At 36.9% G+C, this 144,179-nt stretch overlaps 6 protein-coding genes and 1 long non-coding RNA gene across 7 annotated transcripts; 2 read left to right on the forward strand and 5 right to left on the reverse strand.

Annotated features, from left to right (window-relative positions):
- Positions 1 to 34,961: 34,961 nt before the first annotated feature.
- LOC147488111 (uncharacterized) lies at positions 34,962 to 37,325 on the reverse strand. The gene is made up of 4 exons (XM_086574267.1): positions 37,256 to 37,325; positions 36,703 to 37,150; positions 36,291 to 36,568; positions 34,962 to 36,058 (listed from the first exon to the last, which is right to left on the reverse strand). The coding sequence occupies exons 1-4, from the start codon at positions 37,323 to 37,325 to the stop codon at positions 34,962 to 34,964; spliced, it is 1,893 nt and encodes a 630-aa protein (XP_086430393.1).
- A 7,302-nt stretch (positions 37,326 to 44,627) lies between these two features.
- LOC147488112 (uncharacterized) lies at positions 44,628 to 49,432 on the forward strand. Its single transcript, XM_086570723.1, is given in 8 exon segments — positions 44,628 to 45,043; positions 45,132 to 45,515; positions 45,611 to 45,877; positions 46,572 to 46,644; positions 46,647 to 47,085; positions 47,185 to 47,309; positions 48,538 to 48,680; positions 48,754 to 49,432. Coding segments are annotated over 8 exon segments (2,244 nt in total). The 5' UTR covers positions 44,628 to 44,755; the 3' UTR covers positions 49,279 to 49,432.
- A 1,335-nt stretch (positions 49,433 to 50,767) lies between these two features.
- Positions 50,768 to 51,775, reverse strand: LOC147488113 (ethylene-responsive transcription factor ERF071-like). The gene has a single exon (XM_086572107.1). It carries the CDS (start codon positions 51,641 to 51,643, stop codon positions 50,885 to 50,887), a length of 759 nt encoding a protein of 252 aa, XP_086428233.1. The 5' UTR covers positions 51,644 to 51,775; the 3' UTR covers positions 50,768 to 50,884.
- A 9,132-nt stretch (positions 51,776 to 60,907) lies between these two features.
- On the forward strand, positions 60,908 to 63,547 carry LOC147488114 (uncharacterized). The gene is made up of 4 exons (XR_015203283.1): positions 60,908 to 60,990; positions 61,109 to 61,155; positions 61,260 to 61,342; positions 63,430 to 63,547. It is a non-coding gene; the product is annotated as an uncharacterized LOC147488114 (long non-coding RNA).
- Positions 63,548 to 76,230: 12,683 nt separating this feature from the next.
- Positions 76,231 to 79,451, reverse strand: LOC147488115 (uncharacterized). The gene is made up of 7 exons (XM_086574268.1): positions 79,283 to 79,451; positions 79,017 to 79,192; positions 78,847 to 78,939; positions 78,645 to 78,695; positions 76,781 to 76,885; positions 76,381 to 76,698; positions 76,231 to 76,284 (listed from the first exon to the last, which is right to left on the reverse strand). Exons 1-7 carry the CDS (start codon positions 79,449 to 79,451, stop codon positions 76,231 to 76,233), a joined length of 966 nt encoding a protein of 321 aa, XP_086430394.1.
- On the reverse strand, positions 78,782 to 81,554 carry LOC147488116 (uncharacterized). Its single transcript, XM_086572423.1, has 6 exons — positions 81,146 to 81,554; positions 80,586 to 81,053; positions 79,861 to 80,497; positions 79,283 to 79,736; positions 79,017 to 79,192; positions 78,782 to 78,939 (listed from the first exon to the last, which is right to left on the reverse strand). Exons 2-3 carry the CDS (start codon positions 80,613 to 80,615, stop codon positions 79,874 to 79,876), a joined length of 654 nt encoding a protein of 217 aa, XP_086428549.1. The 5' UTR covers positions 80,616 to 81,053; positions 81,146 to 81,554; the 3' UTR covers positions 78,782 to 78,939; positions 79,017 to 79,192; positions 79,283 to 79,736; positions 79,861 to 79,873.
- Positions 81,555 to 81,729: 175 nt separating this feature from the next.
- LOC147488117 (uncharacterized) lies at positions 81,730 to 83,646 on the reverse strand. The gene is made up of 3 exons (XM_086574269.1): positions 82,763 to 83,646; positions 81,874 to 82,075; positions 81,730 to 81,786 (listed from the first exon to the last, which is right to left on the reverse strand). The coding sequence occupies exons 1-3, from the start codon at positions 83,644 to 83,646 to the stop codon at positions 81,730 to 81,732; spliced, it is 1,143 nt and encodes a 380-aa protein (XP_086430395.1).
- Between the last annotated feature and the right edge of the window lie 60,533 nt (positions 83,647 to 144,179).

The following is a 144,179-nucleotide window of genomic DNA, read 5'->3' on the forward strand; positions in this document are numbered from 1 at the left end:
TGCATCCAGTTTTCTATTCCTTGTTAATTACTCTTTAATGCTAGTTCGATCAATGTTGTTGCATCCTGTTTTCGATTTTCCGTTAATTACTCTTCAAGGTCAATTTCACGCAGTTGCATCCAGTTTTTGACTTCCTCGTTAATTATTCTTTGAGGTTAGTTTCATGCAGTTGCATCTAGTTTCTGATTTCCCGTTAATTATTTTTTGATGTCAGTTCAATACAGTTGCATCAAGTTTTAGATTTCCTGTTAATTATTCATTGAGAGGTAGTTCGATGCATTTTCTTTGAGGTTAGTTTGAATTTATCATGTATATTAGCAACTGTGTGTGCACAACAATGAGATATGAATATTATATTGATCACTCATCCAAATTTGTAAAAACCCAACTCTCCATAAAAAGTAATAATCCACCCTTAATAAAATCCTTCTACTTCTTTTTGTTGTTTAATAATAAAAGTTTGATTGAAATTTTGTGATAATGCCCAAAGAGCATGATATTTCCAATTGATGCTACTTGAATAGCATGATATTTCCAATTATACGAAAAGAGATGTGATAAACGCCATTTTAAATACAAAACTATATTTGTCGAGGCATTCCCTCTACACATAATATAACTATGTTTCGACAGTTCAATGCATTTGCATTTAGTTTTTGACTTTATGTTAATTACTCGTTGGTGTTAATTAGTTCAATGCATTTGAATCCGCTTGCCCATTTTCCGTCAATTATTGTTTGAGTTTAGTTCAATGCATTTGCATCAAGTTTCTGATTCTCCATTAATTATTCTTTAATCCTAGTTCAATCAATATTGTTGCATCCTGTTTCTGATTTATCGTTAATTATTCTTCAAGGTTAGTTTCATGTAGTTGCATCCAGTTTCTGACTTCCCAGTTAATTATTCTTTGAGGTTAGTTTCATGCAGTTGCATCTAGTTTCTAATTTCTCGTTAATTATTCTTTGAGGTCAGTTCAATGCAATTGCATCGAGTTTTGGATTTTCTATTAATTATTCATTGAGGGGGTAGTTTGATGCATTTTCTTTGAGGTTACTTTGAATTTATCATGTATATTAGCAACAGTGTGTGCACAGCAATGAGAGTTGAATATTATATTGATCACTCATCCAAATTTGTAAAAACCCAACTCTCCATAAAAAGTAATAATCTACTCTTAATAAAATCCTTCGACTTCTTTTTGTTGTTTAATAATAAAAGTTTGATTGAAATTTTGTGATTATGCCCAATGAGGTAAATATCATATTGATGCTACTTGAATAGCATGATATTTCCAATTATACGAAAAAGAGATATGATAAACACCATTTTAAATACAAAACTATATTTGTCGAGGCATTCCCTCTACACATAATATAACTATGTTTTTGTAACAGCCATTTTCATAAGATGGGCCATTGTATGTATTGGGCCTAGAGAATAGGCCCAAGACCATGCTAGGCCCCATGAGGTAGGGAACTTAGAAAAAGAGAAAAAAGAGAAAAGAGAAAAGAAAGGAAGGAGGCACCAGATAGAGAAAAAGAGAGAGGTTGAGGTGAGGAGGAGGGAGGAGGGAGGAGACAACCAGAGTAGGTGGAGACTACGGCCAAAGGAGACGAGGGCCATAGTAGAGGAGGAATATGAGTAAAGATCCAGAGAAGAGGAGTATGGAGATGTCGGCCAAAGAGGAGGGGAGATATAGAGAAGAGGAGTATGGAGACGTCGGCCAGAGAAGAAGAGGAAGAGGAGGGGAGATCTAGAGAAGAGGAGAAGGGAGACGACGGCCGGAAGAGGGAGACGGCAGCCCGAAAGGAGGAGGAATAGGATGGGAGATCAAGAGAAGAGGAGAAGGGAGACGACAGCCAGAGTGGGGAAGAGGAGTAGGGAGATGATGTCCCGAGATGAGGAAGAAGAGAATAGGAGATATCTATAGCAGAGAAGGGAGAAGACAACGGCCAGAGGAGACGACGGCCAAAGGAGACGATGGCCAGAGGATACGGCGGCCAGAGAGGAGGAGGAGTAGGGAGATGATGTTCCGAGATGAGGAAGAAGAGAAGAGGAGATATCTATAGCAGAGAAGGGAGAAGACGACGGTCAGAGGAGATGACGGCCAAAGGAGACGACGGCTAGATGATACGGCGACCAGAGAGGAGGAGGAGTAGGGAGATGATGTCCCGAGATGAGGAAGAAGAGAAGATGAGATATCTATAGAAGAGAAGGGAGAAGATGACGGCCAGAGGATACGGCGGCCAGAGAGGAGGAGGAGTAGGGAGATGATGTCCCGAGATGAGGAAGAAGAGAAGAGGAGATATCTATAGCAGAGAAGGGAGAAGACGATGACCAAAGGATACGACGGCCAGAGAGGAGGAGGATTAGGAGGAGAGATCTCGAGAAGAAGAGTACGAAGACGACATCCAGAGAGGAGGAGAAACCTAGAGAAGAGGAGCTGGAATGAGGAGAATAGGGAGACAACCAGAGGAGATGATGTCTAGAGAGGTGGAGAATCCAAGAGTGAGATAGAAAAGAGTGGAGAAAGGAGAGAACTACGGTGCAGCTTGATCCCTCGATAAGGGGGTACGTAGGCAACCCAAGCGGGTTCAGCTGATAAAGTCAGATTAGGTGTATTGCTCGCCTTCAGCATCTAACCAAGGAGTCGAGAATTATAAAAATATAAAAAAATTGTGAAATAGGTTGCAACAGTTTTGACAGTTCAATGCATTTGCATTTAGTTTTTGACTTTATGTTAATTACTCGTTGATGTTAATTAGTTCAATGCATTTGCATCCGGTTGCCCATTTTCCGTTAATTATTGTTTGAGTTTAGTTCAATGCATTTGCATCAAGTTTCTGATTCTCCATTAATTATTTTTTAATCCGTGTTTGATCAATGTTGTTGCATCCTGATTCTGATTTCTCGTTAATTATTCTTCAAGGTCAGTTTCACGCAGTTGCATCCAGTTTCTGACTTCCCAGTTAATTATTCTTTGAGGTTAGTTTCATACAGTTGCATCTAGTTTCTGATTTCTCGTTAATTATTCTTTGAGGTTAGTTCAATGCAATTGCATCGAGTTTTGGATTTCCTGTTAATTATTCATTGAGGGGGTAGTTTGATGCATTTTCTTTGAGGTTACTTTGAATTTATCATGTATATTAGCAACAGTGTGTGCACAGTAATGAGAGTTGAATATTATATTGATCACTCATCCAAATTTGTAAAAACCCAACTCTCCATAAAAAGTAATAATCCACTCTTAATAAAATCCTTCGACTTCTTTTTGTTGTTTAATAATAAAAATTTGATTGAAATTTTGTGATTATGCCCAATGAGGTAAATATCATATTAATGCTACTTGAATAGCATGGTATTTCCAATTATACGAAAAGAGATATGATAAACGCCATTTTAAAAGCAAAACTATATTTGTCAAGACATTCCCACTACACATAATATAACTATGTTTCAACGTTAGTTCAATGTATTTGCATCTAGGTTTTCACTGTATGTTTCGTTGATGTTAATTAGTTCAATGCATTTGCATCCAGTTGTCCATTTCCCGTTAATTATTGTTTGAGTTTAGTTCAATACATTTGCATCCAGTTTTCGATTCCCCGTTAGTTATTCTTTAATGTTAGTTCGATCAATGTTGTTGCATCCTGTTTCCGATTTTCCGTTAATTATTCTTCAAGGTCAGTTTCACGCAGTTGCATCCAGTTTCTGACTTCCCAATTAAGTATTATTTGAGGTTAGTTTCATGCAGTTGCAGCTAGTTTCTTATTTTCCGTTAATTATTCTTTCGAGGCCAGTTTAATACAGTTGCATCAAGTTTTGGATTTCTTGTTAATTATTCATTGAGGGGTAGTTCGATGCATTTTCTTTGAGGTTAGTTTGAATTTATCATGTATATTAGTAACTGTGTGTGCACAGCAATGAGATATGAATATTATATTGATCACTCATCCAAATTTGTAAAAACCCAACTCTCCATAAAAAGTAATAATCCTCCCTTAATAAAATCCTTCGACTTCTTTTTGTTGTTTAATAATAAAAGTTTGATTGAAATTTTGTGATTATGCCCAATGAGGTAAATATCATATTGATGCTACTTGAATAGCATGGTATTTCCAATTATAAGAAAAGAGATATTATAAACGCCATTTTAAAAGCAAAACTATATTTGTCAAGACATTCCCACTACACATAATATAACTATGTTTCAACGTTAGTTCAATGCATTTGTTTATTTTTTTCACTTTATGTTAATTACTCGTTGATGTTAATTAGTTTAATGCATTTGCATTCGGTTGCCCATTTCCCATTAATTATTGTTTGAGTTTAGTTCAACGCATTTGCATCTAGTTTTTGATTCCCCATTAAGTATTCTTTAATGTTAGTTCGATCAATGTCGTTGCATCCTGTTTTCGATTTCCCGTTAATTATTCTTCAAGGTTAGTTTCACGCAGTTGCATCCTGTTTCTGACTTCCCCATTAATTATTCTTTAAGGTTAGTTTTATGTAATTGCATCTAGTTTCTGATTTCCTGTTAATTATTCTTTGAGGTTAGTTCAATGCAGTTGCATCGAGTTTATGATTTTTGGTTAATTATTCATTGAGGGGTAGTTCAATGCATTTTCTTTGAGGCTAGTTCGATGTATTTACATCTAGTTTCCAATTTTCCGTGTTAATTATGTAGTTGCATCCAATTCCCGATTTCATGTTAATTACTCTATGAGGTTGGTTATATTCATTTCCATCCAGTTGTTGATTTTCCGTTAATTATTGTTTTAGGTTAGTTCGATTAGATTTGAATCTTTAATTATTCATTCGATGCATTTGTATTCAGTTTCTGATTTCTCGTTAATTATTCTTTGAGGTTAGATCGAAGCATTTGCATCCCGTTTCGGATTTCCCGTTAATTATTCTTCTAGTTTCCAATTTCCCGTTAATTATTCATTGAGATTAGTTCAATGCATTTGCATTCAGTTTCCGATTTCCCGTTAATTATTCATTGAGGTTAGTTCAATGCATTTGTATTCAGTTTCCGATTTCCCGTTAATTATTCTTTGAGGTTAGTTCGATGCATTTGCATCCAGTTTCCATTTCCCGTCAGTTATGCTTTAAGGTTAGTTCAATGCATTTGCATCCAATTTCTATTTCCCGTTAATTATTCTTTGAGGTTGGTTTAACACAGTTGCATTCAGTTTTTGATTTCCCGTTAATTATTCTTTGAAGTTAGTTCCATGTAGTTGCATCCAGTTTTTGATTTCCTATTAATTATTTTTTGAAGTTAGTTCAATATAGTTGCATCCAGTTTCCGATTTCCTTCTTTCGAAATCAATTCTTCTTCCATAAAACCTATGCACATCAATTTCTAGTGGAAGCAGTATTGAAAAATAATTGATGAATTTGCCTTCTCTAGCAAAAAGCTACATGTTTTCAATTTTTTAAGGGAGTATGATAGTCTATTCCACTTTTTTTTTAAAGGTCTATTCCACACTTCCTAATTCCTATTCCAAGCTACATGTTTATAATTCTACATTTAAAAATAGCTCTCCCATGTAAGCATTGGGAAAGATTTGATGTATGTAGATTAAAAACAGCTAAGTGTGTAATGATTGATCTTGCAAAAATAAGCTTAAGCACATTTCGATCTTTAAAATTTTGAATCAGAATTGAAATGAAAATTATCAGCTCATAATTAAATAAGCAAATAGGTGGAAGAATCTATCATTGAAATCAGCAAGCATTGTATGTGATAATCAAGGCGGAATAAAAGAAAGGAAATCTGATAGCTCAATTTGTACATACACCAATTACATCATACTAAATACATGAAGCTAAAAATGCTGGCGGTACTTACCTACCAAACTAAAGCCATAGAATGTATTGCCGCATGCCCGCATGTTGCACATGGGGAGGACAATTCTCATGGTAGAAATGGGAGAATTAAATCAGGGTATTCAAGGCGAACGCGAAAGAAGTCGGATAAATCCTGCCATTGATCTGCTAACTTGTCGGCACACCCATCTGCCTCTATGTACTACCACTGTAATGTTAACTCTCTTGATTAACTACAGATCTCTTTAATATCCATAAATAGTGGTTGAAATGACGAATGTACCCGCGAAATTTCTCTATTTACAACTTGAACCAATAGTAAACAGACCACTTCAATTATTAACTTGGGTGGATTTAGCTCTTTCACAATTCTGAGTGCGTGGAGTAATGATTGAAAGTCAGCCAAGTTATTTGTTCCAAGAAAAATTTGAATGGCCATGGGAAAAATGAACTTACCAGTGTCATCCCTACGCACACCTCCCACTCCAGCAGGACCTGCATTCAACCTAGCAGAGCCATCAGTGTTTATATTAACTTCGGCCACCCTCCAAGTGGAAAATTGTTCTGCAGAGCATGAAGATGTTGGATCATATCTAGCAAAAGTTTTAGTGTATTAGATATTTCCCTCAATGGATCAAGACGTATATATCTCGCAATCAATATATGTTCCAGATAAGCGCATCGAAGGGCTCAAGAATATCATCTATACCACACTGTGATGTAATCATGTCAATCATTGCTTGGATGGACCACCATCTTGAAGTCTTCTTTTTCCATTATATAAGTGTGCTATGGTAAAGAAGTTATCCCCAAACCAAACTGCCTATGAAAATTCACGTACAAAGAAGAGATGGTTTGATGTTTCAGAGTGTTGTAACATAGGTAGCAAGCATTATCGACAATAAAGTGATGAGAAGCAAGGCGGTCTGTTGTAGACACAACTCCAACCATGCATTGCCATAGGAAAACTCTCCACTCATATCACAATCACAGTCACTGAATAGCAAAGTCTTCATATACAATAAGGTTATATTGATGACATTCTACTTCAACAAAGACTCTTTTGGTAATGGATTCATCCTGTGATCTGTTTCAAAGGGTTTTGTTATTTATTGTAAAGGCACTTTGTACGCATAAAAATGTGTACCTAGGTATATGCAATTGATTTTAGAGTCGCCACTAACTTTATTAAGGAAAAGTTGAGTAAAACCTATGTGAAGGACTAGCCCTCGAAACTAGATGATTATTGGGTTAAGGAGTTAAGGTACGATGTGGGAAGGTGTACGTTAGGCACCCACGCTCGCCTGGTAAAACCAGCCTTACTTCTATTGAGGTGTAATATTTTGAGATAGGTGAATGAAGACAACTTAAAATTTTATTACCATGTTGGATGATCTTCGCTAAATTATTTAAAGCTAATAATTATATGCTATAATAAGACTAAAAAAGAATCATAATATGCAATGCTAAATGAAGAAAAAAAAAGATATCACCTTGTTTGGAATGTTGCCTCATACTTGATTGTAGATTGATTGATTGATTGTTGATGAATGATGATGATGATGAACTTGATCTTGAATTGACAACTTTGATGATTGAAACAGGTGATTTGGGAGAAAAAACAACTTTCGATGAAACAGAGCTTCTACTCAGGACTGAACTAGGAGAAAAGATAGCTAAAATAAAGAACTAGAAAGAAAAATGAAGAACACTGAAGAAAAAGAAGACTACTAGGCTATTAGCTATGAATAAGTAGCTGAATATGTTTTTATGGGTGAATGAGACCCTTATTTATAGTGTTTGGGCATGGATTCCAAAATGGTAATTAGTTTGATCCAATGGCTGAGTATTGAGCAAGAAAAATCCAATGGCTTGATCATATCTTTATAGATGCACCTCCTAAAGCTGGCCCTTGATTCAAGAGGTGGAAAGAGAGGTGCGATCTTGGCCCTTGATTTCTAGTTTTTGTATATGGATTAGGGAAAAAAAATAAACCCTAGACTTCCTCAATATTCCCACAATCTTGAGTTTCCAAACATGGCTCCAAAATGGCATATTCTCTAGAATATTCTTGATTTTTGGGATCAAATCAAATCAAACAAATAAGGAGGCTTATCTAGGGTTTTGGTGGTTAGAGAATAGTCTAGAAACCCTAATGAAAAGGTTCAACACGAGCTGGATCCACAGCCCACAAGCACGGGTCCAAAATCCACAAAGAAAGCTCGTTTTGACCATTTTCTTAATACTGTAAATTCCCTTTGACTGGGTCAAAATTAGACAAACTCTTCTTCACAAAAGTTGTTAATTAATCCATTAGGAAGGCCCTTGAACTCTTAAAAATATCATTGGGTCTAAATCTTATTCCAAAAATATATTGCACTAAACAGTGCGCACAATGGGTTTGAACGGGATAGGGTAAGATTAAGGTTTTTGAAATCCAAAAGGAACCTAGGCAGTCTTGTACTCATTTCAAAGATTTTTCAAGGAGAATTCAAATATGAAATAATCTCATCCAAAGAGAGTGGAAAATTTGAAATTTGGGCTCCAAAGGGTTATACGGGCATTTTGGTCATTTTCAGCTCAAAACTCAGAATGCAACGAAACTTCAGCTATAGCTAGAACATGATGAGGAGAGTCTAAAGACACTACAAGAAGATGAAAAGAAAGAATTTTGATGTATAAATGAAGACTCTAGAATACAAATTACCTTATATGATCAAATTTAATTCAAGACAAAATCGTAAATGAATTATGCCTGGGGTGCAAAAATGGGGTGTCTACACACTTCGATTCAATGGATTACCATTAAGGCATTACATGAATGTTTATTATAAATTATTTTCAAGACCCCTCAACCCCTCTAATCACTCTTTCGACAAATCTTTTTTTAGTGCGCTATGTGGCTCAACTATAAAGTGTTTAATTAGGGATCATACATTCATACCAACTTCTGCCAATCAAAACCTCATTATCAAAACACTTTCTTTCTTTTAATCCCAAGTGCCAATTGACTTTAAAATAACAACACCATTTATTTGTAGCCACAAAGGTATATATAAGAATTGATGAAACCAACCTGAGAATTGCGAAAGCGATGACGAAATGGTTTCTTCTGGTTTACCACATGCATCAAAAGACTTGGCTATAGATAATTGAAAGCAAAACAAAGTTTCAAAATAATGTATTTAAAACAGACTTAGCGACACATTCTAACAATCACTTAGACCCAATTGAATTCAACACAAACCTATCAATGTGCATGACACAGTGAACGCACCTTTGTGTCATGATAGCTGAAGAAGTATATGGTTCTACACAAAAATCCCTAAAGTAACGCAGCACATACTGTCAACAATCTATATGTCAAGTTTAGATGGTGCAATAATCTACTATCTATATACTAAAGTAGAGACCTCTAAAAGAGAATTCTCTCTCTCCTGGGTAACACTCTAATATGAGAGAGAGCTTTTTCCCTCTTCCTACCATGCCACGTGGAACTTCTTTGGAGAGTTTGAGTCTAAAATAACTTGCTTGTCCCACCGAACTTACTTGCTTAGCATACAATATCTTCATAACTTTTTTATTAGTCAGTACAGGAGAAGTAGTAGAAGAAGAAGGAATCTTCACCTTGTAGAAGACTTTGGCGGACATACAAATAGTCATATGAAAGTTGGAGAAGAGGAATACAAAAAGCAGAAGGATTTTTCAATTCTTTTAGCTGTGGATTTTTGTAGGGGTTTAGTGTTTTGTTCGATGTGAATTTTTTTTTACTTCCTATTTAGTCGTCTGATTTCTCGTAATCCCCCTGTCAACGTGGATAGGCTGAGAGAGTTTAAAAAGGGACTGCTATTATATATATATATATATATATATATATATATATATACAAAGATGAGCATGAAATAAATCAAGCTATATAAACTAAAGACCACAACAGAATTTCAATTAAAAAAGCGAATGCTAACATATCTTGGTTCCAACTTAAACTTCTAAAGTACTTATAAAGAGGTCTAATACAGTATACTCAAGTTATATGAGATGTGGACACTACCTCAGTTGCCTCAGCAATAATGGTGCAAATCTGCTCTCGAATTTATGCACGTTGATCTACAACTTGAACTCCTTAATCTATGATAACACAAAGTGACCAAAAAGTTGACATTAAGATCTGTTTTGTACATAAAGTTTTTTTTTACATGAAAATCCATACTTTCTCTAGACTTCAATTGTGTTCTAATTTACGCTAAATGAGAAGATATGATTTTGAAGTACCTCCAAAAATTTACAGGATCTCATTTGGTTTTGACAATGATAAACACGATCATTACATGATCTCATTTCCGGTCATCCTTCGGTGCAATGTTTGCTTACGAAATTGGGCCACAGTGTGTGTTTGTGTTGTTGTTCATATTGTTTTATTTTATTTTTTTCAGAAATGCACCCAATGTGTTTAATCTAGCTAAACCTCTTTACCAACAAATCACAAATAAGATCATACTATTATTAGAAATAAAGTGATAAGATACCTCACTTGGAAAAATTCACTAAGGCAGCAGTAGTATAATCGTATACAAAAACTCCCTCAACTATCCTAGAGAAACTTATTATGGATTATTAATTATATTATATTACTTACTGATTATGACAAAAACAAATCCTAGGCTTCCTAGGGACGATTGATCGGCAATGTTTCTCTTTACATAGATCATGTATCTTACACATTACAAACTCTTATTAGAAAAATAGTGAGATGGTAACTCACATGAAAAAATAAAGGTTTCGGAATTCCCTGTGTCAGCATTAATTAATCATATACCGAAATTTTAACCCTGCCAACTATCCAAGAAAAGATCACCTTCAGTGAAAGTAGTCTCGAGTAAAAGAAGCTTTAGTCATCAAAAGGGTCAGGATTCTTCATCTGATGCACAACCCAGGAAAGAGCCCTTGTCATCCTATACGCCAAAAGGTACGTGCTATAAGATTAATGACTACAAATTACATTGTAAGCTTAACTCTTTATAAGGTTAAACATTTAATAGAACCAATATTAAATATCATTTGGAACAACCCAATAACTCACATACACTTGATAATTTGGAATAAAACTGCAGGAAGAATAATTGCTTGAGCATCCTTTGCAAGTCACATGCAATCTGCTCCTCAACCTTGCTCAAGTCCATTAGTTGCTCCTACAAATATTAGGCAAAAGAGTGATAGAAGAAGAGGTAAAAGAAAAGTAGCGGATATGAGGCATAGTTGTGTGTTAGAAGAGATCAAGACATTTTAGTTGCTTGAGTAATTGGTACAATGAGCTAATGGACAAGTTTTTCCTATGAGAAAAAAATACTTCGTAAACATTTACATCTTATAGAGAGCTAAATAAAATTGATCTGAATGCCTGAGAGATTCTGAATTCTAATGCAATTTTGCTAAAATTGGCTTAACACCAATCCACCTCAGTTTACAACTATTCTTTTTTTATAAAGATTTCTATAAATAGAGGAAAATAATCAGTAAGATAAGTTGTATGTGATACATTAATTTTTTTGGAATCATTATGATAAAAACAAAACACTAATATATATATATATATATATATATATATATATATATATATATGGATAACAATATGTATATTCAACGTATGTGGAATTTTCATCAAGTTCACTATTACCAGAAAACATAGATCAAAAGCCTTACCCACATTAAATTTATATCCTATACAGGCCTAATATTGATGGGTAATTTGATAATAGAATCCAAAGACATCAAAAAATCGTATGTTAATTTTTCGAGTAACGGCATTCTATACATTAATGAAGAAGAAAGAGCTTTAGATGCTTAAGTGAACAGCATGCAATGATAGATTAAGTGTAGTCAAAGCACACTAAGAACATAATTTACATACATTACCAGAAAAGCAGTAAAAAAGAGACCAGTTTTAATGTGTTTCATACCATTTGCGCATTTGTTTGAATACCATAAATGATACTAGTTGTCTGTCTCTTGTTCATAAAATCTTATACATCCAGCATGGTCTTTTGCAAATGGTTCACTTGGCCTGCATAATGAAATTGGAAAGCCAAGCGTTTATAGATCAATAGTTATGTTTACCTAACATGACTTCTTATTTCATAAAAAAATGATAATCTAATTAGAAAGGAAAACGCATGCAGTGCTAATTGTAGACATTTACCGCTTAGTACAAATGAGAGATTAATCAATATGATCACGATCAAATTGATAGCTATAATTATCTGAAATTGTTAAAATTGATAGCTATAATTATCTAAAATTGTTAAAATTAAAATGTGGGACATCACAACTGACAATTGTTAGTGAATCAGTAGAAATTTAGATACAGTTATAATCATGGCATATAGAGTAAGGATGTTTTGTTTGGAATTCCAGCAACTCCTGGTATTACACGTTGAGTTGAGGGAGTACCTTATGTTAGAATCTATGAACAATACGAACTTTAACTTGAAGAATATGAAGCCTTAATTAGATAAAAAAAAAAAAAAAAAGAAATACAAAAAACTTAATTACCATATTAATAACAGGAAGAAGGAGATTGATTTTAGATCTCATAACTCCATCAGGAAGAGATAAGTCGAATGAGATTACAAAGATTTAGACATTCGGGGGAAGCAATGGGGAGAAGTCTTTCGGTTTCTGGAATTTAATTGAGAGAAGAGGTCAGAGTTTCCTTATCTATCAAAAGAAATAAGGACGAAGTGGGTTTTTTGGGTTAACTTTGTGGGTCTTCGAAAACTTCTATTTTTCTCTCCAATTTTGTCGAAACAACCCTGGGTACTTAAGATTTGATGACGTGGACACCTTTAGAGAACTTGAAAAGGATATGCTATTATATATATATATGGGGAGGGATAGAGGCACATTCTTATGCGCACATTATAGCCACATTGTAAATTAATCTAAGCAAAATCATGGACTTAAAAGTTGAATTAAAGGCTAATTTTTTGTAGATATGATCTCCCCATCATGGAGAACATGCTCACAAAAATTCAGCTCATTCAAAGAAATCTAACATTAGAACATGCTCACAAAACTTTTAGACCGTTAGATGAAAAGTTCAAAAATAAACACAAATGAACACTAATTTTTACATGGTTAGACATATCCAAATATTATGATTTTTTGTGAGAATGATCTTCATGGTAGGGAGATCATCTCCACAAAAAACTAGGCCATAATTCATTTGTATGTCGAAAATGTGGCTATAATGTGCGCATAATGAATGTGCCTCTATCCCTCTCCTATATATATATATATAAAGTGCAGTTGGATGTTATCAAATATAAATTGCCAAATTTTTTTATAAAAGTCCTCTTGGATTGTTTGGAGTCTAAATTGACTCTGATGTAACAACGGGATTTCCCATGGAATTTAGTATCTAAAAATGTTGGGTAATTAAATTTTGTAGTTGGAGAGTAGAGTGTAGGCCAAGTTTTTTTTTTTTTTTTTTTTTTTTTGGCAAAGATAATTTTATTAATAACCAGAAAATAAGATAGTACAATCATTCGCTAATAGGGCCTTGGAGATAGGCGATACATCTTCCTTCCAATAGTTATGACCAAACAAAAAGCCTCAAGAAGCAAGATGATGAGAAGCAGTATTACAAAAGTGAAGGATATAAACAAAAACAACCGGAGAGAAAGACTCTGCTAGTTGGAGGATGTCATGAACCAGGATGTTGTTCATCCAAGACAAGTCATCAAAGTTTCCAGATGGTGCATTTATTAGTGATAAACAATCAGAGGCTGCCACAACATTCGCGATCTTGACACCTTGGACAAATAAAGATTCTTGTAAACCATGGAACAAAGCTAAGGCTTCGGCTTCCTCAACTTCAAACACCTTAACCTTGTCACATCCAACAAAAGGGGTACTATCATGAGATGCCCATGCAATGAAACCCAAACCTGCGTCATGTCCATTTGAGCAGAATGACACATCAGACAAAATCAACAATTGTTCAAGAGATAGTGAAGCTTGGAAGACAATTCTGTAATTAAGGCTCCCAATGGAGTAGGAGTTCTATCTAGTGTGGTATTAGAGCTTCTGGCTTGTGCAAGTATGACAAGTACAATTTCATCTTTCCCTTTGAATATAAAGCAAGTCCTACTCAACCAAATAAAGTAAGCGATAAGGGCAAAAAAAATGTAACGAGAGAGATAAAAACAGACTTTAATGGCGACAAGTTCTTCAATTTTCTCACTATCCTAGAGATAGAAATGTCATGCTACCAAAATTCAAGTCTCCAAATAAAAGAAGATGCGAACCAAACTCCACTTATAAAGGGACAAGTGAGTAAGGCATGAGCTACAATTTCAGGGTGTCTCTTGCACCATGGGCAGATATTGTTCGCAATAATGTTCTGAATAGAGAGGAACTCTTTTACTGGAATTCAATTGTGCATTGCTTTCCAAAGGAATAACTTCATATGATGTGGTGCACCGATCTTCCAAATGTGCTTCTAAGGGGGTTGCATAAATGAATTATTAGTCGGAGTAAGACTGGAGGAGAGGCCATTATAAGTTGCTTTAACCGAGAACTTCTCATTTCTCTCAGAGAGCCATATAAATTTGTCATGACAACCTGAACTACTGTGAGGCAATTTAATTGCTAGTATAGCTTGTACTTCATGAGGTAAGAAAGTGTGTCGAAGAAGAGTTTTGTCCCATGATAAGTTTTCGTTGATGAGATCATAAACATATAGAAGATCGGGCCTATTAGGATTAGGTCCCATAGGTCTTTTGTGATGAAGTGATGGGATCCAATTTTTATCCCAGATAAGAGTATATTGTGCCCCGACCTAATTTGCTAACATATGAATCTCTGAACCTCATCTCGAACAGTAACCAAATTTCACCAAAATTTGGATGCAGCTCTCAAGAACGGTTCATTGGGAAAATATTTGTGTTTTACCATAGTGCATGCACCATTGATTGTTCGAGTGTTCAGCGAGCTACCAACATAGTTTGGAGAGTAAAGCAATATTGTGGAGTTCCATATTTCGAGTTCCCAAGCTTCCAATGCTCTTCTTAGAGCATATTGTGTTCCAATTGATCAAATGAAGATTACAATTTTTTTCGGGATCAGACTACCATAAGAACTTTCTATTGAGTTTGTCCCAATTGCACAGGTCATTTGACAGCAGAAAAGTTGGCATGGAATAAGTTAGAATGGCAGATGAGACATTCTTGATGAGTATGAGTTTGCCCGCTTGTGAAAGACACTTGCTATGCCAGTCTTGAATTTTAGATGATACTCTATCAATTACGTGATCGAATGATAATTTGGAAGGCTTAATAGGATTAGTAGGAATGCCAAGATACTTACTTTCTTTAGCAGAAACATGGATATATAAAACATCACTGATGAGTTTCTTTGTACTTCTAGATAGGTTATGGCTAAAGATGAGAGAAGATTTTTGGTGATTGATAGATTGCCCTGAAAAAGTGCAATATAAGTCCAGTAAGTCCTTCACATGGCCTACCTCAGAGAGATTAGCTCTAAAGAACACAAATGAGTCATCTGCAAAAAGTTAAATATTTTTTTTTTTCTCTTCAAGAAGCAAGAGGCTCATGGATAGTAGCACAGTGCATATAATAAATAAAGTTGGAGAGAAAGGGTCTCCCTACCGAATACCCCTCGAAGGCTTAAAGAAACCATGAGGGCTACCGTTTACTTTAACTGAGAAGGAAGCTGAGGAAATACAAAAAAGCAACTTACAAGGAGAGAATCTCTCCTTGAATTAGAGCTCACGGTCGCTTTATAACCGTCCAAAAGGACAAAAAAAATCTGATGAGACAAACCCAAAAAATAGAGTGGGCCAACCCATAAAATGAAGGGAAAAACTTATGTCCCCCCACACAAGTTCTCTCTTTTAGTTTCGTCATTCACATCTTTGGCTTTAGCAACTGATATTTTATCAACAATCCGAAATCCATAATTTTTTGTTTATATGGTATACTTACATGCAAACAAATGGTCTAGATCCAATTTGTTTGGCTCTATGAAGAAGGAAATTAAAGTGGTGGGGATGATGGTATTTAATTTGTACCTTGATCAATATCAATATTTTTGTAGTGATTCTTTTTGCATGTGTGATGGGAGTAATAGTTGTATATATGGTGTTGCATTTTAAGTCGACTTCGTCTTTCGTTATATGCGATCGAGATTTTGCGACCAACGACAACGATTTACATAGACCATGGCGAAAGACGTAGAATAGGGGAGAAAGATGGAGATAGTAGTTGCCAAAGTAGTGGAGAAAAGATGGAGGTAGAACTATAGGAGTTCCAGAAACTCATAAAGGAAGAAGAGACGGAGAGAAGAATTAGTCTTGTATTTTCTCTTTTAATTTTACTTATAACTATAGATGCCTTGTTAGACTATTTTACTTTTATGAGCCACATGGGAACCTCAAGCTAATACACATCTCTATTTCAATGGTTGTCACAAGTTGCGCTCTAATTCAAGGAGAGAATGATCTCCCCTTATCAGGCCGAACTCATACAAAAATAGATCCAATCACACCAAGTTTGGTAGAAACCCAAGCTCCATAAAGATCTGGTGATAAAGTTCCATTCAATCTAATCAAATGCTTTGTTCATATCCAATTTGGCAGCACAACAACTCGAGATTCTTTTTTTCTTCTTGAAGAAATGTAAGATCTCATTGACCATGATAAAGTTATTAGATATTTGTCTTCTTTTCACAAGTGCCTTATGGTGAGGGGAGAGGGCATTGTCAAGTAAAGGTTTTAAGCGATTCACTAAAACCTTGGAAGTGACTCTATAAACGGTGTTGCATAGGTTGATTGATTGGGCGATAGTCTTTAACTGATGTTGGGTTAGGGATTTTAGGGACCAATGTGATATGAGTGTGGTTCAACTGACGGAGAAAGTGCCCTGCTTGAAAGAACTAACTGCGACACCATTCGATAAAGGTCATCTTTCACAAAACTCCAACACTTCTTAAAGAAAAGGGAGGTGAAACCGTCGAGACCAAGTGCTTTTATGAGGACCCATATCAAATAGTGCACCATGTATTTCCTCCATTGAAATTGGCCTAGTTAAGAGCTCATTGTCAGCCTAAGTGACGAGCGGTTTAATCTCAAGGAAAGTCGGTGCAGTGGAACGACTTGAGCAGTTGATAATAAAAAATCTTTAAAGAAACTCACAATATGGTTGCCAATGTCTGAATGCTTATATAACCAATCCCCAGTCTCATTTTTTATGCAATAAATTCCATTTTGGCGCTTCCTGTCAAGAGCTGACAAGTGAAAAAACTTAGTCTATTAATTGGTCCACCACATTACAAGAAACAAGCTCGTGATTTATCACACCACTTCATTTCCTCATAAAGCATAAGGGTTTGGGGGAAGTTAAATTATTTCTTGATCAGCAGGGATAATGTTGGATGTGACCTGCATAGGGTGGTAACCTCATCATGTAATTCTCTTCAGTGGAAGAACCATTTTTTTTAGTAAAGAGTGGAAGAACTTTTGCACAATTGCACCAGTGTTATAGTGTGGTATAACTATACTAGAAAGTAGACCTATACATACCCACTGACTTTTTTAAAAACTTGCTCAACAATCATAACTATACATATAGAAATTTTATAACAAATCGTGATTCATGTTTTCGTCGCTAATCCATTTTAATTTCCTAACAAATTGTTTTAATTAAGTTTTTAAAACCCGTTTTTTAATTTGGGGAGTGATCCCGTTTTAATTAAGAAGTGTGATTCATGTTTTTAATAGAATAATGATTCTTATTTTAATTAGAAGTAATAGATTTTTCTTTTTCAATATGAAATGAATTTCCATTATAATAGGAGAAGGATTCTCGTTTTAATTAGAAGTGTTAGAATTTCTCTTTTCAATAGGAGAGTAATTCCCGTTTTAATAAGAATTGATGACGTGAAATTTTAAGAGAACTAGAAAAATGCCCATTGTGGGAGCTTTAATATTAATATATTGATTGATATTGAATTATGAATTTGTATCCTATTTAAACTCTGGATTGTTTTATTTCATTTGGAATCCCTCAGATTTTGGAGTCCTAAATTATTTGTATACATATCTTGAGACATTAAAGTAGATCTAAACCATAAATTAACTTTGGAAGTTTCAATAAGGACTACTACTTAACACTTAAATTCTTCGAGATCAGTCTTCTCTATTATGTTAGATTGATAAACAATTATGTAATTGCAAGAAAAGAGTCCAAATGACCAATTTCGGGAAAAAGTAACTCTAGAGGACACTGTTTTTTTTAAGTAACTCACATGGACAAATTCCAACATTAAGTAACCCACGAACCCATAATTTCAATTTTAGTAACCTTCAAGGACAAAATAAGTTGGTCTGGCCTTTTAACTTTTTTTTTTAAATACCAGTTTTATCCTTTCGTGTTATTATAGATATAAAGCATATAAAATTTTATTTTTTTAAATACCAGTTTCACCCTTCTGTGTTATGTTTATAAAGAAGAGAAATTTGGTGATTGTTCGTACCCAAATAGGTGACTATACCTCATACACTATGTTGTTGTATGAACAATGGTTGTTCATACTCTAATAAGTATTCTTACTAATTATACATTATATATGTTGAGGTATGAACAATGATTGTACATACCTCATGTTAAGGTGTGAACAGTGATTGTGCATAGCTCATGTTGAAGTATGAATAATGATTGTTTATACGAACAGTGATTGTTTATAGCTTATATTAAGGTATGAACAATGATTGTTCATATATACCCCAAATAGATAGCTCATGTTTGAGGTATAAACAGTGTTGATGTATGATTATTCATACCCTAGATAGCTGTTCTTACTGATCATACATTATGTTGAGGTATAAACAATCATACTGATCATACGATGATCATACATCATTGTTCATACTATATACACCGGGTCGTTTCGGTTGGGCCGGACTGTTTATTATTTTGCGTCCGGAGTATACTTGACATTTTATCTACCCAAGCCATTTTTTATTTCGCGTCAAAAATATATTTGATATTTAATCTACCTGGTCTTTATAAGTAATTAAAAAAAAATGGGATTAATAGTTACTTTTTCAGCCGTTTTGTCCTTAAGAGTCACTCTGGATGTAATTTATAGCAAATAAGAGCATCTTTAGCAGTGCAACCAAAAAAACACCAAAATTTTGAACAAAAAAAACACCAAACCAAAAAAACACCAAGCAACTTCAGGAGTAACATAAAAAAAAACACCAAGCAACTACGCGGTTTCGCCAAAACCACGCCATATAGCCCACGCGGTTTTGCCAAAACCGCAACACTGAAGCCCAACTGACAGGCCTAAGCCCACGCGGTTTTGCCAAAACCACGCGGTGTTCAGAACACCACGTGCTACTTCTATATAAGCAGCTCCAAGCCGCGCGGTTCAGTCATTTTCACCTCTTCTCACAATCATAAAACCCTCTCCTTAGTTAAAAAAAAACAAAAACCTACCTAAACTCTTAAAATTTTATATGGATCCCTTTGAACCTTTCGACGATGATGATTGGCAGTACACACATGACATTGGCGATGGGGGAGAAGACAGTGGGCGAGAAGAACCCGAGGATGTCGCACCGACTGATAGACATCCGTGACGTCTTTGGAGTATCGGATAAACGACTTGATTGGCAATTTACACGGAGAAGCCTTGATATGGAAGTTGTGTCTTCTACACGTGATACAAAACACGTGTCGAGTCACGATGGCTAATACTCGTGTAATTAATTAGTTTTGATTAAATATTTTGAATATTAATTAGTTGAGTTGGACCAATTAATTATTTATCTTATACGCATTATTTTTTTTTTATAATATCAGCATGTTGTTGACTACTAGCATGTTGTTGACTACCGAGTTAGATCGGCTTTACTTGGTGTTAGAGAGTGGTGGAAGGTTATTAGGAGTTTGGATGAGTTTGTACATATTAGATATAGTATTTTGTATACACTTTTGGGTATTTTGATTGATACGGATTATGAGAAGGCTGATTGGGCAGTGGTCATAACTTTAGTAGAAAGATGGTGGAGTAGAACTCATACATTTCATTTTCCTTGTACGGAGTTAGGGTTCACACCACTAGACTTCACTATGATTTCTGGGTTGAGTATCGGTATAGGCCAACCGATACCTTTTCATACACATTATGAGAATATGGATAGTATGCTTATGAGTTTTCCTCGTTTGGGTGCGGATGCTTATAATTCTTCTGGGATTAAGCTATCTCATATTAAGACTGCATATATGGAACCCTCTTGCATCCCGACATACACGAGCGGAGTTAGCTTTGACTCGCTCTACGGGTAGTGAGGGTCTTGTCGGTATGTTAGGGCTTTTTGATGTTTTTATTGGGCATGTTTTGTTTCCCAATGGTCATTCTAATGCGGCGGGATATTATGCTTATGTATCCGATTTGCATACTATGAGGGATTATGACTGGGTAGCTCGAGATATGCCACATTGATATCGGCGTTAGATAAAGCTTCAAAGACATTGGAGAAGTAAAAGTCCTCGTTGCGGGATTCACGGGACTTTTAGAGATTTGGTTTTATGAGTACTTTTCGATGTCTTTGTCCTAACATAGACATGATTGCGATACTAAGCCCTAGATTTGCTAGTTGGTCGGGGCCCTCACTTGACTCGTATGCAGGGGCGATTAGGAATAATATCTGTATGGCTCGTGTTCAGATTGATATTAGATTATTGTCATCTATTGAGTGGAGACCTTGGCGTTTGTCTACTGCCTTTGAGGATCTAGCTATACAGCATGTTTGTGTGTTGTCACGTCACAGAGTTGTTTTTGCCACACGTGACTATCAGGTTTGGTACTGTGGCGACAGATGTTGGAGGCAGATGACTGGACGTTATGGAGTTCCATGTGCTCCCATGCCAGATGTTAGTGATGCAAAGTCGTGGGGTAGAATTCAAGTTCATGAAGTTCATGCCAGTGGTGGTCCTTGGCCAGATGCGTCTTCTTTTGTTGTTGAAAGCGCATCGCCGATCATTATAGATGGTGGAACCGTGTCTCCATGGGTCCGTTGTTGCCTCCTATTGGTCGGGCTAGCAACTTCGAAGTTTGTGGGCTGGAAGGGATGAGGCGTGAGCTCACGTATTCCTCATCCGCCATACACCTGTTTACAACCCACAACCTCGAATGCATATCGCCCGACTCGTGGTAATGCCGCGGTAATCCTCGGATGTTTGCGGTGTGTGGACTCGATGGGGAGCCTACTTACATTTCCATTCCCGAGGTACCTCGTGCTTTCGTTGCCATGAGTTAGAGCCCCGTGATTGATCGAGATACCCACGGTGAGTTTAGTTATTTTATTTTTCTAATTCATTATATATATAATATGTACTCACAATGTATTTTCTTGGATTTTCAGTGAGATTCGGAAAGATATGAGAACCAGATTTGTATGTTTGATGGGATGAGGACTGCCTGTATCATTATAGCCAAGAAAGAGGGAGGCATATTCTCGGACATATCGACAATCCCAGCGCGTATGGCGAGACTTCGAAAGCGTATGAGGATATCGCGACAAGTGTACACGCGATAACATCATCGGATATGAGGAACTTCAGTCGGTAGTTAACCTCCGTGCGCATGAGAGAAGATCATCAGTCTCAGATTAGGAACTTAGAGGAGCAGCTTCGGAACGTCCAAATAGATAGAGGAGAGGGATCGAGTGGTAAGGGGAGTAAGAAGATAGCTAAATAAATTTGATGTAATATGATAGATTTTGGATTATTTTGGATATTATATGATTATATCATAATCATAGATTTTGGACTGCATAATCATAATCATAGGTTTTTAATTTCTTTAATTTTTTCGATTTTGAATTACAATTCTTAATTTCTTTAATTGCACAATTGTTAATTTCTTAACTTCTATGCACAACTCATAATTTTTCAAGTTCTATGTACCACAGTTCTAATTTTCAGAAAAAACGCACGCGGTTTTGCCAAAACCGCGTCATAGAAGCCCATTTAGCAGCCCAAGCCCACGCGGTTTTGCCAAAACCGCGCGGTGTTTCTCAAACCGCGTAAGTGATTTGATACAGCATCAAACCTAGAACCAAATATTGGTCGATTTGGTGTTTGGTTTGGTGTTTTTTTGGTGTTTTCATCAACATATAGTACTGCTGAAGTTGAAAAAAGAATTTGGTGTTTGATGCTAGGTTGATATCACTGCTAAAGATGCTCTAACATAATAATTTAGCAATTTTTGTTTAACAAATTTAACAGTTTCGTCTACCGATATCTAGTTTGAACTTTGAAATATTTCAAAACAAACAAATCATTCGTTCTATGTCAAAATTTGGGTTTTCTTTGCAAATTTAAGAAACCACTAATACGACAAGAAAATAAAACAAAAATGGAAGACTACATATGAGTTGTGTTTCTGATTTGGAATATTGATAAATCCATGTTGAGATAATTTGTATTCTTAAAAAACACGTAGAATATGAAGAAGAGAACTAAATGAGAGTCGATTTACTTTCACCCTTGTGGTTTTTATTTGTTTCGTTCTACTTTATTACTTTATGACACGGGGTTCTACTTTATTACTTTATGACACGGGTTGTGAAATTTTTAACCTCCGGGACTCTTCTCAATTTGGTTTGCTCCTATATCTTATCTCATGAAGAATCGATTTGTATCATTCCGAATTTTCATCAGGTTATGATCATACCTAATAGGATTGTGATCATGTTTGAATTAAATTAAATGAAGCTTATAAAATTGTACCAGTTCGATGGCGGATCCAGGATTCAACAATAGGGGGGGCTACTAACACTAATTCTCACTATTTATTTATTTATTTATTTATATATATATATATATATTTTTTTTTGGAGTGAATAGTTACCACTGTACTTTTGGGTTTTGAGCAAAGTTAGGGGGGGCTACAGCCCGGGTCAGCCAACTCATAGATCCGCCTTCGAATGTTGTTAGCTAAATATATACACGTGAAACGAAATGCGAACAGCATGAACAATGTGTATCATTCAGTCATGAAAATCCAGTTCTTCTGTAAACCTAATTTGTACGACAAAAAAGTAAAGTTCCATGCAAAATAGTAAGATAAGGTCCAAGCCCAACATATACTAAATTACTAAAAAACCAAAGCCCAACAAAAGAAATTTCTTTCACACCTTGTTTTGCGCGAAAATCGGACGAAAAGTAGCAGCGTCCTTGTTAGACTTTGCTTTCTCTTGCCCGGACTCATAGTTTTCGAGTCCCCATTTTCTTCCTGCCTATTAAAAAATACATCTCTCATCTCTCATCTCAAAAATCTCCCAATCAAAATGGACATCTTCACAATCCCAGACACCTTTTCATTTCCCACAACACAAGTTATAGCCTTTTCCAATCTCACAACCACCACCGCAAAATTTTCAATATCCGCGTTATTTTCACCCACTGACTCAATGGCCCCACCGGTCGCCCGACCGACAACACGGACCGTTCCTAGAACATTTCTTAAAAACAAGAGGCGTACTAGAAGAAGATCATTAACAGGTGGCAACGATGATGATTTAGAAGATGGGTTTTATGGAGATGGGGGTAGTAGTGGGGGTGATGGGTTATTTGGTGGTGGTGGTGGGGGAGGAGGGAGGAGGGGTAAGGGATGGAATTATGATGGATGTGGTGGGTCAGAATGGGAATTTTCTGATCCGGCTTTTGATTTTGTTTATGAAATGATTTGTTGGATTGTTATGTCTAATTGTTTGCATTTTGCATTGAAGAAAATTTGTCGAATTTTATTTGCTGCTGATGGGGAGTTTGTTGATTCAGCTAGGGAAAAGGGACCATTGAGATTGGTTTCAATTTACTAAATTTGTCGAAATGACTATGGATAGAGAAGTAGTAGTGGGAATTATTATAGATTCTAAATAATGGGTTTCAATGTATATAATTCATGTGTATATATATATCGCAGTTGAACATTGTTTTCTTTTGATTTGTTAATGAAGAATGTTGTTTGTTATATTGTTTGCTTTGTTATTATTCAATGTCTTTGCTGTCCTTATTCATGAATATGTTGCGTGTTGTGTGTTGATAGAAAATATAGTGGCATGTGATGAAAAATATAGAAAATGTAGTTTTACTACTACATTTGCGTGGAATGCGTTAATGACCATTTCTAGAGTAGTAGTACTCCTTGACACAACTCATTTTCATGGCTAAATTGTTATGTTAGTCTGAGAAACTACATATATGTATAGTCACCTGTATAGTCACCACTAGACGACTGACCATTACTCCTGCATTGTTGTTTTAAAAGTGTTTTTAAGCATGTGTTTTTTTTTCCTACCACATGTTAATCACCTTATAGAATAGTACACAATTTATTTCATCAGTTCTTTTGATGCCTATCATAGTTGTTTATGCTCTCTAAAAAGAAGTGGCTGATGAAACAGGACAAGAACTGCAATTGCAGATGCTTGGGTATATCATTTCTCAAAAGATTTGTTTGGAGCAAATAGGTATGGAGGATTGAAACTTGAAAGCAATTGAGTTATGTAGATAAGGTGTTGTTCTAGAGTTGTAGTTGATGTAGCTATCTGCCTATCGGCGTGACCAATCCTTTAGACCCGTTCATTACTTCGTTCCATGTTTCTTGACAAATCAAAATTTTAATAGTTTACATCAGGTTACTTTGTCTAGTTGGGCCATTACCCCCCTCCCCCTTATTATCCCTATGAAACTTGAGAGTCCTTGTTTTCTGTTAAAAAAGAGAGATACCCGATTGATTAAAGCTTAAACTATAGTCTGCATTTGTTTTCTTCATCCAGCTACAGTTGATTTCTTTTTTGGTGAATCAGTGATTCATTTTTTCTGAGTTGCTTCACCAAAATGTTAGTTTCTGTTTCTTGTATTTCATATATGGTAATATTAGGCTTCCTATTACCAGTTCACTTTCTAGCAGACTAAATTGATTATTATCTCTGAGTACTTTAGGTATATGGATTTTTTCATTTACGTCGGTTATCTGCGATTTTTGTGGAAGAAAATTGGAGTTTGATTTTGTCTCTCCCCCCATGGCGTGTCTTTTGTTTTTGTTTAGGAACATGGTTGAATAGGTATACAAGCCATTCAGGAATTCTTTATGCCATATGGAACTTACCAACTGTTGAACCGTCTTTTCTTAGAGAATTGAGGTGATCCCTGCGTATCCGCATAGTTTTCCTAGTTTTAGAGCTCAGTCTTCCTTCAGGTGTTAAATATTAAAAGTATTCTCTGTGGGTAAAGGTGTTAATTATTCAGTATATGCAAGTATACTTGCGTCTAAAATGGTTTTAGGCGTCCTGACTGGAATAGTCTTTGGTTGTGATTTGTTTTTTTATTTGAACTAGGTGATGGTCATATTAGGTCTTTCTTTCTGTGGTGTACAAAATTTTTAAGTTTTCTATTAGAATAGAATTGTTTCTTGGGAAGAACACGTAGGACTTGAGACGTTTGCTCTTTCAAAATTACTGAATATAAATAAGTTTAAAGTTAACTTTACAGAGCTTAGTCGTGGCCTGAAATTACTTGAATAATTGCCGTATTCTGCCGTAGTGGATCTTGCATTCAGCATTTCAGCATAATCGCACTTTGCAGTGACTAGCCCTATTTGAAATCAGCAGTACTGTCCTTTTCAGATATTAAACACGGCCTAGAGTTTCACATCAGTCTAAACGAAATACCATGTTAGGCTTCTCTGTATATGCACTTCTATCAGTTAACTGTAGGATTCCTAAACTGGGGCAGTTAATTCCCAGTCATTGGTATGTAGCAAATCTAGACATCTGGTAAATTGGTAATTGTTGGTACGGAAAGATTTTTGGATTTTGCAGGGAGGTACTGGTATAGACCACTGGCACCAAGTTTTATTAAAACGAGTTTAATTGGTAAGACCTATTAAACTTTTCGAAGTTTTATTAAAAAAAACGAGTTTTAAAACCTATTAAATCGGTACGACCTCTTCTCTACACTATATGATAGCCGAATCTTTAGGAGAAAAATTTATCAACCGAACTGTGTATTTGTAATCTCTCTATTTTATGATTTTAGAACCACCTCCCTTAATTATTCTAATCAGCTCCCTCCTTTTTAAACAATTTACCAAAAACTCTCTCACTTTATTGAAATTAGAATTAGCTTCATATTATTTAAAATAATTTAGAAAACCTCATTCACCTCACTCAAATTATATTCAACCCCTCCTAATGTTTTTATATTATTTTTTAGATTATAACTAAAATTCAAAAAATCATACTATCAGAGAGATGTTAGAGCGACAGGTTTAAAGATTTGAAAAAACACCGATGCGTAGCACGGTTTTCATACTCGTGTATAAGTTTAAAATTGGACTTTTTCAAAATACCGTGTTTTAAACGTTTTAAACTTAAAAAACATATTTATTGCGAGATTTTGAAAATCTCACATTTAAAATTTTATTATTATTATTTTTTTCTAAAAGAAAAAGGGTTTTTTTTTAGAGTTTACCTTTTTGAAGAGTGGACTGGTTTATTGCGACAGTTCTATTTTGTTTTGGACTATTAATACTTGGAAATTTTAAAATTATTCGTTTATTTGTAGTACTTAATTATGTCATTATGGTTGGTAATTAGTAGTATCTTATTTAGGGTCGTGTTTTGGTACTGAATCTAAAACTTCTAGTATTTGGATGAGTAATTTATAACTTGATACCTTCATTTATTTGAATTTTCTTTCATTTTTCTATGCTTATTTTTTTCCCCACTCTTATAAAAAAAATCAAATTATTTATCTATTGTATTTTTTATCATCGGTTTTTATCGTTTCTTTTATGTATTATACATTTTAAATCCTATTGTTTTACTAGATTTTGGGTTTAACCTCCTTGGTTGATACATACCTGGCATAAAAACCCCCTCATTACGTACTAACCCATAAAAACTCCCTATTTTTCTAAAATATCTAAATTGACTAAAATACCCCCCACACATAAAACCCTAGATCTCAAATTTATTTTCTCTCTTTCTTCTCACCGCATCCTCTCTTCTTGTAAACCCTAGATATCCTGCAAAACTAAATTAACATAAAAGATAAGATGACAAAACAACTGAAAAATAAGAGAGAAACACCCAACAAAACAAAAAAAAATTCAAAAGTTTCCATGTCACAAACAAAAAGGAAAGCAACTACCGATAAAAAGTCGAAATCGAAGGTAAAAATCATTTTTTTTTTATTTTATTTATAAATAAACGAAATCTAAGGTGAAAATGCTTAATTTATTATATAAATATGCATTTTCATATATAAAAGTACAATTACATATATATGTGTATGAATTAGTAAATTACATATATAGCTTCATATGTAAATTCGTATTTAAGCATATTCTAAATGTGAATTTGTATTTTCACAAGTGAATTTGTATTTACATAGTCGAGATTTCTATTTGGTTATCTTTTGGTCATCTTTTGAAATTTGTATTTACATATTTGAATTTGTATTTACATATTCGAAATTTGTATTGCAACAAGATGTAAAATCTACTGGTTCTAACAAGGTACTCCGTTCTTCTGCACTGCTAATGCTAAAGCTTGTACAAGATTTGAAGGAAAGAATTAGGGATATTCATATCACCAAGATGAAAGAAACTCATTTTGGTCATCTTTTTATGGTTTTTGTCAATGGAAAGGTCGATAGTAGAATGTTAGAGAAACCAAGCTACATCATTATAAAGTTGTTAACGAGTTGGTGCAAGGAGAGGCATAAGTTTAAGATAGGAAATAAGTTTGTGTCTTTATGTCCATCTGATGTGGCTGTAACCTTTGGGCTTCCCATGATGGGGAAAGTTGTTGTTTTCCAGTCAAGAACGAGAATAGACGAAGCTATTTCTGGATTACCATTCCTGTTGAGACGTTTCTCCGAAGTTAACAAGATAACAACAACAGTTGTAAAAGAAATCTTGAACCAGATTGTAGATTCAACAAACCCTACGGATATTGAAGATGTGGTGAGACTACTCGTCATTTTTATGGTGATGATAGTATTTGTAAGTATTGGTGCGAGTGGAATAGCTTGGTCCTTCCCAAAGCATGTTGAGACTTTGGAAGCTATGTGGAGTGTGTCATGAGCTGCCTCAGTTCACTCAGAACTGATTGAAAAAATTCAGAAGTGGAATAGCAGTAGTCCGTTCAAAATTTCAAGATGCATTATTCAGCTTTTGGTAAGATATTTACATTGTCTACAAAATCATATTTTCATATGTAAGTTTAGTTTGTTTTCTGACATATGCGTAGTCATATTTTCATAGCCTATATCACCTCACATGATAAAAGAGAATATACATTTGCATATGCATATGTCGATGTCATATGTCATATGTTGGTAATATACTAACATTATATTGTCTGCATTTTAGTATTTTCATATGTAATTTTGTTTTCACATATGCATAGTCATATTTACATATCCAATGCAGTTGTCATATGTCATATGTTGGAAAAAGAATTCTATGAAAATGTTGCTAATACAAATTCACATGTTATGTGCAGTACTTTTTGTGTGAGCATGTGAAACTTTGTGAGACAGTCCGCGAGACTTGCTTCCCACGGATTGCAAAGTGGTCGATGGAACGACTAGCGGATGAAGTACCAAAAACTTTCAAGCTAGAAAATGTTCTCAATTGCCACATCAGAGTAAAATTGGAACTGGCCGAGGAAGATAAAGAGGCATTATACCCTGAACACCACCAAAGTGAAGCTGAAAGCTTGAGGAGGGAAAACGCTGAGTTGAAGAGGGAGAATGAAGAGTTGAGGAAACTTAATAAAGATTTAATGGGTGAACTTGGTAGACTGACGAGAATAGTTTGTGTAGAGAGTCTAGAAGATATGTTTGAAAATCATGAACATAGTGAGTTCTATGGGGAGGAAAACAGGAGAAATGTAGATTTTGTTGAAGGAGGAGGAGATGTTGGTTTGGTTGAAGGGGGAGGAGATGTAGATATGGTTGAAAGAGGAGGAGATGTAGATATGGTTGAAGGAGTAGAGAACAAAGATGTGGATTTGGTTGAAGAGGAGGGCAAAAGAGAGTCCGAGTTGTCCAAGAAAGAGTTGGCTGAAAAGGAAGACATTGGAGAGGCTGAGTTGTCTGAGAGAGAGTTGGCTGAGAAAGAGACATGTGAAGAGGAGGAGAAAGGTGAGGCAGATGAAAAAGAAAAATCCGAGTTGGATGGAGAAAAGAAAAGTAGCGAGACAAAGTCAGATGAAGAGGAGGAGGAAAAAGGTGAGGGAAAACCTAACTCGATGTTTAAGAAAGTGAAGGAAAGGGAGCGGATGAAGAAAACATCAATAATATATGAGTTCGGAAATATTAAGAAGCCAACAAGGTGTCACACCCCGAATTTCGACAGAATTCGGAAAAACAATATTTGTTCCCGACTCTTCGATTTTCGAGGTGTGATGCACTCTTAACTTCCAAAAACCCATAATCAGTTTAAATATGCGGATAATTAAAAACCAATAAAATTTTCAAATAAACTAAAGTCCTCTCCATTACCAAAAACTCACAAATATTATTAAGTTACAAATCTCCTTTCAACAACTCTTTAATTATAATTACAACTGAAAATACAAAACAATATTTGTCTCAACTAAAATCTATTACACCTTAAGGGAAAACAAAACATATCCTGAAGGTGACGCTAATGCAAACCACAAGCAGCAACCAACCTTCTTCAACACTAAACCTGTCAAGACTTATCAACTATGTTCATTTAATGAACACACCCGATAAGCAAACATGCAAATCGGGTCAGCATTATAAACAATGCTGGTGTGAGTAGCCTTAAAATACAACATATACTTATACATATATTTACACACTAAATAAGGCAGTTAGTTCCTCCACCGAGGCGCCTTAACATCCAAGGAATAATACAACATCCTTAAGTACAATAATTAAGGCAGGTAGTTCCTCTACTGAGGCGCCTTAGCTTCCCAACAATAATACAAAGGCATTTAGTTCCTCCACCGAGGCGCCTTAGGTTCTAACTAAACTAATAACCAGCCAAACATATTCTATATTTACCGCATTTCATGCTCAATTACAGAGTGGGTCGTCTCTACACAAGTAATTATTTTGACCCACCCTTCTGCCAAACCTTTGTGTATGCAACATAAATTATAATAAAACAACCATATCATATACCTAATTCCAATCATCTCATTGAACCAAATTTCACAACCACCATCAATCATTTATTATAGATTTAACGTACACTTTGATATATCATCACAATTATTGTTTAGAGTTTCTTTAAGTGTCTCTAGAACCACGTCGTCTCTATGTCTTACCTAATTTCCCTGGCTACCATAATCGCTACCCAACGCCGAACATGTACATCCACATGCCTCCCCTCACATAGTGGACCACTCCGTGCGCAATTATCCTGAGCGGGATGCCGCACACCAGGTAACCCTCACACGAAAGCCATTATGTGAGTACTGCCACTATTCGGCATAAAATATCGCGCGTTTCGTTCTAATTTTGCGAACGGAATAATCAAGCCACTATTCGGCTACGCCAGAAGGGCCATTCAGATTCACTGAAACGCCAGAAAGGCCAATCACATTACTTACGCCAGAAGGGCCATTCAGATTCAGTGAAACGCCCGAAAGGCCAATCATATCACATACGCCCATCATAAGGCTCAAATCACATGAGTTGTGGTAGCTAGGTTCTAGGATTTTCATTACGAAATTTATTCAGGTGTCATACATTTATATCTCAGAATAATTCTTGTTCTATCTTATGTGAGTATACTTAATTGTACTAAAGCTCAACGTTTCTCGTTATAATACAATCCACATTATTACGTGCCAATAGTATTCATTGCACGATATCCAAGCATCTCTATATCAAATCTCAAAACTTATTATTTCACGTGCCAATCATATATTGCACTACACCATATGGAATATCTCAAGCCTTCATAAATACTACCATTCATTTAAGTAGCAACTCATAATAGTAATCGATCGTGTAATGTATTCGTTCAATATATTTATGTGAACCCAATTCACCATCAGAGGCACGCATTATTTCCATTTGTGCACAATATAAATAGTATATAAATAATCAAAATATATGTTCATTCTACCAATGTCAAAATGAAACGACTTTAAAAAGAAAGAACAACTCAAGTCCAAATATCACGCATAATTATTCGAGTCCAAATCACAAGTCAAGTCAAACTGGTCAACCGTCAAAAGTCCACAATCAAAGCCCAAAACCAAAACCCAAAAGTCTAAATATTTAAATACCAATTTGGATCTATATTAAGTTATATGGACCGGCCCCCAAAACAAATTTGAAACTGGCCCAAAACTTTAATTGGTTCGGCCCAAAGAAAACTAATGTGGTCTGACCCAAGAACAAAATAGAACTGGCCCAACCAAACAACTAAAACCGGGCCCAAAGAAACAAATGAAATATTGGCCCAAACAAAATAATAGAATCCGGCCCAACGACTAACTAATGTTAGGCCCAAGCCCAACTGACCAAACACGTCGTCTTCCTCCCTCACCAGCAGCTCCTTCCACCACGTTCCAGCCACCATCAACCACCCACCAGCACTCCAAAACAACCCAAACCAGTTCGGTTTTTCACCCCCTGAAAAACCCCACATGCCGATACCACCCAATTGAATTTTCATTACTCTTCCAAAATCACGTTTTTGCGCCATTAATGGACCTTCAAGCTTCAACAACACCTTACCACCCATCGAAACAGTTGAGTTTTGATCCCCAACAAAACCCAACACTATACTATACTAAAAAAACTTGATTCCTTACCTCATTCACCACTTACAGAAAAACTCGACCTCCATTGACGCTATTCCAAGCTCCCAACAGCCCCCACTCTCCAAACAACAACCAAGTATCCATACCTAACTCCTCCGACATCAACCAACAACCCCTCAAACCGACCAATTCAAAAAAATCAAAACTACAAGAGTTCAAACAATGTTATGACAGGCGACGCCATTAACGTCTCCCTTAAAGCTTCGACAACACCCTTTTTCCACCACCAAATCATCCCCAAATCATCAATCAATAATTCAATCAACACAACAAAAGTAGAATATACAACCAGTTTCAAATAATATACAAACAGTTCCAAACTGTATACAGGACAACTGTTTGTTTCGGCTCGCCGCCATTAACGGCCTCCAAGCTTCGACAGTTCAAATTTTGATTTTCAGAGTTTTCAACATAGTTTAACAATTCAACAGAGTTTAACAATACAACAGGACGCCAAATAAAAACAGGATAATGAGCAGTAACAATAGGCAGAAACCTTACACAGAGAAATATGTCCTCAGATACCCCCGATACCGCGAAAAACTATAGATTCGGTGAAATAGCAAAAATAACTACTCACCTTAATTAAAAGCTCCACGAATTCATCATAGTCCGAATCGTCGCGCTCCAACACTCTAGCAAGCGAGCCTTTATCTCCGCCTCCATTTTTATTTTATTTTTATCTAAAAACCCTATTCTCTGGAAAAAAATATGTATATATACTTGGGTTTGAAACCTAAGCCCAACACAGACTCGGGCCCAGAAATCAGGTCCACGTATCCCAAATCCAATCCAACAAATTTTAAATAATTAAATTAATTAATAAATAAATAAATACTTATTTTAAATACGGGCGTTACACAAGGAATACTAAAGTTGCTGAATTGGATGATGAACCGGTGATTGATGCAGATGATTTCGAGACTCCACCACCACGCGTAGGAAAGCCTATGTCAAGACCACATTCTACCAAGATGTGGAGTCTACTTGATAAAGAGAAGTTGCCGTTGGTGGAAAGTTTTTTCAGAAAAGCAAACCAAAAGTAAAATTTACTTTTCATAAATATTTGTAAGTTTTTCTTATCGTCTATATAATTGCACAAATTGTTTTGATCGTGTATGCATACTGCAATACAATTGCGTGGATGGACATTCAAATGCACTTGAAAATACATGGAGAACATGTGAACCACCTGATGTTGAACTTCTTCGTCAGTGATAAGGTAAATCTTTTGATTACTCTAATCTTTTGAAATGAAAAAACTTACAATTTAGTAATTTTTCGTACTGTTTATGGTAGATCATTGATTGGTACATGCACTTCCAACTCTCCAAGGAAATGGAAAAGCTAATTGGATCTTCTCCACTAAAGTGTCTCCATTTCTCATCATTTGCATGGGTAAGCATCTTCCATGTAATTTAATTACTGAAGTTGAATATGTAAATTCAACTGAATATGCATACATGGCATGAGATGTTGTTGTTCTTATTTGTTGTAGCTGGCTTTAAGAGATAACCAGAAACAAGGCATGAAAGTCTATGTCACAGATGTCCTAAAATAGTTGGACAACAATGTCGCTCATCTATTTTTCATCATAAATAGTCCCAAATTAAGAAAATATAAAAATGGTTATCACTTGACTGTGCTTCATGTTGAGACTTTGAATTGGAAATGGACGCACTATGACTCTTTAAGGCCAAGGAACTACAAGAATAAGAAATATATTTCGTTAGAAGATGCTGAAATGTTGGTAAGTGAAATTTTATTTTAAGTTACTATGTAAATATAGATTTGCATATATATATATATATATATATATATATATATATATATATATATATATATATATATATATATATATATATATATATATGCAAATATAGTTTTGGTAATTTTTTGTTCAATTTAATGCAGCAAGAGAGGGTGGTTGAAGCTATTAGATGTAGGCGTCAGGAGCTAAGGTTGCCAGATGTGGATTTGATGAAAGATATCAAAGTTGGAGCATGCCCACAACAAGGAGCATCATAAGAACTTAACTTCCCAAACTTAAATGTCTTTTTAATCTCTTATCTCTTATCTCTTATCTTAAACTTCTTTTTTTGCGTTTTCAGTTCAGATTGTGGTTTCTTCGTCATTTTGTTTGTGAAGGCTATAATATGTGGAAAAGCTATCCAAGATATAACGCTAGAAGTCGCGAAACAATTGAGGGTTAACCTGACATATGAGATTGTATCAAGTCAACAAGAAAAATGGGATCCAAAAGAAGAATGCAAGAAATGAAGAACTGATTTTCTGTATTTCTAGTTGATTACATTGTGTTTATTTGTGTTAAAACATTGGAACCATTCTAACTCGGGAGTGTTCGATTATGATGTCTTTTATCAAGTATTAATGTGTTGGAGTTGTTTAGTATTGTTCTGCATATTCAGTCTTTGCTAGATTATACTTTTTTGTATGGTTACTTTGCCAAAATATTTTATTATAATGGATGAAATGTTTATAACTTTTCTGGAAATATTATGTGTGCAGAGTCAGAGTCCCTTTCTCTGTCAGGCTAAGCACCAATATAATTATCTATATTTGTGAATCACTCTTTGTCCTAATAACATACTTCATTATGGTAGTTATTAAGAAGCTATTTATTGTCATCACAAACCCATAATCTCCAAACAACCAACTGATCACCATTTCATCCTCTATCCCTAAATTGGATAGCAAAGCTAGCTCAAACATCTACTAAACTGCAAAGCAAAGCTTTAGTGTGACTATGTAAATATAGATTTACATATATAATGACTATGTAAATATAGATTTACATATATTCTGTCAGGTGTCAGGCCAATTTCATTCCCAAAAGGTATTATGTAAATTTAAGTTTGCATAGCTTTAGTGACTATGCAAATATAGTTTTACATATATATGACTATGTAAAAATACATTTACATATATTTGGTCAGGTGTCCGGAACTTTTCAATCCCAAAAGTTATTATGTATATTTAAGTTTGCATAGGTCAAGTTAGTATATAAATATATATTTACATATATAACGACTATGTAAAAATACGTTTACATAAATTTTGTCAGGTGTCAGGCTAATTTCATCCCCAAAAGTTACTATGTAAAACTATCTTTTCATTCTCCAACTAAAAAACGTAACATATAAAATCCAACATCAAACTATAAAATCCAACAAGTTCATCGACATCTTGTTTTTCATATACGAGCAACATCAAATAATAGATGAAAAAATGCAAATTCATTGAACTGGTGCAGAGCATGTTGTAGGAGTGGAGTCCACTCTTGGGTTACGGTGGCCATAGCAAGGGCTCTTGTTATTCTTCCTACCTCTTGTGCACCCGTGATGTGCTTCTGTTTCTTGTCTGGTCTCCCCATCTTCTTTTTCAGATCTTGAGGTAGTAAATCAGGCACACTTGGTATCTTAGCAGGCATTTTACTGTTCTCCACAGGTACTATAGCTCTTGAATAACTATCACGGAATGCCTGAGAATAGAAGAATTTATCACAGTAGGTATACACATTCAATCCATCAGCCAAAATGGAGCGCAGTGCGTGTGCACAAGGGAATCCTTCGATTCTCCACCAATTACAAGAGCAGTGACTTCTATTCAAGTCAACCAAGTGGGTATGAGTAGCACGCACCTCAAAAATACCCTCCCTTAACTTGAGAACAACCCAACTTCTCCCCACCTCGATCCTCTCAGCCAATAAAGTTTCCATAGATGGACATAAGATAGTAGTCCAGCTCCTAGCTAAATCTCGCCGATCAGACATCATTTTCATAATTTTCCCATGGATCTTGTCCACCATTGTAGTGATAGGCAAGTGGCGTTCTAGTAGGATCCAAGAGCTGAAGCTTTCCGCACTATTGGAACACATATCGCCATATCTATTTCCTTGAAAATAAGCATTACACCAATGCTCATAACCTATGGTGGACAAAAATGTTTTCACTTGATTGCCGCAAACATCTCGAAAATCAGCCATCACTTTCTCAAACTCATAGTGCATCCCAACATAGGCAAGGTCGGAAAAAAGATCCACGGTATGCAAGCGGAAACAATGGTTGTTGGGCATAACTGAATTAAAATTATTTTTAAGGTGCCACAAACAATAACCATGATGGGAATCAGGAAAAACGCAAGGGACACCCACGAGTAGACCATGGTTTCTGTCAGATATAAAAGTTAGCCTACGATCTTTGGAGACCACCAACCTAAGTTGCTCCAATAACCAATCCCAATTATCATCAGTTTCAGAAAGTACAACCGCCATAGCTACTGGAAAAATACCTGGAACACAAATAAACATCAATTACTGATTTGGTTTTGTGTACCATACTCATTATGAAAACTTAACTTTTATATATAAAAATAAATTTTCATAGGCTAAATTATTATGTAAATATTAAAATGCATAGGCTAAACTACTATGTGAACGTAAATTTTCATAGTTTATGCTTGTTCAGTTTTACAAACTACTATGAACTACTATGTAAAAAGTCACAAACTCAAAAAGACATACCCCCATTTGCATTTTTGGCAGTAGCTGACAAGACACACCCCTTGTATTTTGTTTTCACGAAAGTTCCATCCAAACAAAGCATAGGATGACAAAAGTTAAAGCCATGAATACAACCACCAAATGCAACAAATAATCTCTTGAACTTTCCTGTTGTTGATTCCTTTTCCAAAACAACATGACTCCCTAGATTGGTTTCTTTCAGCTTTCCAACATACCAATGTAACTGATGATAAGATAAAGCATGGTCCCCATGTATCTCCTTCAATGCAAGATCTATGCTGGTATGCACAAAGTAATAATTCAAGTTCGCACCATATACCCTTAGAAAATGGTAAGTGATTTCACCTGGCTTAATCAAAGGCTTGTCTCTCACTATATCTAAAACAATACTCTTTACAAGTTTACTATTCACTGGTGGATTGCTTCCATTGTCTTTATTTCAAAGAACTTCAGCATCTTATACTTTTTGGATGCGTGAACTCTCCATAGACACCCGATTTCAGCCTTCAAATAACACTCAACCGTGACTCTATCAAGATCATTCTTCTTAATAAGAACTCTGTAATTATTAACAAGACAATGGCGTAAAAGCTCAACACGAAAATTGGCAGTACCACCAGGAAATCTCTGTCCCACACCAGTCAAAATAGGCAAAGAATCGACATTAACATATTTTTCATCATATGTAGCAGAAGACATAGAAGAACTAGAAATACAAGAAAAAGCCTGAAGAGAGACTTTGGAACTATAACTAGCGTCACACAAAGCAAAAAATCCTCTTGATGATGTTTTTATAAAAAATGTATCAAAACTTTTAACCAAATTGAAGCAAACAAGGGATTGAAGCTCCGAGTCAGTATCTATCACAATACGCTTTGAATCCCTTACAAAAGATAGCTATATAGACAACGGAGTAAGGTCTGGCCACTTTTTAGAAATCGTACGCTTCAAATTAGAAATCATACCGTTAGTCCCGACACGGACACTCATAATTTGCGTCTCGTACATAATAGCAAAAAGAGCAGTTCTATCCATGTCTGCATTTGCAAAAAACAACAAAATCAATTTGATGAATATATGTAAATGTATTTTTACATAGCCAATATCACCAACGAAACAATATTTCCAGTAATTTAACTTTTAAATTTTCATGGTCAAAATAAAAATCGCAAAGAAGATGGAAAATGGGTGAATCTCCTTAGCGCCTAACCTTCTTCCGTCAATTGAGAAACAAAAGAGGTCAAATCGTGTTATCTAAGCAGATGAATCGGTGTTTTTCTCAATTGAGAAACAAAGGAGGTCAAATCGTGTTATCCAATTAGATGAATCGGTGTTCTTCTTAGTTGAAATTATGATGAATATGTAAAAAGGGTAAAACGGGTAATGTAGATGTTGGTGTTTTATGCCTACGACCTGATGTTAAGGTTGAAAGGGAATGGTTGTACTCTTCTTGGGATAAGAGTTGCCTACGTATCAAGTTTCTTGGGGTAAACTTGAATCAAGCCTTACGTAGTTCATCTCTCTCTATTTATAGATGTTTGAGCTGACCTTCCATATTTGCTCCAGGCCGTTATGAAGTATAGATCCACATTGTGTGCTATCTTGGAGATTCGTCATTACTCTGATGTTACAAAGTAAATGTTTCCTTGATTGTTGTGTTGACTGAGCTCCAGGATTGCGCTAGCTGATTTGCTTCCATACATGGCTGTAACTGATGTTGGGGACGTTCTGGGGTTGGGTCACTGGTACGCTTTGATGAATTGGTATGAGCTGATAGACTACGACCTGGTGTGTGGACATGTGTACTGTAGTGTAGAACGGAGGGTACTTACAGGTAATAAAATAAAATAGGAAATAGAAATCGGACTGGATTTGCCCTGTTATTGGAAAACAGGGAGGTTATGTGGTATGGGCCGATAAATAGGGAGGTTATGTGGTATGGGCCGATAAGAAGGGGTTTATACTCAACCGGATTAAAACAAAAGGGCTGAGCCCCATTTCTTTATTTTTTTTCCGTATTTTTTTCGGTTTAGTTTAAAACGTGAACTAAGTTGTTGTTGTTTTTTTTTTAAAGTACAAGGATTTAAACCCGATTCACTTAATTGGCATACTATACAACGTACTATACATGTTTTAGCACTTTGGATACTATACAATTTTCTAGGCACTAAACTACATTGTACTATAAAAAAAATTCAGGTTGCGACCTGGGCAAATATTATGGCCAAAATGTGCTGACATGGCCAAATTTGGAGGTTTTATAATCTTACGTGGAGACATGTCATTTTATTTATTATAAAAAACACGTGTTGATGTGGCCAAATTTGCCACACAAGCTGAATAGCCAACAAGTTGAATGTCATTTCCCGCATTTTCCCTCTCCAACTTTTCTCTCTCTTTTGTTTGAGCGCCCAAAAATTGAGGATTTCACCTAATTGACCAAAATTCGTTGTCTTTAAGATTAAATTACCTAATTCACACAAACCCTAACCTATATAAAACACTAATCCATAGGAATCTGGTCCAGATTAAAGTAAGTTAATGTTTTTTATATTGTTTTTTGTCATATTGTTGTCGGCTATTATACATGAATATTATACTATGGTAGTGCTTTGCTTTTCAATTTAAATATATATTGTTACACAGTTGATTGTTATTATATTATTCATATATTGTTGCTAAATTACTGCAGTGTAAACAGTTGTAATTAATCTCCATCATGGGGGTTCATTTGTTACTAGTCCAGACCTTCATTACCTTGGTGGTAGGGTAGAGTTCTTGGACAATATTGATCCATATAGGTTTTGGTATTTTGATTTAAAATCAATGGTGGAGGAGTTGGGGGTATTATAATGTGAGTAAAATGCACTATGGTCAATCCAGCAGTCAGGGTTATATGTTAATTTTTGATTATACTAGTATTATGAAAATGTTGTAAGAAGCTAGGGTTGGGAATAGAATTGAGGTATACATTGAACATGATGTTGAGGTGGATTCAAGTGAACAAAGTGTTGTGCATGATATTGAAGTAGTTGAGTTAGAGAATGGAGAAGACATTGAGATACAAACTTAGTTACAGAGTGATAAGGTTTGTATTTCAGATGATAATGAGTCAAATGAGGAAGATTTTAGGTTTGAGGATTTGCATGAATTGTCTGATAATGATGAGGAGCTTATTAAAGTTAGGAAAATGATAGAAGAAAGGAAAAAACGAAAAAGACTTGAAAGAATGAAATCAATTTGGGATGATGGTGATCATGAACCTGAATTGAATGGTACTAGAGCTGAGTAAGCAATGAATGCTGAAGGTGATGATGATGTTGAAGCAATGAATTCCAGTATTGGTGTTGTAGCAGTGGATGGGCTTTATGTTGATGAAGCCAACAATGTGTTTATTAGTGATGATGAAGTTGACCATGGGGATGTTGATAGTGACTATATAGATTCAAGTGATTATGAAAGTCCAGATACTGATGAGGATGATGGTATTAGAAAAACTAAGAAGTTTAGGTACCCTAGTTTTGATCCCAAGACTGATGTATTTCATGTGCAACCAAGACTAGGGATGGTGTTTGCATCCCCTAATCAGCCCAAGGATTGTTTGAAGGATTTTGCATTTGCTCATGGGTACCAACTTTGGTTGAAGTTAAACAACCAAAAAAGAATCCTTGCATTATGTGCTGAGGATTGCCCATTTAAACTATATGCTAGTTGGATGACAAGCAAGAGAAGATTCTAGATAAAGTCTTATATAGAAGAACATAAGTGTTCAAGTATATTTGATGTCCAGATTGCTAACTATAAATGGATTGCTAGGATATATGGAGAGAAGATACTGAAGTATCCTAAAATGAAATTGAAAGATTTGAAAGAGCATATTATGCAAAAGTTTAAGCTTGATGTGACATTGTGTCAGTGTAGCAGAGCTAAGCGCAAAGTTCTAGATGTAGTTGAAAATAGGTTGGCTGGTGTATATGCAAAGTTGTGGGACTACCAATTTGAACTAAGAAGGAGTAATCCTAGGAGTACCATTGAGATAGAATTATTTCATCCTACACCTAATGAACCTGCAGTGTTCAAGCGCATGTATATAGGGTTTGCTGCACTTATAAATGCATGGAAGAGTGGTTGCAGACCAGTTATTGGAGTTGATGGATGTTTCTTGAAGGGGTACTGCAAGGGGGAGCTACTGGCAGCCATTGGTAGAGATGCAAACAATCAAATGTTCCCAATAGCATGGGCAGTTGTAGAAGTGGAAAACTCAGATAGTTGGATGTGGTTTTTGGATTTGCTGATGCAAGACTTGGGTTATAGTGAGGGTCAGGGTCTTGGGTTGACTATTATTAGTGACCAGTAAAAGTGTCTTGTACAAGTGATAAAAGACTATTTGCTTTTTGCTGAGCACAGAAATTGTGCCAGGCATGTATATGCCAATTTCAAGAAGACATTCCCTGGTTTACAGTATAAGTTTCTGTTTTGGAAGGCTAGCAAATGTGGGACTCCTTAAGAGTTTGAACAAAACATGGATGAAATGAAAAGGTATTCTGAGGATGCATATCACTACTACATGGTGAAGCAAAACCCAAGACAGTGGTCAATAACTTTTTTTAGCATGTTTCCTTGTTCGGATTCTGTTGACAACAACATATGTGAGACATTTAACTCAACAATAGTGGAAGCAAGGGAAAAGAACATCGTAGAAATGCTTGAGGATATCAGATTGCAAGTAATTGCTAGAGTGCAAAAGAAGATTGCAAAGAATGGCTAATCGAAGACTCCGCCTTTGTCCTATTATCATGCAAAAGTTAGAAAAAAAAAATAAAGAAGATCATAGGTTTTGGGCTGCACATTATAATGGAAGCAACTTATTTGAGGCCAGGAAGAACAAATATGAAGCTTTTACTGTGGATGCAACTGCTATGAGATGCAGCTATAGAATGTGGGAAATGATTGGCATCCAATGTCCACATGCCATTTCAGTTATGTATTATCTCAACATTGATCAATTGCAGTATGTATCTAGTTGGTATAGTGTGGCAGAGTACAAGAAGATATATAATCATGTGTTACAGCCTTTGAATGGTCAAAACATGTGGCATAGGACAAAGAGGCCTGCTATTTTGCCTCCCATAACAAGGAGGATGCCTGGCAGACCCAAGAAGAATAAAAGGAAGGAAGGAGTAGCAGTGGGAACTAGAAGAGTGACAGAAGACAAGGCTTCTCACCAACTATGCAGGAAGGGTAGGAAAATGCATTGTTCTAGATGCAATAGTGAGGAACACAACATAAGGTCATGCAAGTCTACATACCCACCACTTAGAAAGAAACAAGTGAGTACGCATTTGAGTACGCATTTGTCTTTTACTTTTATAACTTATTTTTACAAGTGGTTTTGATTGTATTTAAATATGTTAATATAACATTAGGTGAGGAAGAAGAAAGGAGAAGTGAATAATGTCCCAGCTGAGGATGTAACTAATGAAGGACCAACTAATGTAACAGCTGAGAATGCAAGTAATGAAGGTAGGTGTACAAAAGGCAGAGGTACAAGGGGTAGAGGTCAAAGAGGGAGAGGAAGAAGGGAACCAGTCCCTATAGGCTTTGGAGTATACACTAGTCCTGAAGGAGAAACTTACATCAATGTGTGTCTTCTAATATATTTAATGTATTTTTCATTCATTATGTTTTGTGCATTATCTTATTCAAAGTGCATTATGTGTAGACTGCTTCAAGATTGACACCATTGAATTCAAATGAACCAACTCCAAGTAATGAAGGGCCAAGTACTTTAAGAGATGAGAGTGCGACTAATCAGTAACCAAGTACAAGGGGTAGAAGTACAAGGGGTAAAGGTACAAGGGCTAGGGGGTGAAAGAGGAAGAGGAAGAGGAAGCAGTGAGCCAATTACTGTTCCACTTGGTGTAAACACTAATACTATTGAAGGAGAAGCTGACATCAATGTGAGTGTTTTAGTTTAGTTTTTTCAATAAATTAGTTTGAGTGCATTGGCTTATTCATTGTGCATGACCGCGGTAGATCGCTTCAAGATTAGTCGCTCCACTTGCACCAAGAGTAACTGTGTCAATGGATGATGGAGTACACATATTACCTCCAACTGGAAGAAAATATTTTCATGTAAGTTATTACTTTAAGTTTTTTATTCATTTAAGTGTCTGCAATTTAAAATTTAGTTTAGTTTATGTCTTTATTCTTTAGTTTAGTTTGGTAAGTTTTATTCATTATGCTTTATTTCTTATATAGCCACCACAAGAAAGGAGAGTTGTACAAATGAAGACTTCAAGTGCAAGTGATCAAGTTGGAAGTAGTCAAGGGTCAAATAATACACCACTTGGAACTCAGGAATCAAGTACTACAAATAGTACAGCAGAAGGCATCCCATGAATTATTTGGTAAAATTGATCTAGCTCATTTTGGTGTTTTAAGAGTGTATTAATGGTTTCAGACTTGTTGCTTTAATGAACAAGTGTCACGTTTTGTATGTTTCTCTCAAACATGGTCATGCAAAAAACAAGTGTCATATTTTGAATGTAAGGAAACAATATTTTTTTTTTTTTGTCAAGGAGAATGCTTTAATGAACATATTGAAAATTGATTTGACTAATGTCTTGTAAATAGTGTTATAGTTTTAATTTTGAACTTTATAGTTGGTGATAATTAATGGTGTTTGGTATGCAATCTATAAAACCATCCTAGTAGGGGTAGGGTTGTATGCAATAGGTTTAGATTCGAAAAATAATGACCAAGGGTCGATGATCCATGTTGAGGGTAAGGGAGAACCCAAAACTTTTGAAAGAGCAATCGGTTGCGGTTTGGGAGCTCATCAAAATAAAGCAGGGGAAGAGAGTGTTCATGGAGGTTGTTTATGAGAATGATGTCATTAATCCGCCTTTGTGATGATTTGTGGAAGGATGTGCATCATTGAGTTGTTGGAAGAGGGAGAGGCAAGTCGACCTAGAGAACCAAGTCCAGAAGTTCCACCTGGATTCGAACATAAGCTCAGGAAATCTCCAAGGTTACCAGCAACAACAGTAAATGAAGCAGTAGTGAGGGAATCAACACCAACAACATCCAAGCAGCAAGTTCAAGAGGTTATCCTGGGGTTTCTTTACTGCCTGCAAATTTTTATCCCGGTTTTGTATGAAGTTCAAGAAGTCTAAGTCTAAGAAGTGATGTCTTGGTGTATGTTTGAAGTGTGTTTGTTAGGTTTATCTAGCCAGTGTCTTGTTCTTGTTTCTATGTTTTGATGTTTTTTTAGCTTGGTTATCTTGTTCTATGTTAAATTATCAAGTCCTGATGTAGTGTAGTGATGTTTAATGTTTGTTTTTGCTATGTTAAATTATCAAATGTATTTTGATTGAACTCATTACATACATACAGTGACAGAAACCAGTGTTACATAAACACAGAAACCAGAGAACTCTACAATTTCATTCCATTTTCATTCAACTTATTACATTACAGAAACACAATGCACATCACTTATTAACCAAACAAATACTTGTAAAGCAGGAATACAACGACCAAAATCAAACAAGTATTTTGGCATTCCAAAGCTGTCACCTTTTTCTTCAACTCTGTTCTCTTCTTCTTCTTAGAGTGAACAATTACATTCAATTTTCCTTGCAACTCCACCTTTTTCATGTTAGCTTCCTCCAAACTTTCTTTCAATCCGTCAACCTCTTTGTACAAATCAATGAAGTTTTGCTTTGTTGATTTTGGAACTTTGTCCTCCCAATCAAAGTAGCCACAGTCGTGAGTTTTGTAATTTGTACAACCAAAAAATCTTCTTCTCAAATTTCCAATAGTCTTTGACATTACCAAAGGAGATGGCTCTCTACAAAAGCATGAATGATTCGAATTGATAGAGGTGGACGACATTTTGAACTATTCAAATTGAGAGTTAGGGTTTTCAAATAGAGGAGAAGGGAGGAAGAAGGTTAAACTCGCAATTTCAGTATTTCAAGTTTTCAAAATTGCGAAACTAGATCACGTGTATTTCACCCTTGCAATGAGATACCAGGTCACCGATATTTCAAAAAATGCCACATGTCTAGATGGCCGGACACGTGGACTTGAAGCGTGCACATGCGCATCATTAATTCATTATTATGTCCAACTGCTTCGGGCTTTCGTTTTCACAATCTCAATATTCTTCTAACTTAACCTTAAAACAGACAGATGCCAACATAACATCTTATCTTGAGTCTAATATTCAAAGCAAATGATAGCAGTCACTAAAAATTAGCATTATGTCTGTTTCGAAGAATCTCTTACTGTACACGTTGTACTTAGAAGCAAAAGACCATGCCCATGTGTCCACCAATCACTTATTATACTTGCTCTTTCCCCAAATCTTATCTCATTCATAAAGATAAAGATAGATATAGGCTCCATTTCATTTCATTGGACTTTTCAATCTTAGATACTGAACCAATTATACAATAATGTCTATGGTATGTAATGGTATTGGAGTTTCGGACATATCAGATGAACTAGACAAAATTCAAGTGAGTGTTGATCTTGTTACTGCAGCAAGACGCCACCTCGTTTTTCTGAAAGCAGTGGCAGAGTCTCAATGGCTTTACACCACTTTTTCTCTTCGGCAAGCCATTAAAAGGTATGATGAGCTATGGATGCCGTTGATTTCTCAAGTAACTGTTGGAGGTTCATCACCAATACTTCTTCCTCCTTTAGATGTACAGTGGGTTTGGCATTGTCACACTCTTAGTCCAGTAAGTATCTCAAAACTCATAATTTTTTTTATGTTTTTTTGTGTGTGTGTGTGGAAGTGATTGAAAAGAATGACACACCATTTTACAGGTAAGGTATCGGCAATATTGTGAGGTGAAATTTTCGAAAATGATTGAGAAACCAGTGATATCTGATGATGGGAATGAAGAGTTTGCTTTGAATAGATGCTATGATCTGTGGAGTTGTAGATACCCTTTTGAGCCATTTGAGATGGAATCCATTTGTGATGATGAGGGAGTGGAGATTGTTACGAATGAGGAACTGTTAAAAGAGGTTTTAAAGTGTAGTTCCTTGTATTCAAAATTTAATGAGCCTTATATGTTAGAACTAGTTTATTTAATTGCAGCAAAAGAAAGATACAAGAGGTTTATGTACTTGTTAGAGAAATTTAAAGATGGGCATTCTCGATTTACGCCTACTTTGGATATTCAACTAATGTGGTTGACACACATGGTGAGTGTTTTCTGTCTTTGTGTCTTTGTTGGTGTTTAAGAATCTATAGTACCATTTTGTTTATTTGGTTCTTGGAGTGATGGTTTTGTATGCAGAGTTATCCACTCATATATGCCAAGGATGTGAAAAAGATTGAAGGGGAACTAGGGAACCGGATTGGCATTTGGGATACATTTAAAGATGAAGATGTTGAAGGAAGTAAGAAGTTATGGGAAGAAGTGTTTGATGAACCTTATGAGAAAGCAGGGGCAATGCTTGATTGTGAGATAGCTGGGTCGTTGAAGCCACCGGTCTATTTGGTGGTTTCAGATACTGATGTTAACTCTAAATACAAGTGTATGGAACCCAGATTCTTATTAGAGGTAAGCAGCCCATTCATATCCTTGTTAATGTATCCGTATAATTTGTCACTAACGTTTTAACGGATGCCTTACAAATATATAGGTCCTCACCTTACACACCGATAACAAAGCATTTGATAATCTATTGTGACTTCATTTGTGTGTTTGAAAATTATCTTCCAATCCAAGTATTAGGAATTTGGGAGGTTCCTATTTTTAAAACATGTGGAATGCATTAAGCAGGAGAGTTCGATGTTGTCCACCTTGGTGTAGACGATATGGTCTCATGTACAGTTGGCATACTTTTGTGTAGTTGGGGATAAAGATGTGGCTGCATATATGTTTGCTTAATTTGCAAGATAGCGTAAGAAATGTCCTCTGAATGACAGATATTCTGTATTCTTAAAGACCCATGCAGGCAGTGCTTAAACATAGCATGTGAGGTTATTTTAGAAGGTCTATCTCAAGAAGCTAAGTTATCTAGAATCCTGCAGGGAATTGGTCCTAATCCCTTCTTCAATTTTTGCTAGACATATGATTTTGTTTGTAAATAGTTGTTTTTGACCAACACTGAAGTTCTCTTCTACATTGCTAATACGTAGGGAGTCGTGTTGCAAAACGAAACGAGAACTGTCTGAATGGTATTAAGTTGTCATGATCTGGTTAAGACAGTCCGTGCAGGCACTAATTCTACTGCACTGATTTGCTTTATCAGGTCTGCATATTTGTAAAAGAAAAGGTGGAAGTAAGGCATTCACAAGATAAGGAGAACGAGTACTTAAGACTCCGGCAGCCCGATGTCACAAAGAGATGAAGATGGACAAAGATCTCACATTCCTGGTGTCCAATACATGGAGAAAGGCATGTCATCTTTACTCTGAGTTTGGTACCAGAGGAGTTATCCTTGAGCTCAGACGTTGCGGCAAGAGTTGTTTAAAGAGTAATGTACGAAGCACGATAGTGTTTCTATGGAATGATTTAATTCGTGCACCGTGTCTTACGGTAGGAAAAGAGCTAGGGAAGAAAGTGAGATTGGTGGCTTCCATAGTGCCACCAGTACAAGCTCCGTACCTACTGAAATGCGTGCCTGATAGAGTAACAGATGATTCAGGTGCAATGATATCAGATGTAATATTAGAAATGAATCGGTATCGGCCGCAAGAGGGACGATGGTTGTCTCGAACGGTGTTAGATCGTGCAGGGAGGGAATGCTTCGTTTTGCGAATACGGTATATCTATGTGTGTAAAAATATTTTTCTTTTGAAAGGATCCAATAGAATTGTTTATATTTATCCTACTGATTATGTCGGTCGGATATGTTTGTGCAGAGTGGGAAGAGGTATTTGGAGGAGAGGAGGTGAAATTCCAATTGCTGTGAAATGGGAAGACAGAATAATAGAAGTCCGTGAAGGCTCTTGGGCATATGTTGCAGGTTCTATTGGTAAAATACCAGGTATGCTTTCAGTCTAGTTAGTCTCTTCTCTCTGTTTCTCTGGCAATTTAGCTGCTCCCTTTAGCTTGGTGTACCATGGTCCAATCTGGGATAGTACTCACTTGATTGTTTTTCTTGTTGGTTGTTCTAAATAAAACTGAAGACCCTAAGTATTGATTTTTTCAGGTTATCACATTGTAATAAGAATTACCTCATGAATAACGGAATAAGTAACATGTAATTCTTATCGGTTATCCGTTGGTTATTCTTAGTAGAACAGGAGTTCCTGATAGAAAAACATGTTAATTGGGTCTCCTAAATGATATAATCATGGCATATTAGCTTTGGGTGCCATCCACTCATTCATAACAGCATGGCATAATAGCTCTGACATGATTTCTGTATGTAGGCAAAACATGAGCCCTATCAGCAAATTGTGGGCTACTTCCCTTATTTATTTTATCCCTTGATTTTTTGTCTTTTTCATTAGATCTTAGTAGTCTTTCTCAGCGAAAATAGAAGTGGGAAAAATAGCCAAGGATTTTTGGTAAACCACGCTTCTTTGAAAAAGTTTTCCTTTAGAGAACTATTTTATTGGGACAGGTACTCAAAGTAAATCATGTCTCTTTGGTAATTGTTTATGTTTCTTTTCCTTTTTGTTTCTTTTTGGCATAATGTAAGTCATAAATGCGGATTAAGTAGTAGATGTCAAGTATCCCTTGGGAGTTGGGACTGTAATGAAAGATATTAAGTGTGTCATCAATAACTACATATGCATTTCATTGATGTGCATGAAGAAAAGCTCAGACAACTCATGTATATTATATTGTGATGTATCATATCTTTGTTTCCTTTTGGTCTGTTGAGTCTATAGTAAGCAAGCAATAAAGATGCTGTGTGTGAATGTAGAGAGCAGATTGTACGCACCAGAGGAGGGTTTCCACCGCTCTCCAATGATACACACATAGGCATCTGTGCCACTCCTAAATACATGTATTTGCTAAATTTGGGAGACATGGACAACGTATTGGCAGAGGATGGGGACGTTGTTTGTATTCTGTTTTTTTAAACCATTGGTTGCATTTGGCTTGAGCTAAAGCCTTAGTTAACCTGATTAACATGAGCTCTAGTATTTAAAATGTAATAAATCATTGATTATATATGTATATGTTTACTCAACTATTTTAAGCGGAGACCTTTCTCAAACCACTCTTGGTAATATGTTATAAAACGAATAACACCAATGCAGAGAAGGTGGCAGGAACAGCCACACCCAGAGAACACTCGAAAGATAAAGCTACATGGAGTCTGTCAACAGGAGATGAGCTGACAATACATTGGGTTTCCTCTGGTCTTACTTTGAACCTTCAAAACAGAACCTCATCTGACTCGGTAAGTAAACTGGTGTCAAATAATAATCTGTTCTTCTCTTGCAAAACTGGTTGAATGTTAAGAGTGGTTGCAGGTGAGGTTACTAAAAGGAAGAAAAATGCAGTATCAGGTAATGAATAAAGTTAGCTGCAAACCCGGAGATAAACAAGAAGAAGAAGAAGATGCATTTGTTACACTTGTACGATACACGCCAGGTAACCCCAATGGAAGAGCAACAGCACTGATGAATTGGAGATTATTAGTAGTGGAGTTCTTACCAGAAGAAGATGCAGTTATGGTGCTGCTAATATGTATGGCAATACTTCGAACTGTAACGGAGATGGTGGGTCAAGACATGGGGAACTTGTTGGTTAGACGGAGATTGAAGGAACACACAATTGGAATGAGAGACTGGGGCTCTGTAGTTATTCTCCCATCGTCTCTGTCTTCCCCAAGTTCTCCTATTTCGCCGTATCTTCAACCTTGGCATTGGAACGCAAGGGCGGTGATGGCATCAGTTGAAGCTGACCAGAATACAAGGCAGTCCTCACCAGCGGAGGGAGGGGATAAGCTATACAAGACTGGAATTATACCCGGATCAAAGGGGCTTACAGATTAGAGGTGTTTCGCACGTCGTTTTTTAATGGTTATTCTCAACTATTATTGTTCATACTGTAACAACAGAAACGATTCATTGTCTTACATGTAAAAGATTAAGATAATGAAATTACAGGTTGTATATAATTTGGTGGAGAGAAAATGTTCGTATATCATTTCTTCTTCTAGATTTTTTTACATTTGCAATTTTCCCTATACGTTCATTTATTCCTCTAAAACAGTTGCCTCAAAAAACTTGTTGGACGTTTGGCTTTTTGCTGTTGCTGTTGCTGCAAAATTACGAAGGGCAGTTACGGAAACTGCAGCCTATATCTGCTGCTTTTAAAACGGAGAAAACTATATCTTTTTTTTTTCGTATGTTTGTTGTATGATTATGCAGTTTAATCATAAATTGAAACAAGACACCTACTGTTGTTACGTAGCATCAAATTGGATTGTACTACTGAGAATCTGAATCCGAATAAGTTGATGCTATCATCTGTTCATACCTGGACAATACTATGTACATAATCTCATGGGATGATGGGAAGTATAGCAACACGTGATATACTTGTGAAGCAGAAAAATGACGAAAGAAAACCAATACTGGGAGCTGTTCGCTATCTGTTTTGGATTGGCCTGTTATTACAAACCAGCAGCGCAAATTGGTTTTGAAGTACGAATTCTTTAATGCAAATTGCCGTTTTTTATTTCCTCCTCTTTTCAGGTAAAGAAACAAAACAAAACGAACACGAGGGACCACAATTCACCTGATCACTTTCCTATACAATTCTCTCATAATCTTATGATTTTATCAACAGTCAACACAACCAACTTGCCATTTGATGCTCACTGCAACATTGCAACACTGTTGCGCGCCACATAAACGGCACATAGATTAGAGTTTTGGCATTGCTCAAATTCGAGTCCGGTATAAACAATCTCCATAGTAGTGTATATGGAGATTAGCGAAGTAGAACAACAAACCATAGCCCAGAATATCCATATTGGTCTGAACTCATAATTTTCTCCATATAAATTGTGGTACTCAGTGGATACATCTTGAAAATACTGATATTCCAATCCACCTAAATATAATCCCACATGTATCCAGTTAGTAAGACGGGAAACATAGACATGAGTACATGACCAAGCAATGGAGCTTGGAAGCGGCTATGAAAATTACTTGAGACTAAAAAAAACGAACACAACCTCGGATCATCCCACCTAGTAAACTTAGTCATATTTCGGTTTCTTTTCCATCAGAATCTCAATCAAAGAACAATTAAATCCGAAGCAACTCAATGCTTACATAACTCCTCCATAAAAGACCGATTTGGAAATCTCTATCATAAATTGTATGCAAACTCAAGTATTCTCTCTACAGCTTGTAAATTCTGATCAATCTAACCATTTGAAGTTTTGAACTGTATAAAATTTTCAATTACAGAGACTATCAAGTACCAAATAATTTACTTAATTACTAGTATTTATAGGAGAAGTCCAGGATAAATTGCCAAATCCAAGATGCTTTTATTTCCAGTCAAATAAACAAATTACAACAGAATCAAGATTAGACTATAGTTAACTTGAGATTGACAACAAATGAAGAATAAATAAAAACAAAATTAAACAACATTAGTTGAAGTCACTGAAGAAGGAACATCATCAAAACTCCAAAGATCCATAACTGGAACACCAACAACACTTTCTTGAACAGAATTTGAAACAACAGCTTGCTGCTCAAGTTCAACACCTCCATCAAGATATGGAATTTGATAAAACCTCATATAAGATTCAAAAGCCATCAACTCCTCAGAAAGCTTCTCTACTTCACTCACTCTCTCCTCTTCATCTTCAATCACCACCACCTCTTTGTCCTTCTCCACTTCTTCTACTTTCTGTTCTTCCACTTTCACTTCAGAAACATAGTGACCTTGTGGTTCAGTTGAAAACCCAAAATCCCAGTTGTTTGAAAGGTTATGAGAAATAGGTAAGTGAGAAAACTCAACTTCTTCATTAGGAAAATTAACTTTAGCTTTCTTACCTCTTATTTTTCTTGCTTCTTTATCATAAGCTCTTGCTGCTTCTACAGCTGTATTGAAAGTACCTAACCAAACTCTAACACCTTTTCTTGGATCACGTATTTCAGCTGCCCATTTTCCCCATGGTCTCTGTCTTATTCCTCTGTACAAGTTCTTTCTCTTTCTTTTTCCATTTTTCTCAACTTTTCCATCACTTGAAGGAACACCACTTTTCTTGACAAGTTTTTTGTTATGGCTGAAGTGCTGGAACTGGGTTTCGAAAGAGGAACTAGGCCAGAGGTCAGAAGCGTAGATGTCGCGTTGGCGAGGAATGAAGTCAGAAATGATTGCACCACCACACATTTTTGTGAATAGTTGATACGTAAGGGTGTGTTTAAAGGAAATAAAATGGGTGGTCAGGAATCTGGAAAGCGAAATAATTTTAAATTCAGGTCCTGAAAGTGAAAGAAAAACCTAAAAATGAATAATCACGCTTTGTTTTGCGTTGGCGAAAGGAATAATCAGATTGTTGGCTCATGGTCAGTAGAAATGATCTATCTATTTCCTTTCCTTTCTTTTCCTTTCCACAAAATTTTCGCGTTAATAATAAAACCTTTTCCATTTGTTTAAATATTTCCTTTCCACGTAAACAAACGCCTTGTATGGAAAAAGAAATTCCTTTCCTTTTCATAGTGTTTCCATCATAAAAATGAATTGTTGTGAAATGAAAGGTTTTCTTGTGGGCAAGTTTGGAGAAGGGGAGAAGAATTTGTAGTTGAAAATTTTGTACAATTTGAGGCGGTTTCTGAGATGGGACACTCCCGTGTGGGTGACAGCAGTGCAACGTTGCTGGCAAATGTAGAGACTTACGTGGTTGGACCGTTGGATTACTATGTCTTAGGAAGAATATAGAAAATTTGGCACTCCAAATGGTCCAACGTAGAATACAGATGTCAACTTATAAGACATTCAGAACAAATGGAAAAAAAAATAACTTTTGCCATGGAAGCTGTCTTAAAACTTTGCCATAAAGCTATCTTAAAACCGCTTAGGTTTGAATTAGCCCTAACTAGGCTGCTCAAAGGATCAGTTTGGGTCGGATTTGGAAAACAAGAAATTAGTCCAACGCCCAATTCCGATTCAAAACAACTCTAGAATGCAGAGTTTTTTTTATAATCACTCACAAGGATAAATTTCAGGTGAAAGTAATCCTGAAAACCAATTTTCGCGTGAAAATAACCCTCAGGGACAAATAGTCCGGATTTGAAATAAATATTTTCCGATTTTACCTGTCATTTTACTATGAACAATGAGTGTTCATACTTTCTGCTGATGTATGAACAATAATTGTTCATATCCAAATAGGTGAACGTCCCTTATACAATATATTGATGTATGAACAATGATTATTCATAGATCATGTTGAGGTATAAACAGTGATTGTTCATACTCCAATATGCGTTCTTATTGATCATACATTATGTTAATGTATGAACATTGATTGTTCATACCCAAAATAAGTATGAACAATGATTGAGGTATGAATAATGATTGTTCATACTTCAATAAGTGCTCTTATTGATCATACACTATATTTAGGTATGAACATTGATTATTCATACCCCAAACAGTTGTTCATACCCTAATATATGTATGAATAATGATTGTTCATAGCTCATGTTGATGTGTGAACAATAATTGTTCATACCCAATGGGTATGAACAATTATTGTTCATACTCCAATAAGTGTTTTTATTGATCATACATTATGTTTAGGTATGAGCATTGATTGTTCATACTCCAATAAGTGTTCTTATTAATCATACATTATGTTGAGGTATGAACATTGATTGTTCATATCTATTGGTATGAACAATGATTGTTCATAGCTCATGTTCTTATTGATCATACATTATGTTGAGGTATGGACATTGATTGTTCATACTCCAATTGGTGTTTTTACTGATCATACATTATGTTGAGGTATGAACATTGATTGTTCATATCCCAAATAGGTATGAACAATCAACAATGATTGTTTATATGAACAATGAGTGTTCATAGCTCATGTTAATGTATGAACAGTGATTTTTCATACCCCAAATAGGTATGAACAATTATTGTTCATACTATATACACCAGGTCGTTTCGGTTGGGTTTGCCCGTTTATTATTTCGTACTAGGGGTATACTTAACATTTTATGTACCCGAGCCATTTTTAATATCGCGTCAAGGGTATACTTGAACTTTCATCTACCCAGTCCTTGTGAGTAGATGGGTACCCAATTATCCGAACCCGAACTGGAATCGAAACCGTTTATAGCGGTTATGGGTCCTAAAATGTTAGACCCATTTAAAATGGGTATTTAAGAACCGAACTGATAAAGAACTGAAATCGATAGAACCGAATAGTAAAAAATCAATGGGTACCCGAACCGAAACCGGAACCAATTAGTATGATTTTGATATATATAATTTAGTATTATATTACACTAAATAAAGGCAAACCCAAACATTATTATTACATATAGTCTATATTTGTTAGGTGTAAAATTATACTAAATATATATAACATTTAGCATAATAGTGAATGTGTGTTATTAAATGCATCTTTTATAATATTACATTAAATATGTGTATTATAAATATTAATAATAATGTTTACGTGTGTACATCTATACATGAATTAACTAATGCACCTAAATCTACTGAATTAACTAAACTATCATGGACCCTTAAATTCTTCTACTACACATAATACCTATAACTATCATGGACCCTTGTTTGCCCTTAAATTTAATGTACCGATTTTGTCCTTAAATTAAAGTATTGTTTAACACCTTTGAATGGGAGTAATTGGTCATTCCATATGGTGGTTGATTAAAATTTTAAATCCACGCCTCTATTTTGAATTGTACGCACAATAAATATAATTAATTAGCTATTTAATTAGCAACTTAATTACCTTTTAATTTCCATTAATACCGATTGACCAATAAAAAAAAAATGGTCCATCGTCTCTCACCCTTCTCTCTCCATCTCCCAAACCCACCAATTTTTAGATATGTGAAAATATAAAAAATCCTTTCTTCTCATGGTTTTTTAATGTCACCATTAGTTTTCTTGCCCTCACAGGACACAAGCTTAATATCTGAAATTGCTATCAATCATGTCAGTATCAACATCAGATGATTGAGATCTTCTTTTAATTTGGGTAAGCATTATATGTATTGGAATGAAGAAAAGTGGGTGCATCTGTCTTTCTATTTACTCAAGGATTTGTGCACGTGCTCAACATTATAGAAATGAACCCTAACTATTTTTTGGAGTTGTGCTTTTCTTAGCGATTTATCCTATCCAGAGTTGTTGGGACTTGGGAAATGTAAATGAATTAATGATTTTCCTAAACTGATTGAACGATGGTTAGTCTCTGTAGAGAGGTTTGGTCAACAATCAACAATCTTTTTATGTCGAGAAACACAAGCTCTGGAATAGACACTAAAAGATATACCATCATTGTGGTTTCGCATTGTTTGTAACTAATCCAGCCAAGAACTGAAATCATTTATTGTTTCATTTCTTAATGAATTAGTTCCTTGACATCGAGCAACTGGGGTTGCTAATGATACCTAGATCTGAAACATGTGCGAACAACTGAGGTGGACATTTGCATCAAAGACTTATACAAACTTATTTGTAAGAGTAACAAAGGCGTTGAAGTACGACCAGTTATAGTAGAGATGAAGAAATGGTTTGAAGACCTTACATTCAATGTAGTGGTCATGATGATGATTGGGAAACAATATGTTGGCTCAGCAGGGTCGGGGACAAGAATGAGATCACGATGGTTCCCCGAAAGCAATCGAGTCAATGTCTTTATCTTTTGGGTGGTTTGCTGCCATGGAAGCATTTCCATTTCTTCAGTGGATTAATTATGGAGGGTACAAGGGAGCCATGAAATCTACTGCTAGAGATCTCGACTCTGTGTTCAGAAGTTGGGTGCAAGAGCATTGACAGAGAAAACTTTCTGCAGATGTTGGGGATCACGAAGATTTTATTGATGTGATGATTTCCAATTTAGAAGGTATGGAGTTCCGTGGCTACGACCACGATACCATCATCAAGGCTACGTGCCAGGTAAAAATTGCTAAACCTGACAATTTTGGACAAATTTACTTAAGTTTTGCAGATGGAATTACGATTGCAGTCAAGTCAATATCATGATCATTCAATTTCGATACAATCCTGTTATGTAGAAATTAAGTTTGGTAACTTAGCAAACAACAAAAATCATTTACAAGTTTCTTATTAGCATTATTGTTTGGTTTCTTATCTTAGTATGACAAGAAATTAAGTTCTCTGGATATTTTCTGACATGGAATATTCAATTTACTTGATGGGTTTCAGATTTTATGTAGGCTATGGTTCTAGGTGGTACGGACACAACCGTGATCACCCTAACTTGGGTCCTATCTTTGCTGCTGAATAATCGCCATGTGCTAAGAAAAGCTCAGGATGAGTTGGATGCTCACATTGGCAAAGGAAGACATGTTAACGAATCAGATATTCATAATCTGCTTTATCTTCATGCCATTGTGAAGGAAAATTTAAGTTCCCCCTTCCACTGTTAGTACCTCATGAGTCCATGGAAGACTGCACAATAGGTGGTTATAGAATCCCGTCAGGCACAACTGTGATAGTGAACCTTTGGAAGCTACAGCGAGACCCACAAGTGTGGTAAGATCCTTTAGAGTTTCAACCAGAGAGATTTATCATGAGTCACATGGATGTAGATGTAAGAGGTTAGCATTTTGAATTGATACCTTTTGGCTCAGGAAGAAGGTCCTGTCCTGGGATTTTGTTTGCTCTTCACGCTCTACATTTGACTTTTCATCGTTAATTTCTCACTCACTGAAATGCGGTTAAGGGGTTTGATGGATGAACATTTGGCACATACACGATGTCACTTACCAACAGATTTCATTTAGGTCCTCTCATTAGTAGAAAGGCCCAGATGAACAAGAGAAGATAGCAAAAGTATTTGCCTGGACTGCAAAGTTAATGGATCTAAACCTTATAAAGGAAGAAAGAGATGCCGCACAAATACGGGATACGACACAATGAAAACAATAAACTTCTTTTGGAACTTGCTCTTATTCAATCTAACTCCATCTCACATGGACATAGAATTTCCAACTGATGAAATGTGATTGAAAACTAAAACTACACACTCATTTGGGTTCGACTGTATATGGTTGTATAAGTCAGCACTGTCTCATGGGCATGATGTGTTGCGGCTAGGTCCTCCAAAGTAGAATTTGTACAGTGAATTTGTTGGTTTCGACTATGGACTCAAGAGTCTCTAAAAGTAGAAATTCAAGCAAGCCTATAACTCCCTGATTTAACTTTGGTGAGAACCAAGTCACTATTGGGCAACAAAGGTAATATCCCCTTGCTTTCCTACTTTTTTCAATATATCGTAAGTGATAGCAGCACCTCACTTTGGGAACCTTAAAACACTCAAAGACTGCTCATTCGTCTTTGCAATGAGAGCACCTTTTTTCATTTGATTAACTAACTTATTTTACATTCAATTTATTAAAATGGTTATATCAGGTCATGAAGATGCGACCATATGCATATCAAGTTGGAAATATTTCGGATCAGAGTGCTCTGTAGCTAGATTAAATGTATGTATGAAATCTATTTTTCTTTTTTATTTGATATATATTTATAGTCTGCAAATCTTGATCAGTTTCTATTATCTTTCTCAGAGGGATGGAAGGATGAAGGTTAATCCATAGCCTAAAGAAGAATCAGGGTTGTAATTTTTTTTGGTAAGTGGACCTTCTTTCATAGTGTAATTTATCCATGAGATTGTATGACTATGTTGATAAAATATGGTGAACTGAAGTTCATGACTATGTCGTTTGAAGGTATTCATTCACTTATGTCCTTGCAGAAAGTGGTTACGCTTTTATTTGTTTGAGGTTCATTTAGCAATTTTAGGAGTCTACTTCAAACATGCTAAGAAAAGAAATTGATAAGACTTACGAGATGTTAGAGGTGTATATGTATAAGAAACCTCTTAAGCTTACAAAGAGATAGTTCTCTCCTCATAAGCCTTTGTGTTTGCTCCGGTCTTCCTAGATGAGAAAAGAGAAAGGACCAATAAAATGTCTAGAAAGTACAATTGACACCTCAATCGGCTCATAGAATTCATCTGGGAAACTTGCAACAATTGTGCAATAGTTTGGCCGGTACAACACGCAAAGACATTGGTGCTCTCGGCAGTACATTCTATAAGCCCATCACGTCTCTCACTAAAAAAATGGCCACAAATGATGTGAGAAAATTTTGTTACAAATTTTAACTATCGTTGATTAGAAACAAAAGTATATATACATCTTATTTAGTTAATATATGTTCTTCGCATTATTGAATTGTTCTTCCTTTCTGTTGTTTAATTGCATAAACGAATGTTGGCAAAAATTTCCGCAGCAATACCACATGAATCATTATGCAACTATGCTAATTTCAAACCAAGGTTAATTAGTATTATTTGTAGTTTGATTTATTGATTACTATTTTCCACCATTGGAATCTCAAGATAAAATACAAACTTTATTTCAACCAATATATACTTTTTGAATTGTATTATGCAACCAAATTAGGAATTGTTAAATAGAGACCTTTTGAAGACTATCAGTAAGTAAGCTACCTCAGGCAATTCAAAGGTAACCGGTTTGACTTATTTATTCTATTTTCGTTTTTCTTTCTTGCATGGCTTGAAGCTTCAACAATCTTTGATATATTGTTTTCCATCTTTGGGTTTTGGAATAGTTTTTTTGTGAAGAGGAAGTTGTATGGTGTATTCAACAATCTAAGGTGAGTTTTTGGTTGTTCTAAGATGAAGTGTTGTTTAATTATTTTGTTTTGATTATGCTTTTGATCTTTCTAAAGGTTTGACAAAAGTATTAATTTTAAGTTTTGTGATTATCAAACTCTAATTTCTCAATATGGTTAATTTGTTATCGAAGATTTTGCTCATTGTTTCATCATTTTTCCTTTCATATACCATGAAATTTAAACTATCGGTTTTATATGATTTGGTGGTGATTTTTGGGACTAATTGATCTAAAAAAGTCTTAGTCACTTGCTTCGGTTCTCAGGGCGTTAAACATAATTTTAGTGAAATTGCGGTTTTAGCGGAATGTGACTCAATATTAATTATCTTGCATTGTCAAACTTATCAATCTAAGAGTAGTCAATTTCTTTTTATACCAGACTACTTAGTTGTCGTTTATACGCAAGGAGCTTGCTAGGACATCCCTACCCAAAATGCATAGGTGGTGATGAATTGAGCAATTCTCTTATTGAAGCATTTCCAACACTACAAGTCTACAACATGAGTAGAATATAGATAGTAAAGACCTCATGGGTTTAGGTGAGGGACAAGGCTCTCAATATAAGGTCGAAATGTATAGTGTGTACTCCAATCAACATCCAAATAACTCAGGTTTTGAAGCTAGATGACATCATATACCAAATACTAATTTTTGATTTAATTGTTTCACTTTTATATAATTATCAGGAAAAAAAAAGGTACATAAATACTATTCTCATTAGTTTGTAGAAATTTGTCTTTTATCATTCATACACTCATGACAGTGTTTGAGTCGTGATCTAATGGACTGTGTGCCCATTATATATGTTTGTTTTCAAAAGTTAAGATTTGGTTTTCAAGACAGAACCCATCTATGGTCTTATATTGTTTTAGTAAGCTCTTCTTTAAACTGGCTTGAGTTGTTGTTTTTTAGTAGGTTGTTTTGTTTTGCTCATGGTTTACTTCTCATTATAAAAGCATTGATGCTTCTAAAATTCTATTGGTGTCTGAAGCCTAAAGGTTACATTCACATGTTATATTCTTGGATACTCACTTTATCGATAATAATACCTCACTTTGTAAGTAAGTTTGTATCCATCGCTTTTAGGTGATTGTAGAACCCATATTTTGTTTCTCTCCTTACATGTGTGTTTGTTTGTCATACATTCATACTTGGTGTTTAACTTATAATAGTGATTGTTTGAGAAAAATGAGTACCTTATATTTTGGAAACTTTCTCTTTCAAAATCTTCTGTTATTATAATGTGTTTAATTAGGAGCATGAGTTGGGCTAAAACATGGGAACATGTATAGGAATTGGGATTACCTTACTAAAAGTCTAGGCACCTCAAGCCTATCCTCATAAAATGCAAGGTTTGTTTTAGCTAACAAGTTACTACACCATACACTTTTAACTTGATATCCCTGTAAGCTTTTCCATTGTTGTTTCCTATTTTTCTTGATCCATCGCACCATTGTACTTTCCTTTAAGTTATTCATAATGGTGCGTGTATCTTGAATTTTACAATCAAAATAAGACCAGCTGATCAATTGAAAATGGTAAGCCTTTGTCTTGAATTGACAAAATTGATTTCAAGCATGTTCACAAAAATTGATCGAACGTAGTGACAAGTGTGGTTGTAGATATTTGGAGTGTTTTTTGTGAGTCGTAGAAACCTATTTGGTAGAAAGGGCCAAAGGGGATGATAACATAAATATGTATATTTATATGCTAAGTTTTCTTCTCCTCTTAAGTTGCATGTCTTGCTAAAAATCAGTTTATGATTCTTGAATGAGTTCTTCTGTGTAGCAACAGTGTTGGCTTAAAGTTTGTCGTGTTATGAATATAACCGAAACATATGTACCATTAATTCTGAATCACAATTATCTTGAAACCAACTAAGGACTTATATGACCATAGATGATGTGCAATACATTCTATTACTTGCAAACTACACAACACACAGTTGGTGGATAAAGAAAAAAACAACATAAATTTGATATTGTGAAATTCATTACTAAACATGTTTGTTGCATGGTGGTGGTGCAAATTTGTAGCACTCCCTCGTCTCTTAAGAATCAATGGCAGAACCTGCCACCAAGCTGGGGAAATTCCACAGATCCTTGTGGGGCACATTGGGATGGAGTCAACTGTGAAATTAATTCTAGAGTGACACAACTGTGAGTTGCTTATGTAAAATGCTATAACAAAGAATGATCTTTAGGACTTTACATCAGCATAATGGGGTCATTACTAAATAACTTTTTCATCATACACCTTTTGATTTTTCCATCAACACCAGTGATTTTGCAAGGTATTATCCACCACGAACCTCAAAGGTACATTAGGTAGTGACATTGCAGAACTATCTGAGTTAAAATCCTTGTGAGTTCTTCCCTGGCACTCATATGTAGCTATAGTTGTTTCTCAGCATTTGGAATTAATACAAGATTACGAGAATAAAAGTAGTTCAAAAGTGTTGATCACTAGAGGGAAATTCAAGTAAATATATAATATGATTGTAGAATTCTTGATTGTTCTGGACATGTTTACATGCAGGGATCTATCATTCAATCGAGGCTTTATGGGACCTCTTCCTCTGCGAATAAGGGATCTGAAAAAGCTAGATAGTTTGTAAGATCAAAACAGTATAATAGTCTTAACTTAACGTATATACATTGATCAGGCTATCTGTTTTTGCAAAGAAATTTGAAGCAAGTGTTGCAATAATATTGTCTTTATATTTCTCAATGCCTTAGGTTGTTGTAGCTTCAGCGGTCGCATCCCAGGAGAGATTGGCAATCTTGCAAATCTATCCTTTCTGTAAGGATTTCTACTTTTATTTTCAAATTTTGTTTTATTTAAGTATGAAAACAATTCTTCCTTCATCGCAACGTTGTGCGCAGAAACAAGTTTATCAACTTGACAATTCTCTTCTTAGGGCTTTGAACTCTGACAACTTTAGTGGGAAAATACCAGCTAGCTTGGGTAACCTTTCTGATATCACTCATTTTGATATAGTCGACAATCACAATAATGGTGATCATTTTGTAGTACATTGTCGACACTAACTTTGATATATGTTTGATCAGCTAGGTGTTGCACCTTATCTTGGCTCCATTGTATTTACTTTGAATGGGGAGAGAAATAAAGATAAAAAATCTACTCTGAATGGGTGAGTATGTATCCACACTCGCAAATGGTAATTGCAGTGCAACTTTTGATCTACATAGTAAATTCTTCCAAGCAGATAATCATGTTTATCTAGATGTAGTACCAATTAACAAGGTAGATCACATTTTCAATCATCAATGTCACACTTATACCAGTCCACATTCGTTTAATATGATTGATTTTTAAATATCAATGCATTATTGTACTCATCATATTTCCAACAAGAAATACTTAACTTTTATCCCCTCTTCCACCATCTCCCTCCTTTCCCTATCTATTTTTACATCTTTTTTATTTATTGTAAAAAGTATTCTACATGCATTTAAATAATACATAGAAGTCATGGCACTGTCATGTGCCGATGGACCAAAAAAGGCTACGGACAAATGTTTCGCAACTATGCTTATTGGATGAACTTTTTCTTTTTCTCTTTACTTAGAATTGGTTTTTTCCAATATTTAAATCAATAACTTCATGCGGTATAGTAATATAAATGCTGATCCAAGTGGGTTGAGGGAGATGCAAAGTCCAAATACCTGGCTAGGGTTGGTATTGCTCGCCATGGAGAATATATGGCTATCGTGGACGGACTGTGGGATAGTGTGCTTGAGTTCTTTTTGAGTGTCCCAGGGACATCAACTTGGGTGTTCATACTTCATACTGCATGGCCTGGTACGGTTAAGGACATTGCCACACAAATTAGAAATGACATCCATCAGGTAAACACAACCAATAACCACTATGGTACGGTATAGATATTGTATGACTTTCAAATATATAGATTTTTCCTTTTTATGTTATTTTTGCTCACATCTTAATAGATTGCTCAGCAAAATGTTTGTTTAATGAAATGTCGTTGTGAAATATAGTGAAACCTCATGTATGTAGAATCGTAGGAACAGGTGCATTTACAACAAAATTAAAAGTGGATATAAGTGTAACTTGTAAGTGTATAATACTCAATTTTTAATTTTTTAATTTTTTTTTTTTTTAATTTTTTTTTTTTTTGTGGACAAGGCTGTTGCATGGTTTCAATTATATGAAGAATATGGTATTTTAAAAGTAGAGTTGGATGTGTAGTTGTGTATGCATTTTGTATGTTATACTAATTTGAGAAATATATGTAGTCATTCAAGGCTATTTAAGATTTTTAGTATAAAACTAGAATATGTGCTGAGTTTATGGGGGTTGAATCACGCCATGCACTGGACCAAATATATATTTCATTGGACCAAATAGATATTTCATTTGAAGTAGATGGTTTTGAATGTCTTTTTCTGACATTGTTTACATATTTTGTCATGTAAGGACACACGATGTGGTGGCTAATCTTAAACAACACTGTGATTTCTGATAAGAATTTTGGAAGGCCTTGCCTAAACTATGGTGCACTCCTCTTCACAGCGACTTTTGTATTTTCTCTGAGTTAAAGTTATTTGTTGCATACTTCAGTTCCGCAGAAGGAATCTTTAAGCCAAGAGTCAATGTATTCAGTCCAGCGGAGGAGGTTGGTCTGATAGGATGCCTTCCTATGGGAGCTCCCTCCTTGCACAGGCAAGGGTGACCAAGACAGATTCCACAACTTAATCTCTTTGATTTCTTCATCCTGTATATTACTAGCAAGAAAAACCAAACCTAGCCAATTCCCCCAATATTGAACCCACCACAATTGCTATAGGTTTTTTCTTTGACCCATGTTCTTGCAACGACCAATCATCGTTCATCATCTTCATGATCTCTAAATCGTTCAGTATGACAGTATAACATTAGTTGTTGTCGGACTTCTCATATTTTATGCATTCATCACAAAGTCAAAGTAGACAATGGAAGCTAGAGTATATATTTTATAGCTATTTCAAGTACGAGTCACCTCTCTTGAGCGCAATATATTTTATAGTGATTGCATTATTTTTTTACAGACTTATGAAACATGTGCTACTAAAAATTAGTTGAATTATAGTGCTCATCTGATTGAAAGTGAAATTGATGACAACCAAACTAACATGCACGTTTTTTTTATATTTGTACCAAAAGTTATTATCGTGTTTATCTCACTTCTCTAGCTAATTCATATTAATTGTGTTGCAGGCCATGGATTGTTACTAAGACATGAAGACATTATACCAAATTCTATCGCTTTTATATTGATGATTTTTTGTGGTGTTTCGTTGTAATCTGAATGTATTGCGCTCAACTTTTAAATTGTGTCTTACATAAAGTTTGTAAGTTTTATATGCTTTTATATTGATGATTTTTTGTGGTGTTTCGTTGTAATTTGAATGTATTGCGCTCAACTTTTAAATTGTGTCTTACATAAAGTTTGTAGGCTTTATATTTACTTTTTTGGAACAAGGAAGCTAAAACCTCTTTACAGGTTTACTAAGTTGTTTTGTCTACATTTCCTAATGTTTGTTAACTGATTTAAATGCAACATATATGCGTTTAAGATAGATTGTAGCAAATTAATTTTAGAAGGGTAGGGCCGCGGTATTGACACCCCCATAAATGGGGCTAGCACTCTTTGACTAATTCAAAGGTACTAGCACCCCTCCATTAAATACACAAAAAACACTAACGGCAAGCAGCTGCCGCATGATCGCATAATCCATGGCATCGGATTGCCGCGAGATCCCATATCCCACGGAAGGTGGTTGTCGTGGATCCTTTTTTTTTAATAGCCATCGTAAAAAAAAAATAGTTGCCACGAGATGATTTTGTTTACTAAAATGGAGTCTTTGCTTGTGTTAATTATCAAAACTCTTATTCATTAATCTGATCACAAAATTTTCTTATAGCATATGAAAATATTTGCCGCGAGATAGCAAAATTATGGCTCGATTGTACATTTTTTTTGTCATGGTTTTGGTGTTGTTTTTGGAGTGTATAAAGAAACTTTAAAGAAAAAAAAATGAGGTATCCATATATATGTCGTGTGTGTTCAATACGCAAAATTTGAAGTGCAAAAAAACAAAAAACACGAAAAAAAAAAATATGTCGCGGCAATTGCCTGCCGTAGGATATGAGATCTCGCGGCAACTGCCTGCCATAGAACTATGGGCATGTGGGGTGTAAAAAGACATAAAGAATAACCATTATTGTTTTATTTTTTGCCAAAGGGGTGCTAATTCTATTTATGGGGGTGCCAATACCGCGCCCCATTTTAGAATGCATGCTTTATGGGTGTATAGTGGCATAAATTTCTTTTGCCATCCACGTGCTCTGAGCACGTGCACTTATGCTAGTATTAACTAATGCATGGATGTGTACGTGCTTGATATATTACATGTAGGATAACGAATATGTGCAATGCTAACTAACAATTGTAGTACATGTGGTATTTATTCTATATATAACGCATTACGTATAGTATAATATACACATGTTCGATTTAAAATATACACATACGTATAATATATGAGAATGTATTTAAATTTTTTAGATAACTTTCAAATACTATTATTGAATTTAGGACCATTACTTCTTATGAGAGGACAAAAATATCGATGACAAGTGTTATAGTCATCGTAAACCAACTTTTATATCGGTTATATAATTAAAAATAATAATTTTAGCAATAAAAATATATAACCCGAGAAAGAACCAAAACCCGAATCGGAATCGACTTAATTAATGGGTATGGGTCCGGGTTTTCAAAATATAAGAAAAAACTGAAAGAACCGAACCCGATAGGAACTGCTAAAAATAGACCTAGAACCGAAACCGACCCAGAACCGACCCATAAACACCCCTACTTGTGAGTGATTAAAAAAAAATGTGTCCTTACGAGTTACTTTCTTCTCCAATTTGTCCTGGAGAGTTTCTTTCTGTTTGGTAAATTAGAAACCAAACCAATAAAATAATTGAGTACCCAAAACCGAACGGAACCGATAATATTATATTTTATTTGAAATTGAGCTAAACGGATAATATATATATATATAACAAATAAGGGTGGTGTGGGGCCCACAGGGCCTCACACCTAGGGTCCAAACACCTTCTCAATATTCATGTTGTTTGTGACATGGCTAATCTAAGTATTTTAAGGGTTTGTGCAATTTGTTAAACTAAATTAGTACCATGGGATCTATCTAAAAATCACCAAAAAGTCAACAATTGCGGCTGGGCTTCTAAACTGTTGGGCCTCCAAATTTGACATGATACTTGCACAATTGGCTGGATTTTTTGGGTGGGCAGTTGGGCTTTTTTTGTCGGGTTTCTGCTTGGATGCTTGTGTTGAAAGACGCCAAAGACAGCGTATCGTGCATTCGTGGACGGATGGGCGCGGATGTCGTCTGTAGTCTTTGAAAGCGCTATATCTGTAATGTCGTCTGAGGAGGCGGATCGCGCGTGGGAGAGCCGAAAGCGTGCGTATATGTGCCCTACGGCACGGGCAAATACTAGTATATTACAAATCGAAATTGAACCGAAAACTATAAAATCAATTAAATCCTAAATCAAATCAATTAATTTTAGAGCTTATAACTCAAGTGGTTGTGTACCCCTCTCTTCATAGGAGAGGCCTTTGGGCTAGATGAGTTTTTGGGCTAGTGTCCATCCGGGGGGATTGATAAGTTTACGGACAATGTAAGTCTTCAGGCTAAGGCTTTTCGATGTAACCTGTGTGGGTCTGTTTTAACTCTCTAAACATTTTAAAATAATAATAATAATAATAATTTTAGAAACAATTGATAAAACCTATACAAAATTAATCATAAATATTACTAAAATGTCATTTTATCAATTCAGGTTCATATCGGTTGGGTAGAGAGTAAACCCGAAACCTAACCAACTTTTTATCGGTTCAGTTTGATGGAGGGCAAACTAAATTTCCAAAACCCAAATTGTATTTTATCGATTTAATTTGGGTCAGTTATCCGGTTATCAAAACCCATTTACAACCCTAGCCCCAACTGCATAGATGAGCGCAGTTGGAATGAAACTTGAAATGCCCGGTGGGCAGGCAGGACGTTGTGGTGATAAGGAGTTAAGGACCACCCCAAGGGCGATGAACAGCATGTGGGGTCTAGGTTTGGTTGTATATGAAGCCTGACAAAAAGAATGCACAAGCATTGGGCCCATGACTCAATGACTCATGCGCTTAGTTGTTAATTTTACGCAATTATTTTAAATGTTAAATTGTTAATATATCCGGGTAATTTTTTGTTTTTTGTCCAACTAAATTGTTTAAGGGGCCAAGGGGGGAAGAGGTTGAATTAGAGTGGGTATAGCACTAGAAGTCTAGAACTGTAGAAGTCAAACAGTTCAACAGTTGACGGATACAAAATTAGATTAATTAGAAATACTAGTTTGCACTGGTCAAGTACTCAAGTTGGTTGTTAAGTAGAGAATAAGCAGTTCAATTGAAGGATAAAACGCGAGGTACAGACTTAAACCAGGCTTTCCAAATCTATGGGTTCTTTTCTTTCGAATATGTCAAACATTGAAATACATCTTAAGGGTAGTTTAACTTCAAATTAATCTTACCTAAATTTACTAGGTTGATAGGGGCAGGAATCCTACCTAAATATCCGTTCTCTCAAGAGGGCTCATATTGAGCTACATCAGCCCAAAAAAATTCAGAAAAACCCTCACTTAAAAAATAATTAGTTGGTTGATTACTAAGTTAATCTTAAATTTTGTTATGTATATTAATTTATAAAAAATCGGTTTGGTCTTTTCACATCTTCTAGAATTTTTAAAAAAAAAAATCCAAATACACGCCCATGCCAAGTTTGAATTATATGCCGGGTGTAAGTTAGTAATTAACCTTCCAAAAAAACACAACTAACAAAACCCAAACTTTCACGAAACAAATACCCAAACTCTCCCACCAAAAAATGATGGCGGCAACATCTCTCAAATCTCTCTGAAGAATAAAAAGGATCTGAAACAAGAAGCTTCATCGTCATTGTTATATCTTCTATCAACCAAGCAACCCTTGGCTTCATATTTGATTTATCTGCACAGTTCTAATCAATGATTTAAATCAACAAAGATGAAACATCAACATTCAGTGTCGGGTTTCTTTCGACTAATGAGAAAAGCAAACCACCCACTTCCTGTTCTTGCATGTTTCATATGGTGATGATTGGTAGATTAAGCAAGAAGAGATAAATTCTCTTGAAGTTATAGTTGTTCAAAGTTCCAAGTTTGATACTTTGCTACTGAACTACTGATAATAACAATTCACGATTGACACATGAGATTGATTTGTCAATTTTTGGAGATATGCATGTAACTCGATTCTTATTTTGCAATTTTTAAATACATCATTTTTGCACAAATGTACTCAATGCCTACCAAAATTTTATTTGTTGTTAGAAAAGTGAAATGTGACCCAGTAATATAAAGATTTAGTTTGAAATCCAGGACATGAGCAAACAATGCAATTTACTGATTTCAATGACCCACTGAAATGAAGGAATATTGAAACAAAGTGGTGGTGCATGCGCTTTATTTGTTTCAAATTGTTTTTCCCTCACCATTTAATTGTAGCCTTACTATCTGCTTATTTTTTAAGCTTTTGGCCAGTATAAGCCTTTTTCTGTGTTACTGCTTCACATTCCACAAATCTAAATTATTTGTTGATCAAACGCAGGTATAGTAGAATATATAATTCTCCAAATAGTTAAAATTTGTTGTTTAACACAGTCTTTTCGAATATTCGTGACACTATAAATCACTAAGTGAAAGGATATAGTCACTATCTAAGAAGCCAGAAAGAATTCTCATTAAACATCTTCTCAACAACAAATATACAAATATTTGGCTAATTCCTCAAATCATCGAGTCTTTAGCATTATTGCAATGATATATATAGGAAACCCAAATTATACAAACACCAACTATATGAGATAAATAAATGAAGAGATAAAGAGAGGTTGAGAGCTAACATCGTTGGGACCAAGAGCACCATTGATAAGAATCCAAAATTGTAATATTAAACCCCATAGAGACATAACATTTTGGATAATTATGTGTTTAATAATCATGAAATAATTATATTTTTGTACTTTTGCAAGTTTTTGCAGTTAACGTGAATATGATGATAAAACCTACATTAAAGCACGAGAATACTGTGCATACTTGAAGTCTTCCCACTCAGCCCCAGTATATCCCAACAAAGCCTGACTAGAGTCGAAGATTCCAACAAGACAAAACTAGTGCAGAACGGAACCACGTGCAAAGAAGTAACAAACTTCCGAAGCTCACATTTTTCAAACCTAGACTTCGATTTCGGCAAGTGAACTGCCAGAACGACCAGGGCGATGAGCTCGATGCAAAGACAAAAAGTTGTAAAAACGCCAACATCCCGGACCGCCACTGGACACAGCACATGAACCCACTCTGCAGGCCCACAAGAAGTGATGAGTCATCATGCATGGACAAGTGGCAAGTTATGGACACTCTTGGACACCTTGCAAAACAAGATAAGACAAGAAATTTAATGCATGACTAGACTTTTGATTAGAAAAGGTGTGACAAAATTTGGATGATTTGTAAAGAAAAAGACAAACTTGTAATAAAGGTGGGAATGCTTCACGTGAGAGAGGGGAATATATCTTTTGGGATGTTGGAGAAAGGAGGATTCTATTCATTCTTGCATTCCATTTTTGTTGTTTACATTTCATGCATGGTATTTCTTCTATTTAAAGCTTTTGTATTAGGTTGATACAGGAGGTCTTGAACTTCTAATAAAATATGTTTTCTTCAAGTTAAATTTCCAGTTCTTACTTTGCTTCTTCTTACTTTTTCATTTCATACATGAAAGACATCAAATCCATCCAAAGATCATGAGCTAAAACCCTCCCAAAGGGGATAGTTAATGATGCTCATGTGAGGATCAAGTTGCATTTTAGTAGTCCAGAATCACTACTTAGGAAAATAGATTTTGATTATACATCTGGTCCCAAAATGACCGAGTATGATCAAGATTGGAGTGTTGATACCCCAGATCAATCTAGAATCACTAGGTCAAGTCTCGCGCGAGATCCTGTGGTAGCCGTTAGCCCTCTAGTTTGCCCAGCTGCCACATAAGATTTTTAACATTTTTTGGCTACACAAACCCTAAAGAATGGACGGTTGCTATAGTACTGCCACATAGGATTTTTAACATTTTTTGGCTGCCCAAAAAATAAAAAACCATTCCATTGAGCTTGTTAAACTTTGAAGTACTAAATAGATACGGACGACACAATTTATGTCGTCCGTCCATTAGTTGCACACATAAGTCGAAATTTATAAGACAGACGACACAATTTCTACAGTCTGTCGAAATTTAATACATGGACGGCATAAATTGTGTAGTCTGTCTCTCGAAACTTAATTATGGCAGCTGCTAGACAAACCTACAATTTGACTGTGTTTATCACACCAGCCAAATTTAAGACCTTTCTAGCAGCCCTATTGAAATGGTCATTTGGTGTTTGGGGTGCTATTTGGTTGCTCTATAGCACCACATTGGATGTGCTCTAAGGGCAAAAGGAGCTATGCCAGTACCAATTGGCACTACACCAGAAAATGCCATAAACGACGGAAATTGCCGTCCTAAATCGAGATTTACGACGGAAAATGGTGTCCCAGAGTTCGTCGCGAATAGCCCTGTCGTTAATATTAACGACGGTAAAATGCATGGTAAAGCGAATTAGAAATGCGACGGTATTGCGATACTTAAAGCCGTCGTTAATTATAGGACATTCAAAACCGTCGCAAATTTCCTTTTTTTTGGAACTCCATATTTTCAAATCTAGAACGTCTTTAACCGTAAGTAAATTTTTAGCCTTAAATTTAGGACACGAAAATTTCGTGGTGTATTGTCTTAGGGAAGTCAAATAACGACGATTATTAAGCGTCGTATTTGTTTAAAAGTATTTTTTTTTTTTTTTTAAATAATCAATTTTTTTGGTAGAACCTATTTTTTCTCCAACACCGCTACTAATACTACATGATTCTCATATCATAAAATCAATTACACAAACATACTAAAACAACACATTTGAAAATTTGATATATTATACATTGGTTTTCCAAAATTTACAATGTTTTCAAACTGTTGATTGCCAATAAATAACTAGGCTTTTAAAGTACACAAAGCATAATAAAAACATAATGGGAAAAAAAAAAATACAATTTGTGCTATGAAATTCCTATCTTCATCACCTTTTATACAATTTGGTTTTCATTGAGTCGCACAACCTTTCATGAGGGTAAAAAGCCTCGAGAATTTATTTTCTAGAGATGGAACAAACAGCTAGCCAAAGCATGGGAAAACGTACAACACGGTAGGAGCATTATCAGTGCAGCTCCACTCCAGCAAGTGTAGACTTCAGTTTATCCGAATGAACCTGGAAATTATTGTACAAGACTACTTATGGCCAGATACCTAATAATAGCATTCATATATTAAACACTAAAATCAAATAATTAACACAAATAGCACTACTGAAAACATCAAGGTTTAAGTATCTAGTAGGCTATTTATCATTGAAACTATTATGTAAGAATTTCCGTGAAAGCGAGTTTAACACTATCATATGAAGGACTCGAGAAAAAAAAATGTACAGATTCAAGATGATATAATTCTCATGTTCGTAGAAACTTACCCGTTCAAACGAGTAGTGATAACAACGATAAAGTTTCAATTTTGTGAACCTTGCAATCATCAAACAAATATTCAAGAAACAAAACAATCAAGGAATTGATCAGCTCATTTAGACAAACATAACAAATGTAGGAGAATACCGAAACTTCTATCACTACAAATTAGAGTTACACTGATAGCATAATAACGAGTAGTGACAGCAATACCATCTCAGTTCCTGCTCTAACCTTCGGCAAAGAAAGAATATGCAATCAACCTAACAAGTTCAAAGAGATAAAATTATAAAGTGAATATTTTCAATATACATTCAGTTTCCTCGATTACTGAAAAGTATATAAAACTACAAATGTGTAATGAATCTATATATTTTCCGAGGAGAATTTCCCTAATAAGGATACATATCATTTCCCAAGAGGAATAGACAAAACCTAGGAATTAATCAACACAGGCACACAAAATGGTGACTCATGAAGACAGGGTATTTCATGCAAGGAAAACAAACAAATCAACATGACAAAAAGGGATCCGAAGTCAAAAAAAAAAAATAGATCACATTTTTTTCGGAATTCATGCTAACATACCTCTACATACAAATTTAGTATCATATTTTTATGGCCATGCCATTTGTGTGTAACCATCCATGCCATGTCAAACATCTCAAAGATCGCAAGATGCCTTTCCAATTTGTCCCTGCTGCATTTTCAGAGACAAAGAAAGCCACTTAGCCAGAAGGACAATGGGAAAGCTAATATAGAAAGCTCAAGTCTTCATCCAATCTAACAATTTTAAATGGTGCAGAAGTTAAACATCAACGTCGAGATGGCACAATTCAAAATTATAAGCAGGTAAAACACAATAAGCATCGACAAGCTTCTTTCTGGCTCAATTATAAGTAGCACACCAGGGAAGAACATATACTGAGAGATACTATACACTTCCACTAAGTTACAAATTACAACAACACGAAGTAAATCAAATAACTCAACCATACCGGTCTTGATGAAATATGTGGGTTGGAGCATATGGCCACCATTCCAAATTACAATCCTTGACTGTCAAGCATCTTCATTCGATTAATACGCTATGAAGTTGGGTTGCTTGCCTTGGCAAAGGTACTCATCACAAATTGAACCTCATGCGCCAATTTTTTGGTCGAGTATGTCCTCTCGTGAATGTCGAGCCCGATACTCCAATGAACACAGTTGACATAACACCGATGGTTTTATCTAGCATAGCTTCAACCTACATGGGATAAAAACAATTCATGATTGGAGTCCGAAAATAATACCATAATCCGGAAAGAGTTAGGAAGGTTCAATTCATGACCGAAAATTTATTTTCTTGTTCTCGCTTTTGCAAGAAGTACCGGTTTCTTACTCTACCTGGAATCTCCCTCAAGACCATGTCTGTATAGCAAAGCATCCCATTTTTCAGCCGAATTTCGGCTGGCCGTTTAACCAGTGGAATGGTTCTTCCATTCAAAGATAGTTAGAGAATGGAGGAGATCGGTTTCACTTTCTCACAGATCTGTTGACGATAGATTACGGGTGTATTGGCCCTTTCGCCACCCGACCGATACAATTTGTCGCTGAGGAATGTTGCACTGAACCACATGCTTAAGCATTAAGGAAGCCATGACATTACTTAACATTTAAAAACAGCTAATCAAACTGGACCCGAAAAAAGTGACTTAAATACCTTGTTATTGGACATCGGGCAAACACTATCTCAATGAAATTTTATCTTCAAGCTGACGGAAACATATAGAATGAACTTCTTCATTCATTGGTCGCCTTACAACTCATAGCATAATATAGAGATACATGCACCTATACCCTAGTCCCTTTCAACCCAAACAATAGAAGCTCGAGTTCAAGAAACGAAATGATTCAAAACCTCTTCTAATAAACCTTTTTAAGCTTAAATTGGTGTGGCTCTTATATGATTAAAAGTTTTCAAGAATGGAGCGGATCACGCACTGGACAAAGTGAACTTACTGGTACTCATGTTTCCATAGTTAAAATGTACCACTAAAGAAATATAAATAAATAAATATGCCATGTGGAGAATTTATTTTGTTTTTTAGTTGTGGGAAAGATGTGAAACTGGGATTCAAATTCTATGTGGATGGTGTGGGTGGGGGGCTAAAAGTCGTGATTTATATATAAACTGTTTTTTTCTCTCCCTTTTTGCATTTGTCCAAATTTTAGGAGATCCAAAACCTTGCTTTGTATCAGGTGTACTTGTGGACTAGAGAAGAGGCTGAGCTGTATGTATGGTCATAATCCATGATCAAACTAATTAGTTGTTGAACGAACCTAATAATACTACATGAACCATGTGCCATTGAAGACAAATACCTAATTAATGCAACTGCTAGACCATGGTACTCATATAAAAAAACGGAAAGATCATGTTTGTCGCCTCATATTAGTCTCACTAATCTTTTCATTGTTTCTTGATTAATCCAAAGTTCTTATTAATAGCAAAAGTACGTAAGACAAAATCTAACAAGACTTCAGGGAGGACTCTGCTCCAAACTAGAGGCTAAAGCAGTGGATGACTCGCTTGGCACAATGGAACCCCCTAGACCCTAGTATAGGATATCTCTGCGCTATCTTGTTTGACATATCTGCAGTAAAAGGAGTCAGGTTTTTCAAAGATACATCGCCCGCTATGGTCATGCATGGTGTTGGTGGTGTATTGGTGTTACTAGTTAGTGACAGAGTCATAAGATTGATACTTGTGTTAGAATAATACAGAATTTATTTCGCAGCTATATCCATTGCAAAAAAAAAGAAATAAAACTTAGGAATGAAAATCGCCGCTATGCCTCGGCCGCGGCGGTAATGAAACTATATCATTTTTTTTTCAACTATATCATTCTACTATGCATAAAATAAGTTTGTCTAACTGACATCCATGGCCCAAGTATGCAATGATTATGAGAAGAAATAAAATGAAGCAAGAGAATTTCATTCAATGCCTTTTAAGAAATCAACAAAAAACTGATGCAAAAGGACTGCATGACTAGTAATGAGGCATTGTATCTAGTGTAAAGCGTAATATCTACTGGTATGATAAGGTTTGTCATTACCTCTCAAATAGTCCAAGCTTCAAAATCACATCCGCTAAATTAGAGTTTGCCTTTCCCACAAGTTGAAAAAGTTTTTTCCTTTTCATTGTAAATGTCTTGGTTTTCTCCATTCCATCGATCTAAGCGAGAAATCAATTTGTGAGTGTTGATAAAGTTCAAGTTAGTCCGCCTTCACAATTAAATATGATTAAATAGGTACCGCGAACATAGTAATCAAGAGCAATACTTTGACCAAGAACGCCAATGATAATGAATTCCGTCGATATCTAGATGCAAATTTCCCACCTTATGGTGTAGACTTCAAGCGGTGCCTCCGGTAGATTCACTAACGGCAAAACGATTGCAGATATCAATCGGTAAATATTCATTACTCAGAAAACGTAATCAGTTTATTGGTTACTTTCAATTGTAAACATAAACACTTGTAATAAAACAAATATTTCCCTTATTGAAGTTTCATGCGAGAATAAGTTAATCCTTGTCTACATTCTGAACCAACTAGGGACTACTATACCCTTTCCTCCCTCATATATGGATCATCGAACTTCAAAACCTCACCGGTGTCAATTATGCATCCGAGCAAAGCGGCATTCTCGCCGAGACAGAACCATTTTAGTAGCGATCTTACATTTTGATCCAAGTTATAAATAGTCCACCTTGAAAGAAAACTTTCTCATTGATATGTTACATGTAGGGTGAGCGATATCCTTGGATCGCCAGATAAGTTTGTTCCCTGGAAAACCGTCGAAGAAGTTTTGCAACCTAAGCTTGGAAGCAAAAAGACCTTAACAGTTACTTGTCCAAGTCCATATTCATGGTTTCTCTTTGGAACTAATGACTAGAACAAGAACAATCAGCTATAAATAATGATGAATAAGATCATGTTTGCAGTTACTCACATTTGCACTTATTCTAGAAACGGAAAGCTTCGACTCTTTCTTGAACTGTGAAAGGTTGTTGTTGAGATGGCTTCTTTCCCTCTCTATGGTGGCAGAAAGATGGTTAAGTTTCTCCTCGATACTCTACATTCTTGCAAAGGTGAACTTCTTTTTGGAACTTCACCTGTACGTCAAGTTATAAAATCACCATGCCATGTGCATGATATGCACAAACTAGTGGATTAGTGTAAATTTAAACCAAAACTATACTTAAACAATCAAATAAGAGAAAAAGGAAATTGTAATTGTAATCAAGTAATTAAGTACCTCAAATGAAGCTTAGGCATGCATTCAGTTGCCTCACCCTGAAATTGAATTCTCAAATTAAGAATTTATTCAAACAATTGATATCCAGGGAACTAGTTATGACAACTTGAAATGATAACTCACCTGAATGATCATAATCATTCAATGCAATCTGAAAATAAACATAATGAATCCCATAAGTCAACAGCCAAAACCCAATAAACAAAAATCTATAAAACATAAAGAAAATACAATACATGTTTGAGAGCCTCAAGATCATTAGTTCCATTCCCTCCATTGATGGTAGACAGGGCGAGATGTCAAAGCTTGTTCATCGCAATCCATAAACGAAAGTAACTCAAGAAAAAAAAATAAACATAGAAAATGGTACAAAGGAACATACAAACACACACGCCGTTAAACATACACGAGATCTAGATTCAAACTTTCAACTAGTAGGCTAGTAACTTCAAATTCGAAGTTCTATGAACCAATATACAAAACAAGGGGGATACGATCAACTTAATACAAAAAAATCATCGGTATACACAAAATACTAGAGGTTCATCTAAGCATTCACATCCTGCCTAAGCACTGATATACAAAAAACATGAGACTTCTACGAGCATCTTCCATGACCTTCAGTAACACCGATGTACAAAAAGAGAAGCAACACGCAAAAAGTCCACATCCTGCAAAATAAGAGCATTTTCTATTAGCTAAATATTTTTAGTAGTAGATGCTGATGTAGTCAGATATTACACATTCAGATATTCATACCCCTAATGGCTAATGATCAAAGACAGTTAGAGCTTTGGGCCAATCGACAATTGATCCTATCTCCTCCTCTCCAAGAGTTGCGCGGTTTGTACTTTGAGCATGAGGTACAAGCACACTATCCAAGATAACATCATAAGTCTCGATAACTTCTCCACCAACTTCTTCTCCTATAATTGCCCTTCCATTAGCCACATGCTCACGCTACAAGATTGAGTATAACTTACAACTCACCGAAAGTAAAACCGTGGAAATCCTTGGGGTGCTGGTCCCATCCGATTCAACTACAAATAGTAGATATAAATTTCATCAATGAAGTCAGATGTTTTGGAGTAAAATCTGCACTAAAAAATTTATATGGAAGGTGCATTCGACCTTACCTGAGAAGAACCGGAGCAAGGGGAGAACGGTACATTCGACCCTTGACCAGATTTCATCATTGCTACGTCCTTTTGCAATTCTCCACACAGCAACTTCAAATCCTGGACCTCCCCAATAAGAGTTGAAGTCATCTCCTTTTGCATTTTAAGCTGATTTTTTGCTGGAGCTGAAGCGTCAAGTCCTCTTCTACTAACTCCAGCGCCCAAGCCACGAAAGCGACCTTTGGTATCACGCCCCAATACTTGTGCAACAGGATCATGATCCAAATCCAACATAGTGCTTGCAGGGTTACTAGCAACAATTTCCTTTATACTTTCCTATATAACAAATAAGAATTTGTTCATAACCTAAAACATCAAAATGATTGACAAATAAGTTATCTATTATAAAATGTCTTACCACTTGGTCACTGTGTTCTTGTGTGGGGCAAGTGCCGTCGCTATTGGTATGTAAAACTACATACACATCCGTTCTCGTGACAGGGACATTAGGGTTCTTTAGTTTCTGGAAAAAAAAATGTATACATATACATATAAAGATATTCGAACACATAAAGACTTACTTACATGTACAAAAATGCTAGACCATGCTAAAATTAGGTCGATCTTTATGCAAGGCCTTCTATTACTTCGAACCTCCTTTTGACAAAAGTTGTATTTAGATTTTAGATGCATTCATAAAGAATTAAAGATTACGTCTCCTTTTGACAAAAGTTGTATTTAAATTTTAGATGCATTCATAAAGAATTAAAGATTACGTCTCCTTTTGACAAAAGTTATATTTACCCTCAAGGAACACTCAGAGTAGCATCTGGTAGATCAATTTTTTCAGAAATACAAATGACTAAAACAAAAATAACACCAAGAACACAAACAACCACGCTAAAGTCGCGAACGAGCAATTTAAGGCATGCTTTGGAAGCATTATACAAATTGCACATTGGCCGGACAACCGCCTAGCCCTATTCCATATTCTTCACCAAACCCTCACCAAGCTCCTCGATCAATGCTTTGAATGCGGTGGCTATTTCGGGTGGAGATGATTAAGGAACTCACGACAGAAAACAAAGTCCAAAGTCAAATCCTCACCAACCGGTCACGCTTTCTCAAGGAAAAAAATCAGCTTTGTCAAACACAGTTGAGCCTTTGTATGCCACTAGATAACTTTCTATAATCCGAGAGAATGTTCCAATTCTTCGCTTTCAAATCTTTCTTCATTGTCTTAGACTAACAACTAGGTGAAGAAGCAAAGCATCATAGTTCAATGCAGCCATTGTATTAGTCTCTCCAAATTTTGGAAAGGATGATACATAAGCTCCACGACGAGGATCATTCACGACTTCTGCCGACATATAGTTCAAGATGAGCAACATCCACTTGAACTTCTTGGTTGGAAAGTCGCCTAAAATAGTCCTCCCAGTATCTCTCCGAGTGGAGAAGGTGCTTAAAATCATCAACCACTACAGTTGAATTCGCAGAACATCATCTTGGGAAAGACTTGGATCCACGTGTTGTTTTTATCTTGCACAACCCCGGCTGAGATTTGAGACCGAAAGCAGGAACAAGCCTCAAAATCTCGAGAGACAACTTCAACAACTTGTCCAGAACATCACTACCGGCATACCATCTTAATGGCTCTAGAAGTTTTTCAACTTGAGGAATCAACGAAAGAGGGTCTTCACTTAAAGAAGCTGCATTGTTAATCATGGACAAGATAAAGACTTGCTCATAAATATCAATCGGGACAAGAGCATCTCCCTGACTATAAAAGCATAATTAACCGAAAGAGTGCACGTAAACAAACATCGTCTTCCACAACCTCCTCCTCACCAATACCCACCAGCCCATCTTTTTCCATTTTCAGATAATGTACCATAATGTGTGAAATTGTGGGATTAAAGCGATACGTACCTAAGCCATCAAAGAAACCGCGGTCTCAGACTGTGAATGTGGAAGTCTGTATAAACTTTGTCTTTCGTCGAGTTCATACCAATACTCTTCTCTCAATTTATCCGGAATACGGAGCCTCAAATAGTATGGAGTGGGTCTTCAATATTTCTTTTTAACTATAGTAATGGGTGTGTGAACAGTAAGTAACTAACTTACAGCCATCGAGATAACTATATTACATGCATGTGCACGCATAGAAGATATGAAATTGAGGCTTGCACCAAAGAGTAAAAGTGTACGTACAACAAGTACCTCGAGAAACATAACTACCCTAAATGCACCAAAAAGTAAAAATTAAATATGATAATGATTACCAATTCGTGAGCAATTCTAGCTGAACCTTTTCTTCCGGATCTCTGTCGTTGCTATCGCACTGCCTAGAAAGTTTTCCATTAACTCGGCGAGATTTTGTTGCTTCAGTGGACTCATTGTCAACAAATTTTTCCCAATCTTCTTTTCTAACAAAGACTGGCAATGCCTTTTCCTTTCTTCATCTGTTCTATACTTATCATAAACCTTCCTAAGGGAGCTGCTCTTGTACTTCCTCCAATATTCATTTGCCTTGGCCATAACTTTTTCTTTCGTTGTTCCAGACAAATCATATTCTTCCTATATTTACATTAAATTATTAGTTAGCGTAGTTAAACAATAATATTGAACTATAATATAGTTGTAATCAAATTTACCGAGATTCGCTTCCATATGAGTGTCTTATCATCATCTGACACATTCTTCCATCTGTGATGGGCTATTGAAGCATGCGCCCGACTATATTCTCCAAGATGACTACTATATTCAGCAGCTTTGTCTCCAACTAGTCTTCCATCTTCATCAAATAGTACAAAAATCTTCTGTCTAGGTTCTAAAATAACACAAGTATAAGTTAGGAATACTTAAATGCATCTCTTATATATATATATATATACTTAAAATAACCCAAGTAACAATATACCAGCATTTGCAGTTCCAGATTGTCCAGATACATTACCACCCGCAGACTGCCCGGATCCATTCTCTCCATTAGTTTGTCGAGATCCACTCCCACTCTCAACTTGTCGAGATCCACTCCCACCCTCAGCTTGTCGAGATCCACTCCCACCCTCAGCTTGTCCAGATGCCATTGTGCTGAAAACTATATTGCACAAAACAACATTTTCATAACAAAAAAACTCATTTAATTCATAACTCACTTTTCAAATATTCCATCATCAATTACATTTCAGTAGCTAACAATTACAAACTGCACACAACAAAAGAAAGTACGCCAAATGCAAGACACATTCTATGCATACACATTAGTAGTTACAAAAAACTGTTTCACTAAATTAAAACATGAAGATGTGATTGCCCAATCAATCAAACGTTCCATCCCTTCAAGTTGTGAATCTAGATTCATTCCAAAAGCACTGTTCAAATTAAGAAAAAAAAAAATATTTGTAAGACATTCAGGGATACTAAAATAAGGTTTAGAAAATGAAAATTGAATATGAAAAACAACAAGGCGTATAACATTTAACTATGTCCGTGCACCTTTAAAACTCAGCTAACTTTCAACCCATGATCCTTCACAAATATCTTCTTCTACAACCTCATCTACTAATGTCGATCTAAAAGCATTTGCTTTTAGCCTTGCCTCGAAGACCAAAGGATCTTCATATGCGTCCACATCTCGGGTCAACTTCTTAGGAGCATCTAAAACAACACGCCAATCGTCTCTTTTGGGATCTTTGCAATAAAAGACTTGGCGTGCTTGAGAAGCAAGAATAAAAGGCTCATCACCTTCCTTTGAACTGCTCATGAACCTTCTAAAATTCACAAATGTTAACCTGGTTTCTGGATCAACTGAACACCCATTTACTTTATCTCCTATTCGAACCCAATCACATAAAAAAACAACTTGTTTGAACTCAGTATAGTCTAGCTCAAGAATCTGTTGGACGACGCCATAATAAGTCGCATCTCCATCAATCAAGTTCTTATCTCTTGCACTGGCTCGAAAACTCGTCGTGGCATTCATGGCAACCCCACTGTTTTGTGTTGTCTTGGTACTATCACATTTGGCTGTGCAAAATTGATACCCATTTATCAGATATCGGTTATACGACATAGCTTTAAATAACGGACCTTCAGCAAGCCTTTTCAAAGGGGACATCTCTTCATTTTCCAACTAGCTCGGTCAAAATGCATATGTTAATATTTTTGTACAAATAAAAAGACACCAACCAATATAAAACTAAATAATTACTAATTTGAACCTGTTCTCGAAGCCAAGGAATAAAATCCATCACTTTCCCAACTGATTTCCCCTTTCGTCCTCTTTTCTTACTTGGGTGGTTTTGTTCATAGGAATGGTACTTCTTGGTAAAAGCATTAAATGCTACTTTATTATTGAGTATAAGAGTCTAAAATCATGAACTGGATGTTGTACTTACTCTCTCCAACTAACAACATCTTTAGAGCACTCCAATACCCATCTTCTCACTTGTTCAGACTTGGATATTTGAAAGTTTGTACACCTTGCCCTTTTACCACTAAGTTGTTCACTAGAACAACCATTATCATCATCCAAGAAATTTTTCCTTGCTCGTTTGTGGCTTCCACTCCCACCTTCTGGCATGTATTCATTGCAATACAAAATTGATTCTTCAATAAGGTATCGCTCGGCGATACACCCTTCCGGAAACCTTTTATTCCTAACATAGGTTTTGAATGTTCTCATCATCCTAAAACAAGATATTAAGTTAAGGTTTTAAATGACAATTATCACTTGAAAAATTAACACTTGAATTGAATAATTATATATCATTTCGCTTACCTTTCAAAAGGATACATCCAACGGAATCTAACAGGACCACAAATACGTGCTTCCTCCGCCAAATGCACTACGAGGTGTGTCATTGAAACAAAAAATGAAGGAGGAAAGTACTTCTCAAATACACATAATACTTCCACAATCTGTTGGCTAGCAATTTCAAGCTCTTTGCAACAAATAACCTTAGAACAAAGCACATTAAAAAATATTGACAATTGTCTAATCGCAGCACCCAATGGCTTTTGCTCTTTGTAGGCATACATCAATAGTACCGGCAGTAATTGTTGAATAACAATATGATAATCATGTGATTTGGGACACCTAATCTGAAGTTCCTCCATGCTTACATTATACACCCAATTAGAACTGTATCCTATAGGAACCTTCAATGTTTTCAAAGTCTGACAAAATAACATTTTCTCTTCTCTTGAAAGAAAGAAAAAGGAGCATGTGGTAAAAAGTTCTAGTCCCATTTTGTACAGGCCACAACTTTTTCCTAATATTCATCTCCTTTAAGTCTAAACAAGCTGCAAGACCGGCCCTTATTAGTCTTATTTTTTGCACCCATTATTGTACCTATGAGATTTTCAAAGAACATTTTTCTCCACATGCATCACATCTAAATTGTTACGAACGACCAACAACTGTAAAAACACAAAGGTTATAGTTTATTATAGTTTAAACGATAGACATTAAACTACAATTGACAATAACGTATTTTAAAATTGTACCTCCCAATAAGGCAACTCAAATAGGATCGATCTCTTTGACCATGCAGTCTCATCATCGTCCTCTCGCTTCTTTCTTTTCCTAGACGCTACTTTTCCAAACACATTTTGAAGGTTCTTAACTTTTTCAAGTACTTTGTCTCCTGTTAATCGTTTAGGAGTCTTCCCATGTTCTTCTTTCCCATTAAACTGAGATTTTTGAGATCTAAAGGGATGGTTATCCGTAGAAAGCACCTGACCCATGTAAGCTTGTTTACTCCCCGTTTAAGCCTAATTGAGGATATATCTTCACCGCAGACCGGACAAGCATACTTTCCAGAAGTTCTACAACCCGATAAATACCCATATGCCGGGAAATCTTGTATAGTCCACAAAAGAACAACTTTCATTGTGAAAGAAGTCTTGCTTTGTGAGAGTCGAAAAAAAGTTGATCCATTGTTCCATAAATCTTTCAACTCATCCACCAATGGTTCCAAATACACATCAATGTTTTTCCTCGGCTCAGTGCTTCCCGTGAATTAACAATGATAACATAGTAAACTCTTTTTAGCATGCAAAATGAAGGTGGAAGATTGTAAGGAACAATCATTACAAACCAACAACCGTGAGAAAGACTCTTGTTACCAAATGGATTAAATCCATCCGTTGAAAGGCCTAAGCGAACATTACGCTGCCCAAGCAGAAAATTCTGGTGACGCTGTATCAATTCCCCCAACAAGAAGAATCGATGGATGGCGATATATCCCAAAGGGGAAGCTGATTTGGAATGCCATGTCATCATCTCAAATTATCCACGGAATGCTACAAGAGTATATGCAAGAAAAAATATATTTCAACTTATTTTACATGGAAACCTGATAAATGAATATTACCCACAAACAAGATGGCTAACCTGTAAAGCCTATGCAACCTTGGGGTTAAAGGAAAGTATCTCAATACTTTCTTTGGTACAAGCGAGGACTTATTATTAAACTCAGCCTTGTACCTTCCTTCTCCACATGTAGTACATCGTTTAAGAGCTTTATTATCTTTCCAATATAACATACAATCGTTGGGGCATGCATGGATAGATATGTAATTCATACCCAGAGACTTGATCATTTCCAAACAATCAGTTGTGCTCTCTGCCAAGGTGTTACCACTGGGGAGAACTCTTTTGAGTGTCTTAAGCAACTCATCAAAACTGTTATTGGACCAATTATGCGTAGACTTCAAGCCTACCAGTTCAACTATAACAGACAATTTTGTTTCCTCAACTCCACATGAGGGATACAAAGGTTGAGTTGCATCATCCCGTAACTTTTTAGCTTTTGTGTCCTCACGTGAATTGTTTTCAGAATTATTATCTTCTCCATGTTCAGCATGAGTATCCCCATGTGAACCCAATTCATTCATGCACGCATCGAGGCTCTCGGGCAAAACACGCCTAAAAGCATCATTCACCAAATCCAACATCCGAGGCTGCTCTTCATGAGTCTTGCCACTAGAAGATGCACTACAACGCTCCTGGTTTGGCTCAACATCAATAATGGGTTCGCCATGACAATACCATGTGGTGTAGGATGTCATTATACCATCACAAATTAAATGTTCCTTGACCACCTTATAAGTTTTTCCACCACCAACATTACGACATTTTATACATGGACAAAGATACCAATCTACATTCCCTGAATGGTCTTTGGCAAATTTCATAAATGATTCGACACCTTCCAGATACTTAGGACAGGGACTTCTTTCTTTCATCCATGCCTTGCTTGGAGGAATAGAAGTCATTTAACTCACAAGTATTTGAATACCACCTACTACTTCTATTACAAAAAAAGTGAAAACTAATAAATAACAAATAAGATGAAATAAGAACTCTAAAGAAAAAATCTGCCTTATTGATAAAAGAAAGTATATGTATAAGCTAGAAAATAAACATGCTCAAATTAAGAGGCATGCATCACACTAGCAAAAAACAGATAATAACCACCTTTAACATTTCAAGAGCTAACTCCCGAAAAAAAAATAAATAAAAAAGAAATGGAATGCAAGCAATGAAATATAAGTAGCATCTCATAAATAAGAATAACAAACAAGTAACATTCGTACATCTTTTTCATATGTAGCAAGTATTCATTTTCGCAAGCATTAAGAAACATAACAAAATTGTTATATGATATCGACTTACACTTTAAAATGCAAGAAGTATGCATTTTTCATAATATCGCAATAGCATGCAGTAATAATATATAATATAGTTCAACATATATATATATATATATATATATATATATATATATATATATATATATATATATATATATATATATATATTAAAGTTTGTACTTGGCCTACATTTTCTTTTTACTCAACATTTTATAGTAGCAAAACACACCTACCCCCATAAACTTAGGTATATTCAAAAACTTGGAAGGTATATATTCAATCGTAGTTCTAAATGTATTCAAAAAAAGTCTTGAACTGGTCAATGAACATTTCAGTTGACTCCACTCATGAATCATGATGTAAGAGATTTCGTTGATGATATTTAGAACATTTAGAACTCATGCCAAGATTTCGTTACGCTTAGGGGCGACTCTTTCTAGTATGAGTAGTATTGCCTTTGGGGAAAAATAACATCCAACCAACACCACAATTCTTGTGTGTGATTCACAAAAATAAAAATTCCAAATTTGTTAATTCAAATTTAAATAAGGCCTACTTGGACCCGAAAACCAGGTGTCGAAAATATTGGCATCTTACCGTCATGGAGGAATTAAATCACAATTTTGTCATGGCTTGGGTATTTTATAGGTGATGTCAACTCTTCAAGAATAAAATTCTGATGTTGTCAAACACAATCTATAATGTATTGTTTGCGCATGAGTAAATGTTTGAGGATGTACTATCCATGTTATGCAGCTATTTTTTTACTTATAAATACATGCAATGTTTAGGAAAGAGAGCTCAATGAGACACGTGACTGAAACCTACCTACCCACTCGATCCTCCGGCCTTCTCTCGAGTCTCTCCATGAATATCTCTAAGGTGCCACAGATCGTCGTAGTTATAACAACATTGATAGCGTGTTTAGGTCTTGTCATAGTGATTCAACTAGCCAATGCAGAGAGACCTTTGAGAGCTGGTGTTGATGAACAAAGTCAGGTTGAGGATGAAGTAGGTCGAGAAAGGGTGTTGGTTAAGCTTATAAATTTCTTGGGGGCAGACCGGAAAGTCCTCTTTATCACCACGTTTGGCCGGTGAGTCTCTCTATCGTGCATGCAGCAAATTATTTTCTTGACTTCTTCATCATGAAATAAATAATATATTTGGTGCTTGTTTAATTTGGTGAACATGCAGGAAATGGAGTTAAGGTGGAGATTGGTGGTAGGATCCATAATAGGATTCTTAGGTGCAGCTTTGGGGAGTGTAGAAGTTGGTGGTGGTGGCATCTTTGTCCCTATGTTCACTCGATCATTGGTTTCACCCTAAGTCCTCAACTGCAATTTCTAAGTGTCTCATCCTTCCTTTTTAACTTCTATTTCTTCCAACAACTAATAATGAATTTTTTATTAAGAGTCGAAGCTAACTTAACACGATGGTACTGGTAAAGGTGCTAACTGCTTGACTTGGCACTTAAGTATCTAAGCTAACTATATACTAAATTCTGAACAAATATAATTATTTTGCATCCTTTTTAGCATTTAAACATTCATACCTTGCCACTTCAAGAGTTAAATTATTCAAGATAAAAAATGTAAAAAAGAAAGAAAGAAGATGTTTTGCTTCGTCTTCAATCTATCATCAATGATTCTTCATGAGAACATATACGCTTAAGGTTATGGCATCATGAGAACTTACAAAGATTTTTTTAGGTGAATGAGAACGCATTTACAAAAGAAGTAATCATAATTTCCAGATAACCTAATATATAACTTACAAAGATGTGACCATAATTTCCAGATAACCTAATGTACTACATACATTGGGGAGTCCATACATTTTCAAGGGTGACATTTTTTTGTAAAGCAAACAAACTTTGAACATAAAGAAAACAGAAACCAAATATGTCGTTGTTGGGTTTTTGCAGCATATTAGCATATATAACTGGACTGTGTGGTCGTGTCTAACAAAAATGTATGGATCATGGACTCGATCAAGATTTGAGTTTTTCTTAGAAGTTTTTTCGGTTACCAATTTGTTGTGCACAATTGGGTTGTCTTCCGAGTTACGAAGTACCATTAAGTTCCTCATTTTCATCTACAGCCTACCAACTTCTAAATGAAAAGGGTGATAATATGTTCTTGCTCGTTTACTTTAAAAGATACACTCTTTCTCACCATATGATATTCCTACTTACAACTAGAAACAATAGAGTTTCTGCAAGGATGATCCAACTCTAGATACAACCCTAGCGATATTACCATTGAACTATCCCACTTACTAATGAGGCTTCAAACAAAGTTTCAAACTTTGTAATCTATGCAACTAGAAAAACATTGTACTTATAAGCTTGTTTCATCCATTTAGTATTTTAAGGAAAAAACAAAGTTCATTTGTGTTAAGAACTGGGTAGTATACTTACAAAACCCCACACAATTCAATCCAAAAGAAAATAAAATAATAGGCAGCAATAGTAAATATTAGAACAAAGAGATTGGTTTCTGCATTTTAAATAATGAAGAAACCGTGAGGCAATCTTACTAACATAAGAAATTGAGCAAATTATAAAAAAAGAAAAACAATTGTGATAGAAAATTAATATCATCGAGAGACCACAAAAAGTTGTTTCCTCGAGATACTAATAACTCAATACACAAAACACTTCCTCCTCCCCTTTATTCTTATTCTTAACCACAAAGCAAGTGGCATACTACTACTTTATTCAAATATACTAATTCCATTAAAAATGTCAATACTCGAAAACAAGAAAAACATATTGCAACAAGAAAAACAATGTTGTTTAACACTAAAAATCAAACTAATAAACATAAAAAAGGCATCTTTACTAAAAATAAATTGTTACCCAAGAGAAAGCGAGAAGGTAGATGAGATTTTGCAGAAGCAAAGAGAAGAAAAGAAGAAGAGAAACAAACAAAATGTTCTTGAAAACAAGTGGTGTGAGGAATTGAAGGCATTTTGCGGCTTGACTTGCAAAGCTAAGATTTTTTCTCCATAGATCCAATATTATTGCTACACATTATTATTCTTTATTAATTATTATTAATTTATTCAAACAAGAAAGATGAAGAAGCTCACTCTTCCTTCTTTTTATTTGGTTGATCCTAAAACTTCGATGGAAATACATTGAAAAACGGGTTGAACAATTACGACATTAAGCAAAATTGAAACTTGTTGAAAGAGATAGCGATGGTTACCAAAGCTTCAGAGATGATGCAAACTCTAGCTCTTGCCGATCTTGAGACAGAGAGAGGTAAAGCTCTTGCACTTCCACCGTCCACCTAAAGCTTCACTCTTGCCGCTTTGTTTTAGTTTTGGCCTTCTCGGGTTTAGTGCAAATATTGGGCGGGCTTAGTGCAAATATTGGGCGGGCTTGTGAGAAATAGGGGGAAAACCAACTACTGACGGTCCGTGAAAAGTTAATGCATTACCTCGTCTCGTCCTAAATATGGGACAAAAAGCAAAGTCCTTTTGCCAACATAATGAACTAATACGACGGGCACAAAACGATTTAAGATGGTATTGCTCGTACTTTATTGAAGACGGAAAAAATAGTCCTAAGGGTGCGTCCTTTTTCTTAAATTCTGGTGTAGTGTGGGCTTAAATGGTGCGAATTTTTCTGGGCCGGCTTGCACTATTTCCACGACTTTAATTCTTCAGACATATTTTTCGAGGTCCCCATGGGTGGCCCAATAAGCGTTTCTAAATTGTAGCCCTAACTCCCCCAAGTATCTACATCTGTGGGTGTCAAAATCTTTGAATATATCATATATCTTTCTTTTTTTTCCGCTAACAACATATATCATAGATCAATCGTGTGTTTTGCAGTAGTAAAAATGCTCAAAGGCATTTAGGCCAAATCAAGGGCGGACCCAAGAGTCTTGTTAGCAATTCGGGATACGACAAAAATTCGGTACGGAAATAATCCGAGAATTATCCGGTGATTCAAAAAAACGGTACTGTCAAAAATTCACAATACAACAATTATGCGGTGTTTAATTAACACACGTTTTAAACGTTTGGTTGCAAAAATTTGGAAGTCAAAAATTCGTGATATTATGTTAGTAAATATTAATAATAGTTGTCATTCTTTACAACATAACAAACATATCTAAATAATTTAGCTACAAAAATATTGAAACCAATTGAATGGTCCACATAGGTACTTTCATTTATTTGTTTTTGGATTGAAATTACCGTTCAAATTTTAAAATACACACATCATGACATGACAATTTAAATATTGTCCAAAAAATATAAAAGCAAAGCTTTTGTATTAATTTATCATTAAAAATGTAAGAGTTGGGGACTTAAAGTAAGAGTGAGGACATAAAGTACATAAAAAATAAGAAAAGCGCAACCGAATTTTCATTTTTTTTTAGCCGAATTTGTGAAAAATTCGCCAAAATCCGTATTATACGTTTTATGGCAAAAAATCACGAATTATTCCAAAATTTTCAAACATTCGGAAGTATTATATGTTTTGCCCTTCAAAAATTCGATTCACGAATTATTCGCGAATAAATAATTCGGCGAATTGCTAACAAGGCTTCAGCCCAGGGTCATTTTGGTAAAATAGAAAAATTAGTATGTAATGTAGTACAATACCAGTCCTCCAGTTTCACTGCAATAAAACTTTATGCTCAGTTTGCATCTTTATTCTCCCATCCATCCATCCCATGTTCATTCTCGCTACTTTACTTTTTACTTTTTATTTATTTTGGATTGGAGTCGAAAAACAATGGGTCTAATTAGGTTTTATTGTCCCTCAACTTCTAAATTGGGTGTTGGTTTAAGGTTTTCATCTCCTTAATGGTTTGAAACTTAATTTTTACAAAAACTTTTGCTTCTCAAAACAGAGTGGTAATGTTCCTCAATTACCCAAAACAGATCAGTCAACAATTTAACATGCAATGTTTGAAATAATAGTTGTTAATTTGCCACCATGTTCAATTCCCTTCAAATCTAGAAACAATATTTTTATTACTATCAATTCTCTCCTCTTTGGTTTCTATCTAACAATGGACTAGATGAAAAGAAGTCACACTAAAAATAAATTGAAAACCTTAGTTCAATGAGAAGAATGAATCAGTGATGAGTTTCTTATGGGATGTTCAAAAAGATGGGGGATTTTATTTTATGACTTGGCGAATGGGCGGGGACTTCGTGAAATTGTGAAATTGTGAAGGAGAGGAAAAAAAAAACTAGAATGGTTATCTTTTTTTTTTTTTTTTTTTAAATCAACATGGCTGATTTCTATTTGGCCAGAATAAAGTTAGCATAGTTTTATTATAGCAAAAATGGGCTCCATTCTTGTAGAATATTCCATATGCCGGGGAGAGTTGAAGTCCTGGTTCCGCCCCTAGGCCAAATCCATGTATGCACATATGTAACTTCGATTAGGGCTGGTAATGGGTTGGATCGGTCTAGATATTTGAAAATCCATAACCGTCCCGCTTTTCAAAAGTGTAGATCCAAAACCGTACCAGACCCAAATGAAAATTTGGAATTGAGAACCAGAATCGGACCAAAAAATTTTTCTTGATTCCAGACCCGATCCGTTCCGAACCAATAACCTTAATTTGGACCGGGTGGACCGGGTCTTTTGTAATTGGATCCGAACCAATAACATATTAAGATGTTACAACTTACAAAACTTTAACAAGTAACAACCAAGTCCACAGAAGGAAATAAAGTAGCAGTACAAGCTAAACCACTCGGGCACTCAGTGCAATTTATGATGACCTGCCTGAAATCTAAAGACTGAATGTTGTAGTCAGCTAAAGTACGTCCATCTTCTAGTTTCTTTCCAGCAAAGATTAATCTATGTTGATCAGGTGGAATAACTTCTTTGTCTAAATATAAACAATGCACAGAAATTAAAAAAAAAAAAAAAATGTGCGCAACACATAAATAAAATAAGGGTTATTTAGCTTTTGGCCCCACTTTATATATGGATATTAGTGTTTGACTCTCCTAAGTTGCTAAATTCGTTTTTGGCCCCAGTTCTGTTAGTTGAATCAGTCAACTTTAACTCCACCGCATGTATTCTTCAAAATGGCAACTTTACCCTTCTTGTAACTTGCACGTGAAATTGTAACAAAATATTCTATTATTTCATTTCGATTCGAAATTCCATTACATTTCGATTTCGAAATTCTATTATTTCTATGGTTACTATTCATCTTCTTCTTGTCTACTACTGTGTCAAGTCTACTACCCATCCGAATGGATAACATCAACCTGGGTTGATTACTAGTCTACTATCAGAAGTCCACCAATCACCGGTTGATTACTAGTAATAGGCAACACTTATAAGTGGGTGGTTTTGTGTGTTGGGTTCAGCTTTATCACTTAAGATTTTGGGTTATAGCAACATGCTAAGCAAATAATAGGCAATGAAAAAAGAATAATATGTAAAATTTAGTTGGTTTCTTACTTGTAGAGTTAACTTGCATTGTAGGTTGCATCTACATCTACTAAAGGCTTAAAGTAAGTAGGTAACTGTAGAATTTTACTCAATTGTTTTAAACCTTGCATGAGTGACAATGTGGTCTTGCATTGTTAACACTATCGGCTATTCTTCCCAAACAAAGCTCACTGGTCAAGTTCGGGCCCGATGCAAAGAATGGCAAAGAAACCTCCCCGTGCATCCCCTTATTCTTTCCAAGTCTTCTTTTTCTTTTCATCTTTGTATCTAGTAGCAATTCCACAGTCAGGGCATAAACCATGTGTACAGGCTTTTGGAGCTGATCAATTTGACGGACGACACTTAGTTGAGAGCAAGTCCAAGAGCTCATTTTTCAACTGGGGGTATTTTGGTTTATGTGGTGGTACAGCCGTTACAATCTTTGTCTTGAACTACATCCAGGATAACTTGAACTGAGGTCTCGGATTTGGGATTCTATGTATTACAATGGCACTAGCACTTGTAACATAAACTACTGTGTGTATAGTTCAAGAGTGTTGATCATTTTGTGTCAAGTATTCATTTTGGTGAGGTTGTAATTCTAAATTGTTGAGAAATGTATAGCCTGTATTACTTGGAGGATGAAGATGAATAGTGATCAATTAAGGGAGAGCAGAGTGGTTAGATTGGGTTATAAGGGCGGTCCGGATGAAATCAAGTGTATTTCCTTAGATTAAATTGTATTCGCTCGATTGTTATGATCTAGACCCGTTTTGATTAAGACACGTTCCATTACTATACACTTTAGTGGACCATTTTCATAATGGCATATTGGTAAATATTGTTAAGGGGTATTTGAGCCATTACTTAAAATATGAGAAGATCAACTCATAGTGGAGTTAAAGTTGGTGATTCAACTAATTTAATCGGGGCCAAAAAGCGAATTTAGCAACTTAGAGAGCCAAACGCTAATATCCATATATAAAAAGTGGGGCCAAAAGCTAAATAACCCATAAAATAAGAAAATTTTCATTACTCAATAAAAAGCCAATATAATAGCTTACAATCTTGCACTCTACGCTTACTCTTTGTTTATTAAAAAACTAATAAATAACTGAACTGCATACATCCCTTTATTAACTTGTTGTTCCTACTCACGTAAAAAAAAACTTGATGTTCCTATAATCAGCAACTTCCAAACCATACTCTAGTCTAAGTCCCACCAACCTAGTACATCAAAGCCACCGTTTCGTTGTCGACATCCATGTGTGTTATTTGAACAGTGGAAGAACTTACTTTATCAAGTAAAAAACCAACTTGAGAAAACTGATATCATATATAATTTGACATACTAAACTTTTGCAATTATACATACCTCCAGTACCCGAATTCAACCAATCTTGTGCACAAATAAGAGCTTGCAATGTATCTGGAGTCAAGCAAGAACGGTACTCGTTGAGCACCCTGCCACTAGTGCTGAAGGCTGATTTAGATGGGACTGATGAAATAGGAATTGTAAGAACATCACGTGCTAGCTTAGACAAAATAGGATACTTTGGACTATTAACCTTCCACCAATTCAGTATCTTGAACTCACTATTAGCGTGGAAATATGGGTTCGCCCAAATCTTGCTCCAGCACCAGATTTTTGTGGTGCACCATCATAACCCTCCTTATTATGGCACCATGCATGTTTCAAACCTTTGAGCTTGTCCTTACTAATCCCCTGTCATTGCTTCACTTTGAAGAGTCGTCATGGAAAACTTGAGTAATAGTGCTTGAGTTTGAACAAGACTCAAGCATACTCATTATATAAGTCAAACAAAGTACCTCATATTTGACTAACATAAACATCGTCGGCCCATATATGAGATTATAATAAAACTGAACAAACATCATTTTGAAGCGAGGATCCAAAACCACTACAACAGCTAAAAGCAAACTACAAACGGACGATACTTCTTAAATTTTTCATACATTTTCTCCGCCATCGGAATCACCAATACATCTTCATGATTTAGCCATTGAAGCAAGTTCACGTGAATTTCACACACTTCAACAAAATACATATTTATTGTTGGGATAATCGATTGCATGTATATCAAATAATTCATTACTAACTTGAAAGTTGAAACAACCAAGAGATAAAACTAAAACAAGAAACATGTATAAGAAAAAAAAAAATAGTCTAGTTAATAAAAATTAGTAGTTAGTGAACCATATACCTGAAAGAGCCTTTGTCGAATCATATAACACCTTCAAACATCTAGAAATCACCCTGGCCATTTCCCAATCTTCTTTGTTTGGGTTCGTTAAAAAGTCGGACTCCCCGCTGTTCCAATCATTGAATGCATCTTGATACATCAATGCACGTTTAAGCATTTTATAAGTCGAATTCCACCCGGTTTGGAACATCTAGGCAAATCTGTTTTGTTGTTCTACCTTCACTTGGTCGACCGGCAGATTTCCATTGGAGTTTTCTTTGTGGTGTTCCCTTCACAAACCTGCAACTCTCTCTAATCTTAGAGAGTGCAGACCCAATAACACATAAACCATCTTTGACAATAAGATTAAGAATGTAGTGAGTGGTACAACGTACATGTAAAAACTTTCCCCTAACGACTAACAACTAATCACGATTAAGCATGGCTCTAATCTTGGTTAACAATGCATCATTATTAGATGCATTATCAACAGTAATAGTGTTAACCTTTTTATCCACATTCCAATCTAGCAAGCATGCTGTGACAACCCTTGATATCTCAACAGATGTGTGAAACGCTTCCATAAACACAAAACTCAAAATCTTTTTTTTGCAAGTTCTAATTGTTTTCTATGAAATGGCAGTCAAACAAAGATATGCATCTTGTGTTTGCTTTACCCTCATAAATCGAAGAGTAAAACTAACTCTACTAGAAAAAATCATCAAGAAAATTGTAAAAGCTTTTTCTTCTCTTCTATATATTGTCGAGAATATCACTCTTGATTGTGTTTCTTGTTACACACTACACAAAAACAGAAATCAATGAACGCATTTTTTTGGTTACTAACGCTTTTAGGCGAACTAGGTTCCTAACGTTTGTTTAAGCGTTAAAATTGCAAAATAATATGTTACTTTAATTTTCCGGTTTGAGAATTAATTTGTAAATAATTTATAAAGTTTTTGTTTTGACAGGAAACCGTTACTAAAGTTTTGTTTTGTTTTGTTTTGAGAATTAAGGTTAAGGTTAAGATAATAGAAACTAAAAAAACATCAAAGCCCAAAATTCTAATTTTGGGCGAGAGGGAAAAAATAAAAAATCGCACTCTCCTCTCTTCTATTTTTTCTCTTCTCTCTCTTATATTTTTCATCCCCCCTCTTATTGTTTTTCCAACGCCTCTCTCTCGTTCAACCAAATAAACACTTCTGCCGCCCCCGACATCCAGTACTTTTCTCTTCCTTTGCCTTCTTCTTATACGGTTTGTTAATTTTTATCATCTAATTTCTACTTTTATGCTTTTTTCACACTGCCCTAGGTATTTAATCCACAACCGCAAGTAATTTCGGTGTTAGTTGTTTCAGTTATAACCAAAGGTATGACATTTATTTCGATATATAATGGAAAATTTCGATTTTTATTTGATATCTTGTGTTCCTTCATCTTTTGACCAGGCTTTACAGAGGCTTTGTCTTCTTGAAAAATTGGCCTTTTAATCACAGAACTCCTTAGCAACCCACCTTTGTTCCTTTTATCTCGCTTAAAGTGGCACATTTTGCACATTAAACGGACTTCTAAGCCCGGAAATGCATAAAAATACGAATCAAAGATTAACTCTTACTTATTATTCACATAATTGGTCTAAAAGTAATGATTGTTATGGGTTAAAAACTACAAAGCCTTTTTCACTCTTATCAAACCAATTCCCTTAAACAGCATTTTGTTTGTCCTCAAGCAAATATGAGGAAATTAGAATAAGGGACCAAAAATGGAAGTTCTAACTTCACTCGCTACTGAGCTGACATTGAATCAATTATATGCAATAAGCCTTTAAACCACTAGGAATTTCTAGTGAATAGAAGTTAGCCCTCAGTGAGAAGTTTTCCAAACAAGCGTACTCTACAAACTTCATCTATACTACAACCACTAAGAAATAAACTATTGTTTCCTCATTCATGTCTCAACTATCTATACATCCTCACTAGCAATTGAATAAGAATAACCAAGTCAAAACCTAAACTAATATATGCATAATAATCAATCATCTATGATACAAATATATATACTATGAGTAATATTATGAAATGCCTAGCAGTTCGTTTTCTGAAAACTCCTGATAGCGCCCTAAGTAGGTCCTCTCACATAAATGTCAAGACAAAACCACTTTGATTTTTCCGCCAAGTTTTCATACTCCAGTTGTGCAAGTGGGGCACACTTTTACCTTTACAATCTCAATGACAAACAAAGAAGCTCGAGTCGATCAAACACATCCGGCCACTTACTATCACACTAACCTATTCCTAATCGAGCTGCAGGTCTTTATTAGGTGTCACTGGGATTAGGAGATGGTTTAAGAAGGAAGGAAATGGATATTCAAAAGGACAAGTCCGAGATAATAGAGTCTCATATTATGTAACTTAGAGAAAACCCTCGCTATTTCTTTGCTTCTATACTTTGTTTCCATCCTTAGCAATATTTTTTTTTTTCTTTGGCTTTTACTCTTTTTTATTCTTTTTTGGAGTTTTTATTTATTTCTATTTTTTTATTTTTCTTTCTTTCGATGGAAACTTCTTTCTTTTATTTTCCGAGCAATTAACTAACTTTTTGTTTACACTGTGTTTTTTCTTCTTCTTCCCTCATTCTATTCTAAGACTTATTCTAAATGGGTAGGTTGAATTTTTTTATTTTGTTTTTTTTTGTAAATAGGGTAAAGGAATTGTGGGTTTATGAAAGGCTAAAGAAAGGCTCAGAGGGGCTTACTAGCGGAAAATAATTCATAGGTTTGAATTTATGGCTATATCGATCCAAAGAGGGCCTAAATTCTCGCCAGATATGGCATAGTGATCAAGCAAGTGGACGGTGGATTTCTATCCGATTTTACTTCTCCCTTTGTGTCATTTCTCAAATGTTTCGCTTCATATAAGGCTTTTTAGGCTATATTCTCACAGATTTGTGAATAAGTACTCTAGCCTAGATTTCTAAACTTATCAAGCTAACAATCATAGATACTCATGTAATATATTTATAGATAGATGCAAAGATTATTATCTACATATTAACCTAAGTTTCTAACAATTATTCTGATGCAAAAGCTACGCGGAGACTTCTAGATTGTTAAGAGCATAGAGAAAGAAAAAACAATACCAATATTCCTAAGTGTATAGCATAAACTTATATTATATATATATATTTTTAAAAATTTTAACTTGAAAAAACAAATGCATGTTATACATATCTATATCCTAGCAGATGCCTTTAATTACATCGCGGTTTCTATCCCCCAACAAATTAAGCATGCATGCTTTGTCCTCAAAGCATTTAAATAAAAGAGGGTAGAAAAAATACCATGGAACGCTGAAATTCGAACATCCGGCGAAAACAAAGTTAGAATATACTAATATAGGAAAAAATAAAATACCGACGAACTCTATAAAGAGTTCCACCCATTTTGGGGTTAATAAAATAAATTGCTTAGGACATAAGCGCATAATAACAAAACTTAAAAACTTACCTTATCTCCCGCTTTAAACATCCTCCTCCTCATTAAAGAGATTTAGGTTCCTTCGCGATCCCCGCCACCCATTATAACTTGCTGCTTGACCGCCATTTATCATCTACTAATGCTAACCTGTTAAGTTATTATTATCCCGATGGGATGTAATGGGCTTTACAAATGAGGTCAGACTTGCCATCCCGCCAAGTTATTATTCACAATGAGCTTAACCACCTAATTGCGGGTCTCATGACTTCAACCCTTTTCCAATCCGCGAATTGTGTACGTATCACGTAAACAACTACGCATGATGCGGCTTTACCAAAACAGCATAAGAAGATACTTACGCCATGCTTTGGGCTCTCTTTAAGACTAGCGACTAAAACTCGAATGCCATATCGGCGACGCCCCTCGCCTAAAGCGAGGAAAATGTCACCAGCCAGCATCGCTTTTGCGAAAATGAACCGCCATTCCCCCAAAATATTCATCAGATGAATAACATGGTGGTGCTCTACGCTTTAGTGGAAAGGCTACCAAGGGCAATGCTATATCGCCTCGTCCATTACTCAAATACCCTCCCCATAATACTCATGGAAATATGTATAATCATAAAGGTATGCATTATCGGCCATATATGCCCATGTGTGAACAGGATCGTATTGGTAATCCTCGAAACTAAAGCCACCACATTTTTATTGAATTTATGTGTCGGTCATCGACTATGACGGAGAATTCTTTGTTCTCCATCCCGACATAATAGAATTTAACGTGGGTCATAGAAATAAGCAAGAAGTCGCGGCGAATATGAATCGCCATCACTTACCGCGATGACGCCATCCTAATCAGTAGGATCCCGTGGTTGGAACCAATGTCCATAGGTCTCGGGTTCCCAACACGCCTTCGAAAAGACTGCTCGTATGACTATAGGAGATGTCATCTCAACGACTTTTGAACAGCTCCAAAATCCTCGAATGACCCTCGAAAAATGGAATTTCCGTTCACGATGGCATGCGCTGGTCGCGCGCCGGGGGTTTTGAATTATAGTGTTTGGGCTGAAGTCGCGCCAGGAGGGCGCTGGTCGCTTTGGTAAACTTTCTGAAGTGTATTGTAGTTTTAACGAGGCGCGCGCCAGGTAGCCAAACGTAAGTTTAGAGGAAAAAGGAAAAGCTTGGAGGAAAGGTGATGATGATGCGGGTGTAGTGTGGTTTGTTAGTGTAGAATGAAGGGAGTTTAAATAGGTTCCGAAATTTCCAAAACGAATCGCAAGTTGCCAAATTGTTTTAAGGCAATTTCCGAAATAGAAAAATTCCAAACCCTAAAATGGAAACAAACCATCTTCTTTGATTTTCTAAAAATCCCGTATCTTTTATAATCGGATTTAGAATAGTAACTTCTAAACTCTCCTAGATTTCATGCTACCACCACACAAAATCATAGATATGCCGATATCGCCAAATTCTCAACCTTTCCTCCAAGACAACTTTACAGATGATGATCATATAACTAATTATGCTCTGTGATAAATATTACTAACCCCCAAAACAAGTCGGAAAGTGGATTAATGATAAAAACAAGCAAACTCGAAAATAACCAATTATATTAAAACTAAAATTTAAAACCAAACAACATAAAACAAACACCTTAATATTTAAATTTAACAACCTAATTAAAATCCAACTAATAAAACAAAATCATGAAATAACAAATAACACAAACCGATGGTGAACACCTAGTTATGTGATGAAGATGGACTCCCGAGATGGAGATTGGCCCTGGATGGAGAATGGCTTGAACCATCTCGTCCTTCGGCGACGACATGCCATGCCTTTCGTGACTCGCTAAAACATAATCCTCCACAAAGTGGTACGCTGCCAGAGCATCTCTATTCGAACAAGCGCCGTGCTTCCATCTCACCCGAAATCGTGATAATCGGGCTTGGTGATATCATGGATGGTCTCCAAGTTAGACAAGATATCGCCCCGGACCTTCGAGCATTTCAAGTCTCGCCTAAAGGTTCATTTGCTTATTTCAACTACAATCTGCCTATCTCGATATTTTCATTAAATATCATAAACGCAACGCTAAGGCAGCTTTGGTAACACTTGCACGCGCTCTAAATTAGAACTACAACTATCTAATGCATCGCCATCCGCATATGTCATATCCTCCCTTTCATCCTCCGACTAACCACCTTTCCTTCGCATTAACGCCAAGTCTCTTGATGCAATCCAGATAGATACTTGCATTAGAATGCAATTTGATCTTAATAGGAGTAGATTTTGGCGACATTCTAAAGGAGAGCATGATCTTAGTGATCAATACGGAATAGGCCAAGCTTTTTCCCACCTCTAATCACATTAAACATTAAATCGAGGATGCAGAAATTATACTTATTTGTTTGCAAAATCCAGAGAACGCGCGCATATTGCGCATCGATATCGCTGACTTTGTCTTTTCCGAGAACGCTCCTACCAATCCACCGAGCTAACCACTTGATTGGTTCTCGTGGTCAATCGGGCGGATGAATGAGATGTCGGATTGTATTCACCCTCCACGAAGATCTTTATTCAAAGCAGGAACTCCAAGATAATCGATTCCTAAATTGTCGCTACTAGGTTGCTTTCTCGCCGCATTCCTAACCAACCAACAACCGCCCTCAAGCATTTCCCTACTCGCTCCTCGCTACCTTTATGAAAATCCTATCCCTCCAATTCTCGCTTTATAAAACTGTTCTACCAAATCATAGTGATAGAACTCCTCCGAAAGTACCACAAATTCCAATCCTCCTAATCATCTCCGCGGTCGAAATGGCACGGTTGTCGGCAAAAGAAATGCGCGCAATTCGAAAATTCTTTTCGTCGAGAAAGACCATTGAAGTTTCGAAACAACCAATGGTTTGTAGACGCGGGGAGGCGAAGTTTGATGTAAAACAACCAAAGACACGTGGTGGTGGCGGTGGTGGGTACGGTGGTAGTTTGAAAACTGGATTGGTGGCTGTTTTCGAGTTTTAAAATTATTAGGTTTGGTGGTAGTAATGGTTTGAGAATATTTCAATTTGATTTAAATGCTTTTGGGTTAGTTTTTAATCTTTTTCTTTTTTTTTTTATTTTGGTGTTCAAGTTTTGTTTTAAACTTTGATAACCGGGCGGATTGGAAAAGGAAAGAACCGGCGCTTTGGGAAGGAAGGAGATGCAGACGCGCCGCAGCGGCAGGTTTGGGGCCCAAGCCCAATTTGAATTCGAAGTTTTCCAATTTTTCGCTAATTTCAAATTCAATTTGCCGCTTCATCATCGTCCCGATTTTGGCTTAATGAGTTATGGAAATGATCAGTAGAGAAATTCCAATCCAATGATCCATAAAACACTCAATTCCAAACCATGGGTGACGATAAGAAGGTGGAAAATGCCTCAAAGCGCGCGGTGTGACGTAGTTATGCTAACGGGGAAATCTAAGTTTTAGATAACGCCAACCCAATTGAACTACACTACCGGGCCTAAACAACACAAATGGAAAGTTCGAAAGCAATCCGATGGAAAGATCGATCGCTTAACCCCCCAAACAAATTTTAAACACAAAATTTGTTTTAACGCTGGGTCGCTTTAAAGTCGATTCCCAAGACTTGTTTGATTGCTATTTCTACGATGAATTTTTATTTTTTATTAGTTTATTATAAGAAAAACGAAAACAATAAATACATAATTCACCCCATGTAGGAACATGACTCAAAACCAAGAAAACATGCAAAAGTGGAAAACGGAATTATGTGAAACGCGGACTTAGATCCGTACTTACAACCTTACACTCCATAGTGGAGGGCCCGTTACTGATGGTGCACTTACCACTATATGGAAGTGGAAGGAAGTACACCAAATGACAAAGGTCAATCCTCATAGATGTGGTCCCGTAGAAAAGGACTTCCTCTACATCGTGGGACGGTTCGTGAAAATGTTTTAACCATCACCATTAACTTGAAAGGTATTGTTGTCATCGATTTACTAAGGTGATTGCCCCGCTAGTGGGTGACTTCAAGAAACGTAAAAGGACCGCACTAACGGGTTTTTAGTTTCCGAAAATATGTAGACGGAGTTGTAAAGCAAGACCTTTTGACCGACCACAAACTCTTTGGCGCTAAGATTTGCTTATCATGAACACGCTTCATGTTAGCTTTATAATCCTTCGCGAGATCGTAAGAATCGCCACGGATTTCTTCAAGCTCATTCAATTGCAACTTGCGCTTGACACCGCCTCATCAATATTGAAGTTAAGGCTTTTATAGCCCACATAGCACGGTGCTCTAATTCAACGGGCAAATGATATGGTTTCCCAAATACAAGTCTAAAGGGAGACATACCTATAGAGTTTTGAAAGTAGTTCTATACTTCATAAGGCATCCGATAGACGCTTCGACCTTTCCTATCGTTTTTACAGTTGTTTCTAAAATCTTTTGATTTCCTATTAGAAACTTCTACTTGTCCGCTTAGTTTGTGGATGGTAAGGAGTTGCTACTTTGTGTGTAACTCCATACTTTTTTTCACTAGGGATGCAACAACTCAAGGTAAAAATGTGTTCCACCATCACTAATGATGACTTTTAGAATGCCAAACCGACGTAAAATATATTCTTTAATAAAAAATACAACGGTCTTATGGTCATTGCTACGCAAAGCTAGGGCCTCTATCCATTTAGACACGAGTCCACGGCAACTATAATATAAATGAAACCGTGGGAAACAGGGAAGGGACCCATGAAATTAATACCCCAAACGCCAAAAATTTCTACTATCAAGATTGGATTTAATGGCATCATATTACGCCAGGATTCGCCCAAGTTGTTGGCAACTAATACACGCCTTTACAATGCACTTGGGCATCCTTAAAAAGGGTAGGCCAATAAAATCCATTATCAAGAACTTTAGCGGCTGTTTTCATCCCACTAAAATGGCCACCACACTCTTTGTCATGGCGTAACGATAGAACTTCATTATATTCCCAATCGGGAATACAACGATGAATAATCTGATCCGCACAATACTTAAAAAGGTAGGCTCATCCCAAAGAGTATAATTTAACTCGCCAAGAACTTCTACGCTCATTTCTTGACCAATTATAAGGCATAACATCAGCCGCTAAATAATTTACAATGTCAAAGATACCATGGTGTCAAAAAATAGCATACGATGCTCATCGAAAAGAGAGTCCCAGATGGACTCGTAATCACTATTATCGCCGCTTGTAAGTCTAGATAAGTGGTCGGCAACCACGCTTTCCCCTCTTTGTCCTTTTTATTTCTAATGTGAACTCTTACAGAGAAGGATCCATCGGATTAATCTCTTTCTAGCATCCTTCTTTGCAAGAAGGTACTTTATGGTCGTGATGGTCCGCGGTAAACTAAAGTTTTAGAACCAACCAAATAAGGACAAAACTTATCTAAAGCATAAAATGACGGCTAAGAATTCTTTTTCAGAGTTGAATAATTCCGCTGAGCATCGCTTTAAGGTTTTACTAGCATAATAAATAACAAAGGACTTATTATCTAGTTTTGTCCCAAGATCGCACTAACCGTGATAGTCACTAGCATCACACATGAGTTCGAAGGTTTAGACCAATCGAGGCTGTATAATTGGTGCAGAGGTTAGCATGGCTTTTAAAGTTTCAAAAGCCCGCTTACGCTTAAAATTAAAATCAAAGATTGCATCTTTCAAAAAGCAGATTAGTTAAAGGCCTAGCTATTTTCAAAAGTCTTTAATAAACCGCCTATAAAACCCTCGCATGGCCTAGAAAGGCTCTAATATCACGGACAGTCCGTGGTTTAGGTAGAGTCGCTATCTTATCTAGTTTGGCCTTATCTACTTCGATGCCATCACTAGATACAATGTGACCTAGTACTATGCCCTTTTCACCATGAAATGACACTTTTCCCAGTTTAAAACGAGGCTCTTTCTTCACACCGTCAAAACCTTAGATGTGTTCGACAAAACAAGATGTGAAGGAATCTCCATAGATAGAAAAATCATCCATGAAAACTTCCATAAAGTGCTCTACCATGTCACTAAATATATGAAGCATAACCACCGAAGGTACCAGAGCATTACAAAGGCCAAAAGGCATTCGCTTATAGGCATACCTTCCAAAGGGACATGTGAAGGTAGTCTTTTCTTGGTCATCAATATCAATAATAATCTGAAAATAGCCCGAAAGTAGCCATCCGTAAAACAATAAAAAGCATGACCAACTAGGCATCTCGAAAGCATTTGATCTATAAAAGGTAAAGGAAAGTGATCCTTTCATGTCATAGCATTTAAACGCCTCAGAATCAATACAGATCCTCCATTTGATAGGACCTTGTGGTGACAACATAGTCACCCTTCCGCTACATACCATGGTAACTCCCCGATTTCTTAGAACTACATGAACGGGCTTACCCATTCGCCATCGAGATCGGGTATATGATACCCGCGATCGAAAGTAATCGTAAGACTTCTTCCCTAACCACCTCTTTATGGCAGGGTTCAAGCGACGCCGAGGTTCGCGAAGTCTTCGCTATTATCCTCCAAATGGATACGATGAGTGCAAACATTAGGGTTAATTCCTTAATGTCGGCTAGGGACCAACCAATCGCAGACCGATGTTCCCTAATCACCCGGATTAAACGCGGTTCTTCATCCTTAGATAACAGAGAAAGATATAATTACCGGATGACTACCATCCGGATCAAGTTGAATATATTTTAACTCCGGGAAGAGGTTTAAGATCGGGGGAAGGAAAATCAATAGATGTTTCGTCCGGTCCTCATTTTGCATAATGAATACTTTTGCTTAGGTAGCAAGTCTTCATACTCAAGATATGGAGCAACCAAAGGGTCTACAATTGGTGGGACTCAAGGATGGTGTTGACATCCTCTAAGTAGGAGTCATTTACAAAATCTGAAGTTCCAAAAGAAAGGAATTTGTACATATTGTTTTCGAAACGTGTTGTTAAAATAATCTTGAGCTAAGCTCTCGATCATGCTAACCTCCCCATCTATAGAGGAATCCGTAATCGCTGCTTCATCATTTTAAAACATTTACCTCAATAGTAAGATGGCCAAAAGATAAGGACATCTTACCATCGCGCAATTTATAAGCCGCCGGCAGCGCCTGCCAAGAAGGGGCTCTAAGATAATCGGGTACGTAATCGCTAGCTTACTTTCAGATCGAGGATAAAAAAATCAGCCAGGATAGTAGAAATCCTCAACCTTAACAAGCACGCTTCCACTACACCCTTAGATACTTTAATTGACCTCGGCCCGCTTAATTGCAACGCTATTTTTGTAGGTTGCATTTTCTCAGACCTATTTGTTTATACAAATAATACGGGAGTAAGTTAACACTCGCCTCCGTGTCTAATAAAGCAGCTCGCCGTGGTGGGAATCTCCTAAGGTGCATTTTACAAGAGGATCTAATTGTGGTCCTTGTAGACTTAACAATTCCATTATTTTCGATAAAGTCGGAATTGTTCAGTTAGAAAGGCGCCTTTTAGGTATGTTGGTCTTACGCCTAGTAGTGCACAACTCTTTAAGAAACTTAGCTGGTTAGGTAGCTTTTAATAGCTTCAAGAAAAGGAAGGTTTATCGCTAGATTCTTGAAAACGCTCCTAATCTCCTCAAAGTTTGTATCCCTAGTTAGCATGGCTAATTTTGAGGGAACGGTGGTTTCGGCTTCTATATTTCGCTGCATGGCTCGAATTTGATGTGTAACCTTGGCTTTTCTCGGGTTTCTTAGGTTGTGGTTTAACCGTCCCTCTACAAAGGGGTAGGCTCTTCAACTTCTATTTCGTCGCATCTAGTTCGACATCCGTGTAGGAGTATCACGGGGTAACTATAGGCATAGTTACTTTGTTATCAACCACTCTTCCGTAACGGAGAGTGGTGATGGCATTTAGGTCACCTACTATCAGTAGTTTCCATACTAGTATTACCATTTACCCCAAAGGCTGTGGTTTGTTGTTTTAGGGTTTGGTATTGCTTTGTCCCGAAACACGCCTTTGGTTTGCTTTCAACTAACCGTTGTATGCCCCGACGGCGGATTGTAAGATCCGCTGGTTTGATTTAGTCATTGATTGAAAAGTTGTTGTGGTAACCTCAGATAAAGGCGCCGATACGATCCGTTGTGTAGGTGTAGTAGTCACATGTGGTGCGACCGAACTATCTCACGCTGATTATTTATGGGTGGTTGTGATAGTTACTATTGTTAACCTAACGATACCTCTATCGGTATTATAACTATTATAATTACTCCGACCTTATGCTATACCTTGTCGTGGTGTCGCGGTTTGGTTGTTATAATTATTATAATTTCCGACCTTGTCCCCGTCCCTTGCCTAGGTGGAGCTTGATTATAGTTGTTTGCTTGCCTAACATTTTGGTTATTAAACCCCTCGAGGTGAAACTTGTTGATTGTTTCGGCCAACTAAAGTCGGATGTTGTTTCCATGGGGCATTAGGAATAGATAGCTATTAATGGAGCAAACATTGTCTTGCTCTAATTGTTGTTGTTCATAGGCGAAAAGACAATAGGAGTCGTGGTGCTCAGACTCAAACAGACATTACATGGGTTGAGTTGACATTCATGACGAGGATAGGCTTTTGTTGCACGTAAATAGCCTCAACCTTTTAGTTAGAGATTCGATTAAATTTTTAAGTTCTAGATCGGGTTTCATCTCAAACATAATGGGCGCCTTAATCAAGAAGAAGAACTAGCAGAGCGGGGATATTATCACTACCCCCAATTGTTATTATTTAGTTTGATCTTCTAAAATTTGTAAGCCTCCGAGGCTCCTTTTACTTAGGAAACTACCCCCATTCATTATGTCAAGGACTTCTTTATGGTGATGTTGAAGTCCTTTGAAAAAGAAATGAACTAACGGTCTTTTGCTAGGTTATGGTGTGGACACTCTATAAGCATCGGGGGAAACGATTCCAAGCCTCGTAAAATGATTCATGAGGATTTTGTCGGAAAAATGAATCTTGGAAAGCATCTCATCCGTTTTAAAGGGTAAAAATGTTCCATAAACAAATTTAACAAGTTTAGCCCACGAAGTCCATTGCAGAGTTAGGCGCTTTGGCAGCTTAACCAAGACGCCTTTATCGGCTAAGGTGAAGGGAAATATTCCTCGCTTTAATTTGTTCCGCACCAACCGTAGGATGATGGAATGTTGTAAGGACTTGTTCAATCCTACGATGTGTTGATAAGGTTTTTCATGGTCTAAACCATGGAAAACGGGTAACAAATTAAATATGTTTGGGGAATTCAAAAATCCCCAATCGTCCGCTAGAACGATGTAAGATTTAGGTCTATCGCCAAGGCTTTGTAAAAGCCGAGAGAGGAGTCTCTTTCTTCAGCCATTATGTCGTGGTTGGTGGAATAGTAGCTAGAGGTGTAGTGATTGGTATACTCGATAGATTTGTTTGTTGACGCTGACGGTTAATTACGCTCGTGTTTTTCTCCCACCACTGCACTTTAATCTCATGCAAGTCTAAGTCTAAACACGCACAACACTCCAAACAATCTTGATATTTTAGTATAAACCTCTAACCGAGATGCGAGGTATGGAAGAAAGGAATACCGATAGCCCCTTGCTTCGCTTTATGAATAGTGTCTTGTTTACGCTGTTCAGTAAATAAATAAAGTTAGAACACTGAAAAACTTAAAAATCGGGTTCAAACAAACCTCGTAGAAACCGAAAATTTAGCTTAGTATGCTGCGCTTTGCTTAGGGCGCCGTCGGTCATTCGTAATTTTTCGCTGAACTTTTCAACGCTGAAACGGACAAACTACAGATGAATCAAACAAGGGTGGGTGGGTTTAATGGGACTTAAAATGACTAATTATACTATGAAAACAATGCTAAAGTGAAACTAAGACGGCAGCGGCGCCATTTGATAAAACATAAAATGATAGTTTACCTACTAAATGAATGATGAAACTCAAAACGTAAGTAAACTAAAAACTTTTACATGTCTATATTTATCAAAGTTTCTACTCTCAATTCTATCGAAATAGAGTGGAGTAACAAATTGCTCCACTCCTAGTTCTCTAGCATGGAATGTTTTCTAGTATAATTAATCGGTCTTAAGTCTATCGAGAGTTTTACTTAAGGCGGTGTTATACTACGATACAATATGAAATTGATTATGTTGAATTTAAACTACTTAATGCTATGGAAATATGATTGTTTTTAATCTAGATAAAGGATTAGAGGGGAATTGAATCCACCCTCGAATCCAACTTAATAACCTAGCATAGATTCTTGTATCTCGATTCTCACGCTCTTACGCAAGAATTTCGAAGTTCTAATCCCTAGTGTTCATGGCATTTCTACCAAATACTAACTAGCATGTGAGGTCGCCCACCAATTCTCATGGCTTAATCACGACCTTCTAGAGTGGAATAGATTCTACAACGCTTCTACACTATACCACTAAGTTTTCATCAAAGCTTCATCAACCCCTCTAATGGAGGTTTTAGCCTTGAGTCATCAACCCATCATTTCCCATTTAATTATAACTACACATCATATTAAAATTTAACTTAACTAATTTAACTAACAATGTTTCAATCTACTTAAACTACTTAAATGATAATCAACAAGAATTTAAAACTAGATCTATAAATTGAAATAACAAAAATCGAAATTAACAAAATAACTATTTTATTTATCTAATCAATCAAGAACAATGATTAAAAGACTTAATCTAAAACAAGAATTGAAAATGGAACTTAAACTTAATTAATTTACTGAAAACTAGATCTAGAATTATATATATTTTTAGGTCTAACTAGCTACCATTAACAAAGAGTTAAGCTTTTGTTTTTATATGTTCAGATCCAAAAATCATGCATGGGCTTGATCCATGTTTTCAGGGCCGAATCGTGCCCAAAATCCAATACTTTCAAATTCAAAAAGGCCTCTTCACCAGAGTTGACTTCGACAGACTTTTCATCCACTTATGCTCCTCTAATTGGGTCAAGGCTTGACCATTGAAAATCTCTTTTCCGAAATGGGTCGTTTTGATATAAGGTAGGCCCAATTCGGTGGTCCGAGTCCAAAGATATAGTATTCAAGTTCTCGCTAACTTTGTGCAATCAAGCTTCTCACCTCAAGGATTCTTTGACTTTTCATCTTTCGACCGGCTTTACAGAGGCTTTGTCTTCTTAAAAATTGGCCTTTAATCACAAAACTCCTTAGCAACCTAATCTTTGTTCCTTTATCTCGCTAAAGTTGCACATTTCTGCACATAATGGACTTTGAAGCCCGAAATGCATAAAACACATAATCGCGATTAACTCTTACTTATTATTCACATAATCGGGTCTAAAAGTACGATTCTTAAAGGGTTAAAACTACAGTTTTGGGCTCTTATCAACTACCCAACCTGCATATTCAAGAATGACAAATCTAAATGTAACCATCAATTCCGTGACATAAGTGGATTATTGTTTCTACCACAAAGAATTATGATGTGGATTACTGTCCTTGCTTCCCCTAATAGAGTCTCAAAGGTAAGGTTTATAATTTTCTGTAATAGAAGTGAAAATATATTGAAGGTATATGACTCCAAATTGCTCTAGGAAAAAAATTTATATGCTATTATTAACAAAACCGCATATTTCTATTAGCACTCAAGCAAAGTCTCTAAAACACAACAGATGAATCTAAAGGCAAGAGTAGCAAAGGATAAGACTCTTACATTTATGTTGCTCTTTGGACATGGAAAGCTCAAGGCCAGATACCGCAGAGAAAACTGCAAAATGGCCAGAGCGCGGTAATTAGATATGTAAAAACGAAGTCCCAATATCTAGTCTACCAACAAAACTCCAAAGATATGATGGCATCAAAAGTATCTAAACCGCAGTGTGAGGACTCCATCACCAATAACCATACAAGTCCCAATTAAAGCCAGAATCAACAACATCTTCTGCAACACGGAGAAGCGAGATACTTGGGAGGCTGGGAGCACAACGGGGCACACGGTTTCCATCCTGAGTTCGTGGGAGAGAGTGTGAAGAGGGCGGTTGCCATTATCTAATCGTGTCCTCCTTTTCTGCGATTTCTATTTTCTATTTTGCCTATCTATTCTGAGATATTTGGTTTAAGATTAATTATATCGGTTGAGTGCCCGGTGATATTAGGTATAATTTCAATTATTTCGATTGAGTGCAGATAACTGAAATTTCCTATTATATCGCTACACACCATGCAGATAATTATATTTTGGTTTATCTCGGATATGTAAGAATCGAGATAACATATTTCCAACTCATAGCTAATAACTAGTTTATGGGACATATTATCTCGCTCATCAGCATAACTGAGATAAGGATAATTTTAGAACCGAGATAAAAACCCTTTTTTTTAGTAGTGGTTTCTAAAAACTCGGAATAGCGTCCTTAAGTAGGTCCTCACATCAATGTCAAGACAAAAACCACTCTGATTTTTCCGCTTAAGTTTCGCTACTCTAGTGCACAGTGGGCACACTTTACCTTACAATCTCAATGACACACAAGGAAGCCGGAGTCGATCAAACACATCTGCCACTTACTATCACACTAACCTATTCCTAATTAAGCTAGAGGTCTTTATTAGGTGTCAGGGGATTAGGAGATGGTTTAAGAAGGAAGGAAATGGATATTCAAAAAGGACAAGTCTGAGATAATAGAGTCTTCATATTATGTAACTAGAGAAAACCTTGTTCTTTACTTTTGCTTCTAAACTTGGTTTCCATCCTTAGCCATATTTTTTTCTTTGGCTTTGGACTCCATTGATTCTATTTTTGGAGTTCTAACTCTTTATTTTCTTTTATTTTTTTATTTTTTTATTTTTTTTATTTTTTTATTTTTTTATTTGGATGGAAACTTTCTTTTCTTATTTGAAGCAATTAACAAATTCTTGATTTCAAAGGTCTTTCTCTTTTCTATTCTTCATCTCTATTCTCAGACTTATTCAAATAATGGGTAGGCTGATTTTTATTTTTATTTTGTTTGTAACAGGTTAAAGGATTTTCGGTTTATGAAAGGCTAAAGAAAGGCTCGTAGGGGCTTAATTAGCTGAAACTAATTCATAAGGTTTGAATTTCTGCTATATCGATCCAAAGAGGGCTAAATTCTCGCTTAGGATATGATATAATGATCAAGCAAGTTGATGTGTGATTTCTCTATCCGGATTTTACTTCTCCCTTGTGTCATTTCTCAAATGTTTCACTCATATAAGGCTTTAGGCTATATTCTCACAGGATTTGTAGAATAAGTACTCTAGCCTAGATTTCAGAAACTTACTGCTAACAATCATAGATACTCATATAATATATTTATAGATAGATGCAAAGATTATTACCTATATATTAACCTAAGTTTCTAAAAATTATTCTAATGCAAAAGCTACGTGAGACTTCTAGATTATTAAGAGCATAGAGAAAGAAAACAATACCAATATTCCTAATTGTATAGCATATCTTTTTATTTATATTTTTGAAATTTTGAAATTTTTGAAATTTAACTAGAAAACAATTGCATATTATACATATCTATATCCTAACAGATGCCTTAATTATGCGTGTTTCTATGCTACCCCCAAACAAGAAGCATGCTTTGTCCTCAAAGTATTTAAATAAAAATGGTAGAAAAAAAATACCATGGAAACGCAAAATTCTAGAACATCCGCAAAACAAGGTTAAAACATACTAATATAGAAAATAAAAAACGACGAACTATATAGGAGTTCCACCCGCTATGGGTTACTAAGTAATAAATTGCTTGGGACATAAGCATTACACTAACCTAAACTAAAACTTACCTCCCCACCAGCTAAGCATTTGTCATCCTCCTCATCATCCGCTTTAAAGAGATGAGGTTCCTTCGGCCCCGCCATGCCATGATAACTTGCCAAGTCCGGCCGCCGCCATTTATCATCTATGATTGCTAACCTTGTTAATGCACGCCGGTCGGATGGGTGTAAGGTGCAACCTCGATGAGGTTTTATCCTCCACCCTTTGCCAAGTCATTGCAACGAAAAGATCGAATAATACAATTGGTGGGTCACACAAAGGTCGAATTCTAACCCAATCCGCGGAAACGGTACAAAAAATGGGAAAGAAACATAACATGATTCGACAAACTAAGACAGGCATAAGAAGATACTTATGCCTCATATTCTGGGCTCTTGCTAAACTAGACATTAATGTCTTGGGAAGGTCATATAGCAGACGTCCCTCAGCTAGAGCAAGGAAAATGTCGCAAGTAGCGTCATTCGCAGAAGAAAAATGCCACTCCCCTAATATGTTTAGCAAGATAAAGAACATCATTGTGCCCACGTTAAGGGACAAGCTACCAAGGGCTACGTCATATTTCCCTTGGTCCTCTACACGGAAAATTTCGGCTCCATAAGTCTCATGAAAAACTCATAGTTGTAGGCAGAGAAATTATCAACTATGTAACCCCATGGGTCTTGAATCTCAGCTGGCATAGGAAGCTTAACAACAAAACCCAACAAGAACTTGGTTATTTCCATTGTTTCGTCATTAATAGTGATGGAGAACATGTCCATCCGATGAAAGAATTTACAATGGTTATAAAAATACGAGGTAAGTGCAGGAGAGTAAAGTTCATCAGAACTTACCATTAAAGAATGACATCCTTCTTGTATGATTATTTCTCAAAACCATAATCTGTATGTGTCGCTCGAAAACAAATCTTCGAAAGACTATTCCGGTATGACTATAGGAGATGCCATCTCAAAACTAACCTCTGGAACAGCTGCAAACGATCCTGGAACAACCCACAAAAAATCAGAATTTTTCGTGCACACGGGGGTCGGGGCGCGGGGTGCGCTCAACCTATGCCTTTTATGGGCACAGTCGCTACCAGAGCAATTGACTTACAGTTGTTTTGGGCGCCGGGTTGTTTCCAGATTTGTCCGGGTAGGGCGAAAAGCTAAGTGAAAATTTCATCGACAAGGTTTTGAGCGTAGGTGGCACTCCACCGAAGCGCAGCGCTGGCCCGAAAAGCTCAAGTGCCGGGGCCGGAGAAGGAAAAAAGGAAAACTTGGGAGTGAAAGGTGAGAGATGAAAGTGAGAGATGTGAGTTTTGTGTGGAGAATGAATGAAGTTTATATAGGTTTTGAGTTTCCTAAACGAATTGGGAAGTTGCCAAAAAGTTTTAAGGCAATTGCCGGAAACAAAAAATTTCCAAAACCGAAAACGGAAACAACCCATATTCTTGATTCTAAAACAAACCTAATATCTTTTAGATTGAATTTAGAATAGTAACTTCTAAACTCTTTTAGATTTCATTCTACCACCACATCTAATCATAGGCATGCCAATATCGGCAATATTCTCAACCATCACTCCAAAACAACTTCTAAAATGGAGGATCATATAAAAATCATGCTAGAATAAATAATACCACCCCCAAACAATTCAGGAAGGTGGGATTAACAATAAAATCAACGCACAATTTAAAAAGAACCAAATTATATTAAAATTGAAATTCAAACAACATTTAACTACCAAATTCAAATTTAACTACGGAATTCAAAAATTAACATCCGAACTAAATAAAAACAAATATAAAACAACATCAACTCATAATATCCCTAAACCACGCGCTGTTGGTAGTGGATGGCACATGAGAAGGAGATGACTCATGAGCTCCCGATGGGCCAGAGCCATCCGTCCTTCGGCGACGACGCTCGTGCCTCATAAACACCTCCTCAAAAGAAGAACCCCCTTGGGGTGGGAAGAGTTCACGCATATCTTCACGAAACTTTCGCTGAGTTTCCATGTCGGCCTTAATCTCCTCCCAATGTTCATCCTCGCGCTGGGCGCAAGTCTCATAGTTACGATGGATGTCACTTTGCCGAAGTCCGAGATCTCCACAAATAGTGTTGAGAGAACGATGCCACAATGAAGCACCGACATACGCTCGTCAGATCGGACGACACCTTTCCAAGGCATCGGGTATCAAAACATGTCGGGTCCTCCCATCCTCTAAGTCATCCTCTTCAACTACCCTCTTCAAAACCTCCACATCTTCTAGATATACTACCTACAAATAGTAGGATTTTGGTGCCTTTTAGGCAAATCCGATCAGACTTCGGAGTCGCTTTCAACCTCATCATGATCTTTGTTATCAGAACAGGGAGAGGTGCAATACTCTTCCCAAATCCTCTAATCATAGTAATCAAAAACTCGATGATACAGAAATCATACTCTCTCGTCTAGAGTATCCAAAGCACATGGAGACAATTCAGGCTGATGTCACTGACTTTCTCCTTTCTAATGACATTCCTCCCAATCCACTGAGCTACAGCCAGTTGGTTGGTTCGCAAAGACGACTGGCAAACACAATGAGAGCTCGCATTATAGTTACCCTCCAAAACCGTCTCGTTCATCAAGGCCTCGATCCCACTAACTTGGGATTCCTGCACTGTGGCCACAAGAGTGCGATCTCCCTCCATACCGAAGATACGCGCCAACAAATTTCTATCCACTTCTCGCCTTACTTTATTCACCTTAACAAAAAATTTATTCCCAACCAACTCCCTCGTCCTGTAAAATTGTTGGACCAAATCTTCATGATAAAAATCGTTCGTCGTATACCATAAATGCTTCCAATCTCTACGAATCATCTCCTCACTGTAAAATGACTCAAAGTGGTCGGCACGAAAAGCATGTTCTGGCAAAATTCTTCGTCTTTGAGCCATTGAGTTTTGAAACTATTTGGGTTTGAATAAGGTCAGAGGGATGAGTTTGAAACAACCTAACTAAAAACAATGGGAGGAGGCGCGGTGGTAGCGATGGCAGTTCGAAATTTGTGAATTTTTGTATTTTTTTGATATTCCAAAAGGTCGGAATTGGTGGGGAAATATTTTGGAGAAGATTTGAAATTGTTTTAAATTGTTGGACATGGGTGTTTTTTTTTTTTTTTGGGTTTTGAAGCTTTGTTAATGGAGGTGGGGAAAAGGAAAACTCACGATCTGTTTTGGGTTAAAGAAAGAGGACGACGCATATTGGGAGAGTTTGGGCCCAAGCCCAATTCGATTTTTGAAATCACCGATTTTTCATGCTAACTTCAAACTAAAATTGCCGCCTATCGGGTCCGATTTTTACAAATGAGTTATGGAAATGATCAGGAGAGAATTTCCAATCCAATGATCCATAAAACACTCTATTTCAACCGTGGGTGACATATAAAAAGATGGAAAATGCCTTGAAGTGCGTGCATGACGTAAGTTATGCAAACGAATGAAATCTAAATTCATAAATAATGTCAAACCGAATCGAAATACGATTAAATGGCCTAAGCAACACAAATGGAAAGTTGAACAATCAAGAACGGAAAAACGAACACCCCACCCCCAAACAAATTTTAGGCAACAGAGTTTAAAAATTTGTTTTAAAAGTGGGTCTTTTAAAGTCAGATTCCCGAGACTTCTTAAATTGCTATTTTTATGGTTTAGAATTTTTTAATTTTTATGAATAAGATTTAATATAAGAAAAACAATAAAGCAATAAATGCATAATTCACACTATAGAGGAACATGACTCAAAAAACCGAGAAAACATGCAAGAGGGAAGACATGAATTATGTTAAACGTGAACTTAGGATCTAGTACTTACAACCACACACTCCATAGTGGAGGGCCCGGTTACCTGAATGGTGTGTATACCAATATATGGAAGTGAAAGGAAGTACACCAAACAACAAAGGTCACCCTCATAGACAGTGGTCCCGTAAAAGGACTTCCTCCACATCGTGGACAATAGCTCGCGAAAATGTTTTAACCATTGGCCATTTACTAGAAATGTACCGTTGTCCTTTGGATTTACTAAGGTGATTACCCCTTAAGGGTGACTTCAAGAACTTAAAAAGGTCCGCATCAACGGGTTTTTCCCTCGAAAAATATGTAGACGGAGTTGTAAAGTAAGACTTTTCGACCTACCACAAACTCTTTTTGCACAAGATTTACTTATCATGAACATGTTTCTTGTTAGTTTTATCAACTCAATTAATGTTAACTATTAATTGAGCAAACATTATCTTGTTGTGATGTTTGTTGTTCGTAAGCTGGAGGACAATATGAGTCGGATGTTCGTGACTCAAACAAAATTACATGGATTGAGTCGACATTCATGACGGGATAGGCTTTTGTTGAATAGAAATAGCTTCCACCTTTTAGTGAGAGATTCGATTAAATTTTTTAGCTCAGATCGGTTTCATCTCAAACATACCGCTTAATCTTTAATCATTGTAGAAGAACCAGCGTAACGGAGATATCATCACTACCCCGCTTAGTTATTATTACGCTTTAGTTTGATCTTCTAAATATTTATAAGCCTCCGAGGCTCCTTTTACTAAGCAAACTACCCCCATTCATTATGTCAAGCACCTCTTTGTGGTGGTAATAGCCCTTGAAAAGGCACGAACTAACGGTCTTTTGCAAGGTTATGGTGTGGACACTCTATAAGAAGATCGGGTGAAACGATTCCAAGCCCCTAAAAATGATTCATGAGGATTCCGGCCGAAAAGAAATGAATCTTGGAAAGTATTTCATCCGTTTCGTGGGGTGGGTAAAAATGTTCCATAAATAGTTGAACAAGTTTAGCCCACGAAGTTCACGTAATTCAGCGCCAAGGCGCTTAACCAAGATGCCACCTTGTCGCCTAGGGTAAAAGGAAATACCCTTAGTTTAATTTGTTCAAAGACCAACCGTAGGATGGTGGAATATGGTAAGGACTTGTTCAATCCTACGCGACGTGCCGATAAGGTTTTTCATGGTCTAACCCATGAAAAATGGGTAACAAATTAAATATATTTGAGGGATTCGTAAATCCCCATCAATCCGCTAGAACGATGCAAGATTCGGCTATCGCTCAAGGCGCTAAAAAGTCGAGAGAGGAGACTCTTTTTTCAGCCATTATTTCAGGTGTTGTGTGGTATATTAGCTAGAGGTGTAGTGAGTGGTATACTAGAAAGGCGGTTTGTTGACGCTTGTCGGCTGATTACGCTAGGTGTTTTTCTTCGACCTGACCTTAATCTCATGCAAGGCTAAGACCAATCTTAACTAAATATGACAACACTCAAATAATCCTGATATGCTAGTATGAACCTCTAACAGGAGATGTGAGATGTGGAAGAAAGAAGTATCTGAAAGCCTCCTTGCTTCGCTTATGAATAGCGTCTTGTTTACGCGAGCTCAGTGCATTTAACAAGTTAGAAACACCGAAACTTGAAGAAATGGAAGTTTGAAACTAACCTGTGGAAATCGAGTGGTTTCAAAAGTGGGCGCCGAGTTAAGCTTCAAAGGGCTGGTCGCCAGTCCCAGTCCGATCGAGGTCCAGTTGATTTGACGCTGGTAATACCCAATCGAGGTGCAGGCACGCTCTATTCTTCACTGATGTCCAGTGATTTGGGCGCGGGTGGTGCTCCAATTTAGCCTACCAAGGGCTTGGTCAGCCCCATCTAATCTCGCGAGGAAAAATTTTAGTTCAAACGGACAAACCACGCTTAGAATCAAACAAGGGTGGGGCGGGTTTAATGGGACTTTTGAAAGACTAATTATACTAACGAAAAACAATTCTAAAGGGAACCAAGATGGCAGCAGTGCCATTTGATAAAAAGTAAAATGATAGTTTTACCTTACTTAATAAGTACGAAAAACTCAAACGCAAGTAAAACTAAAACTATTTTCTTGTTTAAGTTATCAAAGTTTTCTACTCTCGATTCTATAACAATATAAATGGAATAGAAGATTTGTTCCACTCCTAGTTCTTTAGAATTCGCTTACTAAGATTATCGCCTACCAAACTCAATGAGAGTTTTACTTAAATTATACTACGATGCAAATTATACTAACGAGATACGATAATTCACTACGAAATGCTAAATTGAATCAATGATAAGAAATTAGGGGGGATTGATTCCACCTTAACTCAACTTAATTTACTAACGAAGAATCATCATAATCCGAATTAAATTGCTTTCGCATAACAATTGGTTCTTTCTAATCCCTAGTTGTTCATGGAAATCTATACCAACTAACATCTAGCAGGTGAAACAATCAAACCCATTCTCATGGTGAACTAATTATTTTCTAGAATGGAATGGGAAATCACGACTATTCTACACTTAACAAAAATCAAGCTTCATCAAGGCTTCTTCAACCCCCTCTAATGGAGGTTTAGCCTAGAATCATTATGCTATCATTTCTCAATGAATTTAAACAAGACATGGTATAAAGATTCTAACTTTGTTTATTTTAATTCAAATGGAAATCTAATCATGCAAGAATTAATTGAAACTAGTAATAACAAATAACTAACTTTATGAATTGAAACTAAATAATTAATGGAAAATGAACTAAATTATAAAGAACTAATTAACTTTATTGATCTAATGAATAGCAATAACAATAATTCAATAACTAAATTAAAACGATATAATAAAAACTAATTAATTTAATTGAGTCTAATTCTATATCTAAAAAATTCTCTAATGGCTACTTGCTACCTAAAACTAAGATTACTTAAGAATTAAGTCTTGTGTGTTGAAATGGAGGAGACCAGATCCACATTTTCGGGCATGGGCTGAGGAGCCATGTTTTGGACCGGAAAATCGAGCCCACAACCTAATTTCTTCAAATTCAATGGCCTTTTTCAAATTGGATTTGATTTTAATAGACTTTTCATAAACTTTTGCTCCTCTGATTAGGTTAAGGCTTGAACCATTGGAAAGCTCTTTCCAATCCGGTCATTTTGACATAAGGTAGGCCCAATTCGAGGTACGAGTCCAAAGATACGGCCTTCGAAAGTTCTGCTGACTTTTGTGTGCAGTTTCTGCCCGCGTTGACTTTGACTTTTCAGCTTTGACCGTGCTTTAAAAATGCTTTTTCTCTTTGAATCTTGGCCTTAAATCACAAAACTTCTTAGCAACCAATCATTGCTCCGTTATCTCGCCAAAGTGTCACATTTCTGCACATAATTGACTTCAATGCCTGAAATACATAAAAGCACGTAATCAACATTAACTCTTATTTATTACTTGCATAATTGGTCTAAAAGTATTATTATTAAGGGGTTAAAACTACAGTTTTGGGCTCTTATCACTTGTCCTCTTAATCCAGATATAATAACAGGCACTTACGTGCATTGTACATTTCTTTAAATCATCAATAGTGAGATTCATTTGTGAATCAACAAACTCAATGGATCGGGTAATGACATTGTATGTAAGGTGTGTTGTTGACTATATAAGGAATCCGAGACCCGCAAGAAGTCGGGTTAATGATGTCCCCTTGAGGAGCTCATAAGGATTGTCATGTAAACCTGATAAGCACCCAAAACCGTAATATTAAACCCTCGAGACATAGCATTTTGGTCAATTATGTGTTTAATAATCATGTAATAATTATATTTTCGCACTTTTGCGTTTTCGCAATTAAAATGAAGATAGCGATAAAAACATGCATCAAAGTACGTGAATACGAATATTTGAGTTTCCCACTGACCCTCGTAAAGTCGGGTTTCCAAAAGAACGTAACCGCGTAAACCGCCCACATATACGAAGAAGCAGAAACTTCCGATGCTCGATCGGATAAATCTAGGTGCCGACGCTGGCTAGTGAAGCCGCCAAGTACAAGAATACGAATATTGGAATTCCCGCCAATCCCCGTGAAAAGCCCAAACAAAAAGCCCGACTAGAGCCGGTTTCCAAAAGAACGTAACTGGCGCGTAATCCGCCCACATATAAAGAGGCAGAAAACTTCCGCTCAAATCGGATAAATCTAGGTGCCGACGCGGCTAGTGAAGCGCGCCATAAATAACCCGGCTTAATTTAACTCGCTAAGGACAAAAGTAGTAAAACGCTAATTTCGGGCGCCATCGACACACTAAGTGGACACACTCATGGGCCCTAAGGCATGATGAGTCAAGATAGTGGCAATTGATGGTTTCAAATTGATACCATCCGTCAAGAAAGAAAAATATCGATCAATTCAAACCCGGTGGTTTGAATTAACATAAGCTAAAAACAAAAAAAAAAAAATGACAAAAAAGACAAAACTTAAAACAGATTGAAAGTTTAAGTTTGGTTTTCGAACCATTCAATTAGCTAAAAACAAAACCTTAAAATTCACGGGTCACTTTTGTATCAAATTTATAAATATGAAGGGGGTCGCCTTCATTAAAGCCCTTCAAAGATTTTCATGCTTTAGCTTCCTTCAATTTAGTTTCTTTCAAGACTTACATTCTCGCTATTTTATTTCAAAGATTAATACAAGTAAGTTATTTTACCCTTTAATAATGTACCATTTCTTTTCTTGTTTAATTTCTGTCCCGCGCATTATTTTACTTAATGTATACAAAGTTTTTATTATTCCTCCTATGATGATGAAGCTAATCCCCTCGTGGGGAGGGTTATGTCGCCGCGGTAAAAAAACTGATTGACTTGTTAATATTCTAGAATCACTACTTAGAATTAGACATAGAATTAACATCCGTCCCCAAAATGATCGAGATCGCATAAAGTTGAGTGCCGATGTTCCAGATAGCCTTTCGCTACAATCTAAAATGTTCTCCACAAGACTCTGTGTCGATACCTCCCAATTCGGCCAAATTGATGTGAACTCGCGTGCCAGAGCGTAAATAATATACCGTAGATGAGGTATTATCGAAACTCCTTATGCTAGTGAAATGCTACCTGTAGAGATGGGCATGCACTAGGGATCAATATTCGACGCCGCTCTCCTAAACGAGACGAACTAGAGAGATGTAGTGATTTAGTAATAAAACCGCTGAAAAAATGATTCTTGCATGAGTATGATTAACTCTCCCCCTCGCTTCTACTTTTATTTACCTACATATAATCACCGTAGTAATTTATATTATTTGCATTACCGCTATTTTAATTAAAACCAACTAAAAGAAACCTAAAAAATCCTACTCACCTAAAGTTGTAACTCCAAATAGGAACCTATCCGCGTCTCTAAGGTTTGACGATCCCTTACTCGACCTATCCTACCAATCCCACGCGAGTAAGGTAACTTGACTAAAACGCATTTACAATACGGACGCTGACTTTGACTTTGACTTGACTGGGACCTCGGACTTTGGATCGCGGGACCTCTGGACTTAAGAAAATAAGTAATCGAAAACCAATAAACGGCTCTAAAGACCGCTTTTATCAAATGGCGCCGCCGGGAAGGACTCGACTTAACGTAATAACCGGAATACATCCATAAAACCCTCCCTTTACCTCATCATCTTTTAATTGTCATTTCAAGCATAATACTAACTCTTTACCGTAATTTTTTTTCTACTAACAAATAACCGCGGAGCCAAGTTTTGTTTATCTTCATTAGCACATTAAGTACTTCGTAGGAATTTGAAGTACTAAAAGCATAAAAAGAGTCTCTGACGAGACTCAATTAGTAAGCACGCCAAACTAACCCTCGAGTATCAACACTCGGGTTTCGTGCACGTGCCACTTTCCTTTCAAGACTTTTCGGGCTCTTTGGTCCTGCTTTTTCTAGTAGCATAAGCTCGAGTAGTCGATCGCTATACGAGGAATCATGGACGCGTGTTTCAAACTCTTAAACTCCTCAAACTTTGTCGAGGATATTATTCGCTATAACCTGCTTTTACCTCGTGATATTTGTATGTTAACATGAGAACTCTCAGGCATGTAAAGGTGGTTCGCACATCACATATTCACGTAATACAATTAATATGATTCAATATATTTTGATATACGCTGAGAGCATCAAACCACCGCTTAGAATATTTTTGTATGTGTATGTAACATCAATTCACGCATTACTGTATTCAACCGCATGAGTTCGTTTTGACATTCCCTAGCTCACGATATAACTTACATATAGTTGCACGATAGGCACTATAGATTTGCATGAGTAGACTTTCCGCATAAACTAGTATATGTTAGTTAGTTTCTATTTCTAGCATTTATCGCTTTTAATTGCATGTTTTGTAATCACGCCTCCATAATACACTAATTAAAAAAAAAAAAAAAAAAAAAAAAAAAAAAAAAAAAAAAAAAAAATTAAAAAATATTAAAAATATTAAAAAAAATAAAAAATTAAAAATCATAGTAATTAAAAAATTTTCATCTAAATCATCTTAATAACACCCCCGCATAATACACCATCATAAATCATCCTATTCCATCGCTGCCTAGGAAACTTGAAAAAAATTGAGGTTGCCTAATTAAGGAACGCGGCTAGCACTAACAACCTCCCTCAATTCTCTCAGAGACTCGGGCACGGAATATTCACACGCTATCCTAGCTTCCCCGCCGAAGTTAGCAAATGTACCGTGAAGGCGGTTTCAACTCCTCCTAAAAACTCCAAAACCTATTCGCTTCTTTTTATGAGCACTAAATTAAAATTTATATTTGTATGAGACTACGGTCCGGAAAACATAAGGAATTAGAACTTACATATCATCGCCGAAAAATACAAGAAACAACTGCTTATGTTATCTCCTAGGCATAGTTCCTCCTCCGAAATCAACCTCGCCAAACATCTCCGCTTCCATTATCCCCTTTAATTATGGTTGAAGAAAATCTCACAAATGGTGAAACCCCTTTCGATTTCTATATCGCCTTTACAGAAGGACTCGCCTCGCATTAAACTCGATGCGATTGTAGGTGATTTTCAGATTCCGCCAAACATTTTCGGTTTGTTACCTGCTTACCATGGTTTAGACCATGAAAACCGTATAATCATCTTCGCCGGATGCAACAAGTAGTCACCACTTTCCGCCATCCGACCGCTACTAACTAACAAGTCTTGCTTAGGTTGTTCCCTTTCACCTTAGTCGATAAAGCTTCAGCTTTGGCTCGCGGACAAGCCCGCAATCCATTGACACATGGGCCAAACTTGTTCAAGCATTCATGATAAAGTTCTATACTCAAAAGAAAACTACGAAATGCTTCAAAAGATTCAATTCTTTTCGCCAAACTCTTCCGTGAATCCTTTTCTCGAAGCGTGGAGCAGATTTATCGATCTACTTCTCGAATGTCCCCATCATCAACTCGACACCGCTGTATTAGTTCGTTCATTTTTCAATGGTCTCTCTGACCATCAAAAGGAAACATTAGACATCATGAACGGCGGTTGTTTCATGGACAAGGGCGCCATCGGCTATACACTTTTCTTGAGAAACAGCCTCAATGGCACCCATCGGGGAAACACCGATTCTTCTAGATCTTCTAAAGACACTCCTACCAAAGTTACGCCTATGTTCGAGGTCAAACCCGATCCGAATTAAAAACTCTAATCGGTGACCTTAAAACAAAAAGGTCGATGCTCTTTCGGTACAAGTAAATGAACAAAACCCAAACAGTCATGGCGCCAACGCTTCCCCATGCCCTTTTGCTTAAGTCCCGAAAGCACGCCGATTCTTATTGTCCTTTGGTATACGAAAGTGTCCTCCCCAACCTTCAAGAGGCTTGTGCTTTCAACATCCCTAACGCACCTTTGGCGACAACATCCGGAATTTAGCTTGGGCACCCCCGCCCAACAACAAGCTCCTCCGTGTGGCAACAACGCTCCTCAGACGCACTTCACCCGCTAATTACAATTCCTATCGCCAAGGAAATCCTCCACAATTTCAGCAAGGGCAAAGTAATTTTCCCAACAACGCAAATATGGGATACCAAAACAACCGCGAACCTTGTTCCCCGCTTAACCAAGGATATGGCTACCAAAATCAACCCGTGAAATAATAACCGCGGAACTAGTTCCCCGCCCTTTGGTATAATCCATACCGATAAAACGGCCAAACTTTCCCCGACATACATGAATCAACAGAATCAAATCCTAGCTTCTATCCAACAGCCTTTCAAATTCGTTAGCTCAGATAAAGTCAAAAGCGCGGTTCCCCGCCAAGCAGCCCAAACCCTAAGCCTACAAACACCGCGCTTTGAACTCAACAATGCACCGTGACCTAGTAATCCAAGCCGTGGTGAGGTAAATGCCATTACCACTCTTCGCTCGGGCCGAACCATCGACAATAATATACGATGCCGACGAGGAATCGACGGAAGCCACGACTAACGCCCTTCCAACTCATACCTCGCAACCTATAACGGACGGTTGTACCATCAAAATCTACACCTACGCCCCTAGGAAAAGATACCATTGATCCTTGTACGCGATTCCGGCCCAAAAGCTCCGCTCCCCGCCCGCTTGGTAAAGAACAAACATGACGAACATTTTGATGAGATCCGCGGAAACCTTCAAAAATTTGACCATAAACTTACCTTTCCTAGATGCTTAAAGCATTTGCCCAAGCATGCCAAGTTTCAAGGACATGTGCACCACCAAACGACGCATTTAATGTACCTCAACAAGCCGCCTCATCGAAAGCGTTCGACACCACTACCAATGGTGTGGTAAAGTACAAGGACCCGTGTCGACTAACCGTATCTTGCACGCCATGGCTTAAAAGTATACCGCCATCGCGACTTTAGACCTAGGTGCCAAGTTAAACCTACTTCCTACTACTTATTTAAGCAGCTTAGGTCTTCATGAATTGAAACCTACCAATATGACTCGCGCAACTCGCTGGATCGCTTCCATCAAGTACCCAAAAGGCATAGTAGAGAACGCTATAGTAAAGGTCCAAGATTTTACTATCCAAATTTGATTTTGTCATTCTAGATAATCGGAAGTAGCTTGTGACTCCATCCCTATCATCTTGGGACGCCCTTTCCTTTGCAATCGCTAACGCCTCATAAATTGTCGGGATGGTTCAATGACATTGTCTTTTCGAACCTTTCTCATTTAACTCAACGATTCAAAATAATGAAACAATTTCCCGATCCTATAATGGAGGGCGAGATTAGCCCTGTTGATAGTCCGAACATGATTATTTCGTAAACTCTTTTCCCCGCACGAGATACATACATTTCTTTCTTTGATAATCCGGAGTTTGACGATGACTCGTGCATAAGGGATGTCCATGCATTATTAGAGTCGGCACTCACTATTTGACCCTAATGCGTCGGTGCAAACTAATCTCGTAAGAACCGATTCGCTTTTTTTCATCAAGAGATGATCCCTCACGAATCCTTGATCCCCAATCCTCCAACTCCGGATTTAAAACCTCTACCCCCGATTTGAAGACGCATATCTCGATCCCGATGGTAGTCACCCTATAATAATTTCTGCCACTTGACTACGCATCGGCGAGACACGCTTTGATTCATGTCATTCGTGAACACCGCCCCGCTTATCGGATGGTCCTTAGATGATATCAAGGAATAGACCCTAGCATATGCACGATCGTGATACATCTTGATGACGCACAAAGACATCACGAGAACCACAACGCCTTTAATCCCGCTATGAAAGAAGTAGTGAGAGAGGAAGTTCTACGCTTACTTTGATGCGGGTATCATATACCCTATCTCGATAGTGATCGGGTTAGTCCCGCCCACGCTTGTTCCCAAAAAGTCCGCATTCAAGTTGTGCAAAATGAAAATGGTGAATGCATCTCCACTCGCATTCCTTTGAAATGGAGAATTTGCATCGACTATCGCAAACTTAATGCCGTAACCCGTGAAAGATCATTTTCCTCTCCCATTCATTGACCAGATGCTAGAACGCTTAGCCGGGTCATGCTTACTACTGCTTTCTTGATGGCTATTCCGATACTTCCAAATTGTCATCGATCCCTACCGATCAAGAAAAAGACAACTTTCACGCGGTCCCTTTGAACCTTTGCTTACGCATCTAATGCCTTTTGGTCTTTGTAATGCCCCGTGCACTTTCCAACGCCGCATGCTTCACATTTTTAGTGATATGGTGGAACGCTATATGGAAGTCTTCATGGACGACTTTTCCATTTACGGAAATTCCTTTAACGAATCGTTTATCCAACCTTTCCAAAGTCTTAACGCCATGAAGAAAAAAATCTGGTACTCAATCGGGAGAAGTGTCATTTCATGGTTACCAAAGGACTTGTTCTAGGTCATATTGTTTCAAAAGACGGATAGAGGTTGATAAAGCTAAAATTGTTAAAATTTCTTCGCTACCCTTCCCACGCATTCTTCGATATCCGTGCCTTTTAGGCCACGGGTTTTACAGAGATTCATTCAGATTTCTAAAGTTGCTCGACCCTTAACCAATCTCCTCGCTTTAAGGATGCAGATTCGACTTCAATTTCAATTGCAAACAAGCTTTTGATACACTAAAACCGCCTCGACTACCGCTCCTATTATTCAACCCCCGATTGGTCTCAACCATTCGAATCGATGTGTGACGCTTAGCGACTTTGCTATTGGTGCCGTATAGGCCAACGACGCTGACGACAAACCCGTTGTCATTTATTACGCTTAGTAAAACTCTTTAACGACGCCAACGAATTATACCACAACCGAAAAGAGTTCCTAGCTGTTGTCTATGCTTTGATAAGTTTCACTTCTACCTAGTTGAACATCGACCATAGTATATACTAACCATGCCGCAATTCGGTACTTACTAGTGAAAAAGGACGAAAACAACGATTGTTCCGCTGATCCTTCTCTTACAAGAATTCACCCCGAAATCAAAGACAAGAAAGGAACTCAAAATGTCGTGAGTTTCTACCATTTATCAAGGCCGGTTGGTGACATCGATAGTGATTCCGGCTATCGCCGATTCCTTCCCGCATCTAATACTTGTACTCTATTTTCTCATCTCCATGGTACGCCGGATATCGTTAACTACCTAGTTACCGAGGAAGTCCCTCCTTTTGGTCACGCCCCGATCATAAAAAGTTCTTATCCATCAGAAAATATTATTTCGATGAACCCTACCTCTTCAAGTATTGTTCCGACCAACTCATTCGTCGCCGATTCCGTGACCGGGAACACACCGACGATTATCCTTTGCCATGAACAATCTTATGGAGGGCATTTCAAAGGAAAGAAAAACCAAAGCCAAAGTGTTACAATGTGGTTTTTATCGCCTACCCTTTTTTCGCGATGCACATGAACATTGCGTAGCTTGCATTCGTTGTCAACACCTAGGTCAATTACCAAACGAAAATATGATGCCCCTAAGTCCTATCTTGATTGTGGAAATTTTGATGTTTGGGGCATTGATTTTATGGGACCCTTCCCTATTTCTCAAGGTTTTCTATACATTTTAGTCATTTGTAGACTATGTGTCCAAATGGATTGAGGCACTCGCATGTCGCCGAATGACCATAAGACTCGCCGTGAGATTTGTAAAGAAAAACATTTTCTCGCTTTTGGTGTTCCCAAAGCTATCATCACGATGGGGTACACATTTTGTAACAAAATTTTTGGGTTTTAATGAAGAAATATGGAGTTACTCACAAGGTTGTTACTCCATACCACCCACAAACGAAAGTGGCTGTGGAAGTCTCCAACAGAGATAAAGTCTATTCGAGAAAACTCGCCAACCCATCAAGAAAGGATCGTCTCTCCGCTTATCGGATGCCTTGTGGGCATACCGAACAAAGATTTAAGACACCTATAGGATGTCTCCTTACCGCATTGTTTTTGAAAACCTTGTCATCCGCCAAATAACTTGAGCATCGCGGCCTTTTGGGCCATCAAAAGCCCCAATTACAATATCATCGAGGCAGGTGAGAAGCTTAAAACTGCAATTAAATGAGCTTGAGGAGATTCGAGTGATGCTTATGATCTCTCAAATCCTACAAAGCTAATATGAAAAGAGTGCACCACAAGCACATTTTCATGTAAGGATTTCAATATTGGCCAAAAAGTTTTATCAGATAACCCGATTACACATCTTTCCCCGTAAATTGAAAACACGATGGTCCGGTCCTTTCATCAGGTCACCGTGAAACATTATGGGGCAATCTCTTTGCTTAATCCAAAAGATAACAGTGAATTTCAAGTCAATGGACAACGCCTAAAAACATTACCACAATAATTACGCCACCGATGTTGAATGGACTCTTCTTCGTAACCCAAAGATACACCGACTAGATGTTTCGCTTGCATGACTCAATCTTGTTCTATAGAGGGTACGCCATTTTGGTAGCCGGGCCATCTTCTATCTTATGATCTCCAAAGTTCTTTGAAGTGTGTGGTTGCAAGTTTCTTAACCTTAGTCCACACGAAAACTCTTTTTACGTAATCCGAGTATAAATGTATTCGCAACACGAGCAAACGTGTTTTTTCGGTAAACGATGGGTACCTAAAATTTCACCTCCTTCCTTTCTTCCCTTTTCTACTCTCTACCTCGCTAACTTCAGCTAATCATTTGGTGTAAGTCTCACTCATCACGAATAGGAATGGTCGTAGTTCTTTTGCTCGTAAACGACGCGCGCGCGGTTGGACGGGGGAGGTGTATGCATTGCCAAACACCCTTCGGTCTAGGCTCGACTTCCTATCCGATACTAGCCAGCTTTAAGGTATACTTTTGTCTAACACCAAATTGCGCAGATAATCTTCGTCCTTCCGCCCACTCCCGCCCAGGTTGGGATTATTCGTCTTGAGAATCTGACGATAAAAGACTCGATTCGTCTTGAGAATCTGACGTTAAAAGACTCACCTTGTAAATATGTTTATTTTGTTACCTTTTTCCCTTTGCATTAAGTTTTGCACAAGGGATGCGTCAAACCCTCGATGTTGCATACTTGAAACACAAACGGGCAATGGATTCCACCGCACCAACCCTAGAATTGGTTACTTTGAGTCCCTTTGGGGCGGTTTGAGGATAGCCGTATGTAAAAAGGGCAATTTTAATAGACCAGTAGCGCAAGACGTCCAGATGGTACCGTCCCGCCCTAACCCCATAATACATAGAGGTGAAGCCACACCGGCCGGATTGGGTTCGCCTCCAGAGCCGACATGACAGTTGTCTACGATTTAAGATGGTGACTCCCCTGGACATTCAGTGTTTTTCACGTATATCTCCCTTGTATGTAAATAAAACCCTTACACTTTCCTTCTAAAAAAAAAAAAAAAAAAAAAAAAAATTGTGACTTTCAAGAATGACTCATACAATTGGATAGAATTTTTCGTGCCGATCATTTCGATATCTCATTCGTCCAATTCGGAGCCCCAACGAGTCATGGGTACTCATTTAGATTTTTAGGTTTAAATCAGGCTTTAGGCTTGATTTGGGCTTCGAAAATTTTTGGCCCAACCCAAATATCGATTTCGCCCATTTAAACCCAACCAACCCGATAACACGCGTCACTATTCCACGATTCGCCTCCCTAAAACCGGATCTTGCCCCTCGCGATCGGGCTTCGCACGAGATAGGCCCATTACTAAAACCAGGTCTCGCGAGACCCTCACAGCCCGATCAAAATTTCCTTCCGTCCGATCATCCCAATTCTCCCCTCATCAATAATCCATAGCCATCCTCCCTCTTAGATCAGCAATGGCTGGAAACGACGGATTTGTGTGGAAATTTTTTGGAAATTTGTTTGAAAACGGGATGTTTGCTCCATTCTTTGATCACGAAATTCACTCTGAGGATGGGAGAGTTTGTTATATGCCAATGGAGGGCTTTATTCTAAGGATTTGGTGATGAAATTCTACGACAATGGAAGCTTTAATGGCGACCATTTTGGATCACCGTCGAGGGTGTGCGACACGAAGTCACACCGGTGTTGCTCTCCCCGATCACGGGCATTCCATCGGGTCGACCACGGATCGACTTCAATAATGTCCGGTGTACCCACCGGACTTACGACCTAATGCTCGACACGCTTTATCGAGGGAGAGTACAACATCGACGGAAAATGCGCATTATCGTATCGGTTCGCCGGTCGCGGCGAAACCAGCTAGCAAGAACTCAATGGTCGGACTCAACGCCATTGGCACCTCGAGCCTTCCGACATCAACAAGACCTTCCTCCACCTTCTTTGGATCCTCCAGGAGCGAAAGGTATGTAGGAACGGATTCTGGAACCCCGACATTGCAAAGAACCATGTCGGTACAGGACCAAACGACGATTGTTCCACCGATAACATTTTTACCGAAAATGCATTATGCAACGATTTAATCCAATGGAAGGGCTTCGCTTTAATTCAACAAGGACTGATGACATTATTCAAACGTCGAACATTATTATCACCAAATTTCTTCTTGAATTTCGGGACTGCGGACAATAAACGAAGAGGAACAAGCACAATTTTTGCAATGTACCCACAACCAGTTCTTGGCAAATCACACTCTCATAATGGAGAACCACGCCAAGATTTACCAAACAGAAAAATGTGTTGAACAGTCATTTGCAACGGATTGATGCATAGAAAATCTTATAAACGGATCCCTTCCACAACAGATCCTAGCCGTTACTTGGGCCAATGAAACCATTTAAATTTTGAAATTTTATATTATTTATCATTTTCTTTTTAGTTTTTAATTTTCGTGATGGTAAATTGTTTCTACGTAATTATTCTCATCATGCTCTAATATTTGTTTATCCTTGTCTAAACAGTCACATTTTTTCACACAATGGAAGCTCCAAAGATGATTCCGAAACAATCCTTCCATTCATTGTTGAATTCTCCGCATATGGACATCTTTTCGGGGACTACATCACTCAAGTTGGGTGGAACTCTCTCATTCTACACCGGCGGACATACTCCCCAGTGTTTGGCGGTTTATTTTTATAATAACATGGAAGATCTACCACCGGCCCAGTGGTTTCCCTTTGAATGGATTTACACTCACGTATTGGAAACACCCGACACGCTTTTTATGAGCCAACGGTGGCTATGGCTCTAGACCTTCCTCCTCTCCAACCGTGACCTCCCCATCCAATACATGATAGAGAATGACCTTAATGACTACTCTAGGGAGGATTTTGTCGCCCGCTATGGCGATGGCCTTGCCCACGCCAAAGAACGCGTGCGAAGGCGGCCGATGGCCGAATTCACTATTCCACTAGCCAAGATGACCATGAATGTAGGAACTGCCATGTTATTTATTCTTCTGAATATCATGGGAGATTGGCATTTTTCCACGGCATCAAAGGAAGCGTGTAAGACATTCCATGCATTGGCCCAGCAACGTACCACCTTCGACATTACAGAACTAGTAATTGAGAATCTTAAGAAGGCTAGGTCTTTTTCGGCAAAGACTATATCACCCCGCGATTCTAAAGAAGATGCCGGATAGTGAGGACATACTTCCCTGAGTTTGCATCCACCTTTCAAGACTGGGTAAAGGTCGACTCTATGTGTCCAACAAACAAGATAATTCGTTCCTTGCGATTTCGGACATGGACACGCCCTGCAAGGTATCTCAAGAAAGTTCGTTCGTTCCCTAATGATGATAAAATGATAGCTCATCTAGATAATGCAAAGAAAAGGAAGTGGAGTGAAGTCTGGAAAGCTATGATAGATTGGCGGGATGCGAAGGAATGGCATTTCTACAGGGACGAGGCAAGGAAGGACTATCCCCCAGTTCAAGGCTGGGGCAATGTGAGTTGATGCATGTACATATTTGTTTTATGTTTTGTCGTGAAATAAATAAGTGACCTAACAAGTGTGCTACTCTAACAAAGGTGTGCTTCTACTTTTATGATGTATAATATATAGTGTGTTACAATAAATTTATGTGGACGATGTCGACTTTATTTTTGCTCAAAGCCTCTCGTACTCTTTCTTCCTCTTAAACACTTTGAGGACACAAAGTCCGAATTGTTTGGGGTGGTGAGAACCTTTTGCAAAAATTAGGCATGCATAGTTGTATATAGTTTACTTAATATCTAAATAAACGATTTTAGTGACAAATTCTCGCTTTCTTTCTATGATGAAAAAAATATTTAGAAATCTCACCCCCTAGCATCGAATTAGGACTTGTTCTTAGAAACTTAATTTAATAATGATGCAATAGTTTTTACATCTTTTCATGAGCATTCATGCACTGACTATCATTAAATGTATACAGCAGTAAGTTTCTGGGACCCAAGGTTAGACAACTTAGTTTCCATATCCTGTAAGAATCTAACCAAAAGCCTCAAATGTATGATATATGAGTAATGACACAGAGGAGTAGTTCTTCCGAATAGAGAAGTTCACACGTCTACTTACTTGATCACTACCCAAATCCTAGGCGAGAATTTAGGCCTTCTTTGGATCGATATAGCCAAAAATTCGCACCTGTAAATTTTTTTTTACCGCTAGTCGCCCACTGAACCTTTCATTAATCCTTTCTACTTCACCAATAAAATCATTACCCATCTAGTAACCACAAATAAATAAGCCTACCTAGATGATGAGTATGAGAAATAGGATGAAGTGCAGAAAAATGAAGAGAAAACCTTGTCACAAATCAAAATCGGTTACATTGCGCGAAGAAAAGAAAAGAAAAATAGAAATATGTTTCCAAAAAATCAAAAGAAATATCAAGGTTAGAATTCCCCCCAAAGATCAAATAAAAAGGGAATACAAAAGCTTGAAAAATCCAAGTGTGGAAACCATGTTAGAAAAAAAAAAAAAAAAAAAAAAAAGGATTTCTCTAGTATAAATATCTCGAAGACCTTATTCTCTCATACTTATCATTTTTTTGAATTTTCCATTCCAGTTTCTTTTACACTACCACCTAAGCCCCATAACACCTAATAAAGACCTCTAGCTCAATTAGGAATAGGATAGTGTGATAATAAGTAGTAGTTGTGACTTCTCGACCTCGGCTCCTCACCGGCTATTGAGTATGTGAGGAAACGTGTGCCCACTGCACACTGGAGATAGCAAAGCTTGAGTGGAAAAATAAGAGAGAAATTGTGTTTCGACACATACCTGTGAGAACCTACTTAAGGACGCTATCCAAAGGATCCAGAAACGGCCCTGCTCGTACATTTAATTATTAGATCACTGCATGCATGCTCATACGTAGATGTTTCGATTATTGTATGTATATTAACTTGAATTTCGAAAGAATAAAATCCTTGTTTCCCTTGCTAGTGAGATGTCTAGATACCTGAGATTAATTAAGGAAACAAGCCTTTGTTAATTGAAGTCGTTGTAGTAAAAATGAAGTTTGTGAGTATCTTCTCTCGAAAAAACTCTCACGAGGTTATAACTCGTCCACTAGGGAATTCCTAGTGGTTCAAGGCCTTGTTGCATATGGTCAATGCAACCGCGACTCGCTAAATGAGATTTAGCTTAGGAACACACATTTTTGATCACTTATCGCTTTAATGTCTCTTCTTTGCTTGAGGACAAGCAAAGTCTTTGTTTGGGGTGGTGTGATAAGCACCCAAAACTGTAATATTAAACCTCGAGAGACATAGCATTTTGGTCAATTATGTGTTTAATAATCATGTAATAATTATATTTTCGTACTTTTTTGCGGGTTTCCGCAATTAAAATGAAGATAGCGATAAAACATGCATCAAAGTACGTGAATACGGGAATATTTGAGTTTCCCACTCGACCCCGTAAAGCCAAGTTTCCAAAAGAACGAACCCGGTCGCGAATCGGGCCATATGATGAAGAAGCAGAAACTTCCGATGCTTCGATCGGATAAATCTAGGTGCCGACGCTGGCTAGTGAAGCCGCCAAGTACAAGAATACGAAATATTGGAATTCCCGCTCAATCCCCGTGAAAGCCCAAACAAAGCCCCCTCGACTAGAGCCGAAGTTTCCAAAAGAAACGTAACCCGGTCGAACGGGCCCACATATAAAGAGGCGAAAACTTCCAAGCTCAAATCGGATAAATCTAGGTGCCGACGTGGGCTAGTGAAGCTGCCCATAGCGACGAGGCTAATTTAACTCTGCGCAAGGACAAAAGTAGTAAAAACGCCAATTTACGCCATCGGACACACTCTGCGGGGGCCGGAAGGCATGATGAGTCGGCATAGGCAGGTGGCAATTGATGGTTTCAAATTGATACCATCTGTCAAGAAAGAAAAAATCGATATCAATTCAAACCTGGTGGTTTGAATTAACATAAACTAAAAACAAAAACGTAAAAATGACAAAAAATGACAAAAGGACAAAACTTAAAACAGTTGAAAGCGAAGTTTGGTTTTGAACCATTCAATTAGCTAAAACAAAACCTTAAAAATTCACGGGTCACTTTTGTATCATCTATAAAATATGAAGGGTCGCCTTCATTAGAAAACCACCGAAAGATTTCATGCTTTAGCTTTCCGATTTAGTTTCTTTTCGGTCTTACATTCTCATCATTTTTATTTCAAAGAAATAATCTGATTAAGTTATTTTACCCTTAATAATGATCATTTCTTTTCTTGTTTAATTTCTGTCCTGCATTTATTTACTTAATGTATACAACAAGTTTTATTATTCCTCCTATGATGATGAGCTAATCCCCTCGGAGGGTTTATCTTTGCTTCGTGTAAAAATCGGATTGACTCGTTAATATTCTAGAATCACTACTTAGGAATTAGACATAGAATTAACATCCGGTCCCAAAATGATCGAGGCGTACAAAGTTGAGGCCGATGCTCGAGATCCGGTCTCGCCAGCGACCTAAAATGTCTCGCTACTCTGCAGTGTCGAGAACTGACTCTCCATTCGTCGGTGATGTGAACTGTGCGGGGAGCGAAAATAATATACCGAGATGAGGTATTATCGAAACTCCTTATGCTAGTGAAATGCGACCTAGAGATGTGGGCATGCACTAGGGATCAATACTTTCGGCGCCGTCTCCGAAACGAGACGAACTAGAGATGTAGTGATTTAGTAATAAAACTGTTGAAAAATGATTCTTGCATGAGTATGATTAACTCTCCCTGTTTCTCTACTTTTATTTACCTACATATAATCACAGTAGTAATTTATATTATTTGCATTACCGTTATTTTAATTAAAACCAACTAAAAGAAACCTAAAAATCCTACTCACCTAAAGTTGTAACTCCGGTTGTGAACCTATCCGCGTTACTCTAAGGTTTGGGACGATCCCTTACTCGACCTATCCTACCAATCCCACGTGAGTAAGGTAACTTGACTAAAACGTACGACAATACGGACGTTGGACTTTGGACTTTGGACTTGGACTGTGGACCTCGGACTTTGGACTGTGGACCTCGGACTTAAGAAAATAAGTAACTGAAACCAATAAACGTGCCTCTAAAGACCGTTTTATCAAAACCCTGCAGGTGGATTTAATCCGACATGACAATAAGGTTGAGTGGTACTACTTAAGGACATAAGAAGTTGATTGATGTAGTTGTCAGTATCTTGACTTAATCAATGGGCATTGGATATCTTAACACGTGGAGATGAACAAGCATATAATATGGAGCCCATAAGCGTAATACACGAAATTTGGGATTATGGAGGTAGTGCAACAATGGCCTTTACTGGAATAAGCCATTTGTTGACGGACTTGGGCCGTGTGTTATGGGCGAACATGGGAAGCCCAAGCCCATCAGGAGGCCCAACCTTAATTTCTCCTCAGTGTCCCTGTTATAGCCTATAAAACGAAACCCCTCTTTCTTGGTTGTTTTAACACTAAGAAAAACTCAGGTTTTGCTCAAGAAAAGAGAGTTCCAAAATCTGTTCTAACTTTGTGAGTGAGAGAGGCCAAGAGAGAAAGAAAGGACTGGTAGATCGTTGCCCACACAACTGATAGGGTTATATACTAAAAGCATTACTTTTGTATTAACTCTAATTCTTTATATTTTGAATGAGAATCATATGGGCAAATGTTATGCATATTATATATGTTATTAGTTATATGCATATGTCTAATACTTTATATTGTAGATGATATGGTGTGTGGTGATACACAGAAGATCATATAATCAATACCTTATAAAGTATAAGTAAACGTTCACAACCTAGATAGATTTGGAGAAACCATTGGTATGGTTGTAGTATAATCTGGTATTAGTTTATCTTGCCTATAGGATTATACTAGTACACTTTGTGTGTATTGAACAGGACCAAGTGAGGTTGTTTCTCTTTATATTGACTATATAAGAGAGCAAACACCTCTGTTATTATCGATGCTTGTCCTCTTAATCCAGATATAATAACAGGCACTTACGTGCATTGTACATTGCTTTAAATCATCAATGAGTGAGATTCATTTGTGAATCAACAAACTCGATGGATTGGGTAATGACTTTGTATATAAGGTGGGCTGTTGATTATAGAAGGAATCCGTGACCAGTAAGAAGTCGGGTTGATGATGTCCCCTTGAGGAGCTCATAAGGATTGTCATGTAAGCCCTGCAGGTGGATTTATTCCGACATGACAATGAGGTTGAGTGGTACTACTCAACGATATCAGAAGTTGATTAATGTAGTTGTCAGTAACTTGACTTAATCAATGGGCTTTCGATATCTTAACACGGGGAGATCAACAAGCATATAATATGGAGCCCATAAATGTAATACACATAATTTCGGATTAGGGCGGTACTGCAACAATGGCATTTAGTGGAATAAGCCATTTGTTGATGGACTTGGGTCGTGTGTTCTGGGTGAACATGGGAAGCCCAAGCCCGTCAGGAGACCTAACCCTAATTTCTCCTCATGGTCCCTGTTGTAGCCTATATAAAGGAACCCCTCTTTCTCTGGCCATTTTTTACTCATTGATTACTCAAGAAAAATTAGTTCAAATTCGGTTCTGACATTGAGAGTGATAGAGGCCAAAAGAGAAAGAACGGAGTGGTAGATCGTTGCCCATACAACGTCCATTCCAAGGATAGGAATACAACAGAAGATCAAGAGGTTCCTGATTCGTAGATCTTGGATTCTCAGAGTTATCACAGCTAATCAAAGATATGATTTTAAACAAAATCATGAACACCCTTTATTCCACTGCGCATGGGTTTTCACGATTTGTAAATCATTCGATGCAACCATAACGGTCCCTACAACAACGTCCATTCCAAATATAGGAATACAACAGAAGATCAAGAGGTTGCTGATTCGTAGAGTTTGGATTCTCAGAGAGATCACAGCCGATCAAAAGTATGATTCCTAACAAAATCGTGAACACCTTTATTCCGCTGCGCATGGTTTTCACGGTTTGTAAACTGCGACCATAACGGATCCTACAAACCCACCCGTTAATAATCAACTTGAGATAGTTCATGTCACACCACCAGTAACAATCACTCCTCTACAACCGGATCATTTCGATGCCTTCATGCAAACCCAACAACATATTTTATAGTCCATCCAACTTTCCCTACAGCAGTTAACCCAAGAGAAAGTACAACCAAAAGGTGTGTTTACATGTCAAGCTATACCTAATCCTAAAATGCCAAACACAACCTTTGAAGTAACCGGTAATACTAGTAATGAAAATGGAAACGTATGAGAGTTAAATGCTATCACCACTCTCCGTTCTGGCAAAGTGGTTGATAACGCCGTAACTATGCCCGTTGTTACACTACCAGGCATTTCATAAAAACAAAATCTAAACTGCCTGAACCAACTAAGGAAACCAGTTCCTAAAAAATATCGAGATGCCACGTACATTTGTCGAAACCAACTTGCAAGTATCACCATCAGCGAACTGCATGAACTAACTCAGGAAACCAGTTCTAAATTAACAAAATGACGAACTGCCCAGGCAAGCCCAGAAAACCAGCTATATTGTATCACAACAACTTTCACGAAACAACATATCGTACCAAGACTAAAAACCCTCACAACTCTCAAACAAGAAGAAGAAATCAGACAACATTGTTCAAGGCCTTAGTACACAAAGGCTCCAAATCATCAGGCGCAACATTATCAACATCAGCGGGCAGAACGGCAACAGGACGCTCCAGAATGTCGACCGCTCATCAGTTCACTCAATAGCAATACTGATAGACGGAGCATTACTAGCATCTCCAAGTACGTCAATCACACTTGTACCTCGGGCCCCACTTTCATGCTTTTCTTTCAATTGAAAGTATGTCTGCTCCAGTTCGTCATAGTTTTGGCATAAACCGTTATAAGCCTGTTTAGCCCTCTGAGCAACCCCTTTGCACGTATTGGCATACTCTGTAATAGTAGCCATCTTCTCTTTCAGCTCTTCCACAGAGTTGCCCATCACCGACTTCTCCAGAACGACATTATTATACATCTTCTTGAGTTCCTCTAGTTCCTTCTTGTCTGCCTCCTGAACGACCTAAACATTAGCCAATTCTTCTATCACCTTCTCCAGCTCGCCCTTCTCTCCCTTGCTAATTTACACCATTTTCTTCAATTTCTGGTACGCAATGAGCAGCTACATAAGAAACATCAATGTTAGTTCCAGCCATAAGGCAACAAGAGAAATAAAATACTTAACGCTTACCAAACAACAATGGGCGATGTCCATGGTCTTCAGATTCTCATCCAAATCTTTAGCGTCCAGCTCTTTCCTGTCACCATCTAGCATAACTCCATCAAAGATACAACTAGCAATGGGTGCCAACCTAAAGCTGCAGTCCGACCTTTTAACCATGTGCTTCCTTCCCGCCTTCTCACAAATATAGATGAGGTTGCACTCTAGGTCGTCACCCCTGCTCTTCACAAAGGTCGTCTTACCACCGTCCCTAGCAGCGGCCTTCCCCTTACCACCCATTTCAACCGAACTCATACCTTTTTCAAAAATTTCAAGGTCGAGCCCACTAAGGTCGACCTGCAGCATTGACCTAGAGCTCCGACCACACCACTATTACGACCCACAGAGCGATCAACAATTCTGGCCAGCTTAGCAACCCAGGAGTCTGGAGTATCAGCCTTCCTCTTCACCGAGCTACTCGGCCCACGAGCAACAAACCTAATTTCCTCCAGTTCCAGTGGGGAGCGCTCCCTAATCCTTTCCCTAGGAGCTAAGTCGAGACCTTCACCACCACTTCTCCTCTTAAGTCGCTTGGTGATAAGAGCCCAAAACTGTAGTTTTAACCCCTTGAATAGACGTATCTCTGATTGGAAGAATAAGGACTTGAATAGAGCAGGAAGAGTACAGCTAGTCAAGTCAGTCCTATCTTCCTTCCAAACTTACTGGGCAAAGACATTTGTTTTACCGAAAACTGTCTTGGAAAAGGTGAGCAAGTTATGCAATAGATTCATATGGGCAGGACCGAATATGGCGAGGAAGATGCATCACTCGAGTCACATGACAATGCGATTGGACAAGGAACAAGGAGGGCTAGGGCTGATTGACCCAAGAGTGTGGAATCAAAGCGACCTATCTGCGGCCTAGTGTTTAAACCGCTCGAAATCGAGAGAGCACAATGGGTTAAATGGTCTTGGGATCAACAAATCAAGCAAAGGCATTTCGGACAATGAAAGCTCCAAAGGGATCGCTCCCGGGTTTGGCGAGGTATCTTGGAGCATAGAGAAGTTGCATGGAAGCTAGTCCGACAAAGATAGCGAATGGAAATGACACGAAGCTTCGCATGAACCTTGGTGCTTTCGGGGCCACTAATTCTAAATGCTCAAGCTAAAGACCTTCTTCTAAACTTCGGTACCCGGGGATGCTAAAAGTAGGCTGCAGTCATTTCAAATGGAGAATGGACGAAAACCATCATAGAAATGCCGAATGTGAAGTCAAGAAATGGATCATGGAAACTAAAATCAATAATTTCCTTCTTGATGATCAAGTTATATGGACTCCATCAAGTTAAGAGAGTTTTCCATTTCCTCGGCATATGCCTCTCTAAAATGTCCGTAGTAAGGTGAAGTGGTACAAGATAGTCCGGGGAAGCTTGTGACCTCAAAACATGCTTTCACTATGTGGCGGCTATTCTCGGGGATGCCTTCCCACAAAAATCAACTTCGAATGAAGAAAGTGATTGGGCATCAAGATCTTTGTTTATTTATGTGACTCGCAAGAGGAAAGTTCGCACATTTATTTTTGAGTGTTCATTTTGAAAACTAGTCCGCAAAGCATCAAGAAAGCAATGGGGCTAACAGCGGGGTTCGCAATTCACATGAAGAGTGGTATCATCTCATGCGAATCTGCGGTCGAAATCTATGATGATTGAAGTGATAAAGGCATTGATCGGTCTTTGCTGTCCAAGCTATCTGGACCGAAAGGAACTGGAGACTCAAGAAACAGCGGATTTGAGCTGCCGAGGTCGTAAAGTATCGAGTACTTAACAAGATGAAGATATACTTAGGGAAGATGCTAGAAACAGTTAAGGAGGATGGATTATTGAGAGCCCTCTTGGCGGTGGGTGTAGGGGCAAAGTTCAACAAAGATGAAGCAAAATGGGTGCAATGGGAGAAGTCGGACCCACCACACTCTTAACTCGATCGATGGCTCTCTCCAAGGTGGAAGCGTAGGGTTTGGAGGAGCAATACGAGACTGCAATGGAGATGTTACTCACGGCGTCTGGGTAGCTCTAGCGAGAATATCGGTGTTACACCGTGAACCGCGCTAGCGGTACAAAAAGGGCTTGAAGGAGGATATAGCGATGAACATACATAGACTCCAAGTTCAATCAGATTCTATCGCGAGTGATCCAAATAATTAGGAAGGAAGAAGTGTAAGCCATGGTATTGCGAGAATCTAATAAGCCTTGAGATATGGGCTGATATTCCAAAGTTTGATCTGAAATCTTTTTAAACATGTTTTTAGAGAAGGAAACCAAGTAGCTGACTATCTATCCAAGCTGAGGAAGTCCTCATGTAATGATATTTTGTATCATATCCCTCCAATGGACCAAAAAATGTATGAATTGGTTAAAAGGGATAAAGAAGGAAAAATGTACTTGCGCTCTTGATTAAATAAAGGTTGGGGTCGCCTTAACCCCTAGCCATTTCAAAAAAAAAAAAAAAACCCCTAACAATATTACTTTTACACCAATTATGTGATTAATAAATAAGAGTTAGTATTGTTATCGTGCTTTCGTGTATTCTAGGCATTGGAGTCGAATATGTGAAGAAATACGCCTCTTTTGCGAGATAAAGGAGCAAGGGTTGGTTACTAAGAAGTTCTATGATTAAAGGCCAACATTCAAGGAGAAAAAACCTTTTTAAAGCCCGATCAAAGCTGAAAAGTCAAAGTCAACGCGGGCAGAAATAGAGTACAAAAGTTAGCAGAACTTCCAAAGGCCATATCTTTGGACTCAAACCTCGGAATTGGGCCTACCTTATGTCAAAACGACCGGCTTGGAAAGAGCTTTCTAATGTTCTAAGCCTTGAACCAATCAGAGGAGCAAATGTTGATAAAAATCCTATTGAAGTCATTTACAGCTGAAAACCCCTTTGTGGACTGAAGTAATGAGGTTTTGGGCTTGATTTTCTGGCCCAAAACATGGCTCCTCAGCCCATGCACAAAATTGTAGATCTAGTTTTCTTCTATTTTAAAAGGACTAAGCCTTAGCTCTTAAGTTACTTAGTTTGAGAATAGTTAGTTAGTTTTTATCTAGTGAATTATCGAGGTACTTAGTTATTTTTCATAGAATTAGGTTTTAGAACAAGAAATTAGTGGAAATTAGTTTTAGAACAGTAAATTTAGTTTTTTTAGAATCAATTACTTAGTTTATATTTCAAGTTTTAGTTTCTAATTCAATACTTAATTCATAGATTTTAGTTTGCCTTAAATTGATAATTAGTTATTCATAATCTTAGTTTTAAATTCAGTTTTAATTCATTTTGAATCATTATACTATTGTTCAATTAGATTAATAAAGTTTAATACTTATTCAATAATGACTTGTTCTTGTTGTTCTTGTGTTAGAAATGATAGTTTAATGATTCAAGGCTAAAACCTCCATTAGAGGGGTTTGAGGAAGCCTTGATAATGACTTGATTTTGGTTAACATAGATATAGTTGTAATGTTCTATTCTACTCTAGAAAGTAATTAGTTCACCATGAGAATGGGTTTGATTGCTTCACATGCTAGTTATTAGTTGGTAAAGATTACCATGAATAATTAGGGATTAGAAATACCCAACCTTTACGTGAAAACGTAAAGATTAGGATTACAACGTATTATATGCTAGTTTATTAAGTCGAATTAAGGTGGAATCAAATCCCCCTAATTCCTCCTCATATTGTCAATTTAGTATTGAATTGCCGTCATTTCATTTATCGCATCTTGATTAGTTGATTCACCATCATAGTTAATTTCAATTCTATTACTCTCACTACTTTGTTAGATTAACATAAACTAGGAAGCGTTACATTCTAAACGAACTAGGAGTGGAACGAATTCTCTACTCCTAATATTGCATTGATAACGAGAGTAGATAACTTTGATATTAAGCGCAAATAGTTTTAGTTTTACTTACATTTGAGTTTAATTACTTATTCGTAGGTAAAACTATCGTTTTCCCTTTTCTCAAATGGCGCCGCTACCATCTTAGTTCTGTTTAGAATTGTTTTCATTAGTATTGTTAGTCCTCCCAAAGTCCCATTAAACCCACCCATCCTTGTTTGGTTCTAACTGTGATTGTTTCACTACAACATAAATGACATTTCCCATCACTTAAAAAGTGATGTCAAAAGTATAAGACATCACTTTTGAGAGTGTAGTGAATGGTGGCGATGTGAAAAGTCAGGGTTTTCCACATCACTTTTTAAACGATGTTCACAAGTGATGTTACTTCACATCACTTTTTAAATGATGTCCACAAGTGATGTTATAATTTTGCATCACTTTTTAATCGATGTCCACAAGTGATGTTAAACATTATAACATCACTTGTGGACATCAATTAAAAAGTGATGTGGAAAATCCTGACTTTTCACGTCGCCACCATTCACAACACTCTCAAAAGTGATGTCTTATAACGTTTAACATCACTTTTCATTCATATTTCAAATTACATGTAAAGTGATGTGAAATAACTCTATAAATCACTTTAAAAGTGATGTCCCATTTATCAAAATAATAAAAAAAAATTAAAAAAAAAAACAAAAACAAAAACAAAATTGCCAATATCATCCCAATATAATATCATTTTCCTGATCATTTATCATCAAATAAAAATGAAATGTATCTTTAAATCACATTTAAACAGTTATTAGGTAAACCTTAAAATAACTGAATCCAAATAACCACAAGTAAACCTCAAAACATGAAAGTCGGAAACATAAGTGTGTAAAGCAGTCAACAGAGTGTCAAAATCATAATAAAAACATATCACATGACAGCCAAAAGTACAATGGGAAAACCCCAACTTGATAATTAACACCTTATAACTTGTCCTCAAATTCGGAGGAGAGGTGTCATTTGCTCCATCAAGCCCTTCCTCCTACAAATCTCAGACACAAGGGTGCTTGCGACCCAGGCTCCAAAGGATCTGAGGACATCATGTCTCAGTGATCAAACAAACACTGTGGGAAGGCCTGTCCGGATGTTGCAGCTCTGAGTTGACTGGAGAACCCAAATGACTACTAGCAAATACGCTTTGATGTTATATAATGGAGTACCTGGCCTCTGCATCTCCTCAAAGACATGCCCACAATTCTGATTCAAAACACCATAAATGCCACCATGTGCCTGCTCTGGGGCCTGGATCTCGACCATGTAAACAAGCTCCAACAGCCTTGGCTTGGCAGTAATCTGTGAAGCATAGATGACTCTCCTTGCAGTTGGAATGACCTGACCACCACCTCTGTGATGGCATCAGCAATTGCTCTGTGAATGACATCGCGTACTCTGCGAAAACTGTTGCCAGAAACAGTAAGGCCATCATGACTTAAGTACCAAAGGCTTTTGATACTTAGCCCTTCACAGAAGAACTAAACACCAAAGGCACCAGCAGCGACACCAGCAGCAACACCCACCAGTAGGTCCATGGCAGCAACAGCAGGCACCAGGCGCAGCAGAAGAACAACACCCCACCATGGGTCCATTCGCAGCGCACCAGGCACCGGCAATGAAGAACACCCCCCCAGCCGGCAAGCACCGGTGGGTCCATGGCGGCGGCGGGCACCACCGGCAACGGTGCGCGGTGTACCCAAAGCAAAGACACAACACCACAATCACACACTAACCAAATTTCGCGAGTCATAACTTTCCTTTCCTTCATTACGTATTAATTGGCCCAACCCTTCAAAACCAAGAAAAACATATACTTAAAAACCAGAAAATGAAAATGCTTTGCTTAAATTCAAAGAAGAAGATGTCATTGTTATTTACATGCATGGTGCGAGAATCCCAATGTCTTATTGAGAACTTTAAAGCAAAAAACTTTACCTTAAACTAATAAATAGCATTTCTAATTTCCATTTTCATGATCGATCTGCATTGACATGTCAAACACATGCGCCGCGTATTGGGAAACTCATTTATTTCTTTTCTTTTCTATTTGTGAACTCCATTAAGAGAGAGATACTAATGAATAATTCACAAACTATACTCTTGAGCCATTGGCTCAACTGTTGGTTTGAATTTCCCGAAATCTCACGGAATCATGTTATAATTCAAATCCTACGGGACTTGATGATACAAAATATAATCTCATTTCTTTTCTATTTGTGAACTCCATTAAGAGAGAGATACTAATGAATAATTCACAAACTATACTCATGAGCCATTGGCTCAACTGTTAGGTTTGAATTTCCCCAGAATCTCCTAGAATCATGTTATAATTCAAATCCTACGGGACTTGATGATAGACATTGTGCTTGGTTTCTCTAGAGCTGGTTATGTCTCCACGTTGATTACCTTCCGGGGTTGGTAAGCTTCGAGCCAGGCATACAGTAAAGTGGGTGCTTAGGTTTCTCTTGTGCGATGTGGAGGCAACGGGACTACGTAGGTGATGATGATGATATGTCATGTTGCATTGTTTAACAAACATTTGCTCGGGTTTTTAGCATCATGCTGACTATACAAAGAGTGTAATTTTTTTGTACGTCTTTTAATCTGCAAATCAAAGAAGTTATGACCTAAATGCAAGATTGATATAGACCAATCATGTATATTAGTGACATCATAAATAAAATCCCTACCATAATAAGACTGGACTTTGTGATTCATTCTGAAACTTCAGTTCCCACTGTCTATGACTACTACCATTAGTGGATCGTCTCCATAGCCGAAAAGAGCCGATAGCCTCTCTAATGACTTTTTAGACAACGTATACTTAGGCTCAACCTTGGACTACCCCTCCTAGTTAAACCAAGATTTCCTACTCACCCCTCCCGGAATGTGAGTATCCATAGGGTTCCAAACCCTCTAACACTAAACAGATATCATTTAAGCAAGAGCCTCGGTCTCTCTACTAGCAAATGACAGACCTACTACAGAAACTAAATCCTTCATATGCTTCACTGCCATTTGACAGTTAACTCAAACCTCATCACTTCCAATGGGGTATCCAACGTTCTACTAAGATAGGGCTTTAATGCTCTATGCAGATCTATCACTACAACAACTTGTTTAACCTCGCCACTCAAGACTGTGTAAAATCAGTTGCATTGTTACCAAATTTGATCCTAATTAAGGAACCGTTTGGCACCTCTTGGTGATGACTAGGGACTTGAGTCACTATCGGCAACAAAGCGTTATAATGTGCACAATTTACTAAATTCTTTTACTGATCATATTCAGAAGGAAAACAAGCAGTTTGACCGTTGGACAGACAACAATGTATAACCAATCGTTGCAAGAGTATCTTCACCAATGTGTAGTTCACTTTCAATTAGCCAAAGTTTCCAAACAATTCCATAAAATCATTGACTCAAGTAGAAACAATCGAAATAAATAAGAAATTTGAAAGGGTCAATCAGGAAAGAGCAAAACAAAAAAATGTTATAGAAGAAAGAGAGGTATTATACCTGTGAGAAGGAGGAGGAAAATGGATGAGAAGAAAAGGAAGACACTGGATTTATAATGCCAAGAGGAGCAGCATCACACCACGCCATTTTCATTCTCATCTCATTTGTTGAGACAAGAAAAATATTTGTTCAATAATGCCTCTCAATGCAAGTCTCAAGTCACTACTAAATTCCATTCTTGTTAATATTGTTGTACTTGTATTTTTAGTTTGCTTTGTTGTTGTGTCATTGTACTAATGGTCTAACTGAAGATAACTGAAATACCCTTGTTAATACCCTTGTTGGCAAATAACTGAAGATAGATGGCATTCTGGAATGCTTTGTATTTAAAGTAGCCCCATCTCCAACC

This window comes from Coptis chinensis, chromosome 7 (genome assembly GCF_015680905.1).
Source record: "Coptis chinensis isolate HL-2020 chromosome 7, ASM1568090v1, whole genome shotgun sequence".
Taxonomy (NCBI): Eukaryota; Viridiplantae; Streptophyta; class Magnoliopsida; order Ranunculales; family Ranunculaceae; genus Coptis; species Coptis chinensis.

What these genes read in the sequence shown, in the direction of transcription:
- LOC147488111 (XM_086574267.1), bottom strand. Translation starts at nt 37,325, where the DNA reads ATGGATAGAACTGCTCTTTTTGCTATTATGTACGAGACGCAAATTATG. An exon ending in TGTCCGTGTCGGGACTAACG is followed by an intron (nt 37,151 to 37,255) that starts GTATGATTTCTA and finishes GTATTGTGATAG; the next exon opens with ATACTGACTCGGAGCTTCAA. An exon ending in TGCCAAAAATGCAAATGGGG is followed by an intron (nt 36,059 to 36,290) that starts GTATGTCTTTTT and finishes TTTGTGTTCCAG; the next exon opens with GTATTTTTCCAGTAGCTATG.
- LOC147488113 (XM_086572107.1), bottom strand. Translation starts at nt 51,643, where the DNA reads ATGTGTGGTGGTGCAATCATTTCTGACTTCATTCCTCGCCAACGCGAC.
- LOC147488115 (XM_086574268.1), bottom strand. Translation starts at nt 79,451, where the DNA reads ATGGCATCTGGACAAGCTGAGGGTGGGAGTGGATCTCGACAAGCTGAG. An exon ending in ATCTGGAACTGCAAATGCTG is followed by an intron (nt 79,193 to 79,282) that starts GTATATTGTTAC and finishes GTGTTATTTTAG; the next exon opens with AACCTAGACAGAAGATTTTT. An exon ending in TCATATGGAAGCGAATCTCG is followed by an intron (nt 78,940 to 79,016) that starts GTAAATTTGATT and finishes ATGTAAATATAG; the next exon opens with GAAGAATATGATTTGTCTGG.
- LOC147488116 (XM_086572423.1), bottom strand. Translation starts at nt 80,615, where the DNA reads ATGGATTTTATTCCTTGGCTTCGAGAACAG. An exon ending in TTCCTTGGCTTCGAGAACAG is followed by an intron (nt 80,498 to 80,585) that starts GTTCAAATTAGT and finishes TGACCGAGCTAG; the next exon opens with TTGGAAAATGAAGAGATGTC.
- LOC147488117 (XM_086574269.1), bottom strand. Translation starts at nt 83,646, where the DNA reads ATGACTTCTATTCCTCCAAGCAAGGCATGGATGAAAGAAAGAAGTCCC. An exon ending in AGGTTGCATAGGCTTTACAG is followed by an intron (nt 82,076 to 82,762) that starts GTTAGCCATCTT and finishes CCATCCCTTTAG; the next exon opens with ATCTCAAAAATCTCAGTTTA. An exon ending in TTGAGTTGCCTTATTGGGAG is followed by an intron (nt 81,787 to 81,873) that starts GTACAATTTTAA and finishes GTGTTTTTACAG; the next exon opens with TTGTTGGTCGTTCGTAACAA.